Source organism: Akebia trifoliata, chromosome 16 (assembly GCF_017979445.1).
Source record: "Akebia trifoliata isolate Shusen 1 chromosome 16, ASM1797944v1, whole genome shotgun sequence".
Taxonomy (NCBI): Eukaryota; Viridiplantae; Streptophyta; class Magnoliopsida; order Ranunculales; family Lardizabalaceae; genus Akebia; species Akebia trifoliata.
Window position 1 is genome coordinate 27,886,617 of NC_141390.1, and position 142,985 is coordinate 28,029,601.

A 142,985-nucleotide genomic window follows, 5' to 3' on the forward strand; every position below is an offset into this window, starting at 1 on the left:
ATAATATTCTTCGTTTGACTTATAAAATGAAGCTATAAAGAAAATTGAGTAATTAATCAAATAGCGTGGAGAACAAGCGACCACCTTGTCACCAAATTCAAAAGTTGAAGAAGGGAGTAATTCTGTTAGCTTCTCATGGTAGACAACAGTCAAAGGAGTATGTCTAGGCTTGCAACCACGGCGTTGGAACATAAATCCAGGCTCGACTCAAGTTGTAAAACCCTCAACCGGACCAATGGGCTTGAGCTCATTAACCTGAGCTCAACCCGTGATTAAGCTTCTAAAATTGGGTTGAGATCGAGTTGGGTAAATTTCGATGGGTTGGGCTCTTCATCTCCAAAAATCTATACTATTATACATAAACATATATAGTAATAGATTTAAATACAAAAATAAAAAGATATTTTTTTTCCTGAGTTTTACAAATGTATTTAGGAAGAAACTCTGAGGGATTGGCTCAATGACAATTTCAGACTGATAAGTGATTAATGTCTACAGGTCATGAGTTTGATACATGGTACAAGCATCAATTCTTCAAGGGCAACCCACGAGGTGCAACCTCACTTATCTGGTGAGTGTGATGTGCGGGTGTTGCATGTGCCTTGAGACTAGTTCTTAGACAAGACCATGGTCCATAGATTGGGAAAAGTCCAAATATGGGCTTAGTCCATTGTCTATAAGGATACCTAGTTATCAAATATATATACGTGCGAATCCTCAATCCAAGCTTAACTCGAATAGAGTTCGAGTTGCGATATCCTAGCCCAAGCGGAACTCATCTTCTACATAACTCAGCCCAAGCTCGCCCATCAATCGGGTTGAGCCCAGTTTGATTTCAGGTTAGCTTTTCCAAGTTGCACTAGGTATTTCATTTGTTTGAAAACGCAGGGGTTACCTCAAATATTTATCAAAACCTTGAGGGGTGTGTCTAAATTAATTACCCATAATTTAACCAGAAACTTGGGTTATCTTGCCCAAGTTGCAGCCCTAGGAGTGTCATTTGTTTGAAAACGAAGGGGTTGCCTCAGATATTTATCAAAACCTTGAGGGGTGTGTCTCCAAATTACCCATAATTTCACCAGCACCTTAATAGGGTAAATTAGATGTATGAGATCATCTGATAGGATCAAATTCTGGCCCAATATCTTTTTGAGTGGGTCCCAACTGCCAAGTAAATGAAATAACATTTAAAGTTAATCTGGTGGTAACTGGTAAGTAGTTTCAATGGGCCAGTTGGCTCAATAGGCTTTTGGGTCGTCCCTGCTATGTGCCCACTTTTGGGCTTCATTTTCAGTCCTGGTCTTAATTTAAAGCCCATCAGATAATATGCTATGCTGGACTTAATTTTTAACCAAAAAAGAGAGTTCCTACCCACACTCAACAGTCGAGTCTGTTATACCTGTTCTTGGGCCAATATTGGACCTAATTGTATAGGCTCATTAGGCTCCAAAGTCAAACATTGTGCGATACCGATTTGGGTTTGGTGGTTGGGAATTTGTAGTTGAGAGTTTAGAGAGTTGGGTTTTGCTTAATAAAATAGATTGTTGATTTGGTATCAGTGAAAGCTCTCTACAATTGATGAGATGTAAAAAATAGATCACTAATTTTGGGGAGGATTTTTATAACTAATTTTGTAAGTTATATCAAATGAGATTTGGAGATTGTGTGGTTTGGTGAAATGTAGTATCTCTATCCATTACTTTTAAGAAGCCCAACCCAACCCTGTTAAATCCTTTTGTGAGACCAAAAATTGTGTAACCATGGGCTAGCCCATGAGGTGACATTGGGATATAATGTGATTCTCACATTTCTGCCGTGGAGGTGTGCATATAACCGTAGATACTTTTATTCAATCTCGAGGAAATACATCTATGGCTATCACATCCATTCATGATTTTCTTTTTCTTTTTTTAATTTTTTTGCACTGCTCTGACGTGGCAGTGGTCGATTATCATATATTTCTTTTCGACGTATCTCGAAGAAAAAGATCTATCGTTCACTGATAATTCCTGGACTCAAGTATTTTCACTCGTCTGACGTGGGCAAGGGCACAAAACGGTTGATCGGTTTCTTGTGTATCTCGAAGAAATCCATCAATGGTTCTTTTACCTTGCCACGTCAGATCGAGTGAAAATACTCGAGTTGGTAAATTACAACTCTAATCTGCTGATCTATGGTCTCTTGTTCTCTTTCTTTACGCGACAACTCTCTCTCTTCACCACGATTTGAACCACCAATTCAACAGAAGTCTCACACATATGACCTTAAATCCCTAATTATTATTTTTTTCAAATCTGAAATTTGGCAGCATATATCACTCAAAATCCAAAAGAGGTATTCTCTATCTCACCCACACCAGATTTTAAGAATATTTTTTTAGGGTTTATTGTTTTGTAAAATCTCAAATTTTTTTAATTTTTTTTGTTTTTGTTTTTATATGTTTTCATGTTAATTCAACTGAGAAATAGCTAATAACATCTAGAACTTTGTTGAAGTAAATTTTTTTATTTTTTAAAGTTTATTTCATTTGAAAAGATACAGAAATTCCAACAATTAACCAATATCTTACAAACGACACAAATGATATTTGATTCAATTTAAACAATTATGCAAAAGAAGTTCAGATTCAGCTACCTATGCATCCATGATGTTTAAAGAAATATTTGTTTTTGGGGGTCACTAATTGTTGTTTTGTGACTCTTCCAAATGTATGCCATAAGAAAATACTTGGTTTGTAGTCTTTCATTTTGTTTAAAATTGATGTGGAGTCAAATGTTATTATTTATTTTTTTGTTTAATGGGTAAGTTGGACTTGAACCCATGACCTCAAAACAAATATTTACCTGCGCAATTGGATTCCCACCACAAACAGAAACAGTTCAATTGGTTGGTTCCTAGGTTTTTTTCCCGATTTGATTTAGAAACCATGGATTTGTTTAGCAAACTCATTACATTCTCAATCAGGTCCGTTCGATTCTCAGAAACTCACTTAACGATGAATTTTTCTATTATTTTGTTACATTTGCCGATTAGTTTGTTCTTTGAGTAATTAAAATGGCTAGGTATTTGACACTTTTGATCTTTAGTGTTTAATGGAAGAAGTACTTCTGTTAACCTTGTTGTTATCATTCTAAATATCTGATCTCTCCAATTGTTCTTGTTGAGAAATTGTATTTTATTTTTTTAATTCTTTGGTGATTTATTTCAGTCTCTTACTATTAAAACCCTCAATCGATGCTTTCTTTCGTGATTCCAATTTCTGCTTGCAGAGACATTTTCACTAGCCAAGGAGGACGAATTTAAATTCAAACATCATAAATAGATTGATTAGAGGAACATACCTAAAACCCAAAACCAACTAAACAGGTAGTTGGGTTCATCATTCATTTATAGTTCATACAACAATGGGTGCTAGTGTTCTACTTGTGTTTAGAGGAGTACCACAACTGCAACCACCGCAGAAGCAGCTCTGCGCGTTATTCACAAAAAGGCCACTTTGGGTGTCTCAGTGGAGAGCCCGAAACTTTTCTGCTCGCTCTACTCTACTCCCTCCTGATGTATCTCGGTTAGCAGAAACCGCTCGGATCTCTCTCACCCCAAATGAGGTAAACACAGTATGCAACGTCCTCACATCTATTGTTCTTTTTAGTTCCTTTTATTTGGTTTCAAGTTAGATAGAAATTCTGAGTTTCTAGACTATATTTGTTATAATGGTGTAATAGTTCCTTGGCATCACCATCACAACTGCTATATTGGCCTTTGTGTTATGAAGTCTGTTGGGACTCACAGATAATACTGAATAAAAAATTCTAAGAGAAATTTGAAATTTGAGTTCAAGACCGCTATAGAACTTATAACACTGTTATATTGAAAAAAAAAAAAAATTGTCTAACCATTACTCTTTTAGGAAACAAAAATGGCAAGATAACATAGTTACATAACATTACAAGTTATGGTAGCCATTATGAATAGTAAAACAGCCTTGCTAGGTTTGGGCAATATTTTACCTCATAATGGGTACTTTGTGCCACTGTTATGATGGTAGTTATAATAATGTTATGGCCAGTGCTTATATTTCCTTTGCTTTCAACTCAGATAGTAATTCTGAATCTCTAGGACCATATTATAGTTACCAAGTTTCACTAAACTCTATAGAACATGTTAATCCATTTTGTGCGTATGTGTGTTTTCCCCTTCAATTTTCTGAGATTAGGTTTTCATATGATTGCAGGTTGAGGATTTTGCTCCCAAAATTCGACAAGTAATAGAGTGGTACTTATAACCTTCTTTAATCCTTCAAGTTTTGTTTTGTTTGAAATATCATTGTGTAGCCTACTCGTCACTATAGGATTGAAATTTAAAACAAATCTCTTCATGATTATAACAAAAGCTCCATTAAGGAATGAATCTGATCAACAGTAAAGTTATGAATTTATCAAATGGAAAAGTTGGGATATAATTCGGTTCCAACACTCGAAAGTAGTGGTCAGTACAACATCAACACCAAAACTCCAGCAAGAAGTATAGATGGGGAAAGAGAGGTTTCTTTCCATGTTTCACAAGTACAGCCTCTCTCTCTTTCTTTTTTTATAGGTAAAGGCTTAGTGGTTAGCTAGGTGAAGTTGGGTTCATGCGTGTTTGAACATAGGACGTGGGAACAATACTCCACTTGTCGAATTATTTTTTTGTAAACCTAGCTACTTATAATATATCTATATATGCATGTATGTAGACCAAATAGTTTGATTAGTATAGTTGTTGAACCATACCACATAGTCCTAGCAACAATAAAGCTTTAAAAAAACAATATCGATATACTATGGGATTAGTATATCAAATTTAAAATTACGTGTTGATATCATCTAGGTTTTTATTCCTTGGTTACCCCACTATTATAGAGTTACATAGGTATGGGAAATTTCGTTCTTCAATACTAGCTATTTAAATTTTATTTCAGTCGCTACTGTGATTGTTGGTTTCAATTCTCACTTTTTTGTTTTATTATTATTGTTCTAACGGTTTGGATTTTACTTGTTCATGACAGGTTTGGGCAACTTCAAGCTGCCAATCTTGAGAGTATTGAGCCCGCTCTTCGAGCAGGTGTTTGGCAACCCTGTTGTATATTATCCATGTGAATTGTGAATCTCAAATTATTTAAGAGCCGACTTCTAATGGGAATGTGCCTCCTTCAATTGCATGAACATATTGTGTTCCTTCTTGATGACTTGCATATGCAATCATAGAAACTGTAACAACGGCTCGAGAACCGCTGGGTTTGCTAAATATTCAATGCTTCCTTCGTGTGAAAAATCTAAACTCCATGTTTTTTTTTCTTTGTTGTATTCTTCTGTCCACGCAATTTTTAGGATTAATTTTTTGCTTCTGTTGCGCATGAAATAGATTTGTTCTCTTTATATTATTCTGTTCATCAATCATTTTTTTCTTTGGTACTCCAATATACAGATACCGAAGGTGACAATCTGCGACATGATTTACCAGAAAATTTTGAAAACAGGTGAGCAATATTGTGTGACTCTTTCACAATTGTTGTTTTTGCTCATGCACCTTCAGCGTTTAATGAGAATTTCATACTCTAATATTAATGTGAGTGCTCATTTGCTTTCTCAAAAATAGGGAGGCCTTGTTAGCTGCAGTTCCAAGCTACGATGATCCTTTTATCCAAGTCCCCAAAGTCTTGAACAAGGAATGATGTTGTTTAGGTAACTTTTGCCACTTGTGTGCCTCTCAATCAACGCTGTTTTATCAAACTAACCTGTTATTAGAACCTAATTATTGTGTCAAACTTGTATCACCACTTACTTGATTGGATATTCTTAATTTCAGATACATTTGGGAAAGTTGGTGCATTTGAGGCTAGAAGAGAGTCAGTGTGCATGCAAGGGAGCAAAAAGGTTTTTTTTTTTTTTTTTTTCAGAATGAAATTGAACTGGTGGAAGTCAATCTTTGTGCCAACTTACACATTAAACACAGTTAATTTATAAAAATAAATTGTTTGAACAATATTTATAATGTCTTGGTTTCCTTAATATTATCTATATCATGAAACTAGAAAGGGATATTTATTGGATGGTAGTTAGACCAACAAAGCTTAGGGTGCTGGGCTGTCAGTAAGTGTCATGTTTAACAAATTTAGCTCAGTAAAGATGATATTAAGATTGACGTGGTGGAAAGTTAAGAAAGATACATAGTTTGGGCATGTTCAGCTAAGGTTGATAACAGTTCCAATTAAAAATATATATTCAATTTGACGGCCCTAAAAGAATGGAAGACCCACAGACACAAAAAAAAAAAAAAATGCTAAAAGAGGGTTAAATATTTTTATATTTACAAAAAAGAATCTATTTTTTTCAAAAATTACAGTCCAGCATTTTTGTTACTCTCTGGACTGTCCAGCCTTTTAATAGATAGCTTTAGCACCCGAACCCCCAACAATTTAACCTCCATTTAAAGCGTTATACAGGCCAACAAGTTACTGATTCACTGGACCGTCCAATGACTTAATTGGTTTTTGATAATATTTGAAAAAATAGATTCTTTTTTGCAAATATTAATCCCTCTTTTACCAATTTTCCCAAAAAAAAATGTGGATGTAAGAACTAAGTGAAAGCAGATGCGAATTTAATTCTTATAAATTAAAGACATTGCCTTGCACCAGGCCGTTCTGCAAAAATCTGCGTTCAAATCAATATCAATTACATCAACCTTTATTCCCTGTATTAGAATTGGCAAATGTCGTTTAAATATTGAATATTGATATTAGAATGGATGAACAAAATTTGTTGACCCCAAATCTTCGGGACAATGCAGTTGCCGATCGTTCCACCTATTGGCCATTTTCTTAATAATCCAATAAGTTCAATTTTTAAAATAGGCTCTTTTATATGTATTGCTTAAGTTGATTAAATTTGCACTACTACGACCTACTTTATCGTGCAACCGATGACTCTTTTCTATCATATTTGACAGACCACCAATCATGAAGACCATCAACAAAATTTTCATTATATCCATGGTACACGATCATCAACAAAATTTTCATCATATCCATGGTACACAAGAAACTCCTCCCTCATGTACAGCCCATTTGATTTGTTCAACCACCCTAAATTAAATAGAGAATTGAAAAAGAAAAAAGAAAAAAATGGAAGGAAAAATAAAGAAAATAAGACAAAAAAAAAAAGGATCAAAAGATAGCAAGAGCTTTGTACACAGGTTCCCTTTCAAGAACCACTAACCAGATGGCTGTGAGAAGCAACCAACCTTATTAATTGAGGTGGCGCACAACTCAACTGTTATTTAATTCCTAACTTGAGGTGTTCTTCCTTGCAGCATAGACACGGTAAGCTGCCAATCCGACAACAGCAACTGCTGCCCCAACTGTTTGTGAAACAGGCATTTAAGTTAAGAATTAAAATGAGAGAGAGAGTATTAATTCATATTTCAAAGATTATTTAGAAATTAAAAAAGAACCTGAAATTCACATTTCAAGACTAGAAAAAAGGGTTTGATCAGTCATATTGGTAAGATTGAACTTTTACAAGACTACAGAGATTAAATGACATTATGGAGTGAATGAAGCAAAGCAAAACTTTAATCACCACAAAGACCAGAGACACAAATATAATATCAAGGTCATGCATGGTCTCTAGGAAATCTTTTTGTTAAAAAATCGGGACATATAAAACATTCAATCGCTTCGGGTGTCATGTTTTGTTATGCTAGGACCTTGAATTTTTTTTCTTTTGTCCCACTCTTTATAATTCCAAAAAAGGGGTGCAATTGTCTATAACATCGAATGGATGAACCCTAGTCAAATTTTTTAAACAAAAAAAAAAAGTATTCTTGAAATAAAACCCCTACAACAAAATAACAAAGAAAAACAATTCAGAAAATCTAAAAATTTACTAACGCTGCAATAAATCAAAAGTAATTGTAAAATCCTTCCAAAAAATACAAGTTAAACCATGGGTTTACAATCCTGAGGGGGAAAGTACAAGGAGACCAACTACTATGAAGAACTTGTTATGAAGCATACCTGAAACAAACATGAGCGAGCGATTAACAAGCTGGCGGTAATGCTTGCGGTTTCTTCCAGCTTCAGTTTCCGGAATGCTGAAGTGGGGGTGCTCTGCCGCACTGATAATCCGACCAAACACATTATTAAGATCTCCTAATTTCACGCAGATGGGTATTGGCGCCTCTATTCCCATATCCTGGCTAACCTACAAGAGATAGAATGCAATAAAAGCAATTAGCACATATTACAAATAATGTGTTTCCCAAATATAGTCAAAGGTAACCGTAGTAAAAACATAAATATTGGATAGAGACCTTATAAAAATAATGGTAACCAGGTAAATGTATAAATGCAGGAAATAACGTGTATCTGAACAATTTTTCAGATCATAAAAAGTAAAGACTTTGATGTGTTAGGGAATTAATGTTTATTATTGTGTATCTGTAGAGGACAAATCTTGCGGACATAGTAGATATCTTTGTTAATTATTATAAATAAAAGAAAATAGAGAGAACATAAATACCCTTGTTGAATCATGAATAACCATTGGATATGGATCAAGATCATCCTTAGCTGCGACAATGAGGCAAGGCACCTCAAAACCACTGTCTTCACCATGACTAGCAACTTGCACAAGTAATTCTGTTGCTCTTTTCCATGAATTCTCATCAGAACTGAAATGCAAATAAAAAGAAACTTTTAAGTGCCAGTGAACATGGAAATTCAAAGTGAAACAAAAAAAAAAAACAAAACACTACAATTTTTTTAATTTTTGATAGCCATGGTGATTGGTCCACAATCCACAGCTAGTTCGGGCAGTACCCACTGTGCTCGACCAGGCCATCCTTAGGTAATTAGGTGATTTCAACCCCAAGAAAACTTGCAAATCACGGGATTAACCCATAACCTCCCACGGGTGAATATATAACCACTGAGTTGTTGGTTGGATATAATGCTAGAAAAATTGTTCGTTGCCAACGTATGACTGGAAAATATTTGGCCAATATCAGGCTATAAACAACATTTTAGAACATCAATATTTCAAATATAAAATCAAGCAACACAATTTTTAAGCATGGCAACAGTTATTCAGCTTCACGATGCAACATGAATAAATGAGAAAACGAGACTACTTCGTTCGCAAGGACTACATTATCAGTTCAAACATGTGTGGTACTGCACATGTTCCACAAAAGATAACCAAATCTCGGCAGTGCCAATTTAAACCACCACCCTCAGCACTCATCAATGTGTCTTGAAAAAGTACACCTAAGATTTTAAAAAAACTATTTGACGACACAGGGTGCAGATCTTAGTAAAGCTTCGACTATTGGCAGACCCAATATCAAAAATATAAGAAAAATTAAATTGTCATTGACAATCCAACAAACTCAAAATCACATTGAACAAAGAACATGGTCTCTTATACATGCAGGGTAATAATGACATCATCAGAGCACAGAACCCATACTCTCTAAATGAGTTATGCAAGAGAAGGAAAACATTATAAAGAGCTCATTCTGGATTTTGGATTTGATTCATAGCTCTGCAATATAATCTGAATCAGGGCAATATATAGATCGTATACCAATTGCCGATCCAACTCATTCAGAACGGTAATCAATTGGGTATCTTGTAGTGAAACAGAGCCCATCCATGAAAATAAACGAGATCCAGTGTAGGTGTGCTTCCTGATATCCAACACCCACAGTTATATAATAAAGTCATCTAAGATGGGCAATAGAGTACGGTAAAATCATTTAGAGTGCTAGTCCAGTTTAACAAGCCAAGTGTGACAATAAATAAATAAAAAATAAGTATTGTAACTACTTCCAAAGTTGGCATTCACTAGCTTTTGTTTCAAGGGGAAGGATTATATGGAGGCTGATACCATTCGCAATCTCTTGGGATATCTCGGAAAAAAAAAATAAAGGCGAACATTGATGGAAACAAAGAATCTATTAAGGAGTTCACAATTAGTGTTATAGCACTCCTCTTCTTATGGTCCAAGTTGAATAAAGAGTTACGGGTTTGTTGTTTGAAGACTTTGTATTTAGGTGGGACAGGCCTTGCATGAAGGAAGAGTTGGTCCTTCTGTCTTTCAGGCATTCTACATAGGATGCAGCCATTATTGCTTTATTGATTAGGTAGGTATTCTCGACCACCTAAACATGTATGCTCTGAGTGTTATCAAATGCGGTCGCATATGCCATTTCCAAACTTAATTTTGTATATGCTACCATAGCATATATATAATTATGCTATCTACGCAATATGTGATGGCATATTGTAGTATACGATGGCATACTGTCCAACAGTCATATTTGGACACAAATTTTCTTTTCTTTTTTTAGCTTAACCTCATTTTTCTCTTATAAATATCTCACTTCTAACTCCCATACTTCTTTTACAACATCTTTTCTACCTTCTAATCTCTTTCTTACTCTCACAAAGCCTCCAACTCTTAAATCTCAATACATTTTCTAATACATTCTCACATATTTATAAATATTCTCTAATCTCTACTCTACCCTATTACTCTCAAAGTTCAAGTCACAACTCAAGTCACTCTCTCACTCTCAACTCTCAACTCTCAAGACTTAAAAGAAAAAGAAAGCTACTCAAGAATCAAGATTTAAACATTTTTTTCATTTTCTCCTTTTTCTTTTTTCTTCTCCTTGCAGCATATGCCACCACATATGCGATGTGCGAAATGGCATATGCAAACAGCATGTGTTGGTCGCACATGGTCACATATGCTATATGACTGTGATGCTCTCATTACATGAAATTAAATCATACAAAAAAAAATACAATTAACATATCATCTCACATGCAGAATTTGCAAGTCATATTAAACCATAATTCAATTATAAGCAATACCTGTCATGGACAAATACTGCTACATCACAAGCTGTCAAGGCCTCTCTATTGGATAATAGATGTGTAACTCTTTCTTCTGGAATCTCTCGCAATATAAGGGTCTTCTTATTTCCCTTCAAAGGTTAACAAATTATATTTTTAGAAAGAAAAAAAAAATTTCACCACCAACAAGAGTTGAGAAAAAATAAAAATAAAAAACTGAATTTAGAACCAAAAATTGATAATGAAACCAACATTTGATTGTACAAACATATCTAACACACTTAGAAGTAGGATTATACAACTCAGTATGATTTGTCAGTTTATACACATTATTCCCACACACCAAAAAAGGAAGAAAAAAAAAACCCTGCAATCCCCAATTTACTTTCTACCTGGAAGGTTCTTGATTCTATCACTCACATATCATCAACCCCAACAACCACTTTTTCAGATAACGCAATAAAGCTAAATTATGTTACTTAGTTCAGAATATTGACTAAGCCACAAGTCACCCCGAGATTTCCCAATCATGTAAAATTGTATGCACAAAATTGTATGAGCAATTTGCACAAAAAAATGGTTTTCATGCGTTCAAAAAAAAAAAAAGCATTGCACAAGAAATATTAAAATTCGTTATGTAGAAAAGGAACAATTTTTTTGTTTTATCTCATTTAGAAGACATTGATATGTTTTCTTTATAACAACTATAGAGCACAATCCAAGAGGAAATATTAATCCAAATTTCCCATGAAAACTACAATATTGAATTCAAGTGAGTTTTGAAACATAACCAAGTTGCCAGTTTTAGGCAAGAATTAGAAAATATATTTTAGGAGAGACAGTCACCTATTACATAAACACTTTTTTTTAATAATACTGCCAAAAAGTGGAGCCATATTAAATTTGGTATATTAGAAGGATTTACAGGCTGTAGTGACAAAGCATAGGATAACTAGACCACACAACTAAGCTGGATTCAAGAATTGACTCCTTGGGTGGTTGTAGCTAAATAGATATCAAAATCAAAATAAGAAGATAAAAGACCAAGACAACCCCCTAAACATTAAGGAGACTCAATTGAAAAACCTCTTCAATGCTCTCCAAATAGGATGTGGGTTTCCAAGCGCTTGGTTCTGAAAGGTTACAAAAGATGCATTGGCACAATTTGATGTGTATAAATGAAACGCTGTATCTTTATTGTGTTTACAAAAGACAGTGATATATTTTCTTTACAATGGCTATGGGGAAAAACCAAAGAAGAATATATATTTGCTCTGAACCTCTTTGATGGAGGTTTATCTACACTTATTTTATAGGCTTATTTATGCCCAACTTAAAAAGAAGAAAAAAAATCGAAGCCACTATTATTGAATGCGTAGAAGATGTAAATGGCATTTGCCTGAGTAAATTAACCTTGAGAAGAACACAAAGTAAATTTTAATCATGCATCCTAAACATCAAACCATGATGTAGGCAATGAAACTAGAAACTGAATCTTAAGTTCAACACAGTTTACAACTCTTAACTCATTGTGTGCAAGAAAGTGGAACAGATAGTAAGACAGAGAGCCACAACTCTCAACCAGCTAAAAAAATATACATGATGTTTTGCAAAGTGCTTACCCCAAGCTGATCAACAACATTCACTGCAAAACGCTCATCAGTTGTTGAGGTATAATTTTCAAGCAAGGGCCTGCATTTGATACCAGCCATTATAGAAGTCAAAATATACCATGGGGAAAATGAGATTTGACAGTAGACACAATCAATTAAGAAAATTTATCGAAGAGACCATAACAAATCAAATCTCAATTAGTTAGCTCATCAAGTTATTTAGGATACAAATTCAGCAAGTACCAAACCTTTTGAGGAATGAATTCAACAACGCCGATTTTCCAGCAGTTTTAGGTCCAAAGACAAAGCACTGGAAAACATTTCTTTCCGATTGTTGCTTCTTGCGATCTAACCTTCTTCGCCTAGTTATACGAAGCGCTGAAGCAGGATCACCCACATATCCAATGTATATCAAATTTGCCAAACTTTTGATCGGGTCTAGCAGTGTCAATAGGGCCCACTGTAGCACATGTATTTTCCGAAAATCAATACACAAAAGAGATGATGATAATTCAAATAAATGTTATATGGATACTAAATCCTTTTTTGGTAAGTAAATCCTTGCTAGTACAAAGAACGATAATGCTTCCTAACAAGAAGCAACCAAGTCTTAAATGGATTAACAACTCGAAACACGTAAGAGCATGAGCTGAAAAGTTTCAATTATAACAAGTACAACTTGAAAACCAAAACCAGAGGGGATGTAAGGACTGCAACAAGCCCCTAAAGAAGAAAAATGGAACTGCTCGACAGGTATTCATCACTAGTCCTAACTTTTAATACAAGTCAAGATAGCAATTGCAAAAGACAACCTTAAGTAATCAACTATTTGACTGTACAAAAGGAATATCACAAATCTAATCAAATGATATTCCCTGTGGAGGTTTAATCATCAAAAAAATATATATATTCCCTGTGGAGGGTACTCCTCTTAGCAGTGGCATGAAAACAAAGAAGAGTGTATAGAGGGGGGATTCTTGAGAATCCTGTTGAGTTCTTTTCTTATCAGCTAGTATGCTTGTTTTCTTCTCTTTGGCTATTGTTATATTCTCCTTAGTTTTTTCTACTTGTACTCATGTGTTGTTCTTCTACCAATCAGAAGATGTTTGAGAGGCTGTCACAAAGATACATTCAGTTGACAGCTAGGAATTTTCCGAAAATGTTATGTATTAGATGATGGATATAGATATTACAAAAAGATAGAAAAATAATATTATATATATATATATATGTATATATTTGTGTGTGTGTAGTTGATTGCTAGGAACTTCCAGAAAATTGGAATGCATTAGATGATGGATACAAATATTAAGAGAAATGGACATACACACCTCCGATAGAAATCCATCATAAGTTAACCCTCCTAATAGAGTCTTCTCTGCAGCATCCTTATAGGGTGCTTCTCCCCAAGGACTGTAATTCAAAAAATAAATAAATAAATAAAAGGAAACATGATTACAATAGACTTACGAAAATTAAGTAATATGGGTGAAAGATTTAAATTGAAAATGTGGTCAACAAGACAGTTCAAGCTAGAAAAGAGTATCATCATAAACATCCATAAAGAAACTAAGGTTGATAATGAAAATTTAAATTCAACTGTGTTCTCCAATTTTACATGGACAAATGTCAAATATTAAGTGTTTTTATAATAAAAATGACTGTAAACGTGTGCCACTAGAAGCATGCAAGTCTTAATTACAACCTTTTTAACCAATTCAAACTAAATAAAAATGATGAATGCGCTTCCTAAACCATGGAATGACCAATAGTAGCAAAAACTATGTACAATATAAACATAAGAAAAGATATATATTGCAGTAAAATAAAGTAAAAAATGCGAAGAATCATCACTTCTTGCAGAAAACAATTCACCTTTCAGGTGCAGTTGAAAAAAGATCATCAAGCTCAGCAGGTCGCAGTGCTCCATCCTATCAGAAAAAGATCCTTATAATCAGAACACTAAAAAACTATGATTAGCTATCATGCTAAATTAACATAAGTAAAATCTAAATTAATATTGTAGTTATCAATCCTATATTCATTTATTTCTTTTTATAAAGAACATTCACATAACTAAAGTATGTACAGATGTTTCTTTTGGGTCATGTCACACACACACACACATATATATGTGCTGTAAAATGACATTTGTGCCTGTGTCACTGGTATTTAGAACAAATAAAACTTTGATTATAAAGGGAGTTAAAGCAGACGAAGGATAAAACTGAATCTACAAACAGTAAAACAAAACAGCAAAAGAATATCAAGGAACTTCTGCCATAAATGAGTGTAAGGTAACATGAACGCAGATAATCTATCAACAAGTATCACTAAACAAACCAATTTGGAGCATTCCAAATCACATTCTAGAAGAAAAAAAAATCTATACTTGAAATCATAGAAAAGGAATGAGTCAAGAATTGCATACGTTATCAGTGTCAAACAAATTGAAGACTCCCTTCAAGAACTCTACAGCTTCATTTGACAGCTCCACACTCTACAAGAAAAGTTGTGTAAGTATTTCAAAACAAAAATTCAAATGGAGACTTCATCAACATAGTAATGTATGTCATAGGCAGAATCTTTGTGGTTGACATGCTAAGAAAACATAGAATGCAACGAGAAGAAATGGTCCTACCTGGCATGAATGCCACATGGTGAAAATGCATGAAGTTTCATGCCTTGCCTTACTAAATACCCTGTTAAAATCTAAGAACCATATTTACATTTTTGAGACTTTCAAGTCCGGCACAAGAACCAGTTCAAATGCAGCTTGCACAGAGCAATGTCTCACAGCCCGTTTAGAAGGGCACCATGCCGAAGGGCTTGAAAGAAAATAAGCAGGAAAACCATTGAAAAATAATAAAAAAAATAAAAAAGTAAAACCAAACTGCCAAAAACAAACATTTTTCACTAGAACGGTGCCAACACTCCTTTCGGATGATTTTGCTCATAATGCAAGTTAAAGGTCAAAGTGGCCAGCATCCCAAGCATCGATCCAAAAGACAGTTTCGCAATGAAAAGTAGAATTTTCGGCATTCTCAGTTAAATAGTCCCTTAGTAATACTGACAATGTTGGGTTCAGGAATAATTTAACATAAGAAAATTTCAGGAAAAAAAAAAAAGGTAAAAAATTGGCATAGTTGAGAAAATTTGGGGCAAGATGTTTGAGGCATTCAGGGTGTCTTCTTTGAAGACCTATTATTCAGATGGGATTCAGTCTGTAAGCAAGAGTGCTAACTTCATAGTCTGTTTATCTTCGATAATCACCTCAACCATCATTTAAAGTCTACATTACACTTTTCTATTAAAAAAAATCCACATCCAAAAAATGAGTGTAGTTCTCTTTATTTTCCCATAAATATTAAAGATCAGGCCCAAACTGAAATAAAAGCTTCATAAAACTTGCAAATGAGATCGAAATTATAAATATCCATGGTCAGCTTGATTAGAGGGATACCTGATCAGGAGCTCGTTTGAACGAAACGGAAAGGAGATCATCCCTTAATTTAATATCATTATCATATCCAAATTTCCTCAGAACAGTCCATGTTGTTTCCAGGCGCCCTTTTTCTATAAAAAGAGCATGCAGAAATAGGAAACCCGTCAAGCTAAGACCACGGTCATTAACACCTTCGGGCATTTGCTCTTGTACAACCCTCTTAACACGCACTATTTCAGAAGGCTGTAGTGGAGCATTAAAACATTTAACCTGTTTACAAGAATTGGAGATTATTTCAAAAATTCAGACAAAGTACATGGATATAATGCACCATTTTTCTATTAAAATAACAACATTATAATGTGAGGAAATTTTATCTAAAGCTATTGTAGAAGGACAAACCTGAAAATCATTCAATTCCGCATCACTGAGAGCTCCATCCTTGTCATGATCACAAAGAATAAATATCCTTTTCAAAGCCCTCACACATCGAGGCTTCAAAGTCTGTGTTTCTTGATCAAATAGTGGGGCAGTAGGATGGAGAACAGCCTTTTGAGCATAATAGAAAACCTCGGGTACCTGCAAAGTAAGAAATCTAACATTTTTTTACTACTTGAATGTGAGGAATTTAAGGTACTACAATCAAATGGTTTCAACAATATGTGTTGAAGTATCACGATTATAACCCAAGAGGACCCCAAATCAAGTTAAAATATATAAATTTAACAAATGGCAGAAACATTATATATTGGTTGAACTAAATTACAATTTACCTGAATTAGATTACGTGCTGAGCATTCTATACAAGTTTCTATCTCTCGAAACTGTTGCATTATCGGCGACATCACCTGCTCTAGGCTCTCCTGTGGATCTTCTCGTGCATCCAGCTTGCACCCAACCACAATCACTGGCACCTTTACCTGCCCATTAAAACAAAAACAAAAAAAATAAAATAAAATTATACAATTAACCAACTAAAACATAAATTAAATATAATATATATATATATAAAAGCTTTAAGCGAACCTCAAGTCGACGAAGTTCTGGGAGCAAGAACGTACTAAGATGGTCGAGTGTGGCTGGCTGATCACATGCATAAGTTAATACAACAGCGTCGGCTAACCTCAATTCTTGAGCAAGCTTACTTCGATTCTCCAAGCTTTACATCAAACAAAATTTATAAATTAAATGTAATTTAAATTTTTTTTATTTTAATTTAAATAAACCCAATACTGACATAAACATTAAAATTAACAAGAATAAAATGCAAAACTAGTGTTACAAGTTCCTTGTCGACTGATACCGATAGAGATATTGAAATTATAACACACAAACAAAACAAAACAAAACAAAAATTGCAAAATTAGGAGAAAGAGAAAAATTACCTTGAAGAGGTATCGATGATTGTAACTGGAACATTATCGGGATAAATATCGGCTGGCAAGCGAGTTGGTGGTAACACAGGCGGAACGTTTTTCGGAAACGTCTGAGTCGCTGCTGCTACAATCAAGCTTGATTTTCCTGTCCCACTGTCTCCAGCAACAACGATACGAACATTTGTTCTGTCTCCTGAGGTTGTCTTTCCAGAAGAGTTCGCCATGAAAGCTGGAAAGAGAGAAAGAGAGACTCGGATGAAATACGAAACTGGTTCTCAGATTACAAGTGAGAGAAGAGATTTGGTCGAAGAGATACAATAATGGATGACAGAAACCCTAAGCTCTTGGTGATGAAAGGGATGTAGGATGTGGAATTTGAAGGTGGAGTCCACGAAGAAACCCTAATTTTTGGAGCTCCGAGAGAGGCTTCTGTAATCTCTACGTAGTCGGAAAAAGAGATCGTTTGTCGTGATCTTAAAACTCGGACGAGTCCGGGTCGAAACGTGGCTTGATGATTTAGACACGCCCCCTCACTTTTTCTAAATATTAGAGATACCCCTGTATTTTGAAACTCATGACATGCATCCCTTCACCTCAGTCTTCTTAATAGACTTGAGGAAAAGACCCAAATGGCCTCATCTGCAACCTCTAGTAAAAAAATCCCTTTGTTTTCTCTTCTCAAAATCAGTCATCTTTCAACCTCTTAAATAAAAAAATTTAACTTTCATCCTCAACGTTATGATTTTATCCACTCAATATGCAAACCTCACGGAAAGAGAGGATTTTGTGTGAAGTGTAAATCGATAAAACTTGGGTAGAAAAAAAAAATTAGGGTTTTCTACAATGGTTTAAGGCAAGGTGGAAAACGATGGATTGAAGACAATTTTGAATATATTTAAGTTACAAAAAAAGTTGAAGAACTTAAAGTTGATTGATTTGGGAAGAATAATAAGATATAATTTTTTAGGAAGATAAAAATGATGGAATCTTTTTAATATAAAACTCTAGGGTTTCCAACAAAGGGTTGAATGCAAAGTTGAAAATGGTGAATTAAGTAGAAATTTGAGCAGATTACAAAAAGTATCATAGAGATTGAAGAGTAATGAAATGACTGGTTTTAAGAAGAAAAATCAAGTTTTGGTTAGGAGTTGAAGACGATGGCATTTAGGTCTTTTCTCATTAATCAATTAGAAAGTCTAAGGTCAAGGGAGGCATGTCATCAGTTTTAAAACACAATGGGTATCTATAATATTCACCAAAAAAAATGGTGGTAATGTCTAAATCACCCAACGTGGTTCCACGAAGTTTCGCTTAGATTATATTCATGCCATTTTGGAATAGACTTTCTACTTATCCATTTAATAGGATATTTCTTAGGGGAGTGTATATTTTTAAACACCAAAAGTACTCTACGTACCTAATCATAAGTTTTACATTTTTATCATTTTCTAAAATTCTCAGTGCACACACCCTAACATACTAAACACCTTCGATTACCTACCCTTATGTCTTCCTCTTTATCTCTCACTGTCTCTTTATATTCATCTCCTTTTGAGTTTTATGAGATGTTGAATAAATGGATATTGTGTTTTAGTGTTTCTTTTCAAGTTATCATTTTTTTTTGGCATTTAATCATTGAGGAAGAAGAAAAAATCACTATTAAAATCTCAAAAACGATGGTTTTAAATCAAAGAATTCAAAGATTTTTTGATAGATTTATTCAATAACTTCATATCGAACTTGTTTTAGCAAATTCGACAAGTACCTACTAAATAGTACTAAACATATTCAATAGGATACCGTACCAAACAAATTTTTTTACTGAAAGATATAAAACTGATTTGGTAGGTAGGTACATACGGAATTGAATTTTTTCATGTGTGTAACTTTGACTCGATTGGAGTTGTTAGAGTACAAAAAACAAGTAAGATTAAAACTTAAAACCTTCATTAAAACCTTTCTAGATACAAAGAAAAAGAAGAAATAAGAAAGGGGATGAGAGAAAGAAGAATAAGAGATTGGTTTGGTTGGATGCATAAATAATAATAATTTTTTTAATTTTATAGTTCATGGGGTGTGTATTGAGAATCTCTTTTTATTAAGTCTATGCGTTGTGAATTTTTTACTTTTTAGGTGTGTACGTTGAGTAAGTGGGTACGTAGAGTATTTTTGGTGTGTGAAACAGACACTCCCGTTTCTTAGTGATCCAATATTTAGCTCCAAAAATAGTGATTGGTTTGCAAGAGTGTGGGTGGGGGATAAATCACCATCTCTCCATAAACTGAAACGTCACACCTTAAGATAAAAAAATTGATAAATTGGAATTCTAGGTCCATCTTCAAAGTTAAGTTGTATAGGCCTTATCCGACATCTAACTTCGATACATCCAGAGTTGGATTCTAAAGTAGACAAACGATTTCCCAAACACGTAGTCTTCAAATCAACTACTTCTAGGATTGCAATGAAAATTGAACCACTCTTTGGTACCACCAGTAAGTCTAAAATTTAATAGTAAAGATTCTGGGAATTATTAGCAAGTAAGTTTAAGAAAAATTAAAGTGATGAAGCTCATCAATGACAAAATGAATAATTACTTATTACATACTAAATGATTTGGGTGTCAAATTGTCAAAGTAGTTATGGATGTATAACTTGGATCGAGATCAGATAAAATCTAAGAACTTATCATGGAACCAAATGCAACTTGTGGATCTTTACATCCAGAGCTTGTGTAATTGTATTCTTCTGCACTTATCTTTACTATTATAATGATTTAAGGTGGAGTAAAAGTGATTCGGCTCCAAAATTTGAATTTCAAAAAATACCCCCATATTAACATTTGAACTTAATATATTCAAAGGTAATTTCGTCAAAAAATCAAGAAAATTGCAATCCTTCGTGTAACTAGTGTCAAATTTTATAAGAATCAAGATTTTCTGACTCCCCTGCTCTCCTGTCGTGATATGTGCATAGATCCATAGATTTTTTTTTTCTTTGGGATACAAGCTGCACATATTGATGGGGATGTGCAATTGCGTTAAAAAAAATTATGTTATATGCACATGCCACGTCAGGAGAGTAGAGGGGAGTCAGATTATCGCGAGTCCGATTATCACTATTCATTAAGGGGTACAATGGTAAGCCAAATGTGTATATATATTTACGGGAAAAAAAAACAGCACATTTGTCCCCACTCCCCAAAATAAGTTGATGATCTTAGGAGAGAGAGAGAGAGAAGTGTAGCGTAAAGCCGTAAAGAAGACAGAAGAAGAGCTTTTGGTTTTCCCGCGAAAAGATGATGTCGAGCGGTTACACCAGTCTGGACAACCAGAACGTATCCGGATCTGTACCGGTAAATTCTCATCTTCTACACGAAAAAATAAAAAAATTCTCATAATTTTCAATTTTATTTATTTTATTTATTTTATTTTGAATTTTCATGAGATCTCATTTACTTGTTTCTTCAATTATGCAGGCTGTCTCAGATCCAGGTCACGTAACTGTCAAATTCACAGGTTAGCTTTCGCTTTTTTTTTTTTTTTTTTTTTTTTTTCTTTTTGTTAGATTTTGATTTGTTTTGTGTTAATTTCGATGATTTCTTTGTTACAGATTCAAATCTTCAAACATTTCCACCATCCGAAACACAGGGGAAAATCTCCACTGGTTTTCGTCCTCCTCGTGATGCGGATGGTACACATCTTACGTGCAAAATCTCTCATTATTTGATTCTTCTTTAAATTTTAGGTATTTGAAGGAAATAGTGAATTTTTTGGGCAATAAATAAACATGAACTGGAAATGTAGTTTGTTTCGATCTAGAATTCTTTATTGATTTGCAATTAAGAAAATCGAGATGACTAAAAATATTGACTTTTCAAATACTTGGATTGGATTTTCATTATTGTGTTCTCTAAAATGTAGTTTGAAATGATATTAAGGAACTTTTTCCTGATTGAAGATATGATACATGAAAGGGTTAAATGGAAAAATAGGATTCATGTTGTGGCCCCACTAGTTGGGATTAGATGAAGATGTCTTGAATTCTCGTTGCGCTAAGATTTGGATCATTGAGATTGAATGTTAAAATGCTTTGACTGTTAAATTAACCAATGTAATGTTCCTACGTGTCTTGGCAATCCAATATTGAGATGGGTTTGGGTTTGGTCTCGTTTGGGAATTATTTTTAACTTCTTCAACACATATTAGGCTATGTTTGTGTATGCTAGCACGACTTTTAATTAGAAGTGTTTACTTCGATTATGCTTCAAAAAAACCCTACTTCTCACCTTGTTCATTAGTGACTAGACATACCTTATCCAAGTTCAATAGCTTTGTAACTTACCTACTCTTTCTTGCAGTGAGGGCAAACTATAGTAAATGCTAAGGTTGGAGATGAATGGTTTTGGAGAGAAAATTGAAAGGTTTTTGTTAAGAGGTTGAAGAAAAAGGTATTTAGATCATTCTGAATTAGTCTATGAGAGAAGGCACAAGTCAAGGAGCAATGTCATCTTCAAAAAATTGTGTGCGTGTATGTGCCAGGGGGTGGGGGGGAGCAAAAATTGGAGGAAGGTGAGGAGTGGGGGCAAATGGGTTGAAAGTACAGGGTATCTCAAATTAAAGCATAGATGCAAAGGCATCTAAAGCATCCAAAAATAATTGAGTGGGGAAATTGCTCCCACTAACTCCTTACTAGCTCCGCCCCTGATCCTAATCTTTTCTCCTTTAAGGTTGGCAAGGTAAAGGAAATCAAGGAAACAATCTATCTCCAACTCTCTTGAGATCTTGAAAATCCTAGGACACCAAGAGTACTCATATGTGTAAATGTGGATGATGTGGACATCAACAAAATTGGACATATGTGTATATTTATAAAATATAGAGGAAACTCCACATCCATCAATTGTGAACAAACAACTGCCCAAGCAATGAATGGCTGCAAGCTTGCGAAATGAGAGATTTTGTTCCAGAGGGAAGATGATGTGGGTTTAGTCCGACTCTCAATTTAGCTGTTGTTGATCAACAGGCCAACGACTAAACCACAAAAAAATATTCACTATATTCAAAAGAATTAACAAGAGAAGTAAAGAACTGCTGCAATGGTCCAAACTCCAAATTATAGACTGCTCAAAGTTGAAAATTTTCTATTAAACAAACTCTCTTAAACTTCAAGCATTACAAAAGTCACTATTCATCCTCCTTTCCTTATATAGAGGTAACACCAGCTAAAATGACTTAAAAACCAAGTTTTCTAATTCTAATTCAACTAGGAATTTTTAAGAAACTTCTAGACTTATAATAATCCATAATTTCTCGGAAACAACTAAGGACCTTCCTAAGCAAATCCTAATATATTTACCGACAACAGGAAAATGTAAACTTTTAAAACTTTCTAATCGAACCGCCTAATATTATCTCAACAACATCTAAAGCTACTAATATCTAAATCTACTAACTGTTCATTAGAAGATAAAATATAAGCTACAAAGTGAAAGTCCCTTTTGGTGGCTAGTGTAACCTTGTAGTCAGTCCTCTCTCATTGGGAGGAATACGTGATGTATGTTGTAACATCATCTACATCATAGAAATGTGCACTTCTATCACTTGGGAATAACTTGTTGGTTTTGCATGGGCGACAATTCCTTTCCTTTCTATGTTTTTGATCAGTACAATACCTTTCATTTTGCCATCATGATCATCAGGCTGCCAAATTCTATTTCCACTTACCTATAAGTGTATATATGATGTAGGACGACTTAGGTTTTATCGATTCTATTTCTGTTTTACTTCAAGAAGGGTGGGAGGATAAGCTAACTAGGAGACGATGAAGAAGAAAGAAATATTATAAAAAGGGTTTTAAGCCCAAAAGATTTTATTGTCCATTGTAAAAGATTTCACAAGACCAATTGACTATATTTTAAAAGGTAATTACGAAATTTTACAATAGGGTTAAAATTAGTTGGGGTAGGTTGAAGAAGGTGGTGGATTTCAAATCTGAGTTTTGAAGGAGTTTAGATAGATTTTATATGTACTAGGGTGGGGTTGGGTAGTTTCTTGTGAGCCAGAAAGGGGTTAGTTGAGCTGTTTTTTGGGTTTGAAACAGAAAATAAAAGAAAAAAGAAGAGAAGAAGATTAAGGAGAAGAAGATGATTATTTAACCTTGAAATTACCGAATGATTTCTTTGGCATCACCAAGTTGAATGGCCCAACATTCAAGTAAGAAAAACGAAAATTACTGTAATTTTTTATTCATTCGTTCATTGTTTTCATAAAACAATTTATTATATTAGTTAAATGGTAAAGACTAGTTGCTAAAACCTAAAAGACTTTTAATTTGACTCTATCTTGTACTCCCAGGCAACTTTCTCGAAATTGAAACTTTTCAAAAAATATTAATAATACTAATTCGACAAAAACTCTCTTACTAAACTTCGAATACCTAATAATGAACTTCAAAAATAAGTAGGACTCAAAATAGCCTAAAACTAATTTTTTTTTAAAAAGAACTCTTATATCCCTAAAATTCGTCCAACCCATTAAAGGGCTACAAAACTTACCAAATAATGGCCCATAATCTCTGATCTCCCCATCAATATGCCATCATCACTGCTATCAAACTTTTTTGGCCAACCCTTTGGAGGAGGATCCTCTGAATCCAACAATCAAAATGGAGAATCAAGGTTCTTGCATGGACCTGTCCAGTCACCTATCAAGAGTAAACAAAATATACATCTCTAATGCATGGAAAGACACAGATTCTTGTATGGACCTCTTTAAGAAAATTTATCCTGGAACAAGCTTCAATTTAGACATTTCCCATATTGTGCTTAAGGCCTGAACGAGATCTCATCTCAAAGTCCAGTTACTTAAAGTTTTTATCATGAAGCAGTGTTGATAAGTAATTAATATTTACCGAGGAGCTTCCTTGTGCATTTTCATAACATATTTTCGGCACATGATTCACCTCCCTAGGCATCTATTGCATGCCAGAAAAATCTACAAAGAAGCCTTCTAGATATAAAGACTTGTTTTGTCAGGCGTGCCAATGGGTTGCTCGAATGATGTAGGCTGATTATGTTTATACATAGGAATCTCTTCACTAATTTGTATCTTCTTTCTGCTTTTCTTAATACATCATTAATGGTAAAAACAGAAAAAAAGGTCGGTTTATCTGTTGAATATCTTCTAGAAGTATTTTCTACTAAAGGAATTTTTTTTTTTATAAGTATTTTCTACTAAAGGATTTTGAAACAGTTGATAGATTTTTTCATCTCCCCATTTGATATTGGGAAAGTTTTTCTACGGTTCAACAAGAGTTACTTCATTGCATCCTTATGTTCATTATTAATGCCTAATGACCTTTCATTTTCTTTAATTTATTTATGTAACTTGAACTAATTGATATTTAATATAAATATGCTGTAGATACATTTTCAAAACCGGCTCCTGGTAGGAGTTCTGATGCAACTCAGCCAAGCAGTTGGATGCAAACATTCACAGTTGCAGCATACAAGCCATACTTTGAGGTAGACACTTCAGACATCTTAGAAAGGATTAAAGACTCACTCTTTCCATTTGAAGGAAGCTTTTCTGAAAAAACTGCTAGCAACCCAGACTTGTAAGTCTTGCTGTTGTTCATTTACATTATACGTTTATTCTACATGTGAATGTAATCTTATCATCATTTCAATTGAAATTTCTTTACTGGCAAGTATTTGTTCTTTTCTCAACTCTTAACATTTTCTTTTTTTTCCTTTTTGGTACAAGGAATCGACATAGTCATATATACATGGCTTAGTGCATAGCGAATTTATATGTTAGTTTTATGTAATTATGAAAAGAAACTGTTCCTTTATTGTTGTTTTGGAGTGAGTCAAGCATCATTGTTTCAAACACAGGATAAGATCAACTCCTGGTTGGAGGTATGGTCTGATGCAAGACTGCACCTGAGAAATTGAAAATGTTCCTACATCAATTCATTCAACAACAATTGAAATTGTCTTCCATAAAGGGTAGTTTACCTTGAAATTGTGCAGCTGAGATCTTGGTGAAATTTTTCTAACCAGATTTGGTCGCACTTCTTATCTTTGTTTGGTATTGTGGGTTGCTTTCCCAGCTCAGTTCAGTCGGCTTTAGAGTTTTGGCTGTCGTGGGACAGTTCTTTCTTGTCTTCTAAACGGATTCTTTGGTTCTTGGTTTCTTTCGCGGTTTGTTGGGGAATTTGGAAACTTCGCAATAAATGCATTTTTGAGGGGAAAGAGACTACGATGGAAGGATTAGTTCTCTCTATTTTGGAGTACATATTCTATTGGAGTAAACTTTATAAGGTTTTTAAGGGGCTCTTCTTTGAAGATTTTGTTGTGCGATGGGATAGGATTTACTCGTTGTCGTGAGAGTCTTTTGTTTTGTTATTGTTGTTTGCCTTTCCTTTTTCTTGTTTCTTGTTTCTTTGTTCAGGGTTGGTCCCCTCAACCCCCGGCATTTTTTCTTCTATTAATAAAATTATCTTTACTGATTAAAAAAAAAAAAAAATTGTTACCATGAATAGAATTAGTTTGTTTGAGATTACCAAGTGTCTGGTAAGCAAACAAGAATAATGTAAGTTTAGCTTACCAGATGACCTTTCTTCTGGTTAGTGTTTCTCTTGCAAGAAGTTATTCCGAAGCTATCCTCACTTTTGGAAATTTCTTTGTTTTCATCACTTTTTCTTTTTATGAACAATTATGTTTGGTGACTTTTAAATCCACAAAGTACTGTGATGTGGAAAAGTTGGACTCGTGTATCGTCAAACGTAAAGTTGGACTTCAGTTTGAAATCAATTCCTCTATCTTTTGATGAAATTTTTAAAGAAAATTGTCCTTAAATATCTTTTCAAGTTTTGAACTATTCCTTTTTAAATCTCTGCACTTTTCATCAATTTTATCAAGTGTTACAAGTCTATAGATTAATATATTCTTTATCCTTCTTTTTAATTATTTTTATTTTTATGATAAAAGCTCATCATATAATTTTAATTATAAATTCCGAGCAGGTACGGGCCTTTCTGGATATGTACTACCTTAATTTTTGTAGCAGCATCAATAGGCACTTTCGCCACGTACTTGGCACATAAGCTGCAGAAGAAAGAGTGGGATTATGATATAAACATGGTCACATGGTCTGCTGGTTTGTTCTACGGCTATGTCACCATTGTCCCTCTTGGCTTGTACGTCATCCTAAAATATTTCTCAGTGCCATCCAGCCTTGTTCAGCTGTTGTGTCTATATGGGTACTCCCTCTTTGTCTTCATACCTGCGTCGGTAAGTTTTGGAGTTCCAGTTTTCGCTCTTTGCTCCATAGAAAACAGATTCCATTAATAATTTTCTAGAGAAATCACATATTATCTTAAAAACTTGGCAGTCCAATTTATTAATTGAGCGAGACTTGTTGTGACCCAATGTTCTTGCTTGACAAGTAGTGAACTCCATTTTGTACTTTTCTCTGATAACTTCTTGGTTTTAATCGATGGGACTAGTTCACCAAAATTCTCATTACGTTTGAATGCAGTGTCTATCTGTTGTGCCGGTTGAAGTGTTTAGGTGGGTGATAGCAGGTGTTGCAGGGTTCATGTCAGCGACCTTTGTTGCTCTTAACCTCCGAGCGCACATTGTGTCTGCAGGTGAAAGATGGTTCTTGATTGTGGTTGGGATCTTTCTATTACAACTGGCCCTGGCTTTTGTACTGAAGTTCTATTTGTTCACCATTACAGTATGACCATAAGATTCATTGGTGGCGTGAAAAAGTGTACGTCATAAGAGCAAAAAAAAATTAGCTTCATTTTTTTAGCTGTCTGTTGGCTCACTTAAATAGTTTTTTTTTTTTTTTCGCTTATTGATTAAATTCTGACTTGTATTAATTCATTTTTTGGCAACATGAACTCATGGCTGAATATCTCATCCAAGCCCTTATGAACATTGCTCATGTTGCAAATATACTAATGTTTTCATTTCTAATTTTATGTTTCGCGAGATGGATGAAAGTATAGATTAGGACAGATTAAATTAGAAGCGAACATGTAAGAGTAGATCCGATGGGCAATAAGCAAGAAAAAGTCAATCAAGATGGTTTGGATATGAGCAACATCTACCAATGTCAGTCATAATTAGAAGAAATATTCAAGTTAAAGATCGTAAAAGAGTGAGGAAATACTAAAGTGTGCTTGCATATAGTGAAAGCAGATATGAACTCACTTTCAATGATAAAAGGTTTATGTTATAGACTTACATGAAATGGAGGGATTTGTTGTTGTTGCATGCTCAATTTCCTCTACTTTTCCTCATTTGAGGGGAAGATTGGTTGAAAAAATTGGGTGAACAATTTTTAAGCATGGCTCGGTCAAAATTTGTTGCGATTGCTTAACATCGACACGTAGGCAAGACTAGGTCCAAAATTTTCTGTTTCATACTGCAACTTGGAGGCTCGATCTTGCGGCCCATCTTTTATAACCTAGCGAAAGGAAGTTACTTCTCACCACCCATCGACTACTCTCCATATGGGCCTATGGGCACGTGTGGTTTTAGGTGTCAACTTTCTTGGAGTCTCAATAGATCCAAATACATACTCATGGAGTGCAATTTCAGTAGGGATGGATACAACTTTCAAAGCGATATTATTCATAAAGATAGAGAGATTGGTGGTAGCCAATACCAAATATTTAGGAATTAGGATTATAACTTTTTTGTTTTGTTTTGTTTTGTTGCTAAGCTCTTGAAAATCCTTTCTTGTTCTTAATGCTTGATCATTGAAGGAGACAGAAACTTTTGGTTGAAGAAGAGAATTTTTTTATTGTCCTAGAGGTTGAAAATGAGGGTGTTTAATTCATTTTCTGTTAGCCTTCTAGAATAGAATGAGGTCAAGGGGATGCCACCAATATGAAAACATGAGATATCTCAAATAATCACCAAAAACACAAAGGAATGTGTCTAGTTCACCTATGGGTCTAAATCTCATCTCAGACGTCTCAATATCGTCCACCAATAAGATGGATAGACAAGTCAAACGTATCGGATAAGATTTAAACCATGGTTCATTTGTCTCATTGTTGAACGAGACGACTCAAACGTATCAGAAAACTCGTCCAAGATGACTTGATCTTGTTCATGGATGAGACAAGACGTCAAAATGAGTTTTAAAACCATGAATTAACCAGATTAATCTAGTGAACACGGATTTGAACAAACTTGAATTAACATGACACAACTCGACATAAAATTGAACTTAATTAGGAGCTGATTGAATCAGCAGAACCCAAGTTTTTGAAATAAAGCTTAGATAATGATGTCATGATGATGATGCTGATTCTAAGTTTCCACCACTACTTTAATTCAAGCCATCCAATTAGTGGACCCCTCCAAGATGAGAAAGTTTCAAATGATCACTGTTGAAAAAAAATAGGTTTGTGGTTGACAAAATTTTGGATAATCAGCTTTATAGGGCCAATTAGTTGAACAATGTGATTTATTCTTAAGTATGACCTTGTGTACCCTAAGAATCTAATTTTGAAAACAAAGAACAAAAAGAAGCCTCACATTGTGAGATATGCCCACAAGTTAGTACAAAAACAAGGAGCAAAATCACTACCAAACCCACCAATAGAATTGCAAAAGAAATGCTTGGTGTGTGTGACAACCAAGACAATGTGTTGTTTCAACAAAAAGCTTAAAAAAAGGTTAAAAACCTAATTTTGAGACAAGTACATAATTTAAATAATAAGAACTAGAGAAAAGAGGGACAAGAAAGTACTATTAGCCCTGAAGAAGTGCATTAACAACAACATTGAGGTGTGAGAAGGGGGTAGAGAGAGAGAAACAACCCTAGCAATAGTCAACCTGTGATCCTGAATTTGAGGTCTTTGGGGACATAAAATTTAGTTATTTTAGGTCATTAGGTGTGGATGACGTACTTATTACATGTTCATCAGTCGAAACTTACTCAAACCTAATTGGACGAAAACACCCATATTGTTTTTTCAAACTGAGGTATTTGAGCATCTTAGTGCCCCGACTAATCCTCGGGCACAGGAGTCCCCTCCCCTCACATGCTCCGGGTAATTTCTAGGATAAATCTTGGAAAGTGGTCTCTAAGGTTGATTCGAACTTACAACCTTTGCCTTCCTGAGACGTGATTTTGGCCATCTCACCAATCCTTAAGGGTTAAAATGCCCATATTATATATATATATAGATCAAAAATGTTATATGGCTAATGGATTATGTAGAACTTGAATTGAGGTTCTCATTTAAGTAATGTGGATTGTCGTGACTTGTCAACGCTCTGGAGTTCATGGTCTAGACCAAGGTTACCTAATTCGTTGGTGAGTCACCAAACCAGTTTGTGGTATGATTCACTATCGTCAAATGCAAAGAATTCAATGAACTAAATTTTCCTTGAATTATTTATACACCCCTCCACATGTTGCTAATATTTGAGATGTCTTTCAAAATCTTAAACTAATAGCATGTCCCTTTGACTTTGGTCTTTATTAATAGATTATTGAAAAATGATCAAAATACCCTCACCTCTGTCTGCTCCTACGAATTGGGTTCATTTTTGAGTGGCGAACCATGAATTGCGAACCAGAATTCAAATCGAGCAAACCCATGAGTTAGATAACATAGGTCTAGACCAAGTTTAAAATCAAATTCAATATATAAATTCAGGAACAAGAGATATCTTCGAAATGAAACTCACGTGCGGGTCCACTCGAACATCACATTTGATGAACTACTTATACAATAAATTTTTATTACAATGATGATGATAAACCTAGATTTTCCAATTTTGCGACGGTGAGACAATCTTCATTTTTCCAAATTTAGGTCAACTGTATGAAAGTCAAATTTTCACAAAGTGAGGAATATCTGAATGGAATGAAGCACTTGAGTGCAACTTTTTTCAATGAGAAACCCATGAGATCCAATACATGAGAGACCTTTAGAGAAGTCGGTCCACCACATAGTATGAAATCCACAATTTTAAAACTCTTCAACTTGACTCAAATGTCTAATCGAGTCAAGTCAACTTGAAAACTCTCGACTCGACTCAGACTAGCATATTAATTTTATAAATATTTTAAAATAAAGAAAAATATTATGTATAACAAAATAACTCGGTCAAGTTCTTGACTCGGTATGCATTTTAGAGCCGACTTGTGTTGTAACTTGACAAGTTGGTTCCAACGAGTTTCCTCGAAATCTAATTGAATCGAGTCGAGTCACGTCGACAAGTTTTAAAACTGTGATGTGTGAACAAGTTCCTATGCAATTGGATTGTCAAACATGATAATGGTAAGGGGCCTACTTGAAGGAATACAAGCCATAAGTTTAGACTAACACTATAAATGTGTATTAAGTTTCAAACCTAATAATGAACCTAATGACTAAGGGGAAGGTGTAGGACAAATTATTTATTATTATATTTGAATTTGATCCTCCATGATCTAATTTTGTGGTAACATGGCATCACAAGTGATTAGATGCTGATGGGAGAGTGGGCCCATATCGAATGGTGAAGCGACAGAGGTGATATCGTACGATAGGATATTATAATCGGACGACTTATAATCAAGTACTACCATAAATGGTGATATGGTCCATGCGCAATACACATGTGCATGGGAGCTCTTCATACAAAAGTGTGTGTTATAATAAAAAGTTGGTGTGGCATTGGAAGTTCTCTAAAAGATTTATATAAAAATCTAATGTGGAAATTATACAAAGTTATTAGAAATAATTGGTTTGGTCACAAGTCACAACCCATTGATTTGTCGTTCATCGTTTGTTATTTGATGTGATATGTAATTTCATTAATTGATGTATTATAATAAAAACAAGTTGGTATCCATAAAAAAATCACTAAAAAACATAGTTCTTATCAGCAATCTAAGACATTTGAAATTAAAATTAAACAAATTCTTTCAAAATTGATTGATCCATTGAATTATTTTTTATTTTTTTAATCAAGAAGTTTGTTTTTAACGAGTTTGTTTGATATCATCACCCAAAGACTTTACCAAGTAAAGTAACTGACACTTGTAATATTCATTTTTTTATATTAAATATAAGAATTTCATTAAAGACGAAAAAGATAGAAGGAAGCTGAGGTAGTTCCTAGACAAGCAAGAGAAAAAGAGAAAATCAAAATAAAATAAGAAAAAAAGAAAAAAAAATAAGAGTTACATGTCATACAAAATTCCTATCTGAATACAAAATCTCGAAAGATAATTCCATGAAAATCCCTTCTGAGCTTGGACCAAAAGTATAGAAGACCAAAAATCTCCAAGAACACAATTAAGAGAGAGCTTTCCTTACTTTGGAAAACCCTGATGTTTCTCTCCTTTCAAAGTCCCCAAGCCACGACGAACGAAGGATCATTTATAGATGCCTTCTTCCAAAGGCAAAGGTATTGCAGGTCCACCCTTCCAAGAGTGAGGAGAAAGAATACGGTAAAACCCAATCCATCTGCAATGTTAATTTATTTTTAATTGGTGTGATATTTAATTGTATTAATTGGTGTATTGTAATAAAACTTTGGTGTGTTAATAGAAATTATCAAAGGAAATTTAATTCCCGAGGGCAATTTGGGAAATCTGATTTTAAAATTAAACATTAGTCCTTCAAAATTGGGTTTATCACATGGACACTACAAGCCCTTAATGATCCTCACCTCCCCACAAGACTCTCTGCACCAATCACATTTTTGTCTCCCTCACCATTGTTTTTAATTTCTTATTTATTGGAAACTTTGACTACACACTCTTCTTCACCTTCACCTTCACCTTCACACACCCACATTTGATTATTCTTCTCCTCTCCCTTTAAATACCCTCTTAACTTTACATCCACATTTGATTATTGCTCTTGCACTCTCTCTCATTCATAAGTGTTGGAAGATAGATTTAGAGTCTTGGAAGCTATGTTGATCTCAAGAAGCCAACTTGGGTTTCTTTTAGTGATCTTGTTGAGTACCTCACTTATAGAAAATGGGGTTTTGGGTATAAGATATCTACCAGAGAAGGTTGTAAGGACAGGAGAGTTTCAAGTTTGGAGCAAAATTTCAAACTCTGAAGATGCTGACTTCGTTGCAACAACTCAAAGACTAGTGCCTTCATGTCCTGATCCATTACACAACAGGTAGACCAAACTTAAGAAGATATATCGAATACGAGTAGCAAAGATTCATGGAAGCATCGATCGATAAGGATTTAGAGTGATTGGGTGAGTCAAGATGTTAAAGAGAAGTTTTTCTATTAATTTTGGTATTTCAATCATGTAACATTAGTCATCATTTTTATAAATAAGTGAAATAATTTTTGTCTATTTTTATAAGCTACACTGATGTAAAAATAGAAAAAAAATATATATTGGAAATGTGTAATAATATATTTGGTTGTCGGTGGTATGATATGGACATAATGGAAATTTTTGAGTCACTTTTGTCTTAATTTCGTGACTTTTGTCTTAGAGAAATTTCATCGATGTAAGGATTATAGATTCAAAGTAACTCGTTTTATGATTTCGTTGAAAGTGATTTACAATTTCACTAAGATGTAGGTAATTTTCTCGAATCACATAAATTTTTTTTCATCTTTTTTTCATCACTTTACGTGTTATTGTTATTGTTAGAAGATGATTGAATAAAAACTCATTCATAGATATTTAATGTTTTGAGATCAATGTTTCATTTTTCTCTCGATTGAAAATGGGATATCAAGAGATTGTCGAATTATATAAGATTCTGACTTCTCTTTCACACGAGCAAACACACAGAAAGAGATCTTAGTGATGGATAGTTTTTACTTTTTAGTATCAATGTGTCTTGCGTGTTAAACTAAACTAAATTATTGAATAGAGACTTGAATTACTTTAGGATTGACGACTTGGAATGAATAATACAACTTGTCTTTTTTACTAAACATCTTCCTTTGACTACCATAAATAATGTACTACATGTACAATTAGAAGTTTTAATATAATTTTTCTTGAAACCTAGTCCTTAAGGGGGACTTTTTTTTCATGTATGGGTACGGATATTTCAAAGGGTTATAGTTTTTAATTTTTTTTTGTTGGCCTATGTTGAAAATACTCCCTACCTATAGCCTAATTCACCCCCCCCCCCCCCCCCCCACCTACTCAGAGAGAGAGAGAGACAGAGCGACATGGGCGGTTGGACAGGTTGGAGGGTAAATTCAGGCTCAACCCAAGTAACATAACCCTCAACCCGAGCATCAGGCCTAAGCTCACTAACCTAAAATTAACTTGAGCTTGATATTATAAAATCGGGCTAAGTTCGGGTTAGCCCCAACTTCTTTGTTCTTTCTAAGTCTTCTTCTTGCATAGAAGAACGCAACTGTTGCAAAAACCGGGATTTTAGTAGTAGGCGGCACCCCCTCTTAGTTTTGAGTAGGCGGAACCATTTTGTTTTGGTTCTTCTCCACATTCTTACCGGGTGATTTAGGAATTTGCCTATTATTTTTTCAACTGATATGTTGATATATTAATTTTGTCAAGCGCCCCAACCTTACACGGAACTCCACCTCGAACTAATTCGTGAGCCAAGCGAGCAACCCGCACCTGAGCCACACACATCTTGATTGAGTTGGACTTGTTGAATAACCATGATTTCATTTTGATTAGCAAATAAATTTAATATTTTGAAAAAAAGATATACAAAATAAAAACAAAACTACTAGTAAATAAAATCACATGCAACCTTCAAATTCATCATTGAGAGAATATTTAGGCAAATCATACTAAATCAAAGTTCACAATAACATTAATTAATTGTTCACAAGGCATAATGATATGATGGAATAAAAAATCTATAATTAATATAAAAATATTCATATATTAGTTTATGGAATCAAGTCTGGGTTCAGTTAGGTTGAGATATTCTAACCCAGGCTCAACTCATTTTCTACATAATTCAACCCAGACTCACCAATCTATCAGGTTGAGCCTGGGTTGAATTCGGACCAGCCCACCAATTTGCAGCCCTATACTGTCTCTTGGATGGGCCCATAGCCCAAAATTTATATACAGAAGATGTTGTTTGTCTTTTGATGTAAACGAACTTTAGGATGAGAATAAGTCCATTTATTAGTGATATACCATCTGATTTGACCAGTATTACCAAGAAGCATTAGGGCTGTCAATTGGTCGGGCTGGGCCAGGCCTAAGGATGAAATACCTAAGTCCAAGTCCGGTCCGCAAATATTTGAGTCTATTCGAGCCACAAATTTCGTATTTAAATGTGTATTTTTATTTAAAATACATAATACATTAAAAAAAAAAAAAGTGAATATCGGGCTGGGCCACGGGCTTAGAACTTAAACCTGAACCAAAACCCAAACATGAATCAGGCCTAGCCTCGTCGGTGTTGATATATAAACGGGCCTAGTTACACTACCCAAACCTGGTCCATGCCCGGAAAGGCTTCAGCCGGCCCCATTGATTGGCCTAAGAAGCATGTGACCAAGTTAGGATTCAACAAATTATTTTGTGGGTGTCATGCATTCATAGTTTTAAATCTCGTCCGAGACCGAGACAACTCATTTGATTCATCTCCGTGTCGTCTACCAACGAGACGGATAGACAAGTCAATGTATTAGACAAGATTTAAAACCCAGGTTCATTTTCCTCATTGTGGAAACGTATCGGAAAACTCATCCGAGTGACTCGGTCTCATTCATGGACGAGACAAGACGTCAAAACAAGTTTTAAAACCATCTGTCACTTGATTAATGTGGATAAATTTGAAAATAAATAAGTAAAAATGGAGAAAATTTTGAGTGGAAGATAAGTCGAGAAAAATAGAGTAGAAGGTAGAACAAAAGAATCATCGTCTATTTTTTCAATGAAAATATTAGCTAAAAATTGGCATATTTTGTTACTAGAACCTATTACGATAGACTTAATATATGTACAAAATTTCAATCCCTAATTATGAGTCTAATTAATTAAGGAGAAGGTGCAAAAACTAATGCTTTTGTACCATGGTTGCAATGAACTCATTTTTAGGTAATATCTGCCAAGTGATTAGATGTTCCACGTATGACCGATATCCGATCGAAATGATTTGCTAAAACAAAATAGACTCGTGATTTTCTGACTCCCCCCCTTTGACGTACTCCCCCATACTCTCCTGAAATGGCATGTACTAGAACCATAGATTTCCTCAAGATACACAACTGCACATCTCCATAAATATGTGCAGCAGTTGTGTATCCCAAGGAAATCTATGATTTTAGCACATGCCACGTCATGAGAGTATGGGTGAGTATTTCAGAAGTGGGGGAGGGACAGAAGCTTCAAATTATGTGACTTAAATAACTTTCATAATATTTCTAAGATAATGAATCCATGGGCCAAGGACTGTCAATGGATCGGATCCGATAATTTCGAGTTTGGATTGATTATTTGGATTCCAATAAGGATCCAATCCGATGAGATTTTGATCCAATAATATGTTAGAAAGTTTGTAAATTATTTTATATATTTATTGAAACGTATACACTTGATTTATATTTTAAATACAAAAATTGGGTTTTGCCCAATCCGATTGTTAATGGGCTGGATTTGGATCCTAATATTGAGATCTGATAAAAGTCGATCCGATCCGTTGCCAGTCCTACATGGACCAAATAAACCACAACTTTTAATATAATTAGCCAAATGTTCAAACAAGTTATTTCCCAAAACGCACCTCAAGCATTTCCATTGAATGAGAAATTCTGTAGCAAAGATTTTTCAGGAAGAACTTCCATTGAAAGCAAACAAAAACAAAAACAAAAACAAAAACATTCCCAAATCATAGTGTTTAACCTTTAGAATTTTGGTAATTGCCGAGGGCAATCTAGGAAATGTTATTAATTTTAAAATAAAATAAAAAACTTACAAATTGGGTTGTCACATGGAAATCAATAGATATTGTTGTCCTAGAGAAGACTTTATGTTCCAATCACATTTTTGTCTACCTCGCATTTTTATTTTTATTTTGAGTTTTCTAACCTTAACTGTTGTAGGATTCATAGTTAATAATATTTATTGGATTTTGTTGGGAGTTGGGAGCAAGATTTGAATTCAAAATCTTTTTTTTAGTATGATTGGTGTAAGGTTTTTCAATTTTTGGTGAAACCTTAGCTAAAAAAACATTTTTCTTATTTGTGATAGTTGAAAAGTCAAAAATTCTTTGATTTACGTTCTCTTGAGAGTTGTAGAGGACTCTCTAAAATGTTCACACTCAACTTATATATGTTCTCACTCTATTACTTGCTTGAGTGTGAGTGAGAAAGAGAGTGGGACTCACGTGCACATAGGGGCCAAGGCAGCATGAGACTATAAATCATTGTGTTTGGAGTCAACTCGTCGAAAAACTTTAGTGCATATGTGTGCTTGCGATGTCCGCGTGGGGGAATACAAATCTTAGATGTTTAACCCACATGTGGGTGCTCATGAAAGATCCATTTTACTTAAAGATCTTATATCAACCGCTAATCTATCTAACCGTTAGAATTAATGTTTGTTGATCGTTTGGATCCTATAACATTAAAAAACAAGTCAATTAAGGTCCAAACGTCTCTCTCTTTAATCCATTGAATCTTTAGGTTTTAATTGTTATAAAAAAGAAGTGTGCCATAGAGTTCTATATGTAAAAATATAGACTGCAAACAGAAACATTGTTATGATTTTATTCTTTTTATGTTCTTCTAATTTTTAGTATTTGTACATTGATTTATTCGATCGAGTTCGTCGAAGATCTGTTATTTTCAAGTACACGGTTAACAGATTTGTGACTGTTAAATTTTGGAAATCAATCGCCTAAGACCAATTGCATTGTGGATATCATCATAAAGGGGTGAAATTGATTTTAAAGACAACGACTTCTTTGTGCCTTAGGCACTCAATCAAACGGATAAGTTCATTCTAACTATTATTACTGTCTAATTTAACATAACTTATTTTTATTCAGATTTATACATTAGGTCTAATACAAACAATTGTTTGTTTGATTACCCACATTTTGATTATTCTTCCATTCTTTCTTTAAATATAATCTTGCACTCTCTCAATCAAAAGAATTGAAAGAAAGATTTAGATCCTGTTTAGATGCACATTAAAAAAATAATTTTCTGACTTTTAAAAGTTAAAAAGTCTGTTTGGATTCATTTAAAAAAAATAAAAAACCTTTACTTTTTAAAAAGAAAAAGGAAACTACTTTCTAAAAGTTATTTTCTTCCTAGCTATTTTCTACTTTCTATCCAAACGGGATCTTTAAATATATGGAAGTTTTTTTAATCTCAAGAAACCAACTTGTGTCTCTCATTTATAAAAAATGGGGCCATGGCTCTTAGATATTTACAAAAGAAGGTTGCAAGCACATAGGAATTTCAAGTTTGGGTTAAATTTTCTAGGTTTGAAGATGGTGACTTTGTTGCAACAACCCAAAGAAAAGTACCTACATCTCCTTACCCACTTTATCAGTAGATTAAACTAGGAAGATGGATTGAATTCGACTAGCAAAGGTGCATGGAATTTCAATTATGTAACATTAGTCATGATTTTTAAAAATAAGTGAAGAATTTTTGCCTACTTTTATAAGTTATATTGATGTAAAAGTAGAAAAAATTTTGGACTTATGTAATAATGTATCTTGTTGATGGTGTTGCAAAAGACTAAAAAAATGAGTATAAACTCATTGAGAAACATTCAATATTTGAAATCAATGTTTTATTTTTCTCTTGATCAAAAATGAGATATTTGTACTAGATCCCTCACACTGGCAAACACACATACACACACAAAAAAATTTAAGAGTGAGTCATGGGTGTAAAATAATCTTAAAATATATATAGGGTCATGTTCGACAGTCAACACCTTTGTCCTATACGACTTAAAAGTTTTTTTGTGATAGAAAATGGTTTAGAATTGTGGATCGTCGATTTTTTTACAGTTAGTTTGTAAATCATTTTTAATGGGGGTTGAAGTTTTAGATTTGGCTGATTTTTTGTGAGGATGATCTCTATAACTTTTAACTCGCATAAGACGAATTTTGACTCCCAACATTGTGTATATATATAAACATATCTTACACCATTCAATTCCCTGAGGTTAAACCTTCATCTTTGCACCAACAAATCTAGTGGTGTTCCTCTCTAATAATCAACTATCACCGTATGCTCTTGGTTCTCCTTCTAATTCCTTTTTAACTCTTATGAGATATTTTGATATGTGTGAATCAATAAGCAAACTGTATTTGAAATGTATTGTTAAGAGATAATTACCAAAACGTGACCAACTTTTGACGTAATTCCCATTCCGACTCATCGTTCATTTTAATCCTAAAAACATGCCTAGTGAGATCGTAGGTTTTTTTAAAGTGACGATTTTGTTGATAAAAAGTAGCAAGATCGCCACTTTTATAAACTGGTGAAATTGTCACTTTAAAAAACCTATGATCTCTCTAAGCATGTTTTCGGAATTAAAATGATAAGTGAGCTAGAATCATAATTTCATCATATTTAGCTCATGAAATTGTAATTCACCTATTGTTAAACTACTACCCAAAAGAGAGAGACCTATTAGATAGTGGATGTACAAAATTAAATACAATGGTGTTGGATTTGTTGAAACGTATAAGACTTGATTAGTGGCTAATGAACTTATGCCAACTTATGGAGCTGACCATAAAGAGGCTTTTGTCCCAGTAGCAAAAAATGAATACTTTTTGGGTCCTTGTGTCTATGGTTGCCAATTTGATTTGCCTTATATCAGATGTGTCCTATTGTTTCCCATCTTCTATGTTATCTTTCTTCTAAAGTTGGGTCATCAGTGGAAGAAGTATTAATCTTCGAATCTTGTGATTTTTAATTGTTTTTGCTATATGTTGGGGCATTTGGATTCTAGAAAGAGGTGAATAACAAGATCTTCAATGAGAAAGAGCTTCAATTACACAAAGTCATCTTGGAAATTTTGGATTTTATTTTCCTGTGGAACAAGTCTTTTGATGATTTTAGAAACTACTTTTTTTCATGGTTTTGTTTGTAGATGGGACTAGATCTCCTTGTGTTTTATAGCATTGTAATCTTGTATTTTTTTTTTGTTGTTAGTTTCTCTTTTTGTAGAACAGTCTTTTTGGCCTCTCCTTCCCCCCCATTATATATATAATTTGCAACATACATAGTGTCAATCTTAGTATATCAAGACACATTTTTAAGTGTCACGTTTCCATTATAGATGAAGTACTATATATCCTCCTATACAGGGGTGGATTTACATTGGGGCAGTGGCGACACTTACCTCATAAGAATTTTCAAAATCAAAGAATTTATGAGTTATTATGACAAATAATAATAATAGATAATAAAATTTGTTACTATTGCCACAAAAAAAAAAAAAAAAAAAAAAATCTATCTTAATTGTCGTTACAAATAATTTTTCACTTTTGATTGCCTCCACATGAACAAAAATCCTTACTCTGCCCCTACATCTATAACTATCAGTGTCCATAGAAAATATGACCTATAGATTCATATTTTTTTTTAAATATTAATTAAAGAGACATTATTATAATGTAATTTTATGGGGGATATTGATTAGTCCCATTGACATGTTTTAATGGACTTTGTTCCCTCTAAATCATAATAAGTAATTTTAATGGCTTGAAAAAGTTAAAATTAATTATTTTATGAAGTGAAAATGACACTTGTAGAGATAGCTTTTAGATGAACAAACATAAATCAACTTCTTTTATTAAAAAAAAAATAAGGAAAACGAAATATAGCAGTAAAAGGATGAGTGTTTAGTGTGGTAAGCATTCGTGGAGTTGGAGAAAGTGGACACGAAGAGCATTACGTGAACCACATTAATTGCAACAACTGAGCCAAGAGGGGGTTTACCGAACCCAACCCAAACCAATCCACGTCCCTTACCTATCTCACACGTGTCAAGGAGATTCATCTGACTATTTTACCAAAATGCCCCTTGATGATATTTTAAACTATGATGAAATCCCTTGCTTCATGCAATATAGACTCCACCTTATTCTACCATTGAAATGACTATCATATCCTTTGATTTAGGGTTATTGTGAACTCATACCGTCTCATGCGATACCCACTTGGGTGGGGGCTTAACGGTAAGACGTAATAATAAGGGTTTGCTCTCCTTGGTCGTGAGTTCGAAACTGAGTAATTACAAACTCCCCGTATTTAAATTGGAACATGTGGTTGTGGACTCTGCATGAGTCCCGAAGTACTTATAGTCTCACCAATGTGAGGATTTTCACTAGATCACACTCCCCCCACCCCACCCTCATAAAACAAAAAAAAAATCCTAAGCGGTGACTAAGGAAACCAATCACAAAATTGGTTTAAATTATAAAAAATGGATTGATTGGGCCAAAGTAGATGGTAATTGTCATGTTCTTTTGGATAGATAAGGAAACATGGCAAATAACCCATAGCAATGCTATTGAATTGGAGTTGCTATGGAACTAGTCTATCGTTGTGTATAAGTTTCATTGGACTCTCAAGTCATCCATGCATAATGTATAATTTAAGTCTTCATTATCTCAAAGATCTCAATGGAGTTGGGACGAAGTGATACTCGACATACAAACAAACGTGTTCTACACCTAGTTATCTATGGCGTAATTTATGTTCAAAGACTACTTCATGATTCATGGAATCTTGTAATTCATACCAAGTATCGTATTGTAATATGTTATTCAATGCCAGAATTGAGATAAGGGTAACTTAGTAATTGTATTAAAAATAATAAATTCGTGGTGAGTCACAAATGTAAGTTAGGAAGTGTGTAAATCTTGTAGCAAATCAAGGTCAATTTTGTAAAACCAATTTCAAATTAATATTCTCTTTCCTTAGGTTATGTTGCAGGTAAGAAGTTGGGAGTTCAACAGCTTCTCTCCTCACTTAACCAAGAATAATATACTCTCTCTCTCTCTCTCTCTCTCTCTCTGTATATATATATATCTGATCTATCCTCTATCCATCTAATGGAGTTAATGGAAGAAAACGGGGAGGTGGGGTTTGAAGAGGGAAGGCTCCCCACACATGTTCTTGATGAAGCATTTGAACCAAAGGTTCTCATCTCATGCCCAACTTCTACTACTTTTTATTCTTTGTTCCCATAATTGTTCTAATATAGTTGACTTTTATTGAGTTTTTTTATTTCATCTTATGTTCTTTTGAATTTCGAATTTTTCAAGAACTATTTGTGGCCTCAACATCACCACCAGCTCCAACTTAATGGTGTCCACACTTCTTTGGATGCAGTCCCAATACTTCAGGTACCTTCTTTCTTTCCCCTTGTTTAATTGTGTGTGTGTGTGTGTGTGTGTGAGAGAGAGAGAGAGAGAGAGAGAGAGAGAGTGGTGTCAATGGATAGTCTAAAATTCGAATCTGATTCAAATTCGAATTCGAAAAATCGGATATTATCCAAAATTTTTGGATATCGGATTTGAATTCAGATAATTTTATATATTCAAATCTTTTTCAGATACGGATTCAAATACTAACATTTCGAATTTGATAATATCCAATTCAAAATAATATATAATATATATTATTTTATTTGATTAATTTTTTATATAAATAATATAACATATAATAAGTTTTTTCTAATAATGAAAAATCGGTTGGATAAGGAAAAATTATGTATTTTTTTATATACAAATTATTCGAATTCTAATAAGATATTATCCGATATCCAATAAGGTAATCGGATTCGAATTTAAATTCGAATATCAGATAAAAATTTTGGATTTGGATTTGAATACTGCTATATCTAAACTGATATAAGTAAGCCCTGAAATGAATTTTGTCCTAATGTTAATGTGATTGGTTGAAAGAATTTTTTGAGTAGGCTATGATTTGCACTAAGAGATGAAGTATTATGGGTTTTGGACTTTTGGTCATGTAGTGGGTGACTAGTATTTAAGCAAGTTAATATATATATATATATATATATATATGTGCGAGCAAATTTACAGATGGCCCCATAGAAATTATACACACCTCATAAACCCCATAACTTTAAGAATCGTGATAATCTGACTTACCAACGTGGCGTATTCAATGGACACCCCTGACGTGACATGTTCAAAATCATAGATCTACACGCCTTGCGATACACAACTGCACTTCCCCATAAAAAGGTATCCTGAGGGAATGGTGTATCCCAATACGTATAAATTTACGATTTTCGAACATGTCACATCAGGGGTGTTGATTGAGTATGCCACGTGGGTAAGTCAGATTATCACGAAATGAATCAGGGTCAAGTAAGGTGTAGCCGTTCTTATTCTATAGGAACGTCATTTACGTGACACATTTTGATTGGAATTCTAAACACATTTGATTCCTAACCAAGCTGTTTCCTACATGGCATGTAGTTTGATGTATAAAAAGGTGCCCCGTGTGAGTGATAGTCCCTCATAGCCTGAGTATCATGATCTTGGACTTTACATAAATTTGGGGCAAGCCTCACCTTACGAGCCAATTTTGCGAGGATGAGTTAGGCCCATGGGCATTTACATGGTATCAGAATGAATAACCACACGCATGTAGGAGACACGTTACACGTGAGGGGGAGTGTGAGCAATAGGGAAACCATATTGAAATGTGACTCATCTTTATTAATTACTTCCCCCGCTTCCTACAAATGCTAGAAACAAAAAATCGACTAAGGATTTTTGAAGATTACACTTTACAAAAAGGATACTTTTGTACTTTTGACAATTAAGCAACATGGTCGTAAGTTACAATTTTCTTGGTTTTTTACTAAAATGATTATGATTATCTTAAATTTAAATATAAAAGTAGAGGCATTTTAAGGCCACTCAAATTTTGAAACCACTTCTACTCGACCATCTCTCATTATAATAGTACATATAATTACCAAAAAATTCGCTCCTAGCTATGCTAGCATTTCCTCTGCAACTCATTTTTCGTTTCTCCAGGAAGAAAATTTTATTAGTGGAACAAGAACTCGATTCTCTATAACTTAGAAACTTATTTCCCAAATGAATGAAAACATGCAAGGAACTTTCTCTACGATTTTTACGTAGACTAGCTAGTTGGTTAAGCAGGTCAATTTCACACAAAAAATTAATCTCTCATATCCACTACAACTAAGTGATCTTTGATCTAGGTGGGAAAATGATTTTCTCAGAACATGCGATTTGCAAGTGTTTGATTGTACATTTTCACTAAAAAATCATTCTCCTAGCAAAGTGATTTTCTTCACTAGTAGGAGTTTTTTTTTTTTGTTCCATCGATCCAGATTGTTTGTTGTACTTGGATTTCACACTACAAATGGTATCTTTTGGGCTCCTAATTTGACTCAAGATAATAAGTATTGTATTTTATGTGTAATTGTAAATGTAGCATCACAATTCCCTCCCAAAATCCATCTCAAAATCACATTCGAGACCGAGTGTTCAAGCAATTCGGGCATCTGGGGGGCCAGGAATGCAGGCTTTCTTTCTTGAATCCGGTGAAAGATCGTGTGGGACTGGATTTTTCCTCCCTCGGAGAGCTGGTGTCAACTTCCAACCAAGCAATAAACCTGGTAAAAACTGTAATCCCTTCGAGTCTAACTTAATTCAATCTTATAGGATAATTCCAATATTAGCTTAAATAGGTATATTTGGAAAGAATAATGCTGAAGTGACTTCAAGATTGTACCTCACATCGCACATCTTGACGTGAAAGTGTATGGGAATCATAGATGCTTTTCATCGAGATCAATCTTGAGGTCACTCTAGCACGACTCATTTAAAAAACACTTGAGAGTGAAAATAACACCTATTAATTAATCAATGATGCAATTGAAACATTAAGAATAACTTTTATACTTGGTTTGTAGCTTATTCTCCGGTGCTGATCCCTAGGCGTGTAATTGAAGCCTTGAACCTTGACGTGCATGCGTTAGGCTCTCACCTCACTCCTCGACGAGGTTGGATATCAAAGCTATCTTGTTTTCGTTAAATTAAGTAATGAGCTCAACTTGATCTGAACTAAAGTTTATTGTCTCAATCATATTTATTTGCAGATCTAAACAATGATCAAAGATATAGGGGTCGAGATTCGAGTTGCAACGAAGATGGTGGTGATGTCATCGAGAGCATTACAACTTCCCCAGATATATTTCTTCCAAAAGAATGGAGTTATTAAGCTCAAAAGAGCAAGAAACAGCTACTCTTGAAGTGATCTAAAATGATATAACAAATGTGTTGTACTTGAAAATTAAATAAAACAATATTGCTACAAAGAATAATGGCACGATTTGTTTTTCTATTATTTTGTATATTAAATCAATGAGAAGAAAATAAATAATTTTATTTATTTATTTATTTTTTGACGTTTGAGATCTGCGAACAGTTTAAAGAAGAAATTAAGCACGTATGAACGAATTCAAAATGATTGATAAAAAAGGGAATTCAAAACATTAAGAACTAAGTTTTTCAAACTTTGATGGGATGAGACAATTTAGCGTTTTATTTATTTTGCTTAACTTGAATGCCATCTAGAAATTCTTTTTATGTACACGTAAGGCTAGAAAACTTACAAAAATGATGAATAAACTTCCTAATTAAAGTTAATTATGTAAAAAAATAAAATAACAAAGATAACACAATTGCACAAAGCACAAGAATTTACGTAATTCAGCAATATGACTATGTCCACAATGGGAGCGCTATTCCATGCACCCCCGCAACTCTGCATAGCACAACATAATAGAAGACATTTACACGACAAACTATACATATGAAGGCTTTAATCATTAATGATTTGTAAAAAAAAAATTGATTATATTTTTAACGTCTTAGTTTCCCAAAATTATAAATGAGCATTTTGGACCCCATCTATTGGAAATAATGCTTTTTATACCTCTCTCTTGCAATAAGGCATAAATACCCTTATGGATTTATCCCATAAATTATGTTATGTGTGTTGGGGGAGGGTTACAAGTTTCTCGAGGATTTGTTGGGTATTCTAAGAGGCATGGATATTTTGATTAAAAATAATGATTTCTAACTTAGAAAATTGTAACCTAGCCATCACGCGAACCCTTGTGCTCTGTTTAGAGTTTCACTTTCATATGAGGCTTTACACCACTTGTGAAACCCTGATTCCTGGGTTCTCAATGTCATTTCATGCCAAACCTGAACTTTAAAAGAGCACAACTTTTAATCTTATGACCACGTGCAACGTTCGCACATCACATAATTGAATGTAAGTGAGGGTGAGCCCTGTGGGTGGCCCTAAGGAATTAATGTTCATACTAGGTATTGAACGCACGACCTAGGGGCATTAATCGTCAATCGGTCCAAAATTGCCATTGAGCCAACCTCCCGGGATTGATCTAAGCAATCATTTGACCATTATTATGAATATATCTTTGTGAATTACCCCTAAAACATATATAATAAGTGTCAAATGCCATTCAAATCCTAAATGTTGCAATATAGGATGTACGTTATAGTGGTGATTGCCATGATACAATAGTGTTAACTACTATAATGTACTGATCTCTACAAATGGATCTTTCTATGGATTTATCACACACAATCAACTTGATTGGCTACTTCAAATTATTAATTTTTTTAATGGTTAATTCCTTATTATTGATTTAATCTTTTTTAATACCCCAAACTAGCATCTCCATCACTAATCAAACAAGTAATCCTCCTTCATGGGACCAATCAATAATAACTACATCAAACTTTTTATATTAATTAAAACAGCGAATTAGTGCCTTTGATATCGTGTCAGTCTCTCCACTCTTCCTATAATTTTATTATACAAGTAGTTCACATCAAACTCATTTTCCTTTGTTCTCCGACCGCCAAACATTTGCAATTGCTCTTCGTTTAAAACCCTTTCATTAGCAACATTTCGCTTCTACAGAGTTCCATCTCTTACTTCGTTTCTCTCTGCAACTTTCGCCATGGAAGCGACCTCTTTAAGCTCTCATACTCTCCATCTCGGTCTCCTCTCAAGAAATTCTCTCAGAAATCAAGGTGAGTTTTTTAAATTAAAAAAAAAAATAATTTTGTTTTTCTTCTCTTCTGCAACTCTCATCCATTAAACAAAACATACTTTACTTTTTTGTTAGTTATTTTATTTCAGTCTTTGGTAGTTTCCGATCCTAACTCTTCACTCTAACCCTAATTTTATATCTATGTTCCCTTATTCTGATTCGTTTGAACTGTTCTCTTCGAATTTTAGCTTAATCTTGCTCTCTGTGTTGGCGAATTTGATTTTTATTTAAAAAATTTGTGGTCTGTTTGGATTACCGTTTTCTCCCCTAAAAGATGGTTTCTGCTCAAAAGAGCTCTTCAATGACGGCCCAAACATTTCCTGATTCTATGTATAGTCTTGATGGTAGTTGAAGAAGAGAAGAAAAACAAAATGTGATTCTTATTCATTCTAAGATATTTTTCTTGAATCAAGACCCTAACAGTACCCAATTCTGTATGTAGTCCCGACTCCTGATGGTAGTTGAAGAAGAGAAGCAAAAAAATACGATTTTTTTTTTTCCTTCTAAGATTTTTTTTAGAGCTTCTATTGGCACCCCAACTTTCACTTATTACACCCCAATTTATCACAGCCTACTAAAATTTAAAACCCCATTCCAACATTACAAAAGTTTGGTTCAAGTTATTATCTCAACATTGCAAAGCATTATAAGGCATTTAGACAACTTCACATTTGTTTATAATTAGGATTAGGCTCATATAGATTCGTAAATCTAACAAATAGAAATCTAAACAAAGGGAGGGAGGAAGGGAGTTGTATTGGCACCCCAACTTTTACTTGTTCTCAGCCATTGAATTATTTTTATTTTATATTTTAATTGGGATGTAATAAGTAAAAGTTGGGGTGCCAATAACAGCTCTCGATATTTTTCTTAAAACAGGACCTAACAGTACCTAATTCTGTATGTAGTCCTGGTGGTAGTTGAAGAAGAGAAGTAAAAAAAAAAGATTTTCCTCCAAAGATATTTTTCTTAAAAGATGGCTTGAACCTTTATATAATTTTTTTTATTTGTTTGTTTTGGGGGTTGGGGGAGTTGGATTTTTGTTTTTGTTTTTTTGGTATCAGGATGATTTCGTGTTCTAGTTCATTTTTGCATACAGATACTTTGTAGGTCATTTAAGTGAACAAAGATAGTTAATAGTTTACAAATGCTGAAACTGTCCTTAACATGATGGAATGTGATGCCGTTGATTGCCTATATAGGTATGCTGTGGTCTAAAATCTAAATAATCATGAAATTATCATCACCATCATAATTGAAGTCTTCTCCCAAATGTATGGCTCCACTAAAGATATCATTTTCCTCCATTCAATTCTATCCATGTTCTTCTGGGTCTTCTCCTCACTCTTTTAGACCCTTCAAATTGTATATTTCTTCTAATTGAGGCTATAATTGGCCTTTGTTGGACATTCCCAAACCCTCCCAATCGGCTTTCTCTTTGTTTATCACCTATTGGACTCCTAAATTTTCCCATGTACCAGAGATTGTAACTATCAATTTCTTTAGCATTGATTTATTTCTGTTTTGTCTCATAGAAACTAACCATGTGAATTTTCCTTCTTTTCATTGTATCCACTAACTTGAAGATTTTAGATATCAATGTCCACATGTTCCAAGTGGTGAGACGAATCTTAGATTCCTGTATTATAAAGTATACCTGGAAAATATGGAGTAAACTCCGTGGGCTTGTTTTATGGTTTTGTTGTGGTCCATGTGTTTGACACTTCATATCAACGCCAGCACCAACATATTTTTCAGTATCTAAGATTCATAGTGGACAAGCTGGCTAAATGTATTATGCCAATTCTAGGAACTTTTGTAGTATTTCGATTATATTTGTCATATATTGAGTGGGTTTATCCGTTTTGTATGATTGTCCTAATCTAGATAAGGATTGTTCCATTTCAAGTGAATTCTACCATTGGGTTGCCTTTCTGAAATATTATTTATCTATATTGATGGACTTAGCCATTAGTTTTTTTTTTTTTTGTTGTTGTTGAATCTTGGTGATTCTACTTCTACTATTTCAATGTTTTTGGATGAGCACATGATTATGTAGTTTAAGATATCGACCGAGCAGCTGATCATTACTGTGTTCTTGGACATTATCCTACATGGGAAGTCCTATACTATCATATAATTTCTGTTGCATGTTTTCAAGTTGCACTCAAAACTTTTGAAACACTGGATGAGAACTTTGGTTTGATCAATAACCCTATCTCTGATGTACAGGTGTGGTGGTTGGACATAATCTCCAATGGTATCGCCCATTGTATTCTGGAACCCATTTATCAGTAGTCAACAATGCATCATGCTCTCTTAGAAGGCATTCCATGTCCTTCAACAGACACTTCTCGTCAAACCTAAATAAGAGATTTTCAATTTATTGCTCAGATCAGCTTCAAAGTGAATATCTGAATGTTGAGGCTGAATCTGCACAATCGTTGCTCCCTGAATATATTCCACCAGGACCTGATAGTGGAACAGAATTGCTCGGTTCACTTGATCTCAGAAATTTGAAGAAATTGGAAACTAGTCCTAAAATGTTCAGAAATAGATTCTTGAATTTTGTTCGTCTGGGTTCGGTTATCAATGGTGCTGCCGAATCTTTCTTTAAAAGTGAAATACGACGCAGGTTATTTGTGACAGCTGTATTAGTTTTAATTAGTCGTGTTGGCTATTTCATTCCTTTACCTGGATTTGATAGACGGTTGATACCTGGGGACTACCTTAGCTTTGTCTCTGGATCAATCGGTATGTTCTTGTTTATATCTTTTACCTATAGAGTTTAGTTAAATCCAATTTTACATTTCCTCAAATAAAGTGTTTGCATTTCATTCTAATCAAAGGATAATTTACATGTATTCTCAGTTTCCTTTGGTAGAAGCATTCATTGGACTCTTAAATGCTTTTGTTCCATTCTAACTGGAATGAAAAATATGGTAGAATTTGCAAATACTCTAAAGGAAGCTCATTGCAAGGCTAATTTGTTGGAGAAACATTATGTTATCATCAAGTAGAATTATGCACGATAGGTTAAAAGTCTTTTACATTCAATATGCTTCCATTTCATTTTTCATCACATCTTCCACATCCCATATTTTCCTATGATAGTGATAGTTTTAGTATGGCTTGAAGTAAGGGCGAGTAAAGAAGACAAAGGCAAAGAACACCACATCATCTCTTGTACCTCCTTTGACAGTTTGCTATGACACTTTAACATCTTGAAATTTATATGGATATCCTATTCTTTCTTTTCCCTTACACACAGTTAGCTTTTTTTTGCCAATAAGTTTGGACCCTTTGTGCTATCTAATAGGATGGATCCTTGTTTTGATTTTGGGACTAACTGAAAAAAAAAATCATTGTATGTTTGTTCAAAATTTTATGTGTATTCTCAGTGACCTTTGGTTTACCTTGAACCTATCATGCAGTAAACGATTGATATAAATGGAGATACTATAGCTTTACTGATGTAGGACATCTACACGAGGCAGATTAGAATTTTCAGACCGATTGGCTCATTCAAACCTGGCCAACTCAGATTTGACCAGCCAGATCGAGTTGACCTGGTTGGATCATAATTATACCAACTAGGTTTCAGTCTTTTAACCTATTTTAATGTATCTTAGAAGAGTTTGGTTAATATTAGGACTTTCTATTCTAGACCCCTGGGATATGACACCTTGCTCCTTGAATCTCATGGGATTTCATACCTCCCCTCTCCCGAGAAAGTTATTTAAGGGAAATTCCTACGCCCCTCGGTCTGAATCCCCGCTTCCTTAGAGAAGAAGGTAATGGATTTAGGAAGTTTTTGTTCTATCTAGGTTCTAATTTGTTTTAAGTTTTTATAAATTTGTTTTTAGAGTTTAGGCTATAATTAGAAGTGCAAATTGAATTTCAATAGGTTAAAAAGTTGTTATTATGTTATTGATAGGTTAAGAAATTTACTTTTTAGTATTTTAAAAGGCTTGTAAGTTGTTATGATGAAGTTATCTAATATAAGAAGCTTTAAAAACGAAAATCAATCAATTTAATTTCAATTCTCTTTTACAAATTTTATAGCTCTTTGCTTTTATCTTTTTCAAGCTATTGCTTGTTTATCAATTGAATTTATTGATTCAAATTGATTTTGTGTTCCATTAAACATAATCTCTTAATTTCTCTCGAATCTATTGATTCACTCGCTTCTGCTACTTCATTTACTTTGGAGAAACATGGAAATTGCACATCTGGCACATGAAAAATTGGATGATAGTTAATTGGAATGGTAACAAAACCACCAAGAAAAATTCGAACATATGTTGACATGACGAACCCTTTAAGGGGCTTTATGAGGAGAAGGAGGATTGAGAATGAGGAATCTCAAGCCCAAAGGTGGAAAGCATAGACAATCCAATGCTTACCTTATTCATATTGTCTCAAAAAAGAAATGCCTAAAGAATACACATGACCTCGATGTGCGAAGGTGCAGCCATTCAGGTACTTACAATGAAGGCCTCATCAAGTTGCATTGGTATCATCATATATGCATTTTCTCAATATTGAGGTCGGGAACATGAATCCTCTCTCTCAATTCAAATCCATCTTAAGCCATATCATCAGTCAAGGAATGTATCTTCATATCTTGTCCTACTACCTCCATGGACGTTATTTTCGACTTTCCTTCCTAGCTTTTAGAGCCTTCAACTTTCATCGAAGCCCTCATTCGTACTGATGATATTATTGGTATTTGTACATACAAAAACCATCTTAAATGAATTTATACACTAATTGTATGGGTTACATCTTTACCAATGTCCCCACAAAATATCAATTGGTGACTACTAGGTATAATAAGTGATTAATCACGTGATTGGTAGTGGGGTTCTTTTGCTTCATAATTTGGTAAAGTTCCTGCTTGGAGAAATTTGGTAAATATCTTGTTTGCATCACATCCGTAGTTAATCAAATGATTTATGGCAGATGAACTTGGTGATTTTACGTCGGAGCTTAAGTTGTCTTTTTTCCAGCTTGGAATCAGTCCTCAGATAGCAGCGTCAATTCTTATGCAGGTTTACCACATTTCCACTTCCATGTTTTGCATTAATGTTTGTTAATACTTTTGGTGGTGTTCTTCATTTTACTTTCTACGTGATTGTCATAGGTTTTCTTTGACGTTTTCAGCATATTTAGATCATGTTTTCATTTGATTCAGATGGCACTCTGCACATGCCACATACTTTTTTATTTTAAAGAAACTTTTTTCTTTTCCATAGATGGAATTGGCATGAACGAACAGGCCCATCCGTATTTTTGTTTTAATTAAGCCAAGTATCCCACTATGTATCATAATGAGAGTAGAACTTAGGGTTTTTCATGGTCAGGCATATCAGCCAGAAGCTGAGGGAATGTTTAGTAGGATCATGCAATTACTTTCTTTGAGTTGTTAATAGGGCTTAAAACGGGCCAAGTCGGATGTGGGTATATCTATATCTGGATCCGATTCGGATCCTACTAGTTAAAACCATATTCAAACCATTTTACTTTCACTAAACCCATATCCGAACCCAATCAAATTAATTGGTTTGAGTCAGTCGGGTCAGATAATTTTGAACCATTCGAGGTTATTTCGAGGAAGTTATTAAAGGTGTGGCCAAAAGATGACTTGAACTCAAGACCTTTTCCATTTTGGAGGGAGGCCTTGGCCACTGTGTTCATCACTTGTTGGTTGAAGAAAGATACCTTGAAAATTATAAAAATATAACTTACAAATTAATATATCATTCGAACCTAGGCGGATATAGGGATGGTTCTGTATACGACTCGGATTCAACTTGGGTCAAGGGACATAAACCCATATCCGACCCATTTTTAATTCGGATATACTTGAAGGAACCAAACCCGCGAAATTTAGATCACTCAAATTTCAGATAAAATTCGACCCATTTTAAGCCCTAGTTGCTATATTCTAACCTTTTTAACTCATTTAGGTATTTTTGGAGAACTTTACGCAGGACATGGGAACATTTGGATATTTGTGTGCAATGTGTGCATATTGCACCGCCATATATTCTTAAAGAAATCTTTAGGTGTCTTGCTCCTTCAATGTTTATTAAACGTTTTAACTAATAGAAGGCTAAGGCATTCAAGACAAATGTTTTAAAATAACAGCCTTTGTTCCTTAGTTCAAGAGTAGGATTTTATTGGGCAATGTAATTGTAAAAAAAATCTTATAAAGAAGTAGCAATCCTACCACTCATTATGATGCTATCCTTGAGAAAAAATGTTGGTTGCAAAAAATCTTAGGGCGTGTTTGATTGGAAAGAAAATATTAGTTGGCAAATGATTTTCAAGGCAAATCCTTTTCTATTGTTTGAGCATAACATGAAAATTTTCGTGGAAAATTATTTTTGTTGTTTGAATTGCATAAAATAACAAACAAAAAAAAAAAACATTATTTTAATTCGACTTTGTGATAATTATATAAAAAATAATGATAAAATCAGTTTTTGGGGAAAGATTTGAATTATTACTCCCCAATTTCTTAAATTATTAGAGAACTTGTATTGACACCCCAATTTTTTTTAGAGAGCTACTATTGGCACCTTACGTTTTAATTTTCCACCCCAATTTCTTAAATTATTTATAACACCCCAATTAAAGATTAAAACACATTCTTCAAACATTACAAAGGTTTGGCTCAAATTATAATCTCAACATTATAACACATGTTCAAACAATTTTAGTAGTTATTTACAGTTATGATAGGCTCATATAAAATCCTAAACCAAAAAAATAGATCAAATCTAGCAAATAATGAGATAGTTTCTTTTGGCGTCCCAACTTTTACTTATATTTTCTTTTTTTATTTGGGGTGTAATCAATAAAATTTGGGGTGCCAATAACAGCTTTCTAACTTTATTTATAAAAAAAAATTGATATAATTTAAAATAAATTATTCAATCAGAAATTTACAAAAAAATGGATTGATTTAGATAATTTTAATTTTTTAAATAAAAATAATTAATTTTTAACAATTTAAATATTTATTTTATAAATAAAATTATGATTTTGATTGATTTCATTTTGTGTGTCTTTGCTTTTTGATTTTGTTTAATTTTATTTATAAAACAAATATTGATTTTGTTTGATTTGCCGTGTGCTAGCAAATTGTTTTCCATGGGGAGGGGGGTAAGAAAATGATTTGCCGTTAGTGAGGAAAATTGGGGGGGGGGGGGGGGGGGGGGGGGCAAATCGTTTCCTGCACAAATTTAGAGTTTTTGACGCATCAAACACTGAAAAATTGCCATTTTCCACGGAACTTCAATTTCCCCCTAATTTTCCGTGCAATCAAACATACTCTTAGTGTAAAATGCGTTGTTTATTTCGTCCATGTCATTTGGCTTTGACATGATAGAACTTACTACCATCGTTTAAGCAATTTATTGAACAAATAATTTTAAACTAAGGTTCGCCAATCATTTTGCTGAGTTCCTGCAGAATGGCTTAATAGGTTTACTTTGAGAATGTGCCTTGTGTTTTCTATTTTCTTTCTTTTTCACTTTAATCTGTTAATGACAGATATGCTACAACTTGTGTCTCCCATCAACAGGTACTTTGCCATCTTGTTCCTTCCCTGGTGAAGCTGCGGAAAGAAGGCTTAGATGGACATGAGAAGATTAAGAGTTATATGTGTGTCTAGTTTTCATCTCCAGCAGTGAGACGAGTCCTTGCTATACAATTGTACTTTATTATGTCTTTGCTCTGTCATAGTTGCATGATGCAAACTTTTTGGATTCATTCATCCATTTCAGATGGTGGATCTCTGTTGGGTTTGCAATATTGGAGGCAGTAATCCTTTCTTGTTATTCACTTCCATATTCAATCTATGCGGCTAGTCACAGGTAATAAAGTATTAATTGTCTCAAATTCAGTGACATATTTTCTATCTGAAAGATTCTTCCATGCTTTGATGCATTTAAAAAAAAAAATAGACTTCTTGTATGACTAACCATTTATCAGTGCTCGACAAGAATCTGCAACATAGAAGATGACGTGATAATGTTATTTGCAGAGTCAAGCATGTGATGTTGACAACTTTTTTATTAGTTTGTGGTGCGATCACTATGACATGGATCTGTGATCAAATATCGGAATCGGGATTTGGTACTCCTCTCAACATATTAGCATATTTCTTTACCCATGAGGCTTTTTTTGATAGGGTATTCTTCTCTTTTGCTTGCCATTCTTTATACAAGCCAAATTTTGCTGATGGGATCTTACTTTGTACGGTTTTGTTTTTTTTTCTTTGCGATTATCTGTTTTCTGGGCCAGAATAGTAATATTGCAAATTCTGGTGACTGATTAAGCCTATTGATCGGTAGACGTGGTGAAGTTTATAATTAACATCTTGAAGCTCATGGAATGGAAGTAATTAGCAAGGACACATTTTCTAAGAATTACTCTAAAATAGAATAAGATATACAAAAAAATATAATGTAGCAGAACTTTTTTTTTTTGGTTAGAATTCTGATTTTGGATTATTTGGTTGATGGAGCCAACTCGAGTTGCATTAAATAGAAATTCTGCATGTGTAAAATGTTATAATGCACACTCAGATTCAATTATGCTAATAATGTGCACTTGGATTCAATCATAGAAAATGAACAATCGAAGCGCAAGAACTCTGAATGATGGCCAATCACAGGAACTGGAAATCTAAACATGGATGTAGCAAGTTGGAAATTTCATTATCATTATATTATGCTATATTTTAAGGTGGGAAATCTCTGATTGGTTATGCTATTTCAGGTCAAGGTTCATCATTAATTATATGCGTGGGAATATTGACTGGTTACACTGATACGTTATACAAGATGTTGTCCCAGCTGTCAGGTAGATCATTGAGTTCTTCTCACTTTTGACCTTTCCTTTTTAAGGGTTCTTTTTTCTGTTAATACATCTGGGCCTGAAATAATTAATGTGAGCTTAGGAATAATGTCTCCACGTGTACATGTGTATTACCCTTTAAATTGTTCACGAATACCTTCATCTCCTTAATAAGAATGAGGGTAAATTACACTCTGATCCCTTTTGGTTTGGCGTCATTCTACGTTGATGCTCTTTGATGATTGCACTTACCTCCCCTGGCACAAACGGCGTTAAGTTTCAGATATTATTTTACTATTTTACCCTCTTGTTTTATCTATTTATATTGTAAAAAAAATAAATTTTAAAATGATAAAAATGCCCCCGTCTAAGCATTTTTACAATCATAAGCATGAGCCTATGTTTTTGCAAGGATATTTTTGTTTATGAAAACGAATGACATTTTAAAAAGGACAAAATGGACTATAAAAACGAGAGAGGTTAAAATGGTATTTATAAAGTATAAAAAACTTTTTGTTAACTGGTTGATGAATGGCAAGTAGACGGAATGGGGTAAGTGAGCTTGTTAGATAACTATAGGGGAGGTAAGTACAATTGTCAAACCGTAGGGGTTTGACATAGAATTATGCCAACAATAGGGAGTGGAAGTGTAATTTACCCTAAGAATAATTAAGAGGTATGTGGCCTTGAGGAGCTTCAAAATCTCTTACATTTTTGTTTTTAATGTTGCAGTCCCATCTTATTTTCATATTTTCTTATGGTGTGCTTCTTTTGGAAAGTCTTAGCGGTCGACAATCTTATCACTTGTAAGCATACCATAGTAAATTGCTATGTCATGTGTTGACAATCTTAACCTCTATTCTGTTCGTATTTTCTTTGTTTACAATATCATAGACAATCATTGATTTGCAGACTTGTGCTTTATTCGTATGTGCTGTATTGCAGGTAGTGCTGTGAGTTGGTGGCCATATATCCTTGCAGTACTAGGTGTATTCACTGTAGTCACTATGTGGGCAGTAGTAGTAACTGAAGGTTGCAGGAAGATCAAGTTGCAGTATTATGCATTTAAACTCGCATCCGCTGCAAGGTCAAATTTCTGTCATTGCTATCCAGATGTTTGGGTTGATATCATGTTTTAATTTAGTTTTGCGGAAGTCCAGAAACTATTATTTGCTCTCCCCTCCCCACCCCCACATTTTTTTTGGCCTCTGTGTGCACTATAATTCATACTGTTTTACTTACTATCTATTACTTGGAGAACATTATTTCCATGTGCTAACACATATCAGTTGATTTGCATGTTTTGGACAGAGATGATTCTCCTATTACTGAAGTAGAGCCCTATATACCATTCAACATCAATCCATCAGGCATGCAGCCTGTTCTCACCACCACCTATCTCTTGGCATTTCCCAGCATTCTTGCAAGGTTAGTTCAGCAACAATGAGTTTAGAAATGTTCTATTTTGAAATATCCTTGGAACTTTCAAAACCCCTTACAATATTTTGCATTTGCAGTCTTGCACAAGGTTTAAAATGTCATTTTGGATGAATGTTTCAGTCTAGGAAAAAATCGAAACATTCACTGATGTGAAATGAACATTCAGATTTTTCCGAAACATTCTTAAAATTCAATATCTAATGATAAATACTGTTAAAAAAAATAATGTTTTAGGTTATGTTTTGGGGTGGTTTATTTTTTGGTGCAAACTTTTTAGGAAGTTTAGGGGAGTCTGTTTTGTTGACTTCGTGGGGCGGTGGGATTGGGTTTTCTAATCTTGTGATTGTAATCATGTAATGGGTGTTGGGGGCGGCGTGTTGTTCCCCCCCCCATGTTTTCTCTGTATTGGGTTGGTCAACTTGACCGCCTTATAAAATATATATTTTAAGAATAACACATTTTTACACGTTGACACGTGCTATTAGATACAATATGCTGTGAATTAACTGTGTTAGATTGCATTAAAGTAAGTTTAATGTTCCAACTTTCAATAAGCTATCAAATATCAGTAGCCTAATGGATGAGGCGTCTGATTTTAATTAGAAAGTTGAGTTCTTTCCTTTTGGCTCATTTGAGAATGACTTCTTAATATATGTCTCTTTCTCTGAAAAAAAAAAAGAAAAAAGAAAAAAGAAAAAAAAAACACAGATTCAGAAGGACTGGAATATTTTTTGTAGAGATTTGCATTGGTTTTTAAGTTGAAATTCTCTTTCATTTAAATCTTTATTTATTTGTTATTATTATTTTTTTCTTGGGGAGATTCAAAATGTTTTTGTGGAATAGATTTTGACACATACCAATACAAATAGAAACATTTCAATACAAACTGACATCGACCGAAACATTTAATTCCAGGGATGTTTCGTATTGGAATATTTTAAAAATGGTACATACCAACCGGTACATTCCGATATGGTATGATAGGATGTTTTGAAACATAGTCTTGCATAAGGTGCTACTAACCATTCAATGTTTCCCACCTAAAATATCTCCTTCACAGAAAAGATATCCAATGTGGTGACCATATTGGTCCATTCTAGATTTGAACTACCTTGGCAGTAAGACCATCCAAATAATGCTGTTAATTGGATTGTTATCCAATCGGTTAATTTTTATGTAGGAGATGAAGGAAGGACTTATTGAATTTTATTCCCACCCCCTTCATATGCACCATGTACATCTGTTCCTGGTTGGTAGATTGTCCTTAGGACCTATGCATTGGTACCTTTTCTATTTCTTCTTGCATTCATTGGATGGGGGAGGCTACTAATTGTACTGTTATAATAATTTTTTATTTTTATTTTTTTAATCTTTTCCTAGATACTCTTTTAACTTTCTAATACAGAGAATTTCTTGGCAGTATCCTTGGTTCACCGTTTTGGGAACATGTTAAAGAGATATTGAACCCTGAGACTTCAGTCGGTGCAGAACCATGGGTTTACTATTCAATTTATGCATTCTTTGTCTTTGTATTCAATATATTTGACATTGTAAGTATCTTCTGAACCTAGTATTGGTATTCTGATTGTTATCTTGAAGAAACTTCGATATATGATGGGCCTTTCTCATATATATTGTCTTTTCTAATGCATTTCCTCCTAAATTTGTTCTGCTTCTAAACGATATCTTCCTGAGCATTGTACTAAAGATTGCAGGAACAAAAGTATTTAAAGCTAGTTTGTTCATTTTATACCCTATTTAGTCCGTCATATGAATATTTCTCTTATATGCCCTTTTTCTATTTCTGTCTTTGTTTCTCCATGCTCTGGCAGTCAGTCTATAATTCTTTTTCCCAATGTGAAATATGTTGTAGAGTTACAAACTACTTTTTTGTATTGGAAATGAGAAGGAAATCAGTATTTTGTCAAAGGGAGGGATATTTAGAGTTTCTGCATCAGAAGAAAAAGGATTGCAGAGACTAGGGAAAGGGAAGAGAACGGGGTGAGGAGGATGGGACTGTATGAAAAGTATAATAAATTATTAATTTGAAGATGTGAATCTTGGAGACTGTAGAGGAATCCCTAGTCCCTTGTTGTGTGGGGTGTTGGAATGGCACCATGAATGCTTTTATACAAAATTGAGGTTCACGAATAAGTTGGCTAGTGGAAAATTTGAAAAATGGGGGAAAAATCAGGTTAGGGTTGTGTAATTGTTCCTAATAGCTATCAGTAACCATTGTTTGATTTATGTGAAAGTCAAGCCTGTATGTTTTATTTTGATGTCTTTAAGTATAATGTATTTTAACCATCAATCCATCTGTGCAGGCCAACTTGCCAAAGGAAATTGCTGATTACTTGAATAAAATGGGGGCTAGAATACCAAACCTGAAGCCGGGGAAGGCCACAATAGAGCATCTAACAAAAATTCAAGCATCGACACGTTTTTGGGGTAATTTCCCTTTCAATATTAGAAAGACAGATTTTTTCCAAAGAAAATTTGTGATTTATCTCCTGCCTTACCTCTTCACAAAGCACTACATGGCAAAAATGTCTCTGGAAGTGGTAAAGACTAATGGAAAAACCAATTTCAAACATCAACTTTTGTTTATAGCATACCCCCAGTTTTCCATCAAACACATAATCAGTTGCTTTTTTTTGGTAAAAATAATGCAGGAGGGTTATTATTAAGTATTTTGGCCACTACATCATCCTTGCTTGATCATCATTTACGGCGTATCAATCAGGGATTTGCAATAGGGTTCACATCAGTCCTAATCATTGTAAGTGCAATACTAATTTCAGGCTTTATAATTAGTGGGACAACAATTGTGACAAAATCTATGACAATGGTTTTTGTCTTATATGTCTTTGAAGTTTCGAAATGGGCTGATTTTTGGTGTGGGTGATCTCCTCACCATAGAGATCATCCTCACTAAAAATCAGCTCATTCCGAAACTTCTGACCCCATCAAAAGTGGTTTACAAAAATTAAACGGTCCACAATTCTTCAACTTGTAAACTGGGGTTAGAAGTTTAGAAATGGGCTGATTTTTTATGAGGATGATCTCTACCATAGATATCATCCTCACCAAAAATCAGCCCATTTCGAAACTTCTAACCCCATCAAAAGTAGTTCACAAAAAACTATTGTCATAGATTTTGTCACAATTTTTGTCCCCTGAGCCGTTCCCTTATAATTAAGCATGCACTTGAATTCTTGGTTAAAATGCACATGAGATTTACAGATGCCACTTGAATAGTTCGCTTAGAGAATGTGACGAGACTGTGCTGGGACATACTTCTCTACCGATCCATAAACCTTTATCTTCAGTTACTTAGTTTTTCTTAGTTCATGCACTGCACATACCATCCTTGGTTTTCTTGTAGAAATGGGCCCATCAGTTAAAATATATCAACCATCTGGGTTCAATAACTGTTAATGGTATTCATTTATCGTCGCCTGTAGTTGCAAATTCCTTTTCTTGGGACTTTTTCATCACCAAGTCTCCAGGAGTTATTTTTCAAGAAAAAGGAATATTTTTAGAAACAAAAACTATATGTATAGATCTCATTAAAATTTCATCATGATGTATTCTTTACTGGTCAGTATCCAGGTTTTCTTTCATCTCCAAGTCCCCAGGAATTCTCTTTTGCTTGAGTTTTTCAAGAAAAGAAAATATTACTTGTTATAAAAACGTTATTTATACATGTATACTGTCTTTATTAAACCCTGTTCACAAAATCTCATTAAAATTTCATTGTGATGCATTCTCTACGGATTTTTAGCCTCTTTCATGTAACATATCTAATTTGTTTCATTCGTGAATTCTTTGGCATGTTCCTGAGATTATGTAAGGGATGTGCATAATGTTTCCCTGGATAAGTAATGTTACGTTGTGTTCCTCTTCCAACAGACTCTAATTTTATTAAATTCTGCTATAATTTTTTTTCCTCTTATTTTAATCCTCAACACTCATATCTATGACTATTAACTCAATGTTTCCGACTTAACCCTTAGTTATAATTTTTCAGGTGGGGTCAATTATTGAACTTGGAAGATCCTATCAAGCATATAATGTAATGCCAACTTTAAGTAAGGCTCTACGGCGGTATGGTGTCTAGTATCCAAGTGTCCCGTGCTTGTTGACCTGAGGTAATATTATGCTACCCATATACTCAAAATAACTTTATTGTCTGTTTAAACTGGCATCTGCTGAAAAAAAAAAATCCTCATTTTTGTGGCATTACAGGCACTCTCTTAATGGCAAAGTGCTAATGAATCTTGGTTATTATAAGATGAAACATCGCCACAAAAAGAACTGTAGGATCTACACGAACATCAAATTCTTCTAATGGAACGTTCAAGATTACTAGGTGCAGTTGCCTTTCTCCCACAAATAGATGCATATGTATCTTTCTGTGGCTCATGAAGATTATTTACATCATAGCGTTCTCTATTTAGATATAAGAGCAAGTTGTAGTGATCCCAATTTGGACCTGGCTTCTGTAAATTATTATTATTTTTTTTGGTCTGTTCTTCATTATCCAACTAATCTTGAATGGGTTTGTATTACAAATACGTGGAAATGCAGTTGTAATTATACTATGAAAGGTCTTCGAATCTAGGTAACAGTGAAGGGTTAGAAATGAGATGTAATTGTTCTCGAATTAATTTAGAAATGTGTCATTGTCTATTTGCCAGCACAGTTCTTCCCATGGCGGCATGGTTCTTCCCATGGTGGACGAGTTGGGCGAGCTTTCCAATGTGAGTTAGGACCTCTTTGACTTGGGCAAATCATCAGACCGATTTTGATTATTTATGAAAAATACTTGATATTTGTTAACAATCTGGGAGTGCAAAGTCTGTCCAATTTTTGAGTCTGATCAGGGAATTTTTTATTTTTCATTTTTTAAATACATATTTTAAACCATGAATTCTAGGGTTGAGGTGTCATTTGGGCTTCGCGGTGCAGGCTTTATATAACATTGTTAGATTTTTTTCGGCAAGAGGGAGAGTGGTAGCTCCCCAACGGCAATTTCTTCATTCATAGCGAAACAAAATCGGTTGATTGTGTTTTATGAGTTTTAAAACCTGAATATGTGGTGTCCAACTTTGAAGTGGGCACACTGTTTCAAACTTTTGAAGGAGCCCTCCTCTCCTTGTTACAAGATCCGTGGCGGTCTGAATTTATTTCACGCCCTTGCATTTCTGCCAAAATTTGGATTACCTCTTGGAAAAGCTACGTGCAATCCAATGGAGAGGGTTCCTTCAAAAGCATCCTGCCCGTTTCAAAGTTATGAAGTATTTTCCGGAATGTGGTTGGGTCCCTTGCATTTGTTTGTTAACTTGAAAAAAAAAAAAAAATCTTTTTCACAGTTAAACTCTAAAATAATCCACACAAAAGAACAGAGGAAAGAATACTTTTTAAGATTTTTAAACATAACATTAGAAAAAAAGAAAAATATCAAGTCTTTGGAAAATAAAACGTTATCTGATTCTGATTTTCCAAAGAATGTAAAAAAGAAAGATTGGATAAACTTTTTCGTGACTTTTGTGGTATGATAGGCTAGGCAAGAGAAAGTTCCATTTGATAAGTTAGAAAAAGGTTTGTCATCCTAAGGTGTGCAAGGGGGCTTGGGGTAAGGAGATTAATACTTATAAACCAGTCGTTGTTAGGAAAATGAATTTGGAGATTAGGAGTGGAGGTGAATAATTTATGACGAAAAGTGGTGGAGGTGAAATTTGGAGTAGAACCTTTTGAGTGGGAAAGTGAAGGAAACAAGACTATTGTATGGTTGTGGAGTTTGGAAATGAATCCTTAAAGTTCTTTCGAAAATCCGTAAGAGAATAAGATTCATGATAAGCTCGGGAGAAAGTGCGTTTTTGGGAAGATGTTTGGTGTAGGAAGACACCACTTATGACAAGGTTTTCTTAGTTGTTTGGGTTATCTTCAGAGAAGGGGATACCAGTAAATGTCTTTTTGAGAGATGATGAGAGAGCTATTGGCTGGAATCTCGATTTTAGAAGGAACATAAATGATCGGGAAGTGTCAATTCTTCTTCAATGCCTTGATGGTGTGAGGATTTTCAATTAGGTTAAATATGGCCATTGTTGGGAAGATAGTTACTCAGAGACCTTTTCAGTGAGTTTGTTCTACGAGTCCTTATTGATTGTTGATTCTATATTTTCGTCAAATGAGGTGTGGAGTTAGAAAGTTCCTTCGAAGGTGGTTTTCTTTATTTGGTGTGCAACACTAAGAAAGAAGAAAGTCAATCCCATCGATCATACTTGCATAGGCATATTGAATAGTATACCATTTTAATGGTGTTTGATATTTTGTGCCCCCATACCATTGGACATTATAGTTATACATTTACCTACTACATACAAATGATGGGTATTTCTGTCATTTAAAAACTCGTGATTTTGTAAATATAAACTTTTATTTGTAACGAAGTTTAAAAAATAAGTTTTGGGGAGAATTTTTTCCACTTCAGGGTTGAATTTATAAATACTATTTAAGTTTGGGATTCTCCAGTAAAATACTGAAATCAAATTTCTCCAAAGGAAAATACTAGTAGAGACTAGAGAGGGAACAATAAAAACGGTACCAATTTCAAATTCAAAAAAGTGGAGAGGAGCTCACATTTCATCTATTTTACAGAGTGATCTTCGACTCTTCGAGAATGCAAGCTAGAGAAGGTGAAGGAAGATCAGAGATGGAGTGTATAGAGATCGATACAGCCGCAGAAACACTGGAGAGATCCGTAATCTTTCATTTGGTCAAAGAGATAATCTCTTTCGTCCTCTACATGCACCAACAAATCCCTGCGTAAGTAGCCCTTTTAAACCCTAACCCTAATTTTCATCCTACATTGTCACGAGTAATGGTTTCTAATTGATCTGGTTTAGGTTTTTGGAGTGAAATCTCCAGAGTTTCATCGATTCTGAGTTATTAAGTTGCGTGAGTGCTTAAACCTGTCCGATTGTTACATTTAGAGGTTTCTTGGAAATGAAATTGAGAGTTTTTTTTGTGTTTTTTTTTCCCTTCGATTCGACTAGATCTTAAGGCCTGTTTTGAACGCAAACGGTCTCTGCGTATGAAAAAAAAAAAAAAAAAAGGAAAAAAATCATATTTTTTTGGCCCTAAATGGAAATCCGGCGCTCAAGCTTTTGAAGAATTAAATTAGTTTCTGAGGATTGTCCAATTGATTGAATTTTATCAAAAATAACATGAAATTGTAGCTTGATGATTGCTAGTAACTAGTTTTTTGTTTGAATTCCACTGTTGATGTGATTTATGTTGAAATAATTATTCTTAAACTATACTTAATTTCTAACTGAATTTTGGGATAAGTTTGTTTCTCAAACAAATACTAGAAGTACTCAAAACCATCCCTTTGCCCAAGAACTTCAATGTAGTTGCATTATAAAAAATTCACAATTTTCAGGCTTGAAATGTAGCTCAATTGGGTAATGTAATTCAAGGAAATCGTAAGGTTAATGGTTCATTACTATCTTACCCACCAAAATACATGTACAATTTCATCAGACAGTGCTGTAAAAATCGGCTGGTGCCCATGAGGTTGTCTCCTAGTATAAATTAAATTAAGCTTGTATTCATGTGTGGGGTTGTTTCATTATTCATAGTGGTGTCCGATGTTTGTTATTATTTGCAGCATTTTACAGGACCTCTGTCTTGAATTTGATGAAATGCAGACAGAATATAAAGATTTGGTATGTTAGCTGAGCGAAGATAATTTTCTCATTTCTGCATTATTATAGAATTTTGACTATGGTCTCTGGCTTCTTCATCCTAAGAACTATAAGTTTTAGGAGTCGCATGTAACACAAACGGAAGTAACAGCATCTTCTCGAAGAAAGGACAAAGGGAGAATGAGAGAGGTGAAACATGGAATAAGGAGACTAGAGAAGTTGATGAATTCTGTCTCTAGTATCCTTACTGCTCTTCAACTGATGCTCAACGAGATCCATGGTATCGAGGAAGTCATCTTAGTGCTTGGAGCGAGTCCTATACGACCTCAACATGTTTACGAGATGTTCTTTTCACATGGAAGGGCTGTTCCCGAAAGCACAAAGGGCTATACTAAAAGTAAAGCTGCCGAGGCTCTTTCCCGAAAGGTTCTCTCTGTTATACATATTTTAGGTTTCATCGAAAGTAACTTTTTGTGACTAAAATTTGATGTTTTGTGGTCAGGCTATCCGTGCACTGATCTCTAATGGGGCAGGATCTGTTTCCTATGGAGGTACTCAACTACGGATATCTTATCTCTGAATTTTATTTTCATGGATTTGAATTTACTCTATAGTGTGTTAATTCTTGTAATTTTCTATAGGTCCTACAAAGTTGTTTCTTATGGTAAAAGCTCCTACTACATTCAATCTGCCACTCCATTTTCTTCCCAAACGTGACTTCAGATACAGCAAGAAGGTATCAATGTTTTTTTTTTTTATATTATTTATTTATTTATTTTTTGATGGGTAAGCTGGACGTGAACCCACGACCTCAAAGTTGCTATTGCAAAGTGTCAAACCAATTGAGCTTATGGGTCTAAGCCCAGAAGGTATCAATGTTCTTTCGAGGATCGAAGCTAATAAGTACACATGTTTGTAATGAGAGCACTTGTGGTACATTAGAAACCATGTTAGGCACTCAGGTTGACTTGACCGATTTGGTGCTTAGTCATACTGGTTTGTTGGTGGCCGAGTTGCATCACTCAACAACCTTGATAGATAGTTCTTGAGAGACTTGACATTCTGCTGGTACCAACCTGTGACACTAATTTTGTGAAATCAACTCCATCTTCTGATCATAAGCATTGGGTTCATGGACTTACTTCTTTTCAATAGTGCATTTATTTTTCTTATTATTGTACTAAAGAATGTGAACTTTTGACCAAGAAATTTCCCAGTTGGACCCATCAAATGTTAGGTCTCATCACTTGATGTGCATCCCGTGTCCTCCACAGTAACCAACAAAGTTTTCTTATACTTCTGAATGTACATAATGGCAATCCTCCTTATATGATGAATTGAAGGGTACAACGTCATATTATATTTGGATTCATGCATTTATGTGGATGAAATAAAAGCTTAATGCATGGTTGAATTTATGAGTGCAATATGCATTGTGTGCATGTATCTGTTTTCCATGCCCCCAGTTTTCAATAATACTGCATTTTCTATTGCAGATAGTTCCGTTCAGATTACATATTAAGGTTCGAGGTCAGGATATGGATGGTTCGCATCAGGCTTCTCAGTCCAATAACTCCCTTAGTTTGCAAGGTTCCACCTCAAGTGATTTGATCTGGTATGTAGATATCTTAAACATCTTGCTTTCTATTTAGAATTGCTGAGTTCTGTCTTCGATTTTCTTTTATTTGAATATCTATGAAATATCATGCTCGCTCTTCTACACTTTCAATATCAGTTTGTTGTGCTTCGTATTTACTATCAACCCTTTACGGTGTAAACTACTGTGGGGCCTGCATGATGTAATTGTAATTGAGACTTGGGCAGTCACCTTGTTTCTCTTGTATGGTCAAATTCTTCTAGAGTTTCTTTGTTACATTACCAATCAAACAGATTAATACCAGGTCACTAGCACAAAAAATAATAAATTATCCCTTTTTAAGTAATTCTTATGCTTGTTTAGTGATACATCTGGTTCTTGTTTCAGGTTTCAATGTAAGCATACAATCAAAGGCCTAGTTTTCAAGCCACCATCACCGGAAGAGTGAGAAGGCTGTTGTTCCCTCACGATTTCTTGCATACGTAGTAGATATGAGCTTGTAGTTCACATTTTTTGGTTGTATGATTCAACTTCATTTGGGCAGTAACTATTCTGAGTTCAAGCATCTATTATTCATCATAATCAGTTCTTCCACCAATAATGAACTCTCTTGGGAAGAAAAATGCACAATTCATCTCTAAATTCACTCACTAACCCATTAACACTGATCATCGTCTACACCTTATCCCAATTATTGGGGGTTGGCAAAATGAGTACCATTTCTCCATTCTGACTCATCTTCCTCCACATCTTCAGTTTCTCTAAAGCCTAGTAAGTAGCAAATATCATACCTCTTTGAATCCACTCTGCCGCACAACTTGGAACTTATAATGAAACATGGCCTTGCTTAACAGTACTTGCCAAATTTTCAGGGAGGCTGTCCTTATGGTCTGTGACAGGTTATAAATTACTTGTTTAACATGATTTGTAAGTAAAGGTTCGGCTTCAGAGATCAACATTAATTCTGAATGGATCCACATTGCAGTATTTAAACTTCACCAATCCATGTGGTGCAAATCTAAACCTGATCCATGGGTTTCCATTCAGGTCTAGTCACACAATTTGTTACAAAATTACTTTATCATAAGGTTCTAGTCAGATCCAACACTCCTACTGTAACACCCAAACCCAGATCTGGTTCACTATCTAAACACATTATTTGAACCCAACCCAAATCCAACTTGAGTCAAATATCCTGGGATATCCAAAATGCTTTATTTTGGATCTCATTTTAAGCATCCAAATTCATAAAAACACGGGTTTGGATCAGAGTGATCTTGGGATCCGATCTACCCATTTCATGCTCTAGTTGAGAGAAGTGATGGGGGAAATCAAATGAATGCATCTTTGAGGTGGTTAAGATCCATTCTACAGTACTAATTTTTGGGTGCTAAAGCATGTGCACTACCTCAATAAAAATGATGATTTGAAGTTAAATTGATGTAACAAGAAATGAAATAACCGTATGTAATTAGTTTTCAATTCTCATCTAACAACCCAAAACTCAAGTGGGGTGTACAACTTAAAATCTGCATCGTCAAGATTACTTAAACATGTACTTCAGCTCAACAAAACAAGAAAGAAACCCAACAACAGAGGCAGCAAGTGGTATGTCAGGCTGACCTTGGGAACCAAACCAGCTGCATTGTCTTGCACAAAGCTTCCCTCGGACGTGTTTGTGCTCAGAACAACAACAATCCAATTACCTTCCGAACCAATCCCAACACCAGTATATTTGGTGTCGTTAAGATTTCCAGAATACTGTGATTCTGTGAAGTTTGACAATACGAGATTTGGGTCCAAGTTGGGAACACAAGCAGGCATTAGAACACCATCTTTAGTGTTTGTTATGTTGAGATGGCATTTGGCTAGAAGGTTAGGGTAGTTAGAGAATTGGGTCTCTGTGCCCGGGACAGTGTTGGCACCGGTGGTGTTGGTACAGGGTTGGTTCTTGAATTGATCAGCAATTTCATCTGCGAAGCACCCTGCATTGTTGTTCTCTGTAAGAGCTGTGAGATTTAAGGATGTACGGTATTTATTAATACCTTGAAGAAGATTCTCCTCCTCATCTGTAGGAGAACGGTGAGACCAAAAACTGCGTTAAAACCCAGAGAAAGACCAAAAAAAATAAATAGTTCTCACGCAAGAATAAAAAACTCCATAACAATTTCTCTCTAAAGAGATGGTATATGGAACTGAACCATCTCAATAGTATAGTTTCTGAAGAATCTAAGCAAGAATAGAACTAATTTCTGTACTCTATTAATTTACAGCAATGGAAATTACACATAACTAGGAATCATCGGTACAAGCAAAGATGGAGATACTCTTTCAGTCCTTAGATTAAAAATGTAGATATGCTACAATTATATATTATTCTTTTTAGCAGAAATTTTATCAAGAACAAAGAAAAAGGGAAGGTCATGTTACGGAAATAAATACAAAAGGTTCAACAACATGTCACTTGTTTATTTAAAAGAAAATAATGTTTCAGAGAAAGCCCATTTGATCACTTTAGTGATCAATGGGCATCATTGTCGATAGCTTGCAATCTCAAAAGGAAAGATGTGAAATCTCTAATGAGCTAAATCCTTTGATCTTAATCTTTAGCCAATATTGAACTTAAAGACTATTGGAAATCTACAATATTTTTGGGGCTCTGAAATGGGTCTCCACAACAGAATGGGGATGACATATTTACAGATTTGCATTGAATGGCACTACGGGATGTTGTTTTGGGTTGACATAGTAATATTTTCCTTGCTCTTCATTATTCTTCGCTTTCTTCATTTTTCACTAAATGGAATCTAGAATCTAGGACTATTAGATTCTGGATCTAGGGTTAAATCTATGGATCGACTTGCCCCTCCCCCAAAAAAATCCCATATCATGGAGACAATGCAACTAATCTCTTGTACAATCATCGATCCGATCTATTATAAGCTATTAAAGATGATGTGTCTCGTTTATAGTGAAGAGAGAATTCCCAAATCCACTAAATGGGGCAAAAGAAAAATCCCCATATTTTTTCCCCTTTAACAATTAACCAATCGATCATTTTTTTTTTCAGCAGATCAGTTTTGCAAATAAGGTGAATCATAAATCACACACAAATACCAAACCAACATAGATATGGATCAACAACAATTTATAAGAGGAAATCTAGTTGAATTGTAGATAAATATATCATTTTTTGACCCACCATTTACAGTTTTACACCCATTTTCTTACATATGTATTCAAATCTTCTCTCAAATTGGTTTCCATAAATACTCAAGAACCCAAGATCTTCCAAAAAGAGAAAAAAAAACCCATTTTCATAAAACTCAAAAATAGAAAGAACCCATTACCCAAATCACTATATAACATATAAATCACAAAAATTGCTGGAAAAAACATGAAGAAGAAGACAACCCATTCCACAAAAGGATCTGCAAATTAAACAAGAGAAATAGAAGAATGTTTACCATCAGATTTGACAGGGTGAGAGAACAACAGAATAACTTGAAGAAGCAAAAGGAGGAGATGAAGGCGAAGAGAAGCCATTGTTCTTGAATCAAGGAGGCAGGGTGGTGAAGAATGACTAGAACAAGATACGAGAAATGGGAAGAACACTACTTTTTCAAGTATATTTTATGGGTGATTTACTCATACCCCTCCACATTTTGGAGAATATTTGAGATACCCTTATATTTTCAAACTGATCATATTCTCCAATGAAATGCCCCCTTGAACTCAGTCTTTGGTGTTAGACTAATAGAAAATGCCCTACATAGCCTTGTCTCAACACCCTTGATTTTCCCCTAAAAAATACTAGTCATCTTCATCCTTAAAAGTAAAATCCTAAAGGGACTTCCTAAGAAGCTTTGCTCAACATTATGCTGATGGGGCAATGCATGTGCGCGAGCGCGCGCGCACACACACACACACACACATATTTCTTTGTATCTTGGGGGAAAGAATTCTATAATTATCTACAAATTGCCACGTCGACTAAGTGTTGAGTGGAGTCACTCTAGAATGACTCACCTTAAAATTGTCTACTTCAAACTTTAAATTTCTGGGTAAAATAGGATTTTTACAGAAGTAGAATATAATGAAATTTTGAGAGGGGAAGGGGGACTAAAGCTATTTGGGGAGAAAAATAAGAGTTTTTTGTGTAGAGGTTGAAGATTATTTAGGTCATTTAGCATTAATCTATAAAAGAAGATCAAGTTCAAGGGGGCTTGCCATCTGTTTGAAAATATGGGGGCATCTTAAATATTGTCCAAAACATGAAGTGTATGACGAAAGCACTGGAATTTTATATTATTTATTATTGTACGCTTTTCAGTGTGTCTTGCTTATGTTTGAAGCAGCTTTCAGGTGGTCCAAAGTTTGATTCAAAGAGTTGTCGGCTGAAAAAGCTTTTACTCAATCACCATTCAACCAGCACAATCGCTTAACACCAGGCTCACCTCTTGATGGACTTTTATACCTAAATTTAATTTGATTGGAGAATTCTAACCGCTCGATTTGGATACTTTTTCCACATAAATTTCTAATTCTATAACAATGATGTATTTCCAAAGGTTGGACTTAACTCTTCAAAGTTGGAGTATGATTTGGAAACGAGTCGTGATGAATGGGTATGCGGCCGACGTGGCAAGGGCACAAAATCATATATCTTTTTCATCGGGATACATAGAAAAAGATGTGCGATACTGTGCCCTTGCCATGTTAGCCGCGAACCAAAACTACGTGCATTCATCATTATTCTTTAGAGATATCCCTCCAGGTCTTGGTGATCCCAAGGAAAAAGATCCATGATTCTGTACACAGATCCACGTTTACGAGTGAAATTTAAGTGATTTTTTTCGATTTAGTTTATCTTTCGAGATTTGAAGTACTCTTGTGATTTTAAACTAATGACATAGTCATTGACCTTGGTGTTTTATCTTCAACTTCTAGAATTAATTCTTTCTTAACTTGTGTTACCTTGTCTTCAATCTCATGTTTAACCTTTTGTCCAGCATGGGCCAAGCTACTAATTAAAGAGCTGGTGGGGGCAATTACCCCCACAAAACTTTGAGACACACCTATATTTTCAACTAATTACATGCCCCATTTGTCCCCATTCCCTCACCTCTCTCCCCATTTGCCCCCACACCCTCACCTCCCTCCAATTCCCATCCCCCCTTCCCTTCAATTTTGTGTTGATGACATTGCCTTTTGACTGGCCTTTTCATATACCAATTGAAAATGACCTAAATATCCTTTTCTTCAATTTCTAATAAAAACATCTTTGAATTTCTCCCTAAAACCATTCATCTTCAAATTCTTCAACTATACAACTAACCATAGTTTGTCCCACTACAAGAAAATCCTGGCTCCTCCCCTGTTGTAAAGAATGTTTGATTTTTTTCTACTAAAAAATATATTATCTTCAATTAAAATCCTATCATTTTCATAGAATTTGAAGGCTAAACGAGATGAAATCTTGATGATGAAAAATCAAGAGTTTTTGCTAGAGATTGAAGACGAGGGCAATTACATAATTTTTCACCAGTCTATCATATAAGACCAAGGTTGAGGAATATGTGATTTGTTTGGAATTTCATGTGGTATGTCTAAATCACCCCATTTTTAATGGAGATGAGCACCGTGTGCCCATCAAAACCCTATTTTATGTTTTGGCTCATTTCAAAACTCTACTCATCACTAGTTGGCTTAAGATTGATCACTATCATATCATAAGGCGACTGTCAATCATATTGACTCGCCAAGTTTTATAAGAGATTGACCAAAGAGGTCGATAGAGTCAAATGTATCAATCAATCAAACCAACACCGCTCATTCTCTCTTTTTCTATTTCTAGAGCTTCACCATGTCTATAAACATCAATCTAGGGCATATCAAATTCACATTTTTTTTAAAGAAATTTGATCCTTAAGAGTTTTTTTCTTGTGTATTTTTTTTGTTTTTATTTTGTTTCATTAATTCTAACGCACGATCACGATGTATATTTGAGATTTTCGTGCATTTGGCATAAATATTTTGGATTGAGCTCGGGTTGGATTGGACTGGGCAAGATCAAGTTGGCCTCAGACTGGGTCCACTCTCCCGAGTTTGACTGACCAACTCCACTGAGGTCAGCTTAATAACTCTAGTTAAGCTGGCCACATCTGAAGCTGAGCTGATTTTATTAAATTCAGTTGCATTCGAGTTGTGACCACGACGAGGTGTATCAAAAGTTTAACCTAATAAACAATATTTATAAGTGTTCATGGCATCTTCTTAGTCGTTTCTTATGATATGGGCTTCCTTGGACTTGGAACTTAGCCATTTTATACTCCATCTGTAATCTAGGCCCACAAAAATGTGTCAAATTCAACAATACTCTCTCTCATTAGACATCAAAATCAACATGAATGGTTATTCCTTCACACAAAGTGGAACTTGTGAGTCCTTTTGTCATCTCGTCGACTTTTGGCCTTAGGTCACTAGATGCCTTCTTAACAAAAATAAATAAATAAATAGGGAACCCAATGTAATGCAAGGAGTCGGACCCTATGAAAAATGGCTAAGAATTGAACGACAAGGTAGAAATGAAGGAGTTTGATAATTTGTTCACTACATGTGGATCTTCGAGATATGAGTCCCAAAGTCATTCCGACTCTTGGCCTTAGTTATTTGAATGCCCCCCCAAAACAAAAATAGGGATCCCAAGATAACACAAGAAGTAAGGAGTCGAGTCCCCATGAAAAATGATCAAGAGTGACGAGCCAAACACAAAAATGTCTGATTCTCAACGCAATGTGGTTGGCACCATCCACTCATTGAATGTGGAATGTGCCGCAACATATACCTCGGAATCTAACTATGAAAAGTCTAGATAACAAGTATCCCAAAATCCTTAGTGGGTGAGCAAATTAATTTTGACATTAAAAAGGCATGGACTAATCATGCCTAGTGCAATTTACGGAATATGCCACTCAGGCATTTGCAATCATTACCGGTTGATTAGAGTTGTTAGTTATCCTAATAGGACGAGCTAATGATGTTGAATAGACCCCATAATATAAAACATAAAAATAAAAAAACCGAAGACTACAAAGTGCGTTAGGCATGGGATTTTCTCAAAAAAAAATTCCTTGAAACTTTACGAGATTATTTATTAGCTTGATTATCAGAGTGTTTTTAATAAGAAATTCCTGAGATAAAGAATGATTACACATGGCAACTTGAGATCAGAGACTTTTTAAAAAATTGTACAAGATCTTATTAGACTTTCTCCCACAAACCACAATTATGAATTTATGATCAACAAACAATTTGATTCATCCTGCGTTTGACCTTTGAGATGTCATATCCCCAATTTTGCAACCTTAAGGATATTCCTTGATTCCAAATTTTAGACCAATTCTAGGGAGTTTTATGTAATTTCATGCTTTTGTTTGAATGGCCACACAAATGTCGAAACTCGTGGATGGTATTGGTTTTGGATAACGTGGCCAAATTCTTAATTCGAAAGCACTCCAAATAAGCCCACATTACACCCTCTACTTTTCTATCTCTATATTACAGCTCTCAGTGGAAGAACTATAAATTCCAATTTTCTCCTCAATTTTTTGTGGAAATGGCATTGTCAACAGAGGGAAGGATCTCTGTATCGGCCACCACCCGTAACTTATGTGGCAGCACTGGATTGGCTGGCAGGAAAGGAAAGGCTGTAGTGAAGTTCTGTAATGGAGAGTTGATGGGGAAGAAGTTGAAGCTGACTCAACTTCATCACAAGCTTAACACTAAGCTGACTAGAAGCCATTATGTGTGCATGTCTATTGCTACTAATATTGCTGTTGAGTCTAAGGTCATCTCTCTCTCTCTTCAATGGGTATTTTACTATTTTTGCCAAATGGACAGTCAAGATCTTAGCATTAATCTATTGATGCTTGTTTGAGAGATGAAAAATGATTTTCTGACTCCCCTTTACTCTCCTTGCTTGGCATGTGGATAGAACCATTGAATTTTTCTTCTCGAGATACACAACTGACATGTTTACGGAAATGTGCACTTGTGCGTTCTAAGGAAAAATCTATGGTTCTATGCACATGTCACACCAGGAGAGCATGGGGGAGTCAGATTATCACGACTCTTGAGAGATATAGGATAAAGGTAAGAAATTCCATCCACAATTAAGCGTGATAATATATAAAGAAAATGAATAAAACACAAAAACACCAAAATTTACGTGGTTCAATAAAGATGTCTATATCATAAATAATGGTCTTCACTATATTAGTAACACAATCTCTTAATCTTAATTCCTCTTAAAGAAAGGACAATTTTTCATTTAAATCTTAAATAAATTTAGTATATATGATTTATAAATTGTGTAAAGACGAAGTTGCCCTGAAGATGAAATGGTTAGGTGTGATTGTTTGCTCATAGCCCAACACCTATTTGACATGTGGTGCTGATGACATAAGTAACAAGAGAGAAATTTCTCTCTCCTGTTCGCACGTTCATTGCCTAGAAACCTTAATTTTTAGATTTCAAATCTTAAAAGGTATCGTGAAATCCACATAACATATCATATTGACAATTGAACACCACAACCTTCTAGATTTCATGAAAAATCTCATGGTAAAAAAAAAAAAAAAATTCAAATTTGATCAATGATGTTAAAAAATGACGATTATCGAGCACCCAAATTTAAAATTAAAATAGAATGGCAAAAAATGATTTTTTTTTTTTAATTTTAAAATTAATAGAATTTCATCCTCTACAACATTGTTATATTAGATCATATTTTTAAATGCCACACGGTGATCTTACGAGGAAATTTTGATTTTTCACTATAGGTAGGAGAGAGAAAAATTCTCTTATTATTACTTATATCATCAATGCCACATGTTAAAACGGTGTTGGTCTGTAAGCAAACAATCAATTAAATTATTAGCCTTCTCCCCTAGCAACGTGGGCCTAAGGTCCATATTTATACCATTGATGATCCTCTGTTTGTACAGTACAAATCTCAAGGGCCATCTAACATGATCAAAATTTTGATAGAGATAAGAGTTAGAAAGCCACGTGTTGAAACATGGGCTTAGCCACTTGGTGATACTTGATTGTCCTTTAGGGGGACCCTCACTTTTAGATCTGTGGAGCTATTGGGCACCCACCACGCCATTTAAGAGGGCATTAAATCATTAATCAGGGCCAGTCATCCATGGGTCATCACACAATCAGACTTATGTACCGCTGAAATTGTCCAATGTTTTGACTTTGTGGTTTGTGTATCTAACTTGCTGTTTATTGGTGTAGTTAAGAGACTTGGAGCTGGAGAGGAGGGACCCACGGACAGTTGTCGCCATAATACTAGGAGGTGGAGCTGGCACTCGTCTCTTTCCCCTTACCAAGCGAAGAGCCAAACCTGCTGTAAATCTCTCTCTCATGCGCACAGATTCTAATAATCTGATTGATTGGTGAAAAAGATTTTTAAAATGGTGATTATTGGATTGCGCATCAATAACGATGACTGCTAAAATATCAAAGTCTATTGGAATTCCAAAATCTTTTTAAAATTCAGTTATAAAATATAGGGAAAAAAAAAAAAAAACTTATATATATCAAAAAGAATAATGATTTTCTGACACCCCCTTTGACCATGCCCTCATCACAGAACCATAGATCATATGCCTTGGGATACGTATAATCATAAGTCTTTTGCTTGTGTATCCCGAGGCAAATAGCGTAAGTTTTAGGATCAAACGTAGGGGCCGGGTTGTATTAAATTTCTGTGTTCCTATGACCCCAACTGGTGTGGTTTGAAATTCAAATTTCAAGAGAAAAATAGCATTCAATTACCTACCATGGTTTTTAAACTTAGTATCGCGTCTCGTCTCGTTTAGCTCTGATACAGAGTTGTCTCGGACGAGTTTTCCGATACGTTTGAGATGTCTCGTGAGATAACTCACAAAATTACATTGTGAGACGTAAAACTCGATCAAAAAATGACTTTGTGAGTTGGTCTCGTTCATCTCTGATACCGAGTTAACTCATGCAATACGTCTCGGTCTCGGACGAGTTTAAAAATCATGTTACTTACACAAAAATTTTTCAACATTTCCATGATTTCATAATATTTCCATTTTTTCTTTAAATCATGGCCATCCATTAATTATTGTGTTAAATCTCAATTTTTCCTTCCACAGGTTCCTATTGGAGGATCATATAGACTGATCGATGTGCCGATGAGCAATTGCATAAACAGTAGAATCAATAAAATATACATTCTCACTCAATACAACTCTGCATCACTTAACAGGCACCTCGCACGTGCCTACAACTTTGGCAATGGAATAAACTTTGGAGATGGTTTTGTTGAGGTATATCTTAATTTGATGTAATATGGTTGAAGTCTAGGGTTTAATAGCTTTCACTACTGAAAGTTGCTTTTATAAGGACTGCAAACATAACTAACTACTTCCCAATTTCCAACAATGTACACATTTTTTTGTGTGTTTATAGAAGGGAATGATCATGGAAGGTGTTGAGTGTAAATTTTTTCTATCTCGGGTTTATCATACCCTAGTTATTCCTTGTGACCCTCTTATATTCATAATTCTCCTCCTCTCCAATAGATTAGATTGGTCTACTGGAGTTGTTGGTTGGTTAAGATGGTATTAGAGCACAAGGTTCATACATGTCACTAGTGTTAAAGCCCATGTGCCTAACTCATCATTGAAAATCGTTTTGCAAGGAGAAGGTTGCTCCTCCTTTATACATTGCACAACCCAAGAATACCCCGACGATGTGCGACTATGGTAACACTCCCCCACAACGCCAGAACTGAAGATGCTAACCCGATCCTTCCCTGAGGTGCACTTGCTTTGATACCATGTTAAAGCCCATAGGCCTAACTCATCCTTGAATACTGTCTTGCAAGGAGAGGGTTGCCCCCTACTTTATACATTGCACAACCCAAGAGTACCCAAACGATATGGGACTATGCTAACAATGGGTTTAATTCTTTCCACCCTTATGGATAAGGTGGAGTGCTGAGTGGTATTTTCCCCACTCTCGGGTATGTCATACCCTAATTAAGTCCCATGACCCTCTTATATTGATAGTTCACCCCCTCTCCATCAGATAGGTCTTTTGGAGTAGTTGGTTGGTTAACAAAAGGGCGAGATGAGCATAATAGTTTCAGCAACTTTTTCTAATCAAACTAGATGTTAGCATCTCAAACTTTGATGTATAGTACATTTTACAAATAAATTACCAACAAGTTTTTTTTTCTCTCTTATATCAGGTTTTGGCAGCCACTCAGACTCCTGGAGAATTGGGTAAAATGTGGTTTCAAGGGACTGCGGATGCCGTTCGACAGTTTCATTGGCTTTTCGAGGTATTTGATTGCTTCTAAGTTGTCAATGTGAGTTACTCTATTTGGATGAAACCATTTAGAGTGTTAGAATTATGAGATGTTTCACTTAGTTGTAGAAGTTCTTTGCAATCTTACAAAAAGGAGCAAGTGTTTCATATATGCTTTTTAATTATATGACGAGTCGTTATGTTGTATGTATGAATATGATGAATGATTCTATAGATGGAGACACTAATAAAATTTCACATCCAAATCTTTCTTCATCCCCTAGTCTTATTTGTTTCTTGTATGTTTTCACTATACTGATGCTTGGGCTCGTGGGATATCTCCGAGAATAATTAGGCATGTGGGCTATCTTTTTTTTTGATAAATGTAAATATTTTAAACCAAGAGAACGAAGAATACGAGTAATAGGTGGTCTAGAAGACCATCCAAATCACCAAACCACTCAAGACCATAAAATATAATCTACTATGAATTGTGGTCTAGAAGACCATCCATGCTCTGTTGATTACTTTTTATGCAAATCCTGAATTTTGAATTATCAAATTTGAATGATTTCGATACAATTTACTTCCATTATGTAGGATGCCCGAAATAAGGATATTGAAGATGTGGTGATTCTCTCTGGAGATCATCTGTATCGAATGGACTATATGGACTTTATTCAGGTTGGGAATTTCGTGCATTTATCGTTGTTTCACTGAAATTCGTTACGTACACTCCAAATATGTATTTTGGAAATTTGAACTTTCTTTGTTTCATTTTCAGAGTCATCGTCAAAGTGGTGCTGATATTACAATTTCCAGTCTGCCTATGGATGGCAGGTACTTTATAACAATGCTACATTATTGAAGTTCTGGTCTCTTGAGTTTTTTTTTTTTTTTTTTGGGACAAGTATGGGAGTAGAGAATTTGTAAAAAACCTAATTAAAATCAGTTAAACTCTAAATTTAGCTACTAATTAAAATCATAAATGGTGGGATGACCTCTCACTCTTTTTTTTTTAAGTCTTTATTTACAGTTTCTTTTACTTGATATAATAGATTTCTATATTATTTTGTGTAACTAAGGTTCAATGATTTGTAAAAACAAATTAACTATTAGAGTTCTCTTTCAATCTTCATTACAGACGTGCATCGGATTTTGGTTTAATGAAGATAGATAATAAAGGAAGAGTCCTTTCATTTAGTGAAAAACCCAGGGGTGCAGATTTGAAAGCAATGGTAATTAAATATATGTTTCATGATTCCTTTTCAAATCTATTTTGTGTGTTTGAAGCAGTTTTGAGTGGGTGTACTAATTACATTTACGACACGTTTTAGGAAGTAGACACTACAGTTTTGGGGCTTCCGAAAACAGAAGCAGAAAAGAAACCATACATCGCTTCCATGGGAGTTTATGTCTTTAAGAAGGAGATATTGTTGAATCTTCTAAGGTAAGTATCATGTAAATTAATTATGTATTCTGCAATATTTTTCGGACGGTGAAAGATAATGTCTACGAAAAATCCAAAATTGATTAGTGAAAATTAGTTAGTTTTTTATTCCTTCAGAATAAAATCTAGAAAGCAATGTTAAACTGGAAAATTTAAGAACTATGCATCATTGTTGGGTCAGATGGCGGTTTCCGACTGCAAATGATTTTGGATCTGAAATAATTCCGGCCTCAGTCAAGGAGTTCTACATCAAGGTCAATACAATTCTTTTTTGAGTTCGTCTCGTAAATTAAAAGTGAATGTGGGACTGCCCATCATTCTTCTCAAGAGAATTTACTAGACTTGTATATGGTGCTTATACATTAAATAGTCTACTCATGTGTAAAATGTTTGTTTCAGGCATATCTATTTAATGACTATTGGGAGGATATTGGTACAATTAAATCCTTTTTCGAGGCAAACCTTGCTCTTACTGCACATGTAAGTATTTAAACGTGTACATCACTCGCTTTAGTTTTCTTATTCAATTTTGACTTCATTTATATGAACGCATCCTCATAATCCATGACAGTTTTCAGTCAGTTTTAGCCTTTCTGTATAGTTTTGTTGTTTACGAAGTTCTAAAAAGAGAAACGTGTTTATTTTGATTATAAATGATTCCGAATAGAAAAAAAAATGTTTCCTGAAATTTGAGAACTTGTACAACTACCATAACATACATTAAAAAAACTTCATGTATTTAAAATATTTATAATTTCTATCAGCTTGACATATCTATATATGTTATACATGCTTTTAAAGCTGTTCCATGGTAACTACAACATTAGTACTAGTTATTGATTTACATTTTCAATGATAATATGTTACACTATATTTGTTTGCTTACTTATCTGTATGAACTACTTAATTTTCTTTCAAGATGAATGCGGAGTGCTCAATAAAATCCATAGCTATACATATCGAATAGAATATTACTATGAATTGTATTATATATTTTCCTGAAAAAAAAAGTTGGGTTTCTTATTTTTCTTTTTGTGAACTTTGCAGCCATCAAACTTCAGTTTTTATGATGCGACCAAGCCGATGTATACATCACGAAGAAACTTACCACCAACAAAGATTGACAACAGCAAGGTTAGTTTGTCCTGAATGTGTCCTAATTTTTCTTGAATGCCCTTGAGACAGATTGCTTCAGGATTGTGCAAGATGATTGCTTGCAAAGGCAAGGGATGCTAGATGAGCTTTGTCCAAAAACTATATCTCCAACATTTGTCCAATAATAACTTTAGGTAACTATAGATGGTAAACATGCCAACATGGCCAGCTTGGACACATAACTCGGTTAACATACGGCGATGCAACTTTAAGACATGGGTTCAACACATCAATGTGGCCTTATTATTTTTGGAATACCTAAATTGATCCATTCACAACTTTCAGTGATTTTGTAAGATTATGCTAGTAAAAAATTAAGATGTTTTTGGCATCGATTCTATTGTGCAATTTTTGATGATAGGAAAGATGATGGTGGAGCCATTTAGTTAGATCGACTATTGGTGTAAAAGATCTAAAAAATCCAAATTTTTTTGGTGTTGATCCTCTTTAATATAGTAATAATGCAATATTTTCTAACAAGAGGGATGGAGATTTTATTGGCTCTTATATGCTACAAGGTAGTTTTAAAAAGTTTCACCTCTTCCTAATCCAAAATCTGATGCATCCGTCAAAGTTATAATCAGTAGATTCATATTTCCTCTTTTTTATTCTTTTGTAGATTATTGATTCGATCGTATCTCATGGAAGTTTTTTGAATAATTGCGTCATAGAGCACAGCGTTGTTGGTATACGATCTCGGATAAACTCTAAGGTGCACTTAAAGGTTGGTTTTCTAATTTCTTTTGTCACATTTCGTGTTTATTATCTAATGATTATACTGTTAGTTTGTGTGTTAAATAATTGTTGAGTTGTTGATTTGAAGAGGACTGATTAGCGACATGACCTCAAAAGTTGACAACAAGTGTAGAAGTAGATGGTAGACCATATATTTTGAAACAATATCACTAAAATAATTATGAACAACTAAGTCTCTTGTATCACTTCTGGATTTTCTACTTCACATTGCTTTTGTGTTATATTGACGTAATACTTCCGGTCCATAGACCTTGATACTTCCATATATATAAATTTCTCTCTATTCATAAGAGTGCATGTGTTGTAATGTATGTCTCAAGAACAACAAAAAGTGTAAATAATGTGTGTTACAGAGTGTTGGAAATGACAATTCGTTAAAATTGTGGAGCTTATGTCACATTAGGGAGTATCCCGCACAATATTTGCTATTTTTATAATTCATACCAAAATTTAAATTATACGCTGAAGGCAAAAATACATGCAGGACACAGTGATGCTCGGTGCTGACTATTATGAGACCGATGCTGAAGTAGCATCACTGTTAGCCGAGGGAAGGGTTCCTATTGGAATAGGAGAAAATACAAAACTCAGGTACCAACCCATTTTTTATTTTTAAAATTCTTCTCGCATCGTTTCTGTTTTCTCAGTGTTCTTTATGTTAATTTGTGCAGCGGTTGCATTATTGACAAGAATGCAAGAATTGGAAAGAATGTCGTAATGTCCAACTCAGAGGTAATAAGTCCTTCAATCATTTATTACGAGTAGTGCGAATTGTAATCAAATGGTAACAAAAGAAATATTTCTACAGAATATTAGAAACTATAGCTCCCACAATTTTACTAAAACTTGGAAGACTTGAGCTTTTAGTAAGTGTTCTTACTCTATTGCTTGTTTCTTGATTTTGGATGTATTTTCAGGGCGTACAAGAGGCGGACAGATCTTTGGAAGGGTTCTATATCCGATCTGGCATTATCGTCATATTGAAGAACTCAACCATAAAAGATGGATTTGTGATATAGGAATACCCTGTCTTTTTTATTTCCTCATTTTGGGTCAATTTAGATGAGGATCGATGAAGTAAGTGTGGGATAAGAGCCGTAACGTAATTTCATTTTTCTTTTTCATGTCAATTGCTTGGTTATCAATTATTTTGTAATTATACAATGTTGATCCAAAATGATTAATGTAATCGTGTTTTTTTTTTCCAGCAATAATGCTCATAACAAATTCAAATCATAGCATAAACCAGTGTTTTTAGAGGTGTGTGAGGCTTACACCTCAAGATGAGGCTCATTAAGAACGCCCAGAGGTATAAGGTTGAAACCTTAAAGCAGGTAAGACTAACGCCTCAAATCATGAGGCACCTAAATGGCATAAACCTCACATTTGTTTTTTAAATAATGCATTTCTTCCTCATTCTTTATATTCTTTTCTTGCTAATTTACTTCTTTATTTATTTTTTATTATCTAAGTAAGGTGTTCTAAGTTTTTTTGTTTTTTACTTTTATTTCTTTGTTATTTCTAGTACACAATATAATTGGAACACTTAGAAATGAATTTGAATACAAAATAGTAATATATACAAAGAAAATCATTGAGTTAAGTTATTTTATAAATAATTTGTAGTATTTAGTATTACACAGACAAAGTTTGTGAAAAAATAATATTCAATTAGATTTTTATAAAGAACATAAAATTATTAGCTATTATAGAGACTTTTAACTAGTCTAATATAAAATATTTCTATTTAGGTAAAGTATAGAGTAATAATATTTTATATTATTATTTTTTTGTTATGGATTAAAACTTGAAATTCGATTGTGTAATTTTGAAATATATAAATATGCAATGGCTATCATCATGTTAGTTATTTAAAAATATCATGCATGTGAGAATTACGTTTTACTCTTTGAGGCTTATGCCTTGAAGCATTGGACAACTAAGCACCTTGCCTCACACTTTAGTGTTTGAAAACATTAGTATAAAGTATATACCATTGTACTCCGGTTATATCCATATTGAAGGTGGTTTGATTATACCAATTTGCTTCTTGAAAGTAGAATCCTCAATGCATTTGGGATGATGAGCCTTAGATGATGATTTCACGGTTAATTTGGTGATGCTTATGGGCTACTAAAAATTTGTTGAAGGGGAGATCAACCAAGATCTCATGCAAATCTTACATAATTGATCCTAGCAAAAGGTAACGAAGAGGAGAAACTTTTGGACTAAGAGGAGAAAGTTTATGATAAAATGTTCGCAAGAAGAGGGCAGAGAGGACAAAACCTCTTTTTTCAAGTCTAGGGAAAGGGGTAAGGTGTTTCGCAGCCTAACTGACAATATCTATATAATAAATTACAATTGTGAGCACTCCAGATACATTTAAGGGGGATAAATGTCCCCTCCAACTACAGTGTGGTCAAGACTACGCTCTTTTCCTCTTCACCCTTTTAATTTTATTATCTTTCCTTTGCTCTCCTCTCTTTTTCAATATTATCCCTCAAATATTTCTATCTTTCATCTTTTGCCCCATTTTTCATTAGTACCATTTCTAACTTTATTAATTTTTCTATTTTACCCCCTTTGACCTTAAAGAGATGCTCGTGCTCCTTTATTCAATTTCTTAATAATATCTTTCCAATTTATTATTTTTTCGATTTTACCCCCTTCACCCCAAAGAACTCCAGTGTAGTTGTAAGTGTTGAAATTTATCGTCACACTATATTGTCATCAAAGCTTATCCAATCCCAAAGATGTGTCGTGCTCCGTATATAAAGGTTCAGAATAGTGTTGTGAATATGAATAAATATTTTTTATGACAAGGGTTCCAAACCTATAGCCTCGACTGTCATGAGTGAGGCAACTAACCTCTTAGAGCACCATATCTCTCACCCAAATCCTCTCGAGTACATACAATACCCCACAAATTACACATATCAAGTAAGTAAGGATACATTCCTACGGATGCCAACGAGAGAGCTTGAATTCAAGACTTCTCTCTTTTTGGATGAGTGCGGCAAATATTGCTTCTTGAAGATAGTGAGCCCATTGACATTCTTAGATACATAATTTTTTATTTATTTATTTAGTTAAGATAACTGTATTTATATATATTATAAAAAAAAATCACGATCCATTGGATAAAAAACCATAAAAAAAATTCTGATTTGTAGGCTTTGGGAAGAATGCATTGTGGCATTTTAGGTCCAAATTGAATGTCTATGTGACAATAATCCTTATTTTAGTAAGAGAAACCCCTTCCTTACTAAAATAGTGAGGAAAAGGCCTTACTAAGCCTCATCACCGTCAAAAAGACCTCGAGATGTGTAAATTAGACCTCAAGACTTGTTACAAATCTCGACAACTTTTTTGACAAATCTCGAGGGTTTTATTTTTTATTTTTACCGTGGATGAGGCTTAGTGAGGCCTCTTTTCCTCGTTATCTTAGTAAGGCTAGTCGACTCTTTTGATAATGCCAACGCGATTATCAGTTATTAAGATATCCTCTCGTTCCCAAAATGGAAATGTTTGGGACCTACTAATTTGTAATTACAACATATCCCTATGTTTAGGGATTTGAAACAATCCTGTTTGTACGGAACCTCAACTTTTTGGTAAATATTAGATTTACCCTTGTATTTTCAAACTGATGATATAACCCCTTGACCTATGTTTTGTCTAAAAGACTAACATAAAATGACCTTTCCTTCAATCTCTCTAATCAAAATCCTTAGATTTTCTCTCCAAAACCCATCATCTTCAATCTCTTGAACCTCTAGAAAATTATCTTTAACCTATTCATCCTTGTCAGCCTTTCCTTAACCTTTGGTAGAAAATCCTTAATTTTTCTACCTAAAATTTCATTCCCTTGTGCTTCTCTAAAATTCTATCTTGTTTTTAAGATTTTATTGGTTGAAGAAGATATAATTTTAAAATTGAAAATACAAGAGTACAATTTTTTTACTCATGTGATAGATGATTGATTTTGAGAAAATTCATCTTATTATCTTTTAAAAAATATTATTTTATTCTCAAGGTTTGAAATTTAAAGAACGTAGAATCTTAAGGATGAAGACGGTTAAAAAGCATAGAATCTTATTGTTTTTGAAGAGAAAATCACAAGGATGTTTTTTATTGTGATCTCGAAAATGAATGGTCACTGAACTCTAATGTTTTTATAGAGGGATTTTGTTGGGTTTGTCAAATGGCAATCTCTCAACCGTTTAACGACACTATAGGAATAAAGAACTACAAAGGATCCACTCCCGAAATCAAAGCTTTTTTACTACAGGTTGAAGGTAAGCGTATTTAGGTCATTTAAGTTTGTCTCTCAAAGAATAACTAGGTCAAGGTGCATGTCATCAATTTGAAATAAGGGTATATCTCTAATATTTACCAAAACGTGGGGGGAAATGTCTAAATAACCCATCAATTAAATTTTAAAAAAGTAACTTAACTTCTTAAGGAAGATTTCATTGTACAACTACGTTTGACACTTAGTGTCCAACGAATTATCAAAATAGAAAGATATTCAGAGATTTTATTTCAAAACCTTATATAGAAAAATTTATAAAGCAAGTTCAACTGTTGAATCCGAACACCACTCTCCTTCTTCTTTTATTTCTTCTTGTTGAAGCTTTTGAACCAGTACAGTAATGGCTGGCAAAGTCAAACAAAGAAAACCAAGCATGGGTCGTAAAAAGATCCCAATAGAAAAGATACAGATACAAGCATACAGACAGGTCACTTTCTCTAAGAGACGTACAGGATTATTCAAGAAGGCAAGCGAGTTGTGCATCCTATGTGGTGCAGAGGTGGGTATTATTGTCTTTTCACCTGCTGGTAAGGCCTTCTCTTTTGGTCACCCAAGTGTTGACTCAGTTATTGACCGTTTTCTAAACAAAAGGGATGTTAGTTGTCTTCCATTGGTCAATGTTGGTGCACGTGTGCAACATAAACAACAGTATATGGAGGCTTTGAGTCATTTAGAAGAAGAGAAGAAGAGAGGAGAGAGGATTGAACAGTTGAGGAAAGGTCATGAGTATTGGTGGGATGCACCAATTGATGAGATGGGGTTTCATGAGTTGGAACAGATGAAGATTGCAATGGAAGAGTTGAGGAAGAAAGTGGAGAAGAGAGCAGATGAGATGATGGTTAGGAGAGGTTCTTCTCCATATTCTTACTTGGTGGATAATAATGGTGTTGGTGTGTTTGATCCATTCGTTGGGCAACCAATACAGTGGAGTGTTGGTAGTAGTAGTAGTAGTAATAATACTTGTATTGTTCCTTATGATTTTGGTCTTTGATTTGGGTTTAATTTATTTGAGATATAGGATTTAGGTTTAAGTTTTTAATTAATAATGTTAAAGGATAGCCCATTTTAAGAAAAAATATGGGCCATCCATTTGATGTGATGTTTTTATTGTGAGGTTTTAGTATTTTTTTAACATAATTAAACACAAGATACAACATATCTCTTGATATGTTATGCAATTAAATATTCTAAATAAGTTCGGGATCGAACTCATATGAAGTTGAGATGATCGCCAGAACCCATACCTCATTCCTTTGCTGGCATTATCCTTAATTGATATTATTAGTAAGAGTAGTATTCGACAGCCAACGTTAGGGAGCCAATATTTATGAAATATGACTTTAAAGTTTTGGATTGCTCGATCTGAAACTTCTAACCCCATCAAAAATAGTTTACAAATTAACGGTTAAAAAACGACGATCCACAATTTTAAACCACTTTTGATGGGGCTAAAAGTTTCAAATTTGACTGATTTTTGTGATGATGATCTCCTCACCATAAAGATCATCCTCACAAAAAATAACCCATTCCAAAACTTCTAACACAAGGCGTTGACTCTGAACCAGACCCTATTACTAATTAGGAATAATTATGTAATGTAGAATGAATTTGTGACATTTGAGCAAACATTAAATGTTCGGCTATTCGTACGCTATTGCTGCCCCCATATTTATATTGGTCGTTAATTAATATTCTACTTTAGTTGTTTTTGATCTATTAAGATAATATTTTTATTAATCCCCAAAGATAATAAAGAGAGGTAAAAATATACATGGAATTATTTTGGGTTCAAGATTTATTGTAGGATCTTTTTTCCTTTAATTTACAAGACAAAGCATTAGAAAAATCAAGTAATTAATCAAATATTCCTGTGAACAAGTGATGCTTTTATTACCAAAACCCAAGGCTAAAGCTGAAGGGTTTGGGGGTGAAAAATCAAAGGTTTTTGGTAAGAGGTTGAAGAAGATGATGTTTTGGTCATTTTCTACGAGTCTCTCACATAATACTGTGGTCAAGTAATATATAATTAGTTTGAAAGTGCAAGGGTATCTCATATATCCACCAAATTTAGACGGTTGGATCTAAGTTATCTTAAACAATATCATTTATGGAAGCCCAGTTGTCTTTCCAAAAACATTTATGTCCACAATTTTTTACTTCAAGATTCTCGGACTCTGTGTTTCAATTAGGTTAGAACCACCGGTCTTGTGAAAGCCAAGGGTTCTTTCATATGGTCCAGTTCTATTTTAATGTAGTGTGAGTTACCATTTCATGATCTTTCTGTTGAATCCTGATAATCTGACTACCCCACGCGGCACACTCAATCGACTCTTCTGATGTGACAAATTCAGAAATCATAGATTTGTATGCCTTGGGATACAAAACTGCACCTCCCCGTAAAAATGTGTATCCCAAGATGTACAGATTTACACTTCCCAAACTTGTCACTTCAAGAGAGTTGAGTGAGTGTGCCACGTGGGGTAGTTATTTATTTTGGGTCGTGATAATCTGCATGACACACTCAATTGCTCTCCTGACGTGACAAGTTTGGGAATGGTTGATATGTACACCTTGCGATACACGATCCCATCGGGATACAGATTTTTATGGGGTAGTGGAGTTTTGTATCCCGAGGTGAATAGATTTACGATTCCTAAACTTGTCACGTCAAGAGAGTTGATTGAGTGTGTCACGTGGGCTAGTCAGATTATCACGATTCATTTATTTTTACCAAAGCAATTACATATTGTGCAGTCACATTGTCTCCATTCAAGAGAACAAAGGTAAAATTTTCATATTGTACATAAACATTAGGTCTCTGTTTTGGAAAAATATTACAAAATTTGGTACATCACCGTTTTTGTAAATTATTTAAACAAAAAAGATTGGTCAAGTAATATCCACAAAATACGTATGTACATACATAGCTTTGTATTATTTGGTAATTTAGAAGTAGCCTTCAAAGTTTTGTGAATATTGAGAAATATCTTCTTTTAGTGACTTAAACAAAAAAGGGCTGAAATAACCTCACCTTTATATTCTTACCAAAAGCCCATAATTCTTTCTTTTGGTACTAACAATCTTGATTTTTCCCTAAAAAGGGTTTTCTGGAAAAGAATGAAAAGTTTTTATATGGGAATCAATACAGTTTTCCTAGGGATACATTATCTAGGAACACATAGAAGTATTCTTATATGATTAGTGATTGGTGATTGATAGGCATGCATTGAAACACATGAAGGAAGAAAGCCCCATCATCAACACCACATCAGTAAATGCATACAAGGGTACATTAAGCTAATCGACTACACATCAACCAAGAGTGCTATTGTAGCCTTCATACGATCTCTGGCTCTCAAACTCGCCGAAAGGGGCATCCGTGTCAACGGTGTCACCCCTGGTCGACAAGCATCTATGATTCTCATACACTTTTAAGTCAACAAGTGCGAAATGAGAATCCTGACTGAGGTCACTTCAGCATTATTTTTCTACTTTAATTATTTTGGATAAGATAGTATTTTTATTATGTTAGGAAAATGCTGAAGTGACATTGAAATGGACATTGTTTCACACATTGCTAACGTGGATGTGTATACAGAATCGTGCATAGATGTTTTTCATCAACATACAAGTGAGAAGCATCTATGGTTTTGTGCACACTAGTGTGTGAAACCATGTCAATTTCAATGTTACTCCAACACGACTCTTTTATTAATGCCCAAAGATAATAAAAAGTGGTAAAAAAAGTACATGGAGTTAGGTTTTGACATTTTGGGTAAAGGTTAATTTGTTAAAGGATCTTCTTTCAATTAATTTAGAAAAAAAAAATCAAGTAATTAATCAAAAACGACTTAGGAGAAGAAGGGATGCTCTTATCACCAAAGCCCAAGGGTTTGGGGAGCCCTATAATTTATATGAGATACTCTTTCAAACTAATTAAAATATTACCTTAAACAATGTCATTTATAGAATCCAATTGTCTTTCCAATTTTTTTTATTATAAAAATAATTGACTTCAATTCGGTTAAAAAACAATGGCTCATATTGTTTGAATATTGAACCATAGGTGGAACCTTTTGTAGTCACATTTGAACACTGTCAGAGGCGGATTTACAATAGGAGCAACGGGGGCACTCGCCCCCTATAGGAATTTATGGACTATTGCGACAAATAACAATGTCAGATAAAAAAAAATCTGCCCCTACTGCTCCCTACAAAAAAATTTTCACTTATTCGCTCCCACACAAAAAATTCCAATTTTAGTTGCCCTTAGAAGGGTAAAATCTACGATTCCTAAATTTGTCACATCAAGGAGTCGATTGAATATGCCACTTGGCAAGTCATATTATTTTCAATAGAGTGCTGATATTCTAACTAGAACGTCTTCACTCAGCCGAATGACATGTTATGGACACGGAATCATAAATTTGTTTTCTTGGGATACATAAATGCACATGTTTGATGTAGATTTGCATTTATGTATCCCAAGAAAACAGTTCTATGATCTCATGTCCATAACACATCAGCCGAGTATTGGGTGAGTGAAGACTTTATTTAATGAGTCATGTAATCTGATCGGATTTAGATATGGATATACTCGTATCCGGTCCAAACCTGATCCATTTTAATCAGTTGTGTCACGTATTATGTATGTCACTAGTAGTTCCCAAAACGTCTGGTCTCATCGACACGTCTGCTTCATGAAGTAGTCTAACCGACACGTGGACAAAGTAAACTCGACACGTGGGGGACACTTCACAGGGTACTTGTGGTATTTACGATATCAAACCCCGCTCTGAAACCAATGCTCCTTGGTGCAATTTCATGCACATCTATAAGTTCTAACATCTCATTCAAGGAGTCATATTATACATAATACATGCATGAATCTTCATATTTGAATGTTAAGTCTTCTTGGACAGTGTGTGTACACATACATATCCATTTTCATACATGGAATTTAAATTCTTAGCCTCAAACGAGGTTTGATGCTCTCCATCAAACGATGAGAGGTAGTCCTAGAGATTCCCAAAATGAATGGATCATTAGAAAATGTGTAGCAATCCCTAGGAAACCTGTGTTTTCCCTCTCATCTCACTAGTAACATACATACAGGTGATCAACAAACCTCCATATTTTTGTTTTTTACAAATATGGATAAAAATTTAAGATAAATTTTCCAAAATGGTGTTCTGTACGCTCTTTCATGAAGAAAATCATGAAAGTGATAATCAACTTTTTATTTTGGAAAATAATAAAAAAAAAAAGGTAGAATCAAAAAGGGTTTGTTAACATGTGCCCTTAAGGACAGTTTTAAGGGCATTTTCGGTACAAAATCCAATATTTTTAGGGCACTCGTGAACAAGACCCAATAAAAAAAAATCATGAAAGTGGTTCCCAGTAGGAATGATCTTTGGTATAATCAAATTAATACCAAAACGGGTATTTCCAATTTTGAGAAATATTTCAAACCTGTTGGTGTCCTGCCTTTTTGGAATCATGCATACCTGTTTTGGTAAAATACATCCTTTATGAAAAGAATGCATGGTGGGTTTACTAACAAATTAATATGGAAAAAAATTGTGTTTGATACAGGGGAAGGTGGCATTAGTGACTGGTGGGCAGGGGTGGAGCCAGGATTTCTCTCATGTGGGGGCAATGTAAGAGTGGAAGTTTTTTTGCGAGGGCAACGGAGATTGTAAATTTTTTTGTGGGGGCAACATAACAATGGAAACTGTTTTGTGGGGGCAACTAAGAGTGTAAAACAACTTGGGAGAGCAATAGTTCATTACTCCAAAGAAGTTTTGAAAATTCTTATGGGAGCAAGAGCCCCCATTGCCCCCACTCTAAATCCGCCCCTGCTGGTGGGGACTCAGGAATAGGGACGGCTGTGTGCTGCTACTTTTCGCTCGAGGGTGCAACTGTGGCCTTCACATATGTAAAAGGCCAAGAAGACAGTGACGCAAATGACACACTAGTGATGATAAAACAAACCAAGAGTAGGGATGCTAAAGAACCCATGGCCATAGCAGCGGATTTGGGCTTCGACGAGAATTGCAAACGAGTGGTCGAAGAAGTCGCAATTGCTTATGGACGAATCGACGTGTTGGTGAACAATGCCGCCGAGCAGTATAAGACCCAATCTATAGAGGAAATCGACGAGCCAAGGCTCGAAAGGGTCTTCAGGAAAAATTTCTTCTCTTACTTCTTTACTGTCAGGTAATTAATAAATAATTCTCACCACCATATACATGATCTTTAATCTTTAGTTGTTACTGAACCAGTTGTGATTTAGTTATTATTAATTTTTACCAAAACAATTATGTACTCTCTAGTCGTATTAATTGCTTCAATTCAAGGGCACAAAAGCAAAATCATCAATTGTACATAAAACAGTAGGTTATTTTTTTTTTGAGAAAAATATTACAAAATTGGGTACATGACCGTTTTTGTAAATATTAGAATATAGCTGTGTATTATACGATAATATAGATGTAGCCCTCCAAAGTTTTGAGAATATTTGAAATATCTCCCAACTGATGGGCCCAACTAACCCTAGTCTTGTTTTACTGACTACAAAAATATGGCTGAAATTAATACCTCACCTTTAATTATTTTGGGTGGTGAGAAACTTGAATTTTCCTTTTTGGAGAACAATCAAAGAGGGTTTTTTTTTTTTTTTTTTTATAAACATTATAGACAGGTTTCCTAGGGATACGATATCTTAAGGGGGTTCTTATATGATTGGTGATTGATAGGCATGCATTGAAGGATATGAAGGAAGGAAGCTCCATCATCAACACTGCATCAGTAAATGCATACAAGGGAAACGCTAAGCTGATCGACTACACATCAACCAAGGTGCCATTGTAGCCTACACAAGATCTCTGGCACTAAAACTTGCCAAAAGGGGAATTCGTGTCAATGGTGTCGCCCCTGGCCCCGTCTGGACCCCTCTCATACCCGCCTCCTTTAGTGAGGAGGAGTGTGCCAACTTTGGATCTCAGGTGCCCATGGGCAGGGCTGCGCAGCCCCACGAGATTGCGCCATCGTATGTCTTCTTAGCCTCAGAAGCACTCTCCTCTTATTATACTGGCCAGATCTTCCATCCTAATGGTGAACGGTTGATGATCAATCGATCATTCACACTAATGATGGATGCACCCATCTTTCTGGTCCTGTGGATCTTTGTAGCGTGCGGTATAATGTGTTCCTAGTGTGGTCTAGAGTCTTGTGCATCTTGTGTAATTAAGTGTCTGTGTTATACAACAATAAATATGATGTATCAAATTTGAATTTTCTCAGACGGGATTTTAAAAAATGTCTTAGAATTAGAACAAACCATGTCTTTGAGACGATTTGTCAAATCATCTTGTTGGTGAACGATATCGAGACAAATCGGACAAGTTGTCTCAGTCTCAAACGAGATTTAAAACCATGATCCCATGCGAAGCACTTGAAACAAAAGATTCCTTATAGCACGTTATATAGCCCGAAAATAAAAAAAAATTGATCACCAGGTTCAACTTGATTTTATAATAAAATTGATAGGTTTGTTGTTTAAAACACCCAAATTTGGCTAAATGAAGAAGAAAACGGTAAGACGTGTGCAATGTTGTTTTCATGTCTTAGGTTCAAATCCTCTTAAACCCAACTTCATTTGCTAACCACCAACCCTAAACCTTATGAAAAACAGAAGAAATTCTCACGTCCTAGGTTCAAATCCCCTTAAACCCAACTTCATTTTGTTAACCACTAACCTTATACCTTATGAAAAAAGAAGAAATTCTCATGTCCTAGGTTCAAATCCTCTTAAATCCAACTTAATTTGCTAATCACTAACCTTAATACCTTTTAAAAAAGAAGAAAAAAAGAAAAATGGCCTCTTAGATTTAAAACCCTCTTGAATCCAACTTCATTTGCTAACTACCAACCCTATATCTAAAAAAAATAAAAAATAAAAGAGAGAAAGGAACGGCCTCTTAGATCTTGATATGGTGAGAGAAGGAAATTCAGCCCTTCTTTTCTTATATCTCTGGTATATTTTTTGTTGTATTAAACTTGTGCTTCATAAATCAGAACCACCCATTTTCCTTCTTGATCCATCACCCGGTCTCCGATGGGATGGAAATTTGAAATAAATAAAAAATTCTGAAACTATCTTGGAAAAAAAATTGCAATTGGTACTATGTGTCCTGCAACTAGTCAATCCCATGTTTATTCATAAAAAAGTGAAACTGAATTGTCAAATATTCCGAAACTAACTTCCCAAAAGAAAACAAAAAAAAAAAAGAAACAAAAAGAAAGGAATCATGAAGATTACACCGATAGAAAAGAAAACAATACAACATCGAAATGGATCTACAATCAATGACAGAGAACGAAACAGTTACAGAGTACATCTTTATTGATATTTGGGATCGAAGCTTACTTTGATCTAATGCTGCACTGCCGTGGAAAAATCAAAATCAGGATGAAGAGTCGAAACAGATCTCAGCGCCTTTCCCACCAATTCCAGCTATCAAGCACTCAAATCCATATGACTCGAGCTCGTTGATGACTTTGTCAATAACAGTTCCTGATAACACTGATTCATGTGGTCAAGGAATCCACTTTTGACAGTACAAACTTTACAAGAACTTCAGACTTATAGAAAAAAAATAAAGCAAATCCTCTTATGATACTTCATATCTAATAATGTAACAAGAATGACAACAACAACAACAAAAAAAAACGGTATAACACAAACATATTGATTGTCTTGGAATTGGGCTGTTCAGGTCCTTCCAGGGGCGGAGCTAGTAAGGAGCTGGTGGGGGCAATTGCCCCCACAGAACTTTGAGACACCCCTATATTTTCAACTAATTACATGTCCCATTTGTACCCACTCCCTCACCTCTCTCCCCATTTGCCCCTACACCCTCACCTCCCTCCATTCAAGTTCTTCAACTATACAACTAATCATAGTTTGCCCCCACTACAAGAGAATCCTGGCTCCACCCCTGGGTCCTTCAATCTATAGAATAGGAATGGTGTTTAGTGGCACATTTTGGTTGGAGTTTAAAACACATTGGACTCCTAACCAAGCCATTTTCTATGTGGCACGCAACCTGATGTGTTCAATCTCCAACCAAAATATGCCACGTAGACACCATATGTTGTTATGGAAATGGGGACATTGCTCTGGATCGCAACTCTTAAAGATATTCAAGTTGGAGGTTCTGAAAGAGTGAGAAGATCCAAGAAGATGGAAGGAAATATTGTTCTGCCACAATGGCGTGGATGGAGATAATAAACACTTAGTCGATAACAAAAGGTGTGGCTCTGGATGGAGAAATAGAATTCTTTGGGATAAAAGAGATAAAAGTTCAAATCGATTTCCATATACTCACAATCAAGCATCGACATGTTAGGGTATAAAAGAAATGAGGATGTTGATATGGGTTAGTGGAAAAAATAGAAGAAACAATTAGAAAATAACACATTGGTGAAGATGCACAAGTAACCCCGATTGGTGATAAACTAGGAAAGTCGATGGAGATGATTTGGTCATGTGCAACAAGGACTGATAACAGTCCCAAATCATCCAATCCGCATGGCTAACCATCCTTAATTTAAGCAGACATTCCCATCAGCTAGAACGACATCACAACCTCAGATAGCTATAAAAGTAAAATATTGACACGGCTCGTTTAAACTTAATAGAGTAGAATATTGAGAGCTCAAAAATCAAGATGTGCAAAAAATAAAAATGGGTGATATGAGAATGTGTTGATGCATGGCAGGAACATAAAAGAATGTAAAAGATGAGAGCACAAATGATCAATAAGTGGTTAATAAAGGAGTCGAGAATACTCTTAAGGGACATTGAAAGCACTAAAATGATGAGTAGATTGAGTGGAATGGTAAAAAAAGATTCACTTTGAGGTCTGCATGTCCGTTTGCAGCAAATTAAAACAAAATGACAATAAAGTCTTACACCAAACATTTGGGGTCGGCTAAACAAATCATGTTCCTCTATTCCGCTATGTAACCCAAGTCTTCTATAATTTACAGCCAAGTCTTGCTGCAAATTATATTTAATAATTTAATTTTGTTGCAGTTTAATTTGATTTCTGACTGTCCATGAAACAAATACAATATAAAAAGATAGTAGAATTGCTCAAAGGACAAATAAAAAACACATGCAGACCATCATTTTAGGTGTGCCATCATCAGCTAATCAAACATTTACAGATCCATTGCTAATTATTAACATTATATAGAAAAGCATATCAATGGAAGAAGTATATGAAAAAAGGCCAATATAAAATGCATAAGAATTAGTTTAAGGAATTTATGCTATAATAACTCAGGAAAAGAAAATGTTATAGCATCTATTATAGAATATAGAAAAATGAAAACTAGCAAACATTGGAAATATAAGAATTCTAAAAAGTAAAAAAAAAATGCATAGAAACTGAACAAGAAATTGGATACGTGTTGGTAACAGCGTCAAGACACAACCCCCACCCCCAGCTCCTGTAAGCTTTGAAGCTAACTTATACTTCAACGTTGTTCGAAGAACAGTTTCTATAGAAGCATGGCTAACCCCCATGCATAGGAGCAGACCTTGATTCATCTCCATCAACTCTTCTAGTTTCTCTTCTTTCTCAGTTACGGAGAGGTCGTCAACAGTGGGTGATTGGATAATGGTAGACCATTCCTTGCTGATAGAATCAACGGCAGTAAACACAGCAGCCATGGCTTCTGGATGTCTCAAGGCCCTCTCTGAAACACCCGCAACCAATGCCTTTGTGTTCCTCCCGACCTTTGTATTAGTGACGAGCATCTTGAGTGGTGCACTAGGCTTGATGAGGGTCAATTTACCAGACTTGAACATGATCATGTTGCCTGTTACATAAACTTTGGTTACTATATGTCTCCAAATACATCAATCCCCTTGAAACTAAAGAAGAAATTGATTTTATTGATAATTCTTGGATGATGATTACATTTGGCCATTGGGTTTATATAGATAAAAACATCCACCAATATAGAAAGACAATCAATAATTCCAATATTCTAATATACCTAATTGATATTAATTGAACCTAATTGATGCAAATCTAATATCTTCAAGATATGTGATGAGATACACCATAGCATTGAATAGTGTATCTCATGCACATTATTATAATGCATACACCTTATCTCTATTAGAAACAAGGAAGAGATAAACAAGAAACTACACCGAACAAACAGACTCCCACCTAAACACAAACTCCTCAAAAACAACACCTCTGAACTCATAAAATAATTTACACCAATAAAAAAAACATCCCAAGAATATTCATCGTGAAGTCCAGAAAAGAGGATTCCACTCCTTGGAACACTCTTGTTCCTCTCCAACCAGATCCTCCAACACAGGGAAAATTTAATGAATGTAATTAAAAAATATTTAGTATTCAACATATCAGTCATATTGGGCTTAATCCCATAACTCGGTTTGACAAATTGTAAAGCAACTTTGAGGTTGTGGGTTCAAGTCCAGCTTAAACATAAAAAATAAAAATAAAAATGTCAGACATATAAATCTTTTTTTATTATAATTTTTCAATCGGGAATGAAACGTGCACGAGTTTTAACAACAAACAAAAGACTAAATAAAGAAGATAAAGTAATCAACACTTCTCAGAAGATCACATACCAAATGTGCTTACACTGTTGTCGATTCCAGAGGGCTTGCCATGAATTATTTTTTCACCTTCAAAAGCCCATTTGTTCACTAATTCAAGCTCATTCTCGCTGAAAGATAACCAACCTTGGTGCCCAACATCCAAATTTAAGCCATCTGATAATGAAAGCAGAGCAGCTGAGAGTGCTACACAGAATGCGGCCGATGAACCCAAACCCGAACCCAGAGGCAGATCGGACGAGAAAACCACTGTTGCGGGCTTACAACTGACCAATAACCCAAAGTAGTTAGAAACTACATACATGAATAATCAACATTTAACATAAAGAAAACTTTAAAAGTATATTTATACCCATGGATTGAGGTGTATAGCCATAGAAACGCCGAAACTCCAGCAGCAATTCCAATTTTTGCCTCTGGAATACTCTTTTCCTCTACTAGAACTGCAATTGAACTCAAGAATTCTGGTGAGCATGATGATGGTAATGAAGGATGAGGAACACCTAATTCTGGGAGAATCTCTTTGATTCTCCCAATTGACCATGAAAACTCCAATCCCACATCCTTGAGATGAAGCTTTAGTAGTCCATCATCCCTCTCTGCAAAAAAAAAAAAAAAAAAGCTTAATAACTTTGGCCAATACAAATTCACACAACATCCCCCACCCCCAGGGGCGGAGCCAGGATTTTCTTGTAGTGGGGGCAAACTATGGTTAGTTGTATAGTTGAAGAACTTGAATGGTGGGGAAATTATTTGTGCTGGAAAATACGATTGGAGGGAGGTGAGGGTGTGGGGGCGGCAAAAATTGGAGAGAGGAGAGGGAGTGGGGACAAATGGGGCATGTAATTAGTTGAAAATATAGGGGTGTCTCAAAGTTCTGTGGGGGACAATTGTCCCCACCAGCTCCTTACTAGCTCCGCCCCTGCCCACCCCCCCAACACACGCAAATCAGAAAAAAAAAAAAAAAAAAAAACGATTTTTAACCAAAAAAAAAAAAAAAAGGACTGGTTTTTATAACAAAAATTAGTGAATTTCACACAACTAGCTATTGAGTATTTTTATTTTGGAACAGATGGTCATCACTTGATCATTATCCATCATTTTTTTTTTTAATATAACAGAAGAAATTAAGCATAATAAAATAGATTTTTAACAAAAAAGAACTGGTTTTTGTAACAATAACAAGTAAATTTCACAACAACAAAAAAAAATAGCTACTGGGTATTTGTATTTTAGAACAAATAACCATCATTTGATCATTTTCTATCATTGTTTCATAAATATGAGAAGGATCTGTAAGACTTGTTCTATGAAATATGAGAAGGATCTGTAAGAATTGTTCTACTTTATTGGAAAACCCCTTCTTTTCTCTGCAAAAGCCCATGAGGAATCATTATTTCATAGAAATCGGCTCGTATAAGTAACAGCAAGGTTAGATACTTAGATTTGAACTGGTCTAAGTTCTAGACTGCCCCAAATTAGATAATCTCAAATGGGTTTCCTCAAATCATCAATCCAAGAAAACCCAAACAAGCGCAAGATACAATTTTCAGTAAAATAGAAGCTGAGAGTCTTGGTTCCTTTACTGTAACAGAACCAAGAACCCAAAAAAACATAAAAAAAAAAATAAAAATAAATAAATTGTACCAGAACCAGTTGAAAGCTTGAGAGAAACTTGGGTGTAGATATTAATGGAGGCAGCAACGGCTGTGGATCCATGAACGACGGCATGTTCACCAGAAAGTATAATTTTTCCGGGAGCACGAGCTCTGACCTCCATTTTTTTTTTTTTTTTGTCTCTCGTTCTCGTAGTAGTTTACAAATCTAAATTCTGACGCATTTATTAAGAGAGAGACTTTGTCGCCGCACCGAATTTTTCCAACAGCACCTCACTTAAGGAAAATGCTGGAATGACAAAGACAGAGACACAAACTTGACACAAATGATGTGGTGGGGAATTTATAACCGTAGATTCTTTTTCACGTATCTCACGGAAAAGAATCTACTGTAATATGCTCGCCACCACATCATTGTGTCACTGTCCCAACTCATCACTTAAAAGAATTTTTTTCCCGAACCGTACGCAACTTATTTATATAATTCCCGAAAGTGCAATGATTTTCTGACACTCCCTCTGACACAAGCCATCCCCACAAATCATTTGCTTCGAGATACGTATAATCATAAATCTTTTTATTGTGTATCACGCGAAGACACTGATCTACGATTCTGTGATGGGGGAGTGCGTCATATAATCACAACCCATGACCTAGTATTTTCAAAGAGACTAATGTAAATGACCTAAATACCCTCAGTAACCTATTGTAGGAAAACATTTGATTTTCTCCCAAAGGCAATCATCTTCAACCTTGGGATAAATTATTTTTACTCATGCTATCAACCTTGAATCTTGAAAAGAATGATGGATAAAAAAATATTTTTTAAAAAAATCAATGGTTATATATAAGAGTGATGATTTTCTAAGGCCCACCACAAAATCGTAGATCATTTACCTCGAGATACACATAATCATAAATATTTTCTTGTGTATCTCGAGGCAATTGGTCTATGAATTTGTGATGGGGGCGTCATATTATCACGACTCTACATATAATACATTCAAGATAGAGTTGAATTAGTTAAAATTAATTTTTCTTAGAAATTAACCTATTTTGACAATAAAAAAAATAAAAAATAAAAAAATGAAGATGAGGGCATTTAAATTATTTACATTAGTATCTCCTAGAAAACCTAGGTCAAGGGGAACATGTTATCAATTTTAATAAAAGGTATCTCTAATTAGTTAAAAATATTTTTCTTTGCGGTTAAAAGATTGAAAATGATGAATTTTTTGAGAGAATAAACAAGTAATTTTGGGTAAAAGTTGAAGATAAGGACATTTAGATTATTTATGTTAGTATCACGTGGAAGACCAAGGTCAAGGGGTATGTTATCAAATTTGAAAACGTGAGGTATCTTTAATGTTGGTCAAAATGTGGGGGACATGTCTAAATCACCTTTTCTTTCTTGTGAAATAGGTCAAACAGTCCTAAATGAAAATTTATTTTAATAATTTAATAATAAAATAAAGAAATTACTTAAAAATCCCTAGTGAATGGATTTTTCTTTTTTTTAAGAATCCCTAAGTTTTGGGCAGCCTTTTAATAGTTCATTTAGTAATTTTTTCTTTTCTTAACCGTTCTTGGACCTCATCGCCCACATTTCTCATGATTAAATGTCTTGACCGTTCGAACTCATTATTTTTATATATAAAAAATAGATTTTTGACATCTCAATCGAGTTTTGGAGAGTCCATTTCATCGAAAATGATTTAAAAATGAAGAAAAAATCATTTTCAAGAGATTTTTCAAATATTTTGAAGATGTATAATTAAAAAAACTATAATTTTTAGATGAAAATCGATCAAGAATTGTTCTTTGAATTGAAATTATCTTGAGATAAATTATTTTTACTCATGCTATCAACCTTGAATCTCGCAAAAAAAGATGGACAAAAAAATATATTTTTTTAAAATCAATGGTTATATATAAGAGTGATGATTTTCTGAGGCCCACCACAAAATCGTGGATCATTTGCTTCGAGATACACAATCATAAAAAATTCCTTGTGTATCTCGAGGCAATTGGTCTACGAATTTGTGATGTGAACGTAAAGGGGCGTCATATTATCATGACTCTACATATAATACATTCAAGACAGAGTTGAATTAGTTAAAAATAATTTTTCTTAGAAGTTAACCTATTTTAACTATAAAAAAAATTGAAGATGAGGGCATTTAAATTATTTACATTAGTATCTCCTAGAAGACCTAGGTCAAGGGGAACATGTTATCAATTTTAATAAAAGGTATCTCTAATTAGTTAAAAATATTTTTCTTTGTGGTTAAAAGATTGAAAATGATGAATTTTCAGAGAGAAAAAACAAGTAATTTTAGGTAAAAGTTGAAGATAAGGACATTTAGATCATTTATGTCAGTATCAACTGGAAGACCAAGGTCAAGGGGTATGTTATCAAATTTGAAAACACGAGGTATCTTTAATATTGGTCAAAATGTGGAGGGACATGTCTAAATCACCTTTTCTTTTATGTGAAAAAGGTCAAAAAGCCTTTAATGAAAATTTATTTTAATAATTTAATAATAAAATAGAAAAATGATTTAAAAGACCCTAATGAAGGAATTTTTTTTTTATTTTAAGAATCTCTAAATTTCGACAGTCTCTTAATAATTCATTTAGTAATTTTTTCTTTTCTTAACTGTTCTTGGACTTCATCTCCCACATTTCTCATGAATAAATGTCTTGACCATTCGAATTCATTATTTTTATATACAAAAAATAGATTTTTGACATCTGAATCGAGTTTCGGAGACTTCATTTTATCAAAAATGATTTAAAAAATAAGAAAAAATTATTTTCAAAGATTTTTCAAATATTTTGAAGATGTATAATAAAAAAACTAGAATTTTTAGATGAAAATCGATCAAGAATTGTTCTTTGAATTGAAATTATCTTGAGATAAATTATTTGTACTCATGCTATCAACCTTGAATCTCGAAAAGAAGGATGGACAAAAAAATATATTTTTTTAAAATCAATGGTTATATATAAGAGTGATGATTTCTGAGGCCCACCACAAAATCGTGGATCATTTGCTTCGAGATACACAATCATAAAAATTTTCTTGTGTATCTCGAGGCAATTGGTCTACGAATTTGTGATGTGAACGTAAAGGGGCGTCATATTATCATGACTCTACATATAATACATTCAAGACAGATTTGAATTAGTTAAAAATATTTTTCTTAGAAATTAACCTATTTTAACTATAAAAAAAATTGAAGATGAGGGCATTTAAATTATTTACATTAGTATCTCCTAGAAGACCTAGGTCAAGGGGAACATGTTATCAATTTTAATAAAAGGTATCTCTAATTAGTTAAAAATATTTTTCTTTGTGGTTAAAAGATTGAAAATGATGAATTTTCAGAGAGAAAAAACAAGTAATTTTAGGTAAAAGTTGAAGATAAGGACATTTAGATCATTTATGTCAGTATCAACTGGAAGACCAAGGTCAAGGGGTATGTTATCAAATTTGAAAACACGAGGTATCTTTAATATTGGTCAAAATGTGGAGGGACATGTCTAAATCACCTTTTCTTTTATGTGAAAAAGGTCAAAAAGCCTTTAATGAAAATTTATTTTAATAATTTAATAATAAAATAGAAAAATGATTTAAAAGACCCTAATGAAGGAATTTTTTTTTTATTTTAAGAATCTCTAAATTTCGACAGTCTCTTAATAATTCATTTAGTAATTTTTTCTTTTCTTAACTGTTCTTGGACTTCATCTCCCACATTTCTCATGAATAAATGTCTTGACCATTCGAATTCATTATTTTTATATACAAAAAATAGATTTTTGACATCTGAATCGAGTTTCGGAGACTTCATTTTATCAAAAATGATTTAAAAAATAAGAAAAAATTATTTTCAAAAGATTTTTCAAATATTTTGAAGATGTATGTAAAAAAAACTAAAATTTTTAGATGAAAATCGATTAAGAATTGTTATTTGAATTGAAATCATCTAAACAAATCGTTATCTCAAGTTTTTAGTCAATCTTTTCATGTATTTTAAATTTAAAAAAAAAAAACTCAAAAATTGAATATTGGTAGATTGGACCAATGATAAACTCTACAATAAATAAAAAACGTCAAGTTCGATAATAAATAAAAAAATGGTGAACTCAACAGTAAATTATGGTGAGTTCAACAAAAAAAAAAATTATGAACTTAACACTAAATAAAAAAAAATGTCGAGTACGGCATTAAATAAAAAGTGGTGAATTTAACAGTAAATAAAAAAGTGGTGAGTTCACCAATAATGAGGGATCATTAACAAATAATAAAAAGTTCACTAAATGTCCTATTAAGTTATTGTGCAAAACTTAAGGATTATTTATAAATAAAACCCTCTATCAGGGTCTTTTAAGAAAAATTTCATAATAAAAATAATAATTAAAGAAAGAGTTGAAAAACGTGCCAAGTGGAGGAGTAAGACCACCAACCAAATTGGTCCCACAAGTGTTTGAAAATTGGGGTTGTTGGGATCAAAGATCCTATCATGTGAGACCCATCTGACTGTGATCTATGGGTCACGAGCCACTCATTCCATGATCTCTACCTACCACTATATGATTAAATAATTGGAAATGTTCTCCACTTCAATAATAATAATAAATATAAAATACCACAACAACCATTTTGTCTGGTTTCGCATCTACCACATAAAATGGAGCTCTTTATATCCGACCCGAGTTTGTATCCTTTAATAATTTTAGAACTGATGACAAGCGTCATTGACCATAAATGAAATTACCTCTATCAATAGTACATGTAGGGGTGTCAATGAGTACCCATTTATCTGAAATCGAATAACTTAATTTTAGATTCTTTTTTATTGGAATCGATTAGAACGGGATTTAAAATGGAATTGAATCGATATGAATCCAAACCATTAGGTTCTATCTAATGGGTACCCATGACTACTTGGAATCGATTTATTTTATCATTTCTTTTCATATCATAGATGATTTAAGGTAATTTTTTATATCAAAAATAAATGTCACATAAAATTCTTTGATTTTTCATATAAATTATCGATTAAAACTTAAAATGTGTTACTCTTCTAAAATATTATTACTTTTAACAAAGACAAATTTTTATTTTTGAAAAAAAATAATTAATTTGTATCTTAAATATAATAAATTATATCTAAGTTAAAAATTTTGTTGAAAATATGTTAATTTTTTTAAAGAATTCTTTTTATTTATTTATAATGATTTAAAATACTTTTTTTCTCATTCGATTCATGAGAATCGGAATTGATGGGTACCTGTGATTTTGGCGGTTCCGATTCCGATTCCATTTATTTTGGAATCGGACCTGAAATTAACAAGAACTGAAATCTAACTAATATAATGGTTGTGGTTCTAAGTTTCTTAGGAACCGAACCCGAACCAACTCATTGACACCCCTAAGTATGACAAAGTGTGAACTCGAATCAAACAAACCCATGAACATAACACGGGTGAAGATTATATTGAAAAAATCAGATTCATAAGAAGAAAAGAAAAAAAACTCTTTTGGGTCATATTTAAGGGTATGTTTGGTAACACTTTTGAAGTCTAAAGTTTGGAATCTAGTTTATGTCTTCTATTTTTTGTTTGGTTTAAAACTTCTAGATTTATCCAGAGTTTGATTCCACTTATTTTGGAATCGGACCCGAAACCAACAAGAACTGAAATTGAACTAATGTAATGCTTATGGTTTTAAGCTCCTTAGGAACCGAACCCGAATCAACTCATTAACACCCTTAAGTACAACAAAGTGTGAACTCGACTCAAGCAAACCCACGAACCAGCTAACATAGGTGAATATTAGATTTGAAAAATCAGATTCAGATAAAGAAAAGAAAAAACCTCGTTTGAGTAATATTTAAGAGTATGTTTGGTAACACTTTTGAAGTCTGAAGTTTGAAAACTAGTTTATGTCTTCTATTTTCTAGTTCAAAACTTTTAGATTCATCTAGAGTCCCCTCGCCCCCCCCCCCCCCATCATTAATTCTAAACTCTTGGATTTCAATTTTGAAGTCTAGAATCTAAAACAGGACAAACAAGTTTTTTTTTTTTTTTTTTTTGCTTATGAAGTCGGAATTTTAAAGGTGGACCACCTCCATTCATAGTCGCAAAGTTGGAATATTAGTTTAAATTGGCAAGGAAAAACTTTAGACAAAAAAAAAAAAAAACAATGGGAAAAGTGAAAAACAAGAAAGTGTTAAAAAAACATTTCTATAAAAAAACGGAAAAAAATGGGAATAAAATAACCTTTTTTTTTTTTGTTGTCCCAAGTGAAAAAGCTGCGTTTTTTAATTGTCAAAGATGCAAGACGGGTTTTAAACGCTTTTTTTTTTCTTTAAAAAATCACCGTTTTTTGTTACTAGGCCTCCCATTCAGACTTCAAAAGTATTACCAAACACACACTAAGACTTTGAAAATAGATAGAACTCTTAAACTTAAAATTCAAATCCAATGGAAAAAAAAATATCTTCATTTTTCAAATGGCTAATTATAAAAGCACCCCACAAATTAATAAGGGCAACCCATATCATAGTCAAATTATTTTGCCTTATATGAGCTAAAAGTTTCAAAATGAGCTCATTTTTTTGGCAAGAATGATCTCTATGATGAGGAGATCATCCTCACCAAAAATCATCTCATTCCAAAACTTCTAACCCCACCAAAACTGGTTTACAAAAAAAAAAAAAAGATAATTTTCGATTTCCAGACTTGTTTTGATGGGGTTAGAAGTTTCGGAATAGGCTAATTTTTTTTGGTGAGGATGATCTCCTCATCATAGAGATCATCCCTATCAAAAAATCATCTCATTCTGAAAATTTTAACCCATATAAAATCAAACAATTCGGCTATGGTGTGGGTTGCCCTTATTAATTCGTGGGGGTGATTTTACAATTATCCTTTTCAAATATTTTTGGTAGAGATTATAAAATTTTATACTTTACATTCACATGGCATTATTCCTTCTGTGTAGGTTCATGGCCCTAATATGTTGGACACATAATGGTTCGTACAACTTTGGAAAGAAAGAAACAACCACATAGGAAAAAAAAAACTATTCTCTTGCAATTTACTATTATACCCCTGAAAATATAAATTGAACCTCAATTACATACAATAGAAAGGGGCATTTTAGGCAAACTCACACTGTAATTCAACAACGATAACTATGAAATTGAATCGATGATGAGTAAGGAACGAGAATTCCTCGAGGAATTGGTGTGGTGTTAGTATTGACCAATGATTTGATGTATTGCCCTTTTTACTTCAACAATTGTAGCCTTCTTTCCATTACTATTCTCCTTCACCTGAAAATTATTAAAACAAACAAAATCTAAATTAAAAGCTCTATTTTAAAATTTTGGCCCTATTAATATCTTGCACATTATAGACCAAGAAACTCGAATGCATTTCGTATTCATGTTGGCCCACTTGTTGATGGAGTTAATTCAAACAGTTATCCAATATGGGCTTTAGAAAGGCCAGTTTGTAGCTTTCTAACCCATGATTATTTTTATATTAAAAAAAAAGGTTATGGGCCTAATGCCAGATCTGGTCCAGCCCCTAGTCCATTCAAGATGGGCCAATCATGTCACTCAAGACAGGCCCAAACAAGCGGATTAAGTTCAAGCCCGATCCTAGCCCAAGTAGCCCTATCCCCTATAATAGTCTTTTTTATTTTGTTTTCTTTTAAATATTGACTGATTCCAAGCCCAGCTAGAAGCCTGGTTTGTATCAAAGCCATGGGTCAGGCTATAGTAGTTGGCTAGGGCCGGACCCAGTACTGTTTAGGTCCAAATAAAACCAGCCCAGCCCAATCTTAGGGTTATAGGTCCACCAAAGACATGAGGAGGCATAGATGGGCCCACTGATAGGATGGTCCAGTATGTACCTTAGCCCGCAACTCCGCAACAAATACACCATTGGTGGATGAAAATTGAACGGCTGTGATCTCCATCAGAAGGTCTCGAACTTTCTGCATGATCTCTAGCAACAGCCCATCCCTATAAGAACACTTCAACTCTATCAGTGCATCACATTCAATTATCGACACCTGTACAACATTCCCAACAATCGGTACTCCATCAACCACCTTAGCCTTCCCTCCACCACCACTCCCTTCAACTATCCTCATCTTCCTTCTTTCCGAACTCGGACCCAACCCGACCCGATCCTGCACCACCACCACACCACTACTGCTCCTACTACCTACACTCCTCAATTTATCTCCACCTTTCAACAAATGATCACCACCATCCATCTGTCGATTACTTGATTCGAGGTCTTGTATCCTTCTCCTAAGCTGTTTCACATACTCAATTGTGTCACCAAGGATCGAAGCTTTATCCATCTTAGTCACAAATGGTACTAATGATCTTAAGATGATGAACCTTTCGTTTAACTTCTCACGTCTTCGCCTCTCGGCTAGTACATGGTTCGCACTGAGCTCATCTTGTGAGGCACTTTTACGTAACGGTATCGCCATATCACCGATATCTCTAGATTTCGGAGAATTTTCGTCCCGATATTTATTATGTAAGAAAGGTACAGTAAAGAGAATGTACTTTATGACCCATTGTGACACACCATCTAATGGTTGGAGAAGGAGAGGATTGTTTCGACAACTCCACTTATAAAATGCCGATTGTGGTGAGTACCTGATGAAGCCGAGCGACGAAGATTCCATCCAACGGCCTGAATTTTTTTGGAGAATTGTGGATACTGTTTGGGAGTAGTGTGTATCCTCTTGTGTTAATTCCTCCACTTGAGGGGTTCCTGTGAATTATAAAAAATAAGTCAAAGATTCAAATCCACAAATTTTCCATGAAATCTAGAAGGCTGTGGTGATGGATCGCCAATGTTATAATCCATGTGGTACCAATGACCCTTATTAAGATTTGATTTCTTACTAACTTAGTCAGGCTAGTCTGATACAATTTTATAAGGATAAATTTGTCAATTTAATTGATTTTTGTATCTTTCGTTGACCTTTTGACCTTTTGTTAGTTTCCGTTTGGTAATAATTTGTACGTAAATGCATGACGTGTCTGACTAATTGTATATATTTGGTGAAGCACTGTATCATTTCTCAAGCCTTCTAACCACCAACGTACCTGAGACTGGTGGTTGAAGATCGTTACTAAGTTGGTTCGACAAGAGTGGCCACTGACTAGGCGACTCGGCTAGGCGCTGAATATCGGCTTGGTGGCTAGACTGCCTCACAGCGAGCATGTACATTTCAGATTCTAAGTTACTCGAGCCATCGTCTGGGGAGCCGAGTCGAATGTCTTCGGACATTTCAATTTGCATAAGCTCACTTGGGTCTGCTGTGGCTTCAACCATCTCTACATTCTGAGTAACCAGGTCGTGTAATTGGAGCGGATCTTCTGCTGTAGATGGGTAGCTAGTACGACCCGTTTCAGGCTCCAAGTCGGATCCTGCTTCTTCTTCTTCTTCTCCAACTTCCTCCTCTTCTTCTTCATCTTCATCATCATCATCATCATCATCACCATCACCATCACCATCATCATCTTCTTGATTGCTATTTAGAGGTGGGTCCAATGGATACATGGTGTGCAATGGCGGAGATTTGAAGCGGGTTCTCTCCGATGTGATGACCGGGTTGGAGGTTGATTGCTCGGAGTGGGCCGGGTTTGGTTGGTGCTGGTGCTCCATGAAGAAGCTCTTAATATGTTGGATCAGTCCAAGGTCCTCTTGAACCTGCATCACCAATCAATAAGTTTGTTATCGAAATTCGTATGGTCACCATCTTCATCAAATCATAATTATTTGTCATCTTAATTATCATTCCAATAGTGATAATAGTACGTAAAATGGATTATCAATTTACACCTAATGACGGCTATTTCGGTAAATACATTCAACCAACTCCAATTCTTTTATTGGAAAACACAATTAAGACCTTTTAGTCTTTGGCCCAATACATTATTTTTAAATCTACCTACACACTTCTAATAAAATAGAAGACGTGGATATGGACATAATAGAATGAAGGAATATGATTAGTTTAACCAACCCTAAACTATCTAGGACTATCAATGGACCGGGCTAGGATTGGATTGGTTATTAGACTGTCGATATTAACCTAATTGGATTTTAAAAAATATATATTAAATATTAATATACATCATTTATGTACTTCAAACACGTTATCAGATTCAAAGATGATTAATTGAAAACTAATTCAATAAGTTTGAGGTTGATTGCTTACTAGATCAGATCCTTATAATTAAGAACCCAAATCCTTGATATGGATCTATAGTTATCAGACCTGATCCAATCAACCGACAGCGGTAATTATCCCTAATTATACAATAGATTAATTAAATTTTGACTCACACTTTCTGTGGTACCGAGTTCCACGACGCCATCCATGAGTGGAATACATAGGACTGTCCGTACACCAGCACTCTGATGCATCAAAATTGAGAAGTAACGGAAAAAAAAGGAATAAAATTAATTAGTTAAGATAAAAATAATTCAAATTAAAAACAAAAAATTAATATCTTCACATTTTCTTATTTTATTTAAGAAAAGAATTAGTTTCTAATTAACATTGTGCCATGGCTCAAGAGGAACTTTTTTTTTTTTTTTGAATTTTCAATTGTATTTTTAAAAATTTCTTCCCAATATTAAGCATAAAATTGCCTTTAAAATAAAAAGAAAAAGAAAAAGAATGAAGGTACCTTGGCAAGAATTGCCCTAGAGAAAACTTTGCTGTCTGCCTCGTTTGCTGCTGTAAGCCACACATGTTGCTGCCTTGCAAGAGCTTTTCCTGGTAACCTACGAACCACACAATGTAACATTAAATGCTTGCAAATTAATTCATTCATATATGTAAACAAAATGCACTCTGCCTCATCTTCTTGGATAAGGCATTGATGATGATGAGACGATATTAGAAGACAAATACAAGTATTTATTTACATACACCTTAGTCCTTTACGTATTTCAGCTTGATTTGAATCTCAATGGCCGCAATGATTTGATGACTCGCACATTGACTCGTCAAAGTTAAAAAATATTAAAAAGCATAATGCTGAAGTGATGTCAAAGATTGACCTCATTTAACACTTTGATGATGTGAGTGAAAAGAATCTATGGTTTTGCACCTCCACATGAGAAAAGTGCAGAATGAGGTCAATCTTGAGGTCACTTCAGCACGACTCATAATTAAATTGCCACCAAGGTCTTGTAAGTACTCAATAAGATGTCAAGTAGACTTGCACAAGTAACTCGATTAGAACTTTTTTTTTTCCCATGTTATGTGTTTTTTGATAGAGTCGTGCTGGTGTGACCTTAAGATTGACCTCATTCGCACTTTTCTGATTTAGAGGTGCCCACCGAACCATTTGTGCTTTTCACTTGTATCTCGATGAAAACCATCTATGGTTTGTGCATACCTCCACATCAGCAAAATGCATAATGAGGTCAATCTTTTCCTTAATTCAAGTGTGTTCATATCTGCTCTCAATATCTCAATATACATTCTTTTTTATTTTTAATTAAACTTTAAATAATATTACTTCAAAATATAAAGGAAACTATTAAAATAAACCACTAACCCTCAAATGGAGATGCTTAATTTATGGAAGAGTGTAAGAGATGCATAATATCATAATGCATGATGGTATACATTATATCATTGTCAATGTATCTCATAATAAAAGGAAGGTTGAGGTAGTGATTGAGAATAAAATACTTAGTAATTTCTATTAAGATATTCTAAATTAGGAATTATGAGATACATTGACAATGATATAATGTATCTCATGCATGCATCATAATATAATGCATCTCTTACAAAGGGAAGTTTGGTAAGCCAAATCCAACCATTACATTAATCTCCTCAAGTCTTTCAAACACTGTCAAAAATCCATTCCCAAAGAATCTCTTAAACAGTTCTTCCCAAAATTTGACAAAAACACAAGTTCAGGTTCTTCATTTAGCTTCTTAAATAAATGATAAGAGCTGTTAGGCTACAAGAAAGAAGAAACTATAAAGTGTCTCTCCAACAACTTTGAAGGCTAAAGTCAACGACAGCCAATCATGGAAACTGTGGAGAAATTTGTTTATTAGCTTTGTTGCTGGAGATGATCTAGAAATGGGTCAGGTGATGCTGATGTGCATTATCTCCTCATAAAGCATCCAAATATAGTCTATCGTGAAGAAGGAAAAGCAACTGAACTTAGACTTAGATACTCCTCTTGTGCATGCTACTGTATTTGGATAACATTTATTTCAACATAACAACTTCACTAGGGTGCACTTTCACCTTTTCTCACCATCTTTCCTGCCATATTTTCTCACTTTGTACTTTAAAAAGAATGCTTAGTTATGAATTGTGGACAAGAGCTTTAAGAAATTTCCATTCAATTATATAGATAGATAATAGGGACAGAGAGACAAAGAGAGAGAGAGAGAGAGACAGAGAGGGGGGGGGGGGGGACTGGTTGGTATGGCATGGCATGGTATGGTGTGATATGACATAAATCACAAGAATGTAAAACAATAGATATTATTCACTAAGAAGCGTTTCTATGAATATATATTCTATACAATATTGCAGTGATCTATAAACTAACATTGGAGTATTAATAGAGCAAGAGAAAAAAAAAATCATATTGTCTAGAAAACAACAAAACAAAAACAAATATAACCAACACTTACCCCACTCCAGGTGGGAAGGAGAAAGAGACAGACATAAGGTAGAACCATTCGGATTCCGTCAAGTCCTCCGGTGACAATGCAGCGCAAGGTCGACGAGTGGGTTGGTTTGCCTCCTCGGCCAACAATGATTCGTAAAGCTCTCTAAGTTGTTGGCTCCTTTGAAGAGAAGCCTCCTCGGGGCTCACCTCCATTGGCTGCACTGTCTTCCTTGTTTTTATAGCTCCATTGTAGTACCCATCTCCCCACACTAAAATCCTAGATCACCCATTGCACCATTAGTTGAAGAAAAAATTAACAAACAAATTTATAAAAAAAAGCATATAATCACAATTTATTCAGATAATTGGAACACCAAAAATTCAAAAAAGGAGAATTGTATTTCCTCTTCTTTATTACTTAATAGGGATATTAATTAATTAGATTCTGATGCATTTTACTAAGGTGTTCAATAATAAGAATGGATGGTAATGGAGATTTTTCGGGCCATCTAACATAGAATCAATCATCTTTTATGAAGAATTGGTTCATGGTGATGGTCAGATCTGATTTCAAAGCTAATAATTTCTCGATTAAAGGAAGACGAAAAAAATTGTTGATAGTGGTAGATAGGGATTAAAAAATATATATAGTGATGAAAGCCTTGAAGGGTTGACATGGATTGATCAATATATTAAAATAAAAATATACTCTATTGTTAATAAACTTACCCTTGTTGTGGACATACATGCCAGAAGAGACTATAAGTCCATTGAACAGCTTGAACAGCTGACTGCAACATCTGTTGTAATGGAGCAGCCATACTTCAACTTAAACGAACAGCTAGACCTGCTTATCTTTGTTCCTTCTCTCTAAGAATTCTTCAAAATCGGGTACTTAAGAAAACTTGAACCCACAAATTATAGAGTAGAAATCAGACATTTGAACCACCAATGAGACCCAAAAGACAGAGAAATGTCATTAAACCCATTAACAGGGTTTAAGCGTGAAAAGTCTAGATGGTTGTGAGGCCCGAGAGATTCTGAAGTCAGGATGGTTCTTCCACCGTTGTCAGTGCTGTTGAAGATTGAGAGAGAGAGAAAGAGAAAAGAGAGAGAGACAGAGAGAGAGAGAGGGAGTTAGGGTTTTGACTGGTCGCTCTACCGGACAGTTCCCACATATGTTAGTTGCGTCTAGGGTGTTGGCTTGGATTGTTAGCTACATAGCTCCACTGTTAACGTAACAGTCACCACTTTTTATTTAATTGAGTTTGTCTATATCTGCAAATTTAGTGTCCACTGAACCAATGACATAATGACACGTAGAAGTGAAGTTTCCATTCCAATTGGGTTCCTTTCGGATCTAAGGAAAAGTCTAAATTAATTTCTACTTTCTTGACTTCTTACTTTTTCAAAACTTTGCCATAAGAAGTTCCAACTGATAAGATGGGGATGAAAACTACAGGCTTCCTAGGGATTAATGATGACAATCTAGAGATTGTAAAGAATCCTAAGTGTACTCTTTGGATATTTTGATTGGCTTTGGTACACCCATCTCCATCTGATCAAATCCGTTTGTTTCACTTACAGCTGGACTGGACCCTTTCAAATTTTATCTCCCTAAATTCTAACCATCCTACCAATTATAATACAAAAAACAATCTTTTGATCTGACAGATTTGATTATAATATAGAAAATAAATTAGACTTAAAAATAGATTTTTTGTCTGGTCTTTTCAATATAAAAGGAGTAGTGATAATCTCTCTTAACCACGTGGCATACTCAATCGACTTATCCGGCGTGACAGGCTCGAAAATCGTAGATTTGCTCTCGTCAAGATACAAAATTATAATTTTTTAACGAGAAATTATAATTTTATATCCCGAGGAGAGCACATCTATGATTTTTAAACCTCTCACATCAGATAAGTCAATTGAATCGCCACGTGCCTTAGTCAGAGTATCAACACCGATATAAAAAATGAAACTTTTCAATTGTCAATGATTTTTTAAGTCGTGATAATCGGACTCCCCGCCTGTTTAAAATACTCTCCAAACGTGGCATGTGCTAGAATCATAAATTTTAGAGTACTAATTTTCTAACTTAAAAGTCTTCACTTGATCACTACTCGGTTGACGTGACATAGATACAGAACCGTAGATTTTTCTTTGGGATACACAATTACATATATTTCACATGTACAATTGTGTATCCTAAGAAAAAAGATCTATGATTCCGTGTTCACGCTACGTTAACTAAGTATTGACCGAGTGATTATTCTAGATTGAGTTGTGCTGGAGTGACCTCATTGAGGGACACATTGACGTGGTGGTATGCGCATATTTGTAGATACGTTTTACTCATATCTCAGAGAAAACACATCTACTAGCATTAACGTGCCACCACGTGAGATGTCCCCCACTGAGGTCACTCCAACATTAATCTTCCAGATTTTATGCCTCGAGATACATGTGCACATCTCATAAATATATACAGTTGTACATCTCGAGAAAAAAAGATTTACGAATCTAACACATACCACACCAGGCGAGTATTTATATATATCAATGCCCTATGGGCCATATTCACATGTTTTTCTTCTCATGCAAACAAGAGAGTCCGATCAAATATGTGGGACACCCCCTTTAGATTATAGTAATAAATTCAGATTTGGATGCATGAGATTTTACTGGACCATCACTTAGTAAATGAAGGATCTGACGGTTGACAGTGCTTGTTAACTTATGTGGTCCTAAGCTGGGTGATGCAATCATATCTAAGGCAAAATCGCATTATGGGAAATACGTCGTCCTTCCTTCAATTTTTGTATCCAAAAAGAAAAAAATGTCAAAAAAAAAAACCAATGCCAAATTTCAATAATGTAACTTTTGAGGATGATAATGTACTATAGATGGCCAACAAGGTTTACATTCTTGCGATTTGTGAGGGATGAATCTTCAATTGTTTCCAATTAGGGTGTTAATGGGTTGATTCTCGTTCAATTCCTTAGATATCTAGAATCAACATCATTAGATATTTTTATCTCGATTCTGATTGTAAATAGGTAGAATCAGAATGGAAACCATAGGTTAGCATCGATTTTGGTTCAGACAAAAATAAAATACGGAGTGATACATTTTCTTTATTTACGAATCTTTTTTATTACGACAAATGAGGATGACTTCAATAAATCATTGTATTTTTTTTTTTTCAAGATCAAAACACATTATCGACAAAACGTATTAATAATATAATAAAATTTATTCTAGTAAAGATAAATTAATATTTTTTTCAAAATTTATATTTACCCTTATAAATAAAATAAACTTTGGGAAAGATCACCTATTTTAAAGTGGAATACATAATTTATATGAAAATTTGAAGAACCACACGCAATATTGATTAACTTTAGAAGGTGGAGAAGCGATCAACCATCTACACTATAAAAAATGGCAAAATAAATCGAATCGATGGGTACTTAGAAAATGTAACCAAATCGGTTCTAATTCTTATGGGTTCGATTCCTTTAGAACTAACTCTAATCAAGAATTGAGAAAAGGGATCCCAAACGGAGGTTTCGAGTAATATGGAACCGAGTGGCACCCTAGGTTTCAATTAGACTCTAACACCAACATAATCGGATTTGATACGTCTGGCGTGGGCTTAGCAATGCCATGCCATTCCTACTGGCATGACACGTGGCTCTTTCACTTTTTTACTATTCCTTTACTGAGGAATGCATGAGCTCAATTGGCTCAGCCCATGCTAGGTTTAGAGAGATAACTCTTCCTATTAATTGTAACGATACATCCAAATTATTTTTCAGATTTCCCATTTTGTTTGAGTCGTGCTATTGGTGCCCATCATATATACCTTCTGCACCCACTTAAGTTAAAAAAATTACACTAATAACCTCATTGGAATTACTCTACACACCCACCATCCATCTATCTATTGAATGAAAATCCCAGTTATCTCCCCATCTTCTCTATCCATTCTCTTCTTTTCCACCATCTACCTCTTTTTCTCAATCTTTTTCTTCATATTTGTCTCCGTTTGGATTTTGTGAGAGGTTGAATCAATGGAGATTAGGTTTTACGATTTTTTTTTTATTTCAAAATTTTTATTTTACTTTTTTGTATTTAATCATCAAAGAAGATGAAAAATCCACTATTAAAACATTCAAAACAATGATTTCGAATCAAAGAACTCAAAGTGTTTTGATAGATTATGTTCGATAGGTTCAGATTGAACATGTTTTAGCAAATTCAATAGGTACCTACTAAACATAACTTCTTATAGAACATAACAAAATCAATTCGGTGAGAGTTTACCAAAGCACTCGTAAATTTTTTTGATAGATATTGTTCAATAAGTTCAGACCGAAGTTATTTTATAAGATTCAGTAAGTATTTTATCGAACGTAATTTTCTATCAAACATTAGAAAGTCTTGTTTGTTGTTAGGTAAGTACCTATCGAATTTGCTAAAACAAGTTCAGTTTGAGCCTATTACCAAAACTGTCAAAAAATCTTCGAGTTTTTCAAATCAAAACTGTTATTTTGAAGTTTTGATAGTGATTTTTCCATATTCCTTGATGATTAAATCTAAATATGTAAAAAAAATAAATTAACTTGAAAAAAAAAAATCTAAAGCCTAATCTCCCTTGATTCAACCTCTCAAAAACTTAAAGTAAGATGAATATGAAAAGGTACCAAAAGATTAAGAAAGAGAGAGAGAGGTAGATGGTGAAGAAGATGGGGAGAATGAATAGAGAAGATGGTTCAGATTTTTTGATTGATCGAAAAATGGTAAGTGCATGGAGAAGGGTAAAAATATAACTTCCCCTTAAAAAGAAAGAAAGAAAGAAAAAAAAAAACTTAAGTGGGTGCGGTAAGAGGACATGGTGGACTCATTTTGCCCTCCTTTACATAAAATAATGCCTGCCTTGGTACTTGATTCTTTTGGCTTCGTTTTCCTTTTCAAACAACTTACACCCACCAGTCAATGTTTCAACTAATTAAATAATAATAATAACATAAGATGGATCACAGGCCCACAGATAAGATGGGCTCACAATAATAATAATAATAATAATAATATCAATGGAACCTCGTTTTTTTTTTTTTTTTTTTTTACATCATAGGATTGGCTCAGAACTCGATAAACAATATGGTGGGGCCCACAGATAAGATGGGCAATCCAAGAATCCTTTTTAGAAGATAAGTGGTTCCTACATTTTAAAAATATAAAATAGTTTTTTTCTTCCGATAAGCTGATGTGGCATGTGCACAAAACCACACTTTTTTTTTTTTTCTTTTCGAATCGTGATAATCGAACTATCCACATGGCGCACTCAATCGATTTGCTTGACGTGACAAGTTTGAAAACTGTTGATCTGCATGCCTTGGGATACAAAACTATACTTCCCCATAAAAATGTGTATCTCGAGAGAACTATGTATCCTGAGGTGTACATATCTACATTATCGGACTTGTCATGTCAGGAGAGTCGATTGAGTGTGTCTTGTGGGATAGTCAAAATATCACGACTCATTTTTTTTTTCTCTTGTGTATCCTGAAGAAAAAGATATGTGGTTATGGTACGTGCACACGACACATCAACCACGTCAATTTATTCAGACTCTTTAAAGAAAAAAATGTCAATTGATAGTTAGACTTAAATCATCCAATCACTCAAAAGTCTTATTGATGGGTTTCTAGAAATATCTCTTATATAAAAAAAAAATCAACACCATCGAACAATCATGACCATTCGATTAACATACATACTGGCTTGAATAGGAGTGATGATAGTAACCTCTATGGGTGTGATGAGGATGTTTTTCCAACTCCCCCAGTATATGGAGAACCTATTAATGGTAGATATGGTTGCACTAATGAACTCTATGAGTGTGATGAGGATGTTTTTCCAACTCCCCCATTAAATGGAGAACCTATTAATGGTAGATATGGTTGCACTAGGGCTTAAACGGCTTAGGTTTGGGATGGATATGTATCTACCCGTATCCATATTCGGATTCATATTCGGATTTTTAATTTGGGTCTGAATCCAGATTCGACTCATATCTTACTAACTTAAGCCATATCCGATTTTTTTTACTTTCATTAAACTCATATCCGGAGTGAATTTAGCCAAATTAATTGATTCAGGTTATGGTTGCACTAGGGCTTAAACGGGTTAGCTTCGGGATGGATATGTGTCTACCCATATCCATATTCGGATTTTTAATTTGGGTTTGAATCCAGATTCGATTTAGATCTTACTAACTTCAGCCATATCACATTTTTTTTTTTACTTTCATTAAACTCATATCCAGATCGAATTTGACCAAATTAATTGATTTAGGTCGGTCGAGTCGGATAATTTCAAACAATTACAAAATAATTTATTAAAAAATATGACTTAAATATGATTTGATCTCAAGACCTCTCCCCTTTTGAAAAGAAATTTTGACCATTACATCTAATACTCATTTGTTGATAAATGATAGATTAAAAAAATACAAAAATATAACATATAATATACAAAAAATATATTATTCAAATATAGACAGATATAGGGATGGGTCCATATCTGACTCGGGTCAAAGGACATCAATCTATATTTTAATTTGGATATGCTTGAAAAAACCAAATCCGCTAAAAATCAAATTCGAATCACTCAGATTTTGAATAAAATCCGACACATTTTAAGCCCTAAGTTGCACCTATTGCATGCTCGACACTTTTCTTTCAGAATTTTCACCATGTTAGGTTTCTTTCCTCATCATGAAGTGGGTGGATTGGTTGTTTGTGAGAGTAAATGCCTTTCTCTATCCATCCATGTCATTTCAACATTAATGAATCAGTAAGAAAGGGTTTTCTTCTTCCTCTCAAGTCTACTCAACCCGACCATTGGACCTAAGTTCACTAACCGGAGTTTGATCTTTTAAAATCGGGTTGAATTTGAATTAGTTTGAGTTAAGGTAATTTTGGGCTGTTTGGTCAAGTTGGCCTCATTGAATAACCCTAATTTTATTTTGATTAGCAAATAATTTCTTATGTTATATTTTTATAAAAAGATATACTACATAAAAAAATTAAAAATAAAAATTTGTAAAAAATTTCGCGTACAACCTTCAAATCCATCGTTGAGATAAATTTAGACAAACCATACTAAACTAAATAAAAGTCATAATAAGTTGGAATAAAAAAGTTAAATAAAAAAAATCTATAATTAGTATAAAAATATTTATTTATTATAATATAGCATCGGGTTCAGATTGAGTCGGGTTCCTTATACCCTCAATCCGAATTGAAATCAGGTTGAGACGTTCAAACCTAGACTTAAGTCATCTTCTACAAAACCAGCCCAGACTCACCCATCAATCTGGTTGAGCCCGGGCCAGCCCACCCAGGCTGCAGCCCTACACACACAAGAGAGAGGTGAAGGTATATATTCATATTGCAATCAATAGTAGTTGTCTCGATACCAATATCGTCTAATTTTTTCTAGAGAGAAATTTTATAATTTCATTATTCACACAGCGAAAGTGTGACTTGGTTGTGGTAATTAAATTCCACTTTGTATAATTCTGAATTTTATTTCTACGTCGTAAATTTTCATTGATTTGCACAGAGAAGGAAAGACATGTAGTTTTCCAACAAACTCTATACTAGTTATTCTAATGTTTACCTACCAAGATCATAAATGTGATCAATGTGGACCTCACAAAGGCAATGGGGAAGAAGATAGTTTTGATTATTTAAAGGTCTGGTCTTGTAGGACAATATGAAAGAAACACAACTAAAGACACATTAACATGTCCCCATCAAATATCTTTATTTACTCTAACAAGTCATTCATGGATTCGAAAACAAAATGGGCTCAGATCTGACCCAGAATTACCTCTCCACCAGAAACTTCGAAATCAGATGGGGCTTTCTCCACGTTCAAAATCTTGACGTTCCCATCTACCACATATGCTGACCATCTATGCAACAACACGAAAAACTTAAATAGGAGACGTTATTATCATAAAAAAAAACTCAATTGAGTTGTAAGGGTTCAACTCATAGTCACCAAGCCGGAAAACAGGTTTCAAACGGTATGGGAAAACTTTGGAAAAAATGGGAAAGAAACGATAATAAAACAGGGAAAAAATGATAAATATAAATTAAAAATATTAAAATAATATATATAATATTAGACATTTATTCAAAGTTTTCGATATTTTTTTTAGAGAAAAAAAACTACTATTCAATATCAATGGATTATAACATGTTTTCACACATAATTATAAATTTTATGATGAAACTAAATCTAACCATCAATGTATTCTATGAGCAAAATAACTCACTATTGAATTTAAAAAAAAAATTATAACATCAAGACATTATAATAAAATCCCAAATTAAACTACATTTATGAACTAAATTACAACCAGCATAAGGCCATAGAAATTAACCATAGGCTTACAAAAGAATAGGTTCGTATTATTTTATTTTATTTTTGAAAAATCGTATTTAAAATGTAAAAAAACGTTTTTTATTTTTGAAAAAGTGGAGTTTTTTTCATTGTTTTAATCATAAGAGGTATAAAACGCATATTAACCGAGACTTTTTCAAAAAAAGAAAAAAAAAAAGAGAAGAGTTTTTTTTATTACTATGGTTCAACTGGGCTCAAGTCATTCTCTGTGAAATATGAAAAGTCATGAATAAATGTCACCTTTTCAGACTCAAATGGTGTTTCTCAACTCAGAATAAATCTGAAATTTTTTGCCTACCTTACGCATTCAAACATGGTTTTAAGTCTGATGTATACACATAGGAATTGGGACTGATTCTCTCGAGTGAGAGAATACTTGAGCCCTTGTCCATTTCGTCTCTTTGTACAAGAATGAATGCCCTTTCCATGTCTGAATAATGTATGAGAAGAATACATCTAGACAATGCTGATAGAGTGTGACAGAGTAGTAAGTGCACACCTCTGAGAACGAGGTCCAAGCAAAGCAGCAGAGAGATCTTTTCCCAGGTCCAAGCTCTTGTGGAAGCTCCCATCAAAGTCTCCATAAAATTCAATCTAGCATAAACAACCAAAAATTGGTCAATAAATAACAATACTTGCTTCAACTAAGTTGTTGCCGTCATCTCTAGTTTTATAAAGAGAGACATAACAACAAATCCATTACCATACGTATATAATTAAATCTCTACATATTATCGGCGAATGTAAAAAAAATTACATCGATTCGAAGTTCATAGGATACAATGTATTGAACTAAAATGGGATAAGATAAGCTTTTTCAAGATTGACCACCTTTTTTGCTCATTTCTTAGGTTCTTTCTATTTCCACTTGTTTCAATGTGCCAATAGTCTTCTAATTAAAGGTAAGTATCTATGCACATTAGCACATATGGGGAAGGGAAAATTTCCAAATGAGGAATTTTGCAGATTCACACTGCTTTCTCTTTTTCCTAAGTCCAATAGAAATGTCCATTACAAGGATGCAAAGAAACATCATTACAAAATGGAAATACGTACCACACTTGACATCATCTCCACTTGTTACCACAAGGGCAACACACATGCAATTACATTAACTTCCTAATAGATGGGAGTGTCAACAAGCAAAGGCAGGTGGGGAAGCTTGAAGGGATATCTTCCCGCAACAAGCAAAGGTAACATTAGCTTACCCTGTAAAATTGTTTCAACTAGTACAACTGTAATCTTGGGTCACAAAGTTCCATCACAGGTATGTTTTTTTTTTCATTTTAATAGGAGCTTTGGTTAAAATGCTCACCTCGACCATCTAGTCAACCAAGGAATCTCTATGCCCAATTTTTCCTTTGTAGAGCTAATGGGGAATCTGTAGATCATTTGTTGATACATTGCACTTTTATTAGGGAGACATATAGTTGCATTCCTATTGTTGTTCGATACTCATTGGGTGTTTCCTAAGTTCATCCTATCATTATTTGAAAGATGGAAAATAAATTCTTTCTTGAATAGAGAGAGAACCATGCAGGCACTATTACCCTTCACAATTTGTGAGGGGTTATGGAAGGAAAAGGAACAGAAGAATATTTGAAGGGAAGGAGCAAACACTATAAGAGACAACCATTAGGTCTATTGTTCCATTGGTATAAGGTGTTCGACGACTTTAATGGTGTACTTTTTGTTCAAATGGGACATTACATGCTCAGTCCCAAGGTAGTTTTGTTGTAAATTTAGTTCTTAGGCAGGTCTTCTGACCTCCTTTTTCTTAATTAAATTAAACTAATAAAAAAAATGCTTAAACATAGGAAAGCCAAATTATGAAATGATGAGTATGAGACCTGCATTCCATTTGGCATACCTTGTCTTCAACCAAAGTGCAGAACCACACCTCGGGCGAAAACCCAAAACTTACACATGTTTAGAGTTCCTAACCATTTTTCTGGCATTTTGGATCAACAGATTGCCAATTTCTGTCTGTAGTTAATACAGAGGAGAGTCTAATATATGGACGCCATGAAACAAAGACAGACTACTTTGAAGAATATGCCATGTCAGACACTGTATCATATTTAAGTGTCAAATACATGCTGGCATACTTTAAAACACGTCTCAATTAAAAATATTTTATTTTCAGTTATTATTTACATATTGTTTAATGTTGATGCTTATCGAAATACGTTCTCTCTAAATTGAACTACAACTCTTTATAAGAATCATCTGCATGTGCGAGAAATTCTAGAGATGTGCCAACCTATCGGATTTGTGGACAGTTGTCTAGTTATGTAGCATGGAAGTTCAGAAATTTTCCCAAGCGTCAAGCACATAGTATTTGCTCTGTAGTATCAACAACAACTAAGACAATTTCTTTTCTTTTTTTCATTTTTTAAGAGTTATATTAGAAAAAAAAGGGGGGGGATTAGAGATCCCCATTATACAAGGATAGATAGGATTTGAGAGAATAAAACCATCACCCCCAAAACATTGAATCCACAAACTTTTTATAAGATTACAAGTATCCTTTAATAATTGCCTCCCACCTACAAAAAAGTTAACAAACGAAAGTCCAATTCCTTTTGGATGGAGACCCAATGAACCAAATATGGTTTTTCTTTGTAATCATTGAGATCTAAGGACCCAAAACAGGAGCTTTGCATTCAAGATAGAGATCTTGGTATTGAAGCCACACAATAGGAGCAGCATAAACTTTCAAAGTCATGCTGAAGAGAACGATCATGAAATAATGTACCATCTCAAAATCAAGTAGTCAAGATACGGGACCATGAGCTTTTGTTTGCTGAAAACTATTCATTATTGCAAAAGACTCCCAAACAATAACTTAAGCAAAGATCGATAGCAAGAAAAGGAAATTCAACTCATAGGTAAAGAGAAGTCCACTCTATCTAGTTAGAAAAAAATAAAAAAATCCAAATGAAAATTCCTAAAACATAATAAATCCTAAGATCAGCTATCGGGTGAGGCTGATGATCACCCATCAAAAACTACTAATATTGCATTGCAAAAGACTCACACGTAAAAGCAATTTAACCACCTTATAATTCAAATCAAACAAATAAATATTAATTTCCTAATTCAAACTTTTCTTCTATAACTAAAATGGGTCCTAAGACATTGAGATCTTTCTAAAACTAATAATTCCACCTTATAACTACAGCTTATATATTTGATCATAACTTGCTCCATCCAAGTCCAAATTGTGTAATTAGTCACGTTGAAAAGCTAATTGAATAAACTTTCCAATATGCCAAAAGATAAGCATTTAAAAACCTATTGAACAAAAAAACAATGGATGTAAATAAAGTGACGAGATCATAATTTCAGACAACTCAACCCATGGCCAATCAACCTTGAGTTCGACCTAAAAGTGGAAAGGTGAAACCCAACATTAGGCACTTATTACCATTGAAACATAGATACCCTCCCCAATTGGACTCCCAACTCATTGAAACATAGATATTCGAAGGATGATTAGGATTGACCAATTAATGAAAATTTCAAACATGCCATCCTAAGGGTGATCCACCAATTGTAAGGTTTGGAATCATGAAAACTAGAGAAAAATAAAGAAAAGGAAAAAAAATAAAAACCAAAAGCAAAGACAAAGATTTCTATTGCTTTTTGAAGAACCCACTGAATTCCCCACTCTATGGAGAATTCTAGAATCAAAGCATGAAACGAGCATTAGACACTACCATGTTCAAATTAGCACGATGACTTAGGGCAAAAGATGGTTGGTGAGGCATAAAATGGAACTTGGTTGGGTAGTTCATGTGTATCCTTCCGAGTTAGTGGGTTCAACCCAACAAATAGATTTCCCAACAGGGTAGTAGTGCTTCAGGTTGACATCTCCATTCTATCCATTGTGTACGAGCCAGCCACGTCCACTCCTCCAACCTGAATTTGGGTCAAGTACTACCTTCCCAACCCAAATGCACTCCTAACCAACCGTTGGGCTGGACCAATAGGTTTTAGGTTGGGCCCAATCTAAGTTGTACCCTTAAATTCACCTCTTTCTCAACATGTCTTGTGAATTCTCAACCTATTTATTGCAAGCTCTAGTCCCATGCTTCTTATTCATATTGATATCCATCTGAACCAATTTCTCCTTGAACTTGGTTAATCCTTGACAAGTCCAATGTTAGACCAATCTCCTTTTTTGGATCATGATCCTAGGTAAAGCAAGGTAAGGTTTGCTTAGGCCAAAACTATATTTAAGCCTTAAAGTTTTTCCTACACTCTTTAAGTTTTAACATTATTGACTTATAGATGTGGGAGCTTTCCAAAATCATGACTTCCTCCTAAGGGTTTTATGAAGCTTTCCTCAACTAGGAACCCTCCAATTTTCTTCTTACAAGGATTATTTGCCATACATAAATCCATTTGTCCCATCTAGTTCTTATTTTTTTCCATTTTATTTTCCAGTTTTTCTTTGGTGTACATACTTATATGAATCTGTCCTACATCAAGAGGATCACTTATGCTGTGTTAGGATTGAGAGAAGAGAAACTAAATGAGTTTCTTTCAATTTCTCTTGTTTGGATTGTTCAGTGGGGGAGAGGAGAGAGGAGAAAAAAAAATGGTGAGTTTTCTCTCTCTCCAAAAGTGGAGAGAAATGGAAAGAAACCCTTTTAATATTTTATAATTCCAACTCTGCCCCCTAGATCTTTTTTAAGATATTTTAAAATTTCAAAGTTGTCACAATTTCTCTCCTGACAATCTAAATATGGTGGAGAGAAATTGAGTTTCTCTTCTCTCAATCCAAACAAAGTGTTAGTGCAACTCCATGGGGCATTGGGTATACATACGGATAAAAATGTAACAAAAGATAAGAAAGGTTTATCATTCCATCTTTGCACGGGCAAGTGCCACACCCTTCTAAAGCCGTTTTTGGCACGTTTAGACACTTGTACTATTCGAGCCGTCTGACCCCCACAACTCGCATTTTGCTTTAGACAAGTTGGCCTCTACGGCCCTTTCTTTTCCTCAGACAACTACAGATCTAGAAAGGAGGGAGGGTATACCAGCCAAGCAGCCACTGTGTCACCACAATCTATCATATCGATAAGAAGGCCAACTCAATCTCAACGGCAGAATTGAGATTTCATGTCTTTGTATATTGGGTTGGACTGGGTGAGGTTATGCGCCATATACAACTAAAAGTGCAAAAAAAAATGGAATAAATAAATAAGGCACTCCCATTCTTAGCACACCTCTATTCTTTTCTTTTCTTTGCTAAGCAGACAAGGGATTTTATGATATAAATAGATATGAGTGGGGGGGGTGGTGTGGACAAATTCAAGACAAGAAAGCAAACATCAGATGAAAACATATTCAACAAATGTGGAGACAGCGGATTAAAGCCAGGACAAAAGAAGGCCAAAAGGTGAAGTAAAAGTAAAAGAGAACAACTTACAGCCTCTTTAGCTTGAAGTTTCTCTGCCCATCCATTCAAAGTATATGGATCATTCACAGCTACACAAATTACAGAATCGATACCTTTGGCTTTGAATTTATCAATATTATTCTTGTAACTTGGTACATGTTGTGCTGAACAAACACCAGTGTATGCACCCTGTAAAATGACAAATGCGAACATACATAAAATAAAATTACACAAAGAAACAAAACAATCATCAACAACTTTGCTTAATGGGTCAACAAAAAATAAGGCCTTTTTCTTCATGAATAATAAAAAAATAAAAATAAGAAGACCTTATGAAAACATTGAAAATTTGAGAAACTGAATTACATCCAATTAAAAAACAAAGACAAAACATTAATGACTCCTTAAATTCTCAATTATAACATTAGTTGATATTGACATAAATCAACAGATACGCATCAACAAGAGCAATGAATTAAATCAAATAAAAACAAGAAACAAACATTAGAACCAAAAAAAAAAAAAAAAACAAATGTGGGTAATCAAGGAGACCTTATGAAAACACTGAAAATTTGAGAAAGAAAACAATCAACAGAATTACATCCAATTAGAAAAAAAAAAAAAAAAAACAACAAAACAAAGACAAAACATTAAGGACTCCTTAAATTCTCAATTATAACATTAGTTGATATTGACATAAATCAACAGATACCCATTAACAAGAACAATGAATTAAATCAAATAAAAACAAAAAACAATCATTAGAACCAAAAAAAAATGTGGGTAATCAAGGAGAGGGTAATAAACTTACAGGGAGCCCAAAAATGACAACTTTCTTGTCCTGCAAAATCAAAATTACAGAATCAACAACAGAAAAGTAAAGATTAGAAACGAGAGATAGAGAGAGAGAGAGAACCTTGAAGATGTCTTTAATAGGAGTTGTAGAGAATTTGGAGGAGACGCCTTCGTCCCAGGATCGAGCCTTCTGAAGGGAGACATCTGGGGCTGCAGACACCAAATCAGTCCCGACTGAAATCGACGCGAAAGCCCTTGAAACAACAATTCGAAGGCCACCCATCACAGGCTTCATTGCAGAGAAGCTTGATCGCTTAAACATCGCAGACGCCATTGTTAAACCTCTCGCTCTGTTCTAGTCTGTCTACTTTAGTCCTCTGTTTCTGATTTTCTTGTCTAATTTTACAGTCTCTGTACTACAGGAAGTTGGATAGGTACCCTACTATCGGTTTCCTTTGTGTGCAACGTCGGGGAGGTCGAAAGAGCATTTTTAAGACTTCTATTGGCACCCAAAATTTTACTCATTACAGATTTAAAACACACTCTTCAAACAGTACAAACGTTGGCCTCAAATTATACCCTCACCATTACAAAACACCATAAACTCGTTCAAACAATTTCATTAGTTGTTTACAATTCTGACTAGGTTCATACAAAATAATAAATCCCAAAATAGAAATCTTAAAAAATAATAAAGGGATTTTTCCCAAAACGTACATAATTTATGTCTAAATTTTGATTTCGATATATTATTCATTTAAAAAAAAAACCCAAATTCAAAATTTTAAGATTAAAAAAAAAAAATACTAATGATTTTCTGATTCAAAAATTTTCATTCGATCTATGGTTGACATGGCAAGGGCACATAATCGTTGATCATTTTCCTTGTGTATCCCAAGGAAAAAGATCTATGATTTGTTTCCTTGCCATGTCACCCGCATACGGATAGTGAAAAATTTTCGAGTTAGAAAATCACGACTTATAAAAAAAATTGGTTTTGAATTTAAACTTTCTGATTTCAAAAAATAAAATAAAATAAAATAAAAATCAACGCTTTTTGTGATCATTTATGAAAAATGTTCAAATCCAATAATTAGAAATCTAATTTTTCAATTTATAGATCAAAGTTGGGGCAGGATCCTTGGACTTGTGAAAAGGGATCCTAAGCCCTTTTTATTTATAACCATGGTTGTTGAAACAAAATAAAAGCTGACATATCTTGGATAATGACATATATAGCTTTTGTTTGATTCTTTAAAAAATGATTATTGAGAAAATAAATTCTAACATTTGATTATCCCCAGAGAAAGAATAAATAAATAAAAGAATTCCTTTTAAAACTCATTGAGTCAATATTAATGTGTTTGAATAACTTTATATAAAATGCATTAATTTTAAAATAAAAGAATATATTAAATTATCTATATATAGTATGAAAATAAATGATAAAATAAATTGGTTCTGGGTACCTTTCAGATAGAAGCTAACGGCTCCTATTTCTATCGGTTTGGTTCCATTTTAAACTTAACCTTAATCGATTCCAATAAAAAAGAAATCAGAATCGGTTTTGGTTCCACTTCCGTTTTAGTTAAACATTACCTGAAAATTGAAAATTTTGATAGGAAAGTTCGATGGGCCTCGAATTTCAATGGCCCATGATTGACAAAATTTTTTATGTTTCCCAATTCGACAGCTTAAAACAATCGAACTTCTCCCATTCTTCATTAATTTGTCGATTTTGACCCATTGAAAATAAAATTTTAACACTTTGATCCATCGAATTTTATGAAATTTGACGACCTTGGACCATTAAATATGACCTTTTATCATGTTGTGAAATAGGTACCCATTAACACCCCTAGGTGGGATTCCATTTTAACTCCTAAGGCAAAAAAAATCACTTTAGATAAAACTAAAAAGGAAAATAACTAAACGAGGGTTAAATATTTTAATATTTTATAAAAAAATATTTATTTTTATTTAAATTATCAAAAACGAATTAAGTCGCTCTGGACAGTCCAACTTTCTAGTAACTCACTGAACTATCCAATGGTTTACCTAACATACACAAATTTACCAAAAATACCCTTCAAATGATTAAAATGTTGGATTGTCCAGTGTTTTAATAACTTGCCTTAACACCCCCTAACAATTTAGCCTCTATTTAAAATGTTGGATGGTCCAGCGAATTACTAAAATGTTGGATTGCTCAATGACTTAATTCGTTTTTGACAATTTAATTTATGTATTTATTTATTATTATTATTTTATTTTTTTGTAAATATGAAAATATTTTACCCTCTTTCAGTAATTTACCCAAAATAAAATTGAATTTTAGGAAAAATACTCAAAAGGTCTAAAAGTCATATTTTTCAAAAACTAAATAATAATAATAATAACTTCTTGTCCCAACATTTTCATACACAACAGGAGAATGGTTTCTTCTCAATTATGAGAAAGAAACAAGAGATTGTTAAGGCCACAAAAAGAGGGGCATAGATACATGAGAGAGTTGGTGAGATTTGTGATGAGAGGTAATCTGAGGACGTACCAATCAATTATTTTCGAAATTGCCTAAATTTACAAAACTATAATGTCACTTTATTACAAACTATCACATCAGACTATTTCTTACTTTATTGCAATAAAACCATGATAGTCCCTTAATAAATATTTTATATGAATTATAAAATTATTATCTCTAATCTTCATTAGGGCTGCAACTTCAATGGGCCGAACCTGAACCTGAACCTGGCCGTGGGTTAGGTTTGGGAAAATATACATATATATATATATATATATATATATATATATAGGGTCAGGTTCAAAGGACAACCATTTCTACACACATATAGACAACGTGTTTTGTCTTATATGGGCAAAAATGTTTGGAATTGACTGATTTTTTGTGAGGATGATCTCTGTAATGAGGAGATCATCCTTGCCAAAAATCAGCTCATTATGAAACTTCTAGACCGTCCAATTTTTGTTGAAAAATTATAGACCGTTCAATTTTTGTAAATCAATTTTAATGGGGTTACAAGTTTTGGAATGGGATGATTTTTTGCCAGGATGATCCCCTCATCACAGAGATCATCCTCACAAAAAATCAGTCCATTCCAAACATTTTTGCCCATATAAGACAAAACTCGTTGTCTATATGTGTGTAGAAATGATTGTCCTTTGAACCTGACCCATATATATATATATATATATATATATATATATATAGGGAAATGTTCAGCACCCTAAGTTTTACCACACACTTTAACAAACGTTTTTTGTCCTACATGGGTTAGAAGTTTTGGAATGAGCTGATTTTTGGTGAGGATGATCTCTATGATTAGAAGATCATCCTCCCCAAAAATCAGCCCATTCCGAAATGTTTAGCCCCATGTTTAAACGTTGAAAAATCGTGGACCGTCCATTTTTTGTAAATCAATTTTGATGGGGTTAGAAGTTTTGGAATGAGCTGATTTTTGGTGAGGATGATCTCCTCACCATAGAGATCATCCTCACCAAAAATCAGCTCATTCCGAAACTTCTAACCCATGTAAGACAAAACGCGTTTGTTAAAGTGTGTGGTAAAACTAAGGGTGGCGAACGGGACCCTATATATATATATATATAATTTAATTTTTTTTTTTAAATATCTTTATTTTTTTCTCATTCATAGTTCACATTTAAAATTTTAATTAATCATCGTATATTTTTCCTAACATTTGTTGATAATTTCATGTATGTGAACTTTGAAAAATATTTTTAGGACAAATAATTGTAATTTTTTTTTTTTTACACACCACTTATCTTTATGAGTCATTATGGTTATTAAATTGTCTAATATTAATGGGGAATCAGCCAACTCGACTTGGGTTGAGAATTTCATTCCCAAGGTTTGATTGGGCACGGGCACAAGTTGGTCTTTGTCGAGTGTGGCTTGGGCGCGGGTTGATGATGAACCTGGCCGATCCAGCCTGAGTTGCAACCCTAATCCTTATATAATGCAATAAGAGTAGGCATTATATTTCACTGATTTCTTTTTTTTTGATGAAAATAATGGAGAGCAAGTGTAAACATAAAGCATGGCACGAGGGAGACAACATTGGGAAACAAAATTTGTCTTATATGGCTTAAAAGTTTCGAATTGTGCTGGTTCTTTTGTGAGGATGATCTCTATGATGAGTAGATCATCCTCACTAAAAACCAGTCCAATCTGAAACTTCTAACCCTATCAAAAGTGGGGTTAAAAGTTTCAAATTGGGCTGATTTTTTGTGAGAATGATCTCCTCACCATAGTGACTATCCTCACAAAAAAGAAGCCCAAACTGAATCTTTCAAGTCATATACGACAAATCATATACCAATGTTGTCCCCCAAACAGACCTGAACTTAAAAAGCCACTTTCCAAAGATTTGGGGAGGCAAACAGGATGGAAAAGAAAAATCCAGCACCAGCTTGCTTTTCTTGCAGAACAACAACAGCCTTATTCCAAAGATTTGGATTGACTTTACTTAGCAAATTAATAAATAAATGCATGAAAACCCACAATATCAAAGCTTAAAGAGCACAAGTAGCTTGATCTTGCAATGAGAAAGCTAAAGAAGTTTATCCATGGAAAGATTTCGGTTTCCCAATTCAATTAAGTACACCAAAACATTCGTACCAACGATACAAAAAGAGGCTAAGATATAAAACCTACGCAACAGTTGCACTATCCAGAACAAAATACTAACAAAAGGAAGCAGAAGGATTTACCAAAAAAGGAGGGTTGTGGATTGGTAATCACGAAACTGATTCATACAAGTCCAAACATATACTGGTCCACGAAAGTGGTGTATGTAGGCTTCAGCCACCATTTACAAGCTTCTGCTGCTTTAGGTATCTGCAATCATGGAATCGTTAGGATCAACATGTTGGAGCCAAGTTCAACAACTGAAGAGTACTGAAACATTGGCTTCTTGTATAGATTGAATGAAACACAAATATTGAATGTGAAACAAGGAACTAGGGGAATAATTGGCACAAATATAATTTAGAAGATCGGAATTTCTTTCAGAATAATATTGTAATTCAAAGCAAAACAAGATTACCTAGTAAAAGGGGCTTGGACCCATAGCTCAATTGGTTGACGTATTAAGAAAAACTAATAAAAGATGGACATGACTAAATACACCATACATTTATTTATTTTTTGCATAAAATTCACGACTTTCTTTAAGTAATTCTAGTACTCATGTCACCCACATAGTTATCTACCACTCATCATTCAAGATCTTACATCCACAGGACAGATGAGTATATCATCCATACTTGTAAAGGCCTGTTTAGAAAAGTCAAATTTTCGGGGTCAACCCCAGATCTAGTCCAATTCAAAATATTGCAATTCAAATTTTCTTGTTGTTTTGACAAGAGAAACACTTTCCCTGATTCTTTTTCCTCCTGTTTGAACTGGTTCTATATTAGAACATGTTTCAGAAAAGCTAAGAGTTCAACCAGTTTTAGGGCTAAAAATCATATAAGTGAGCCATAAAATGTGGGCACCCCACAAAGTTGCCAAACGAGGTAGAAAAAGTTAAGACCAGAACCGACCTTGAGAAGCCCCAATTTTTGGATTCCCAAAAAAAAATCATGGAAGTAAATAGGGGAAAGCAAGTCATATGAGAGATACCAATAAAAAAATTTAAAAAAAAAAAAAAAAATTCATATGAGAGATAATGCTTCCCAAGTTTATGATTTGGGACGGTTACCTGATGAGAAACATCATGACAAATAAATTTGATAGTGAAACCATTGCCAAACATATTACTTGTAAACTTACAATCATTCACTCAATCCAAAACCGATAATTTACATCTATGATTTTGTAGTTTATGTTAATCAAGACACCAATCAAGTTTAATTTTATTTATAGGCAAAAGATCTGTCTATAGTGAGAGATTGAATGAGAACTGAGAAGAGAGAGTATATAATACGTATGACAATTTTTTTTAATGTATAATTGATTTCAGTCCGGATTTTTTTCAGATGGGGTTGGGGCTAATCCGAAAATTTATTGGATTTGCAATTTCTGATCCGAAAAATCAAACTTTAGATCCAAATCCTATTTTTTCAGATCGGAACAGATTGGGTACCGGGTAAAATCTGATCCAATGCCAGCCCTATCACTAACCACTGACCCACTTGTTTATTAAAAAAAGAAAAAAAAAAAACAAAAGGGATGCAGCCAAAAAGAACAGAATAGGGCCCTCTGTTAGAGAGGTCATTTATTTTTATTTTAAATTTTCTGAAGGCACTTACTATTCTTTTGTGCACTCCAACTTGCAATACTTCCATACCAGTTCCACTGGAAGCATAGAGCAGCAGCACGCGTAATCCCAGCAGCAACTACCTCGACAAATGCTATTATAGATGATCTCTGGGGGGAAAAACCAGCAGTTGCAAGAGAAAGCAGGAGACCTTCAAAATTGCAGGGGATTGTAAATTTGCCAGATTTTATGCCATTTAGAGCTATTTTGGCAACTTCATCAGCCTTCATTGCACCAGAAGAGGCTGCAATAATGCTGGTAAGCTCTGGCCTCATCTTGTTTTCTGCAACACGTAAGCACAAATCAGTAAAACCCAATCAAGTATTAGCTGCAATAGTACAGTAACAAGTGAAGTTCCTGGCAAATCCATCTGCAGTGGCATCTGAAGCATGTTGGAAAAACACAACACCAATTCCAAAACTGGCCAACTTACCTCACATTTAGTTATATAACAAGTAAATTGCACACTATTGAATTGTAATTTATATTTAGTGACATGATATACTTGGGAACAGTGTTGAATGATAAAATACATGTAGCCTCGTCAGATATGAGTGTGATGTGGACAAGGGATGCATACAAATTGCTAAGATTAATAGAGAGGGCCTTCTATCCAAATAGACCATCTAAGTTAACAATGTCATTCCAAGTAGCAAGAAAACCAGTCCTGAGAAGAGTTCTCAAGTGTTGTTCTAGGGCCTTGCATGGGAAGGAATGGCAGCACAAGATTTGGGACAAGGATTAGATGATGATGGATTCATGCCAATTATAAAAATTAATAATGCTACAAGTTATGTCAAGAAACAACTCAAGGCAAGAATATGTAGGTGATGTAGTACCTTTTAGAAAGAAAAATGGCCAGTTCCTTGACTAGGATATCTCCAAGGACCGATCCATCAAAAGAGGGGTCGCATGACTTGCATGGATACCCAATATACCACAATGCCATTTGTACACAATCCTTCCATTGGTTAGGTTCAGTAATTCCTTTTTATCGTATTGCATATATGAAAGAAGTGCTATGCAAATTCCATGGATCCTTCCATCAATAAGGGCATTTTGGTACATTCCACATGATTTGAGAATCAGTCTAATCATTTTTGAAACTTGAGGGGTATAAATTTCTTGTGTAAAGAGAGACTTCTTTTTAGTTTTGTATTTCTTGAGATATGTGGCTTCTGAAGTTTTTGGTTAGTATTTTATCGGATTCCCGGCCATGAATTTTGACTGTGACCACCCCTTTAGATTTTCCATTAGCTTTCTAAGAGTTATGCACTAGATAGGTATTGTAGCTCCTCTTTAATGCATATATTTAAGTTTCCAACATATGGATTCTCACATTTGCTAATGAATTATAATTAAGATCTTTGAAAGGTATTCAAATAACAAATTATTATTATTTTTTTTTTCAAGGAGTCTAATATCAATTTTTTCATTGCATATGCATTGGAAAAAAAAAAACAGACGAGATTTATCGGTAGCAGATTTTAAACCTTCCACTAAACCAGGGGTTTCAGTGTCTGGAGGGAATATAAGTGACACATGTATGTTTTCAGAAATAACCTCCTGTTGCAACGCTTCTCCCAACCCACGAAGGCCAAATTTACTAGCTGAATAAGCCGTGTAACCATAAATGCCCACCTATAAAAAATATGTTTCAGAACTAACACACTATCACAAGGAAAAGAAAGAGTTTGCAAGCAATACCAAAGACCACAGAAAGACAAAAGCAGACAGATTACAACCTGTAACAGACATGCAAAACTCAGAATTATAAATCAGTTAAATGCCAAATACCCTATGTAACAAGGACATGCACCCACCCACGCACGCACCCACACCCACCCACCCACACAGAGACAGACCACACCCACCCACCCACCCACCACGCACACACATGTCAATGCCCGACATTGATGGGAAAGTTTCACTCAACCACACCATACAAACAAGATAGACCAATACATCCTTATTACAAATAATCAGGTTGGCAACATAACTTATAATTTTATTTTTCCATTCAATTCTATTCAGATCTATATCTTTTGTCAAGGTGTGTCTTCATATCCTTTCTTACAAACAAAATCCACGTTTAACCTTCTCTCCTTAAAGCCTTCAACTTGTACCAAGGCACTCATCTTGGTGTGACCTTTAATCTTTGTTGTAAACGCCCGATCAATATTAAAATCAATATAAAAAAATATAAATAACAAATGGAAAAAAAAAAAAATTTAAGCAAAATTGGATGGCAAAATTAGCTTTGCGTGCTCAACATTGTATCCAACAAGGAAAATTCTTATAAAATGGAGAGTCATTGTTAGATAGCCAAATCTCATATTTCACATCAAAATAAGAAATGAGAAACAGATTGGGTGAATCAAATATTAAATACCCAGTAGTATAAACAATACAAATCAAAATTGACTCATTTAGAAACACTAATTGCTGATTTTCACAATAATGGCAGATTCCAAGTTACTAACAAATTTATCAAAAATAAAATATTCGACACAAATCAAGATCATTTCTCAATCCTAATTATTTGACCATAAAAGAGAGAATTTTTTAGAATTCAAATGTACCATATACCTGACCCGCCTGCGACGACATGAGAGAAATTGAAGCGGGTCCACGATCCCTTCGATTCTTCATCCCAGGCAATGCGGCCTTGATCAAATGAAAAGTACCCATCAAATTCACATCGATCATGAACTTAATTGTCTCCAATTCCTGCAAATCCAATTCTTGGGGAATAAAGACCCCTTGATTACAGATGAGTACATCGATGGGACCTGCTTCATCGATAGCTCTCTGAACAGCTTCGAAGTCTCGAACATCTGCGCTGAAGACAGCAACATCGATGCCTGTAGAGAGGCGAATGGAGTTCCGAGTTTCTTCGAGCTTTTCTGGATTTCGAGCGAGGATGGAGACACGTGCGCCTTGTGATGCGGATTGATGGGCTAGGGCAAGGCCGATTCCGCTTGATCCACCAGTGATGAACACGTGGCGACCTTTGATTGGGATCTTGACGGATCTAGGGCGAACGATTAGGGTTAGAAGGAGGAGTAGAGTAAGAGGAAGGAGAAGGATGAGGAGGAGAAAGAGAAGATTGGTGGCAGCCATTAATGGAGCTCGAGAGATTGTATCGAAAGTCGAAACAGAGGTAAAGATCGGTAGATTGTCTTCGTTTAACTTTGGGCAATTTAGATATGCCCCTCCATATTTAGATAAATATTAGAGATACCCGTGTTTTCAGGCTAAGCCCTAAGGAATTACACCCCTTGGACCTCGGTAATTTCTGAACGACTAATGAAAAATGACATAATAGCTCTTGTCTTCAACCTCTCACCCCCTACATACGAGGTTGACTTATTTAAGTCATCTAGTTTTAAAAGAGTCAAATCGTGTTAAGATTATTCATAAATATATATTTATATTTTTAAATAATTATAATTTCTTCTTATTAAGAAGTGGTTTAGAAGACACTTAATCATCAATTCTTATTTTTCATAAATAATAAACATTTAAAATACTAAAGAAACATAATAAAAAATGTGCTCGATCCGTATCTGAATCCGACTCAAATCTTACAAGATAAAATCCTATCTAAATTATCTTATTTTCACTTAATTTGGATTTGACCCAACTAAATTGCTTGATTAGGATCAGACTGGGATGGATAATCCTATATTGTTCAACATTTTTTTCTTTTATATTTTTTTTTGTTAATTGATGTACTATTCTATTTCAGCATTATAATCATTTTATTTTATGAGAATTCGTATTATATTAGAGTATTATAAGTGATATTTTAAAAAACTTAAAAAATAATTTTCAAAATAATATGTCATTTAGACCTAGATGGATATAGGGATGGATCCCTATTTGACTAATCAAGGGACATTCAATCATATTTGGCCTATTTTTTTTAATTTGGATCTACTCCATGGTTCTAAACCGGCTAAATTCAGATCACGGGTCACTCAGATTTTGAATAAAATCCAACCTATTTTATGTCGTACTAGGTCGAATTCGCATTAATTTGATCAATATTTCCAAACTATCATGTAATTTAGGATCGGACCCTTATCGAATCATATTGTTATCGGATCTCAATACTAAGATCCAGATTTGATCCATTAACAAACGGATTGGATCTAGATCGAGCAAAACCCAATTTTAATACATAATCTAAATAAACTTTATAGATCTCAACAAATATATATAATAAAACTTACATACTTTCTACGGATAGGGTCCTCATCGGATTGGGACATGGTTGATCAAGTTTCAATCCAATAAGATATCGGATCGGATTTGACTCTAATCCAATCCATTGACAACTTCAATGCCATTCATCTCAAATGAGTTTTACAATTATTGGTTGAAATCAATGAACTATAGAACACGTTGAATAGATTAAAAATAATTCCCTAGAAAAATGGAAAAGTTTGAAGACAATGGTTTCTCTGGAGAAAAATCAAGGGGCATTTAAGTAATTTTTCATTTGTCTATAGAAAAGATCGAGGTGAAGAGTCATGTAATCAGTTTGCAGAAACAGGGGGTATCCCAAATATTCACCAAAACATGGAGGGTTATATTTAAATTACCCTTTGACTTTTTATGGATTTTACGGGATAATGATGACGACGACACACAGATTTTTGTAGTCACATAGGGCCGCAACTTGGGCAGGAGTAAACCCAACCACAATCCAATTAGCAAAACCTTCAACCCGAGCTTGATCTTCTAAAATCGGATTGAGTTCAGGTTATCCTAAGTTAACCTAGAGTTAAGTAATTTTGGGCAAGTTGGTTGGGTTGAGCTTTCTAAATATATAATTCTAATTTTATTTTTGTTAGTAAATAAATTTTCTCATTAATAGAAAATACAATATAAAAAATAAAATTATTACTAGATACTAGTGAATAAAATCGCATACAATCTTCAAATTCATCATTGAGAGAATATTAGACAAACCATACTGAATCAAAATTCACATTAATATTAACTTATTGTTCACAAGTCAAAACAATAAGATATAATAAAAAAGTTAAAATAAAATTCTATAATTAATATAAAATTATTTATAAATTAGTATATAGCATCAGGTTCGGGTTGAGTCTAATTGTTTGTGCCCTCAATCCGAATTGAAATCAAGTTGAGATATTGTTACCTAGGATCAACTCATCTTCTACATAATTCAGCCCAAGCTCGCCCATCAATTGGATTGAGTTCAGGCTAGTTCGCTCAGGTTGCAACCCTAATTGAGTTGGACAAATTAGTTAACTTGCAAACTCAATAGCTAGCACCTATATACGAGTAAATATTAGCCGTTAAAAAGTTTCTATGCTAAGCTGATGAACCAACGGCATGGCACCATGTGTATTGATAAAACAAGCGTTAGTTGGTAAAGACAAAATTTCTGAATTGTTAGGAGTTTGGATTTTAATTGATTTTTCAATACATGTGGCGCCATGCCATTGGTTCATCAACTTAAAACATAAATTTCTTAACAACAAACTCCTACTCCTACACAATCTTAGGGTGGTTCTATTTGCATACATAAAAATGTCTTATTGTATCCACTTTCTTACCATGCCCACCAAAAAGTAAAAATAACTAATTGCACACACCTAATAAATCTGTTTTAACATCTATTGCTCACTGTACCTCATAAAAAAGTATTGAATTCATTTGTTTCTCTTCTTCATCTTCTCTCTCTCTCTCTCTCTCTCATTTTTTCTTCTTTGCACTTAGAAAGGTTTAGATGAGGGGTTTAAGCTTTGATCTTACTTATTTTTCTTACCCTAACACCTCCAATTGATTTGAAGTTATTCACATGTGAAAGTTTTGTTCGGTAGGTACCTACTAAATCTGTTTGGTAATATTTGATAAATACGTACCTACTGAATTTTCTAAAACAAGTTCGATTTGAATCGATCGATCAAAATTTGTCAAAATATCTCCGAGTTCTTTGATTCAAAATCATTGTTTTAGAAGTTTTAACACTATGTGAAAACTAAAAATTTTGATAGGAAAATTCGACAGGCCGAAGCCTACAAATTTTATAAAGCCGATTTTGATGGTCTATGGCCATTGAAAATTTTGATGATCCCCAATTCGGCAGCCTAGAGCCATCAAATTTCTCCCATCCCCCATTAATTTAATGGTTTCAATCTGTTAAAAAAGAAAATTTGACAATGAAAATTTTGACGCATTGGTCCGTCAAATTTTATGAAATTCAATGGCCTTGAGTCGTCAAATATAGGATTTTTTCATGTTGTGTAATAGTGATTTTTTCATCTTTCTTGATGATTAAATGAAAAAAATAAAGAAATTTTTTTTCAATGAAATAAGAAAGTTTGAAATTTTTTTTATAAAACCTTATATCTATTGATTTAACCTTTCACAAAATCCAAAAGTTGTGGTGGGTGCAATGAATAAACAAAAGAGATTTTTTTAATTTATTTATATACTTAAAATGAGTATAATTAACCATTTTGGTGTGTGCAAATAAAACCAACCATAATCTTATTAGCTCGTACTGTTTGTCTAATTGTGTCTTCATCACCTCGCTTTTTAAATTTATTTTTGCGTGTTTTTCAATTATGTGGTAATGGACATCCTAGCCTAATTGTCAAATATAAGATTGTCCCTACTTGAGAGTCAAAAGGAGTTTGTAACTTGGTAAGTTTGATTTTCTTTATGATGATATTAATCACTCTAATCTCCAAGTGATAAGTGTATGGTTGAGAACAAATTTATTTTTCCCTATCCCTATCTTCGATACAAAAAGAAAAAGAACGATAAAAAAAGAGAGTGGTACCCATAAAATAATTTGATGAAGAAGTTTAGTTTAAGAGTTGTGTGCATTAGGTTTACATTACCCATCAAAACTCGAATAAAGGAGAAGTTTAAGTAAGGTTGACGAGAAGTAGTAGTTAAAATCAGGAGCACAAATCTGAACTCATTAATTATTTATCTCAACAATCGAGATATAAGACGTAAACGATGATGATGGTTAGGAACACATATTGAACATAATTTTCTCCTATATATATATATAAGCTGTTTGACTTGACATTATTTTGATCTTACGCGGGTCATTTGATATGTGAGCTTGATCTATTGGGAATTCATGAGATTGAACCATGCTATAGTTTCATCATTTCTTCAAGTGTTTAAAGATAATAGACAATAGTTTCTTGTCGTCGATGTACACTTCAAATCCCTGATGCTCCTCCCTTCCCTTCTTACACATGCCCATGATGTGGCATGTGCTAGAACCATAGATTCTTTCCTAGGGATATACAACTGCACATATTTATGAGGATGGAGAGATGTACAATTGTGTATCATGAAAGAAAAAGTCAATGGTTCTAGCTCATGCCACGTTAGGAGGCGTATGTCAGAGGGGCCGTCAGAAAATCACAACTTAGTAAGCATATCCAAAGCTCACGTTCGACTGCCAAAGGAAGCATCCCAATCTCAAATATGGGATCGATAAAATAGAAGCAACATGAAGTGTCGATTGAGAGTATTTTGTCAACATGTAATTAATGACATAATTCTTAGAAGATAATAATCATGGTCCAACCAATGAATGTTGGGTGTAGTGGTCATGACCTCCCTCCAAAAAATGAGAGGTCTTGAGTTTAAGTCACTTGGTTGGCCACACATTAGTAATCTCCAATTTAATTCTTGAAAAATTCATGAATTTGTTCGATTTTTTCAATGAAAATATTATTCTCCGGATTATTGAACTATTCTGAATAATTCACGGATTTTAAGTTATAAAATAGTAAAATATGATTTTTATGATTTTTTATAAAATTCAATTGAAAAAAAAATGCTACTGTAATTTATTGTACATTGCAAAGTGTAAACTTGTAAGTTGTGATATGTATTACAAGTCGACTTTGAAGCGACCATGCTTCAAAATTTTAGAGGAATCCACCTTTTTAAGTGACAAATGTTATTTTTATATTTAAAAAAAATAATGACATGACCCTCTACATTTATTTGAGATTATACCTTAATTTTTCAAATTGATGATTTGTCCCTTGACTTTGGTCTTTTTTTATAAACCAACAAAACAATAATCTCAATGTCCTCATTCTCACTACCATCACCAATATATCATCACCATTAACATCACCAATTGAGACGGATAATACACATATGAAGCATATGCTGCATATTTTTCATTTATCGAATTTTTACAACTCAAAATTGAATTGAATCCAAAATTTTCACGCATTGAATTTTTGCCGGATTTCGAACTGCTAACAAGGGACTTACCTGGTATATACAATTTATAGGCTATTGCATGTACCCTAGGAATTTGGGCAAGATATGGACTTACGGTCCAGACATTCCTATCATAAAAATAAAAATAAAAATCACCATCACCTAAAATCAAAGAAAAACTTCATTGGTCTAATTGTATCATAAAGAAAGAGTAAGGAAATTCAAAATTTTGGAGGATGTTGAGCATTCGAATTGACAAAAAAATTCCCTACATAAAATGATCCTTTATTTTGAAATTACTGCAAATCCGTATCATTTCACATCACTCACAAAAGTAGCATTAAAATACAAAATTTAACATTACATCAAAAACCTTATCTTACATCTTTTTCCATCATTCAATACTATTTCAAGCACTATATCTTATATTAATTAGCTCTACTATGTGCTTATCCACTCCCACTGGTTCAATCCAGGAACATTAAGTCTTCATCTCCATCTTTTACAACTTTATATGCAATATATATCAATAATAATAAGTTTTTGTCTGGCCTTTGTTGAACGTAAAAAAAAAAAAAAAAAAAAAAAAATCATCTAAACAGTTTTAAATATTAGTTTATAGGTTAGAAACAATAGCCATATAATGGTTTTCATTTGAAGTTTATATTCAATTCTTTTGTGTCGATTCTTTCGTACAAAATCTTATACACCCCACTCTATGGAAGTTTATGCCATTTGATATGATTTTTGGATTCAATTTTTTTGCTTAATGGACATGGTCAACATTGTGGCTTCACGCGTTATGCTAGAGTGAAATTTGTAGGATGACATGGATTTTGATTGTACCTTAGGGGCGGTACGTTTACAGGATTGAAAATGGGATTAAGAAATGGACCTAAAATGGAAATTTAGCACTATCAGGCAATCGAGATAGTGGATGGTAATTAAGGGAGTGGATCCTCTGTAGTCCTTTTCTTGTAGCTCCCTGTAGATTTTTGAACTCGAAATTAAAACGAATGTCGTTGTCTAGACGATGTGATACACTCTCAAATATTGAATAAAATATTAACTTTTAAAGATTTAAAAATAGTTTGTAATATTTTAAAATAAAAATAAAAAAATATTTATTTTTATTCTTATTTTCTAAAAAAAAATATTATGAAAATTTTCATTGACACATCACAATTTCCAAGGACCCTCCAAAATAAAATAAAAAAAGTTTTGAAATGTAAATTTTTAAGAGCACCTCATGATCTAAATCCTCTTCACCTTCATTCTCTTCCATCTACATTACATTGTCTTCTATGGTGAACCAAGACATCGAAAATTTTTAGAGCTTAACACCAGTCAAAACACCAATAATCGAAATTGAAATCTCATCGAAAAATATCTATGAATCCTCACAAACTAACCGCTCTCTACATTCCTTCTCCTCTATCTACAATACATTGTCTTCTCCAGTGAACCAAGACACCAAGAATTTTGGAGCTCAACTCATGCGTTGATCCATGAGTGTTTGAGATTAAAGAGCGAATGATGTTCCAAAGTATAAAATTGAATTTAGTTAAGAAGATTTCCCAACAATAATATGGTCAAGTTCTATTGTATCATTTCATTCCTCAGCATCTAAACAAAAAATCTATAACAAAGTCTTTATCTCTAAGTTCAATGAAAACAGATTATGCCTCATTTTTGTTCATTATGTCAAAGTGGATATCCAACATGCTTCGAGCCATGTCAAGAGTACACATCTGACATTGTGATTTTGAAGCACAAATAATAAGCGTGCATATCTGACAAGAGATTAAATCAAGTGCAACAATAAAAACACTTTCACTCAAATTCTAAAACGTTGTTCAATTATGATTGTGCATTTTAATGGATTAGACTTAACTCAAATGAAATCTTAATCTCGACAACTTACCCTGATATCAAGTTATGTATTATATTCCAATTGATCATGATGTTGCATTTTTGATGAAATTTAATTTTGATTTCAATTATCATTTTTTTGACCGGAGTTGAGATATGAAATTTTTAATGTTTTGGTTCATTGGAGAAGACAATGTATTGTAGATGGAGGAGAAGGAATGCAAAGAGTGGTTAATTAGTTTTTGAGGGTTCACAGATATTTTCCGATGAAATTTCGATTTCGGTTATCACTGTTTTGATCGGTGTTGAGCTCTGAAATTTTCGACGTTGTTGTTCACCGAAGAAGAAAATGTATTATAGATAGAAGAAAATGAAGGTAAAGAGGGTTTAGATCATGAGGAGCCCTTAAAGCTATGTTTGTTATATGGTATAAGCTATCCAACCCTAGAGTTGGATTGGCTAACCCACACTTTTTGTTGCTTTGTTTCACAGTTTTTTAAACATTAACTAAAATTGCGGATCCCACAAAGGATTAGTGTAACACACTAAAAAGGGTGAAAGTGGCATCCCACAAAGACAAGGAATTCCACTTTTCAATGATAACTTCTATCTCTACCATACTACAATCTTGAAAAATATTTTGCTTACTAATGAATTAAGATTTCAAATCTTACTAATAATTATTGGGCCCACATGAATTTTACCTCATTGGCAATCCAACACCAGAGCCTTTTAGATTTCATGTAAAACCTTAGATTCAAAATAAAAAGAA

At 34.2% G+C, this 142,985-nt stretch overlaps 13 protein-coding genes and 1 pseudogene across 15 annotated transcripts; 8 read left to right on the forward strand and 6 right to left on the reverse strand.

Annotated features, from left to right (window-relative positions):
* Positions 1-2,175: 2,175 nt before the first annotated feature.
* On the forward strand, positions 2,176-7,401 carry LOC147383220 (glutamyl-tRNA(Gln) amidotransferase subunit C). Its single transcript, XM_086427609.1, has 7 exons — positions 2,176-2,334; positions 3,270-3,605; positions 4,232-4,272; positions 5,045-5,100; positions 5,464-5,515; positions 5,635-5,720; positions 5,845-7,401. Exons 2-6 carry the CDS (start codon positions 3,405-3,407, stop codon positions 5,708-5,710), a joined length of 426 nt encoding a protein of 141 aa, XP_086283735.1. The 5' UTR covers positions 2,176-2,334; positions 3,270-3,404; the 3' UTR covers positions 5,711-5,720; positions 5,845-7,401.
* LOC147383221 (mitochondrial Rho GTPase 1-like) lies at positions 6,999-17,776 on the reverse strand. The gene is made up of 14 exons (XM_086427608.1): positions 17,347-17,776; positions 16,988-17,120; positions 16,735-16,881; positions 16,364-16,540; positions 15,980-16,231; positions 14,948-15,016; positions 14,392-14,447; positions 13,848-13,929; positions 12,765-12,976; positions 12,526-12,595; positions 10,922-11,034; positions 8,562-8,712; positions 8,057-8,243; positions 6,999-7,398 (listed from the first exon to the last, which is right to left on the reverse strand). Exons 1-14 carry the CDS (start codon positions 17,559-17,561, stop codon positions 7,325-7,327), a joined length of 1,938 nt encoding a protein of 645 aa, XP_086283734.1. The 5' UTR covers positions 17,562-17,776; the 3' UTR covers positions 6,999-7,324.
* A 2,743-nt stretch (positions 17,777-20,519) lies between these two features.
* LOC147383222 (uncharacterized) lies at positions 20,520-27,325 on the forward strand. The gene is made up of 6 exons (XM_086429057.1): positions 20,520-20,689; positions 20,813-20,852; positions 20,947-21,027; positions 24,759-24,951; positions 26,365-26,632; positions 26,880-27,325. Exons 1-6 carry the CDS (start codon positions 20,633-20,635, stop codon positions 27,084-27,086), a joined length of 846 nt encoding a protein of 281 aa, XP_086285183.1. The 5' UTR covers positions 20,520-20,632; the 3' UTR covers positions 27,087-27,325.
* Positions 27,326-41,277: 13,952 nt separating this feature from the next.
* LOC147383223 (uncharacterized) lies at positions 41,278-44,687 on the forward strand. Its single transcript, XM_086429127.1, has 5 exons — positions 41,278-41,470; positions 41,597-41,677; positions 43,776-43,959; positions 44,257-44,346; positions 44,443-44,687. The coding sequence occupies exons 1-5, from the start codon at positions 41,384-41,386 to the stop codon at positions 44,562-44,564; spliced, it is 564 nt and encodes a 187-aa protein (XP_086285253.1). The 5' UTR covers positions 41,278-41,383; the 3' UTR covers positions 44,565-44,687.
* A 1,564-nt stretch (positions 44,688-46,251) lies between these two features.
* On the forward strand, positions 46,252-61,437 carry SCY2 (SecY protein transport family protein). Its single transcript, XM_086427557.1, has 14 exons — positions 46,252-46,414; positions 48,667-49,188; positions 51,400-51,488; positions 54,029-54,108; positions 54,231-54,320; positions 54,491-54,582; positions 55,228-55,311; positions 56,251-56,392; positions 56,617-56,733; positions 58,166-58,295; positions 59,070-59,193; positions 59,418-59,524; positions 60,776-60,896; positions 60,994-61,437. Exons 1-13 carry the CDS (start codon positions 46,342-46,344, stop codon positions 60,863-60,865), a joined length of 1,740 nt encoding a protein of 579 aa, XP_086283683.1. The 5' UTR covers positions 46,252-46,341; the 3' UTR covers positions 60,866-60,896; positions 60,994-61,437.
* A 1,897-nt stretch (positions 61,438-63,334) lies between these two features.
* Positions 63,335-67,368, forward strand: LOC147383225 (non-structural protein). Its single transcript, XM_086427558.1, has 7 exons — positions 63,335-63,576; positions 64,424-64,481; positions 64,581-64,886; positions 64,963-65,011; positions 65,102-65,196; positions 65,957-66,075; positions 66,445-67,368. The coding sequence occupies exons 1-7, from the start codon at positions 63,431-63,433 to the stop codon at positions 66,503-66,505; spliced, it is 834 nt and encodes a 277-aa protein (XP_086283684.1). The 5' UTR covers positions 63,335-63,430; the 3' UTR covers positions 66,506-67,368.
* Positions 67,369-67,510: 142 nt separating this feature from the next.
* LOC147383226 (putative GPI-anchored protein At3g06035) lies at positions 67,511-69,684 on the reverse strand. The gene is made up of 2 exons (XM_086427559.1): positions 69,525-69,684; positions 67,511-68,126 (listed from the first exon to the last, which is right to left on the reverse strand). Exons 1-2 carry the CDS (start codon positions 69,601-69,603, stop codon positions 67,618-67,620), a joined length of 588 nt encoding a protein of 195 aa, XP_086283685.1. The 5' UTR covers positions 69,604-69,684; the 3' UTR covers positions 67,511-67,617.
* Positions 69,685-73,591: 3,907 nt separating this feature from the next.
* On the forward strand, positions 73,592-81,980 carry APL1 (ADP glucose pyrophosphorylase large subunit 1). Its single transcript, XM_086428856.1, has 15 exons — positions 73,592-73,906; positions 75,364-75,477; positions 76,254-76,427; positions 77,354-77,446; positions 78,013-78,096; positions 78,197-78,252; positions 78,557-78,650; positions 78,750-78,862; positions 79,044-79,116; positions 79,262-79,342; positions 79,910-79,996; positions 80,637-80,741; positions 81,258-81,364; positions 81,445-81,505; positions 81,691-81,980. The coding sequence occupies exons 1-15, from the start codon at positions 73,676-73,678 to the stop codon at positions 81,790-81,792; spliced, it is 1,575 nt and encodes a 524-aa protein (XP_086284982.1). The 5' UTR covers positions 73,592-73,675; the 3' UTR covers positions 81,793-81,980.
* Positions 81,981-84,720: 2,740 nt separating this feature from the next.
* LOC147383228 (agamous-like MADS-box protein AGL61 pseudogene) lies at positions 84,721-86,197 on the forward strand (annotated as a pseudogene).
* A 4,431-nt stretch (positions 86,198-90,628) lies between these two features.
* On the forward strand, positions 90,629-92,305 carry LOC147383229 (NADPH-dependent aldehyde reductase 1, chloroplastic-like). The gene is given in 4 exon segments (XM_086427285.1): positions 90,629-90,743; positions 90,845-91,307; positions 91,847-91,944; positions 91,947-92,305. Coding segments are annotated over 4 exon segments (1,035 nt in total).
* Positions 92,306-93,281: 976 nt separating this feature from the next.
* Positions 93,282-98,578, reverse strand: LOC147383230 (mevalonate kinase-like). Its single transcript, XM_086427972.1, has 5 exons — positions 98,413-98,578; positions 97,118-97,364; positions 96,778-97,031; positions 95,568-95,981; positions 93,282-93,675 (listed from the first exon to the last, which is right to left on the reverse strand). Exons 1-5 carry the CDS (start codon positions 98,543-98,545, stop codon positions 93,557-93,559), a joined length of 1,167 nt encoding a protein of 388 aa, XP_086284098.1. The 5' UTR covers positions 98,546-98,578; the 3' UTR covers positions 93,282-93,556.
* Positions 98,579-105,488: 6,910 nt separating this feature from the next.
* Positions 105,489-112,199, reverse strand: LOC147383231 (transcription factor BHLH42-like). Of its 2 annotated transcripts, XM_086428714.1 has the most exons (8): positions 111,952-112,199; positions 111,818-111,910; positions 111,111-111,365; positions 109,127-109,223; positions 108,780-108,851; positions 107,534-108,140; positions 106,312-107,195; positions 105,489-105,727 (listed from the first exon to the last, which is right to left on the reverse strand). In XM_086428714.1, exons 2-8 carry the CDS (start codon positions 111,907-111,909, stop codon positions 105,647-105,649), a joined length of 2,088 nt encoding a protein of 695 aa, XP_086284840.1. In that variant the 5' UTR covers position 111,910; positions 111,952-112,199; the 3' UTR covers positions 105,489-105,646. The 2 variants fall into 2 exon arrangements, with proteins under 2 accessions (XP_086284840.1, XP_086284839.1); XM_086428713.1 differs by having other exon boundaries at positions 111,818-112,198.
* A 6,629-nt stretch (positions 112,200-118,828) lies between these two features.
* Positions 118,829-126,246, reverse strand: PRXIIF (peroxiredoxin IIF). 2 transcript variants are annotated; one of them, XM_086428531.1, is made up of 5 exons: positions 125,905-126,246; positions 125,800-125,829; positions 125,019-125,177; positions 120,075-120,169; positions 118,829-119,101 (listed from the first exon to the last, which is right to left on the reverse strand). In XM_086428531.1, the coding sequence occupies exons 1-5, from the start codon at positions 126,115-126,117 to the stop codon at positions 119,062-119,064; spliced, it is 537 nt and encodes a 178-aa protein (XP_086284657.1). In that variant the 5' UTR covers positions 126,118-126,246; the 3' UTR covers positions 118,829-119,061. The 2 variants fall into 2 exon arrangements, with proteins under 2 accessions (XP_086284657.1, XP_086284656.1); XM_086428530.1 differs by having other exon boundaries at positions 118,829-119,081; positions 125,905-126,243.
* Positions 126,247-130,370: 4,124 nt separating this feature from the next.
* On the reverse strand, positions 130,371-135,256 carry LOC147383233 (3-dehydrosphinganine reductase TSC10A-like). Its single transcript, XM_086428659.1, has 4 exons — positions 134,678-135,256; positions 133,582-133,729; positions 132,081-132,371; positions 130,371-130,665 (listed from the first exon to the last, which is right to left on the reverse strand). The coding sequence occupies exons 1-4, from the start codon at positions 135,209-135,211 to the stop codon at positions 130,658-130,660; spliced, it is 981 nt and encodes a 326-aa protein (XP_086284785.1). The 5' UTR covers positions 135,212-135,256; the 3' UTR covers positions 130,371-130,657.
* Positions 135,257-142,985: the final 7,729 nt, after the last annotated feature.

What these genes read in the sequence shown, in the direction of transcription:
- LOC147383220 (XM_086427609.1), top strand. Translation starts at nt 3,405, where the DNA reads ATGGGTGCTAGTGTTCTACTTGTGTTTAGAGGAGTACCACAACTGCAA. An exon ending in TCTCTCTCACCCCAAATGAG is followed by an intron (nt 3,606 to 4,231) that starts GTAAACACAGTA and finishes ATATGATTGCAG; the next exon opens with GTTGAGGATTTTGCTCCCAA. An exon ending in TGAGCCCGCTCTTCGAGCAG is followed by an intron (nt 5,101 to 5,463) that starts GTGTTTGGCAAC and finishes TCCAATATACAG; the next exon opens with ATACCGAAGGTGACAATCTG.
- LOC147383221 (XM_086427608.1), bottom strand. Translation starts at nt 17,561, where the DNA reads ATGGCGAACTCTTCTGGAAAGACAACCTCAGGAGACAGAACAAATGTT. An exon ending in ATGATGGATTTCTATCGGAG is followed by an intron (nt 12,977 to 13,847) that starts GTGTGTATGTCC and finishes CATGTGCTACAG; the next exon opens with TGGGCCCTATTGACACTGCT. An exon ending in ATGTTGTTGATCAGCTTGGG is followed by an intron (nt 11,035 to 12,525) that starts GTAAGCACTTTG and finishes TAACCTTTGAAG; the next exon opens with GGAAATAAGAAGACCCTTAT.
- LOC147383222 (XM_086429057.1), top strand. Translation starts at nt 20,633, where the DNA reads ATGATGTCGAGCGGTTACACCAGTCTGGACAACCAGAACGTATCCGGA. An exon ending in ACGTATCCGGATCTGTACCG is followed by an intron (nt 20,690 to 20,812) that starts GTAAATTCTCAT and finishes TCAATTATGCAG; the next exon opens with GCTGTCTCAGATCCAGGTCA. An exon ending in CGTAACTGTCAAATTCACAG is followed by an intron (nt 20,853 to 20,946) that starts GTTAGCTTTCGC and finishes TCTTTGTTACAG; the next exon opens with ATTCAAATCTTCAAACATTT.
- LOC147383223 (XM_086429127.1), top strand. Translation starts at nt 41,384, where the DNA reads ATGGAGTTAATGGAAGAAAACGGGGAGGTGGGGTTTGAAGAGGGAAGG. An exon ending in ATGAAGCATTTGAACCAAAG is followed by an intron (nt 41,471 to 41,596) that starts GTTCTCATCTCA and finishes GAATTTTTCAAG; the next exon opens with AACTATTTGTGGCCTCAACA. An exon ending in TCACCTCACTCCTCGACGAG is followed by an intron (nt 44,347 to 44,442) that starts GTTGGATATCAA and finishes ATTTATTTGCAG; the next exon opens with ATCTAAACAATGATCAAAGA.
- SCY2 (XM_086427557.1), top strand. Translation starts at nt 46,342, where the DNA reads ATGGAAGCGACCTCTTTAAGCTCTCATACTCTCCATCTCGGTCTCCTC. An exon ending in CAGCGTCAATTCTTATGCAG is followed by an intron (nt 51,489 to 54,028) that starts GTTTACCACATT and finishes TCCCATCAACAG; the next exon opens with GTACTTTGCCATCTTGTTCC. An exon ending in TCACATCAGTCCTAATCATT is followed by an intron (nt 59,525 to 60,775) that starts GTAAGTGCAATA and finishes ATAATTTTTCAG; the next exon opens with GTGGGGTCAATTATTGAACT.
- LOC147383225 (XM_086427558.1), top strand. Translation starts at nt 63,431, where the DNA reads ATGCAAGCTAGAGAAGGTGAAGGAAGATCAGAGATGGAGTGTATAGAG. An exon ending in ATGCACCAACAAATCCCTGC is followed by an intron (nt 63,577 to 64,423) that starts GTAAGTAGCCCT and finishes TATTATTTGCAG; the next exon opens with CATTTTACAGGACCTCTGTC. An exon ending in ACCTCAAGTGATTTGATCTG is followed by an intron (nt 66,076 to 66,444) that starts GTATGTAGATAT and finishes TTCTTGTTTCAG; the next exon opens with GTTTCAATGTAAGCATACAA.
- LOC147383226 (XM_086427559.1), bottom strand. Translation starts at nt 69,603, where the DNA reads ATGGCTTCTCTTCGCCTTCATCTCCTCCTTTTGCTTCTTCAAGTTATT. An exon ending in TCACCCTGTCAAATCTGATG is followed by an intron (nt 68,127 to 69,524) that starts GTAAACATTCTT and finishes GTTCTCCTACAG; the next exon opens with ATGAGGAGGAGAATCTTCTT.
- APL1 (XM_086428856.1), top strand. Translation starts at nt 73,676, where the DNA reads ATGGCATTGTCAACAGAGGGAAGGATCTCTGTATCGGCCACCACCCGT. An exon ending in ATATTGCTGTTGAGTCTAAG is followed by an intron (nt 73,907 to 75,363) that starts GTCATCTCTCTC and finishes TTATTGGTGTAG; the next exon opens with TTAAGAGACTTGGAGCTGGA. An exon ending in AGCGAAGAGCCAAACCTGCT is followed by an intron (nt 75,478 to 76,253) that starts GTAAATCTCTCT and finishes TTCCTTCCACAG; the next exon opens with GTTCCTATTGGAGGATCATA.
- LOC147383230 (XM_086427972.1), bottom strand. Translation starts at nt 98,545, where the DNA reads ATGGAGGTCAGAGCTCGTGCTCCCGGAAAAATTATACTTTCTGGTGAA. An exon ending in CTATACACCTCAATCCATGG is followed by an intron (nt 97,032 to 97,117) that starts GTATAAATATAC and finishes GTTATTGGTCAG; the next exon opens with TTGTAAGCCCGCAACAGTGG. An exon ending in CAACAGTGTAAGCACATTTG is followed by an intron (nt 95,982 to 96,777) that starts GTATGTGATCTT and finishes TTTATGTAACAG; the next exon opens with GCAACATGATCATGTTCAAG.
- LOC147383231 (XM_086428714.1), bottom strand. Translation starts at nt 111,909, where the DNA reads ATGGCTGCTCCATTACAACAGATGTTGCAGTCAGCTGTTCAAGCTGTT. An exon ending in CATGTATGTCCACAACAAGG is followed by an intron (nt 111,366 to 111,817) that starts GTAAGTTTATTA and finishes TGGGTGATCTAG; the next exon opens with GATTTTAGTGTGGGGAGATG. An exon ending in AACTCGGTACCACAGAAAGT is followed by an intron (nt 108,141 to 108,779) that starts GTGAGTCAAAAT and finishes TTGGTGATGCAG; the next exon opens with GTTCAAGAGGACCTTGGACT.
- PRXIIF (XM_086428530.1), bottom strand. Translation starts at nt 126,117, where the DNA reads ATGGCGTCTGCGATGTTTAAGCGATCAAGCTTCTCTGCAATGAAGCCT. An exon ending in TTGTCATTTTTGGGCTCCCT is followed by an intron (nt 125,178 to 125,799) that starts GTAAGTTTATTA and finishes GTCATTTTACAG; the next exon opens with GGTGCATACACTGGTGTTTG. An exon ending in AACTTCAAGCTAAAGAGGCT is followed by an intron (nt 120,170 to 125,018) that starts GTAAGTTGTTCT and finishes TGTTTATGCTAG; the next exon opens with ATTGAATTTTATGGAGACTT.
- LOC147383233 (XM_086428659.1), bottom strand. Translation starts at nt 135,211, where the DNA reads ATGGCTGCCACCAATCTTCTCTTTCTCCTCCTCATCCTTCTCCTTCCT. An exon ending in TGTCGTCGCAGGCGGGTCAG is followed by an intron (nt 133,730 to 134,677) that starts GTATATGGTACA and finishes TATTTTTTATAG; the next exon opens with GTGGGCATTTATGGTTACAC. An exon ending in AACCCCTGGTTTAGTGGAAG is followed by an intron (nt 132,372 to 133,581) that starts GTTTAAAATCTG and finishes TACGTGTTGCAG; the next exon opens with AAAACAAGATGAGGCCAGAG.